At 42.5% G+C, this 121082-nt stretch overlaps 7 protein-coding genes and 1 long non-coding RNA gene across 13 annotated transcripts; 4 read left to right on the forward strand and 4 right to left on the reverse strand.

The window, feature by feature from the left end:
• Positions 1-2224: 2224 nt before the first annotated feature.
• ugcg (UDP-glucose ceramide glucosyltransferase) lies at positions 2225-22048 on the reverse strand. The gene is made up of 10 exons (XM_030341684.1): positions 21777-22048; positions 15895-16039; positions 15290-15392; positions 14416-14517; positions 12717-12829; positions 12115-12293; positions 11091-11177; positions 10535-10642; positions 5428-5506; positions 2225-3477 (listed from the first exon to the last, which is right to left on the reverse strand). Exons 1-10 carry the CDS (start codon positions 21872-21874, stop codon positions 3307-3309), a joined length of 1185 nt encoding a protein of 394 aa, XP_030197544.1. The 5' UTR covers positions 21875-22048; the 3' UTR covers positions 2225-3306.
• An 8817-nt stretch (positions 22049-30865) lies between these two features.
• On the reverse strand, positions 30866-63188 carry fer (fer (fps/fes related) tyrosine kinase). Of its 5 annotated transcripts, none has more exons than XM_030341587.1 (20): positions 62931-63184; positions 61587-61796; positions 57571-57699; positions 55262-55435; positions 55051-55150; positions 54687-54870; positions 53725-53862; positions 49412-49531; positions 48483-48605; positions 47271-47499; positions 46462-46560; positions 44875-45129; positions 44488-44610; positions 44328-44384; positions 42391-42509; positions 41895-41989; positions 37925-38048; positions 35862-36067; positions 33388-33510; positions 30866-33308 (listed from the first exon to the last, which is right to left on the reverse strand). In XM_030341587.1, the coding sequence occupies exons 2-20, from the start codon at positions 61653-61655 to the stop codon at positions 33172-33174; spliced, it is 2604 nt and encodes an 867-aa protein (XP_030197447.1). In that variant the 5' UTR covers positions 61656-61796; positions 62931-63184; the 3' UTR covers positions 30866-33171. The 5 variants fall into 5 exon arrangements, with proteins under 5 accessions (XP_030197447.1, XP_030197444.1, XP_030197445.1 ...); XM_030341584.1 differs by having other exon boundaries at positions 44875-45132; positions 62931-63183; XM_030341585.1 differs by lacking the exon at positions 62931-63184 and adding an exon at positions 62564-62904 and having other exon boundaries at positions 44875-45132.
• A 5252-nt stretch (positions 63189-68440) lies between these two features.
• Positions 68441-72755, forward strand: atp6v1g1 (ATPase H+ transporting V1 subunit G1). The gene is made up of 4 exons (XM_030342045.1): positions 68441-68559; positions 68670-68756; positions 71834-71934; positions 72008-72755. The coding sequence occupies exons 2-4, from the start codon at positions 68675-68677 to the stop codon at positions 72179-72181; spliced, it is 357 nt and encodes a 118-aa protein (XP_030197905.1). The 5' UTR covers positions 68441-68559; positions 68670-68674; the 3' UTR covers positions 72182-72755.
• Positions 72756-73855: 1100 nt separating this feature from the next.
• Positions 73856-77145, forward strand: LOC115532426 (uncharacterized). Its single transcript, XR_003974027.1, has 4 exons — positions 73856-74099; positions 74194-74314; positions 75400-75460; positions 75575-77145. It is a non-coding gene; the product is annotated as an uncharacterized LOC115532426 (long non-coding RNA).
• A 3939-nt stretch (positions 77146-81084) lies between these two features.
• On the forward strand, positions 81085-82575 carry rnf224 (ring finger protein 224). The gene is made up of 2 exons (XM_030342253.1): positions 81085-81392; positions 81550-82575. The coding sequence occupies exons 1-2, from the start codon at positions 81168-81170 to the stop codon at positions 81895-81897; spliced, it is 573 nt and encodes a 190-aa protein (XP_030198113.1). The 5' UTR covers positions 81085-81167; the 3' UTR covers positions 81898-82575.
• A 5423-nt stretch (positions 82576-87998) lies between these two features.
• prpf4 (pre-mRNA splicing tri-snRNP complex factor PRPF4) lies at positions 87999-103325 on the reverse strand. The gene is made up of 15 exons (XM_030341389.1): positions 103088-103325; positions 102000-102192; positions 101417-101618; positions 98838-98928; positions 97674-97753; positions 94812-94905; positions 94571-94665; positions 93390-93448; positions 92990-93113; positions 92818-92907; positions 91385-91507; positions 91168-91275; positions 89536-89654; positions 89322-89428; positions 87999-88203 (listed from the first exon to the last, which is right to left on the reverse strand). The coding sequence occupies exons 2-15, from the start codon at positions 102169-102171 to the stop codon at positions 88117-88119; spliced, it is 1551 nt and encodes a 516-aa protein (XP_030197249.1). The 5' UTR covers positions 102172-102192; positions 103088-103325; the 3' UTR covers positions 87999-88116.
• A 93-nt stretch (positions 103326-103418) lies between these two features.
• Positions 103419-105645, forward strand: cdc26 (cell division cycle 26 homolog). Its single transcript, XM_030341392.1, has 3 exons — positions 103419-103566; positions 103944-104071; positions 105394-105645. The coding sequence occupies exons 2-3, from the start codon at positions 103991-103993 to the stop codon at positions 105550-105552; spliced, it is 240 nt and encodes a 79-aa protein (XP_030197252.1). The 5' UTR covers positions 103419-103566; positions 103944-103990; the 3' UTR covers positions 105553-105645.
• An 8-nt stretch (positions 105646-105653) lies between these two features.
• Positions 105654-115326, reverse strand: slc31a1 (solute carrier family 31 member 1). Of its 2 annotated transcripts, none has more exons than XM_030341390.1 (5): positions 115113-115326; positions 111163-111321; positions 110846-110918; positions 110533-110701; positions 105654-107314 (listed from the first exon to the last, which is right to left on the reverse strand). In XM_030341390.1, exons 2-5 carry the CDS (start codon positions 111304-111306, stop codon positions 107113-107115), a joined length of 588 nt encoding a protein of 195 aa, XP_030197250.1. In that variant the 5' UTR covers positions 111307-111321; positions 115113-115326; the 3' UTR covers positions 105654-107112. The 2 variants fall into 2 exon arrangements, with proteins under 2 accessions (XP_030197250.1, XP_030197251.1); XM_030341391.1 differs by lacking the exon at positions 115113-115326 and adding an exon at positions 114317-114374.
• Positions 115327-121082: the final 5756 nt, after the last annotated feature.

Consider the following 121082-nt stretch of genomic DNA (forward strand, 5'->3'; position numbering starts at 1 on the left):
GTCTGGTAATGGACAACCAGGAGGAAAGCATCAGAGCTCTAGATCCAAGTGCTCTTCATATCCCGCCTCGAATACTGCAACTCGCCCCTGGCTGGACTCCCGGCCTCCGCGACCAAACATTTGCAGCTTATCCAGAATGTCGCAGCACATCATGTGTTAACGTACCGAAATTTCATCATGTGATCCCCCCCTTCCTTGATCTACACTGGATCCCTGTAGTAGCTAGCATCATCAGCTGGACTCTGCATAGCCTTCCTTTGCACTAATGCATATAAAACGTGGGATGCTTACCACAGAATATGATTTGCAGCACATTACCAAGTGCTGATGTATATGCGGTAGACACCTTGGCCTCATATAAATGAGTCTGCAGGCAATTCTGAGGACTTGTAAAAAGCAACATATGTCTAAGCATTGTGACGGAAAATCTACATGTTACATTTTTCTTTATGAATGGTTTGTATACTATTCCGTGTATGATCTTGCCACCCTGTTATTCTGTAGGGTTGTCTAAAGGGTAAATCTTAGTGTTTCGTGTGATGTAATCTGGTTTCACATTCCGTTCCGTGTATTGTCTTGCCATCTTGCTATTCTGCAGGGTCTTCTTAAATGTTAATCTTAGTGTTTCATGTGATGTAATCAGGTTTCACATCCGTTTCCGTGTTGTCTGTAGTTTGGTTTGGGCCTGTTTTCCTTGACCACCTGGGGAGCGCAGAGAAGCAAAAGGTGATAAGGAACAGCCTCAACCACCTTCTCAACCTCTTAAGGAACTACAATCAATAGATTAACATCTGGTTAACAAAGGCTTTTGGTTTATTGGGGGCCCACTGCCCTCAAGGATCCGATCTAAGTGTATAAAAACTCCTGAATTTAGTCACTCAGCGGTCTTCCCCGAGCGTACCTTTAGAGTATGAAGTAAGACGCAGGGCGAACTCCCATCTGAGGCCTCAGATTATTGTAGTGTATGCCTATTATGTTGTTTGTTGATGCATGTTGTGATGTATCTTTGTTCGTACTTTTATTACAAATATATATGACCACCAATTGTCTGCAAGTATTGTGTGCTTTTTGCTCTGGTAGAGAAATTGCCACGACAGCATATAACGGCAGCCCATCCATGATACTTTGGACTGAAGGTGTACAAGGGCAGGTGCGTTTGATTTAAATCTCCTGCCCGTCTTTCCTTCTGCACTCTAAGTGGCCTCCATTCGACGTGTGCTGCAATGTGATACCAAGAGCTAAGAGGAAGTGGAACTACTAATGAAACCCATCCAGGGCTAAGGTTGGAGCGTTAAGGTGAAGGAGTTAGGGTCAGGGTAAGGACAATACAAAATCAATGCAACATAAAGGCAGGAACCAGTGTATTATGTTTACAGTGATAATAACACCTTTTGTTGCTAAATGCTACCAGGTTAGCAGGTTAGTTAGGTTAGCTAAGCCAATGCTACAGGAGTGTCATAATAGCATGCTATATTGAAAGAATCTAGCATCTAAAATACTCACAATATAATAGATAAAAAATTATTCATTATTATTATTCATAACTATCCAATATCATATACAATTTACAAAATCCACCTTCAACAGATGTCAATGTAAATACATTGTGCTCATAAACGTCAGGTTAACAACAATAAGGTAACCCGTTGTTTCAGATTGAATTCAAACATTAACATCTGTTAATGCTAACTTTGACTATGTAGTGATAGCATATAAAGGTAGCTTATTCTTAATATGTAGGATTGTCAGATATAGCCATCAGATCAGTTCAAATACAGCAGGTGGGGAAATTAAAACTTTCTGGTAATATGCTGCCCACTATTTGTTTTCGTGGAGTTGAATTTGTGTGAATTTACCAAATCTTCAGACTAATGAACGTTAATAAAAGAAATAAGCGTTATTATATTGCATCATCAGCTTAGGAGCAGGGATAAGGTATAAATGACTTCCTCGGGTAAAAGGAATATAACCCTTGTTAGCACTACCACAATAAGTAAATGCTTACTTGACAGATAGATAATTAACTTTGTTAATACTTACTTAATTAACCAGTCTTCATTAATATTTAGTTATTGTCCCTTAATGTAACCCTATTTTAAAGTGCTACCAGTAACCAGTTCCTTTTTATTATGAAAAAGGCCAGGATGCGCCTGGAAACTGAAGTAAAATCTAAATTGTATAATCAAAATTATAATATGGGAAGGGAGACATATTTGAACAACAGTTTTATGATGGGTTTTATCTTTGCTTTTTTTATTCAGCCCCATCAGTTTCAACAACACATCTGTAGAAACACAGGCAGAGGAAATGTTTCTTGGAAAACAATAGAACAAAAATACTACAAAAACAATCCTGCATTTTTTCAGAAAAACAATTTTTTAAATATATTTTTCAACATATGTTTGAATTATAAGAATCCCACCATAAGAAAAGAAAAAAATAAGGAATACATCCAACTAGTTCAAATGTAAAAATTTTGGATTTCCTACGTTTTCTTTTAATCATAGTAACTACTAAGCCAAAATCAAAATGTTACAATAAAAAAAAACATTCTTAGAATCTAATTTGTACAAAGAATTCAACCTATTCAAAACTCATTAATTAAAATTATTTCCTATTTTACGCACATCTCTTAATCAATTATTTTTTTAAGCAATAAAAAAAATGGAAATGTTTAAATAAATAAATACATTTCATTTAGAAGTTCTAACCAGCTCCAATTTGGATGTCAGAAATCTAAGTAAAATATTTCAACAACAAAATCTAAAATTGGCTGATTTTATTTCATTTTTGAGCAGTGTTATTTGGAATGATACATTTATCCTAATTCCTAATGACTTCATCAAAACCAATTTTAAGAAAAAAAAGAAAATTGCAATTTTGTTATTACCTTCAATCTTGTCACATGTAAAAGTTGTACACCAAACTGTTTATAAATGTATGTAAAAATAAACAGTTCAAATTGTTTTCATTTGTGAAAGATTTGAACGGATTCTGAGTCTTTTCCAAGTTTCTAAGAGCACCAATAAAACATAAATATTAATAATACAAATTTGTACAACACACACACACACACACACACACACACACACACACACACACACACACACACACACACACACACACACACACACACACACACACACACACACACACACACACACACCAATATAAAACTTAAACTAAAATCACATTTTCTTACTTCCTGGTTTGTGTGTTTAAAAAAAAAAAAAAAAACCTTTGAGAACAAGTCCTCGATATATAATAAACATATTCGTCTTGGTGTTGTCCAAGGGCAACGGTTTGCTACACGTCGATGATCTCGTCGGCGGTGCCACCACAGCGCAGGCGGTAGCGGCTGGACCTCCAGCTGACCGTGGGGTCCAACAACGCCGACAGGAAGATGTGTAGCGACAAAGACTCTCTGATCAACCAGGCCAACGAGTAGTCCAGCTTAGAGTAGCTCAACGCCCCGCCCTGAAAACACACAGTACCAGAAATAGGTAACTGGGATCTTTCACCTCAATATCCTATGTATTTAAAGTGCACAATCATTATAGAGTTTCACTTTTTAATCCAAATGTAAAGCTGTATAGCGTCTGACGTGGTCGGGATGGAGGGGGTTATCTTAAGCGGGTGCCTTGTGGGTTTTTGGAGAATTCTCAAATCCCTCCATTTATTGGAGACAAATGCTTTTGAGGTTCCCTGTTTGATAACTAAAAGAAGTCCATCACAGGCTGTGTGATGGCATAGCATATCATAGCATACAGTGTTTTCAAAACCAACCTTTATTCGAAAAATACAGGGCATGAATGTAGTTGACCAATATGGATGTACAACGGGAGTGTGTGTGTGATTTAGTGCATGTCGAAGTCAACTAAACAACTAGTCAGTTTGCGGCTGCAGAGTTTTAAATTTGGTCGATCCCCAACGTACCTGTACTTTGGAAAGTACTACCCTCGGAGCAGATACTTTTGGGGGTTTTAAATAATGTCAGCAGAACATAATTGTGACCGTCCTCCCTGCGGTGGAAAGGCACAGACTTCCTCCAAAAGGGTGTCTGGCCAAAGTTTATCTCTGAACAGTCACAGGCTGAGGTACGGGTATTAAAAACTAGAATAAGAATCCCTACAAAAAAAAAAAATAGGTATAAGGAGCTTCATTGTGAATACCTGATCATAGCTCAACCTAGATAAGCCCTATAGATCGTGACTATGGATCTTACCTAGGTCTGGTGGATGAGATGGGTGACTTCTCATCCAGCAGAAGAGAGCATGTGACTGTGCTGTTTGGATGCTTCTTCTCCTATCCCATCACATTAATTAAATTAAATTAAAGCTAGTTTGTTTTGTGGGATGGAAAATACAACAGACTTTGGTTTTGTATTATGCGATTATTTGCTATTGAAATCATTCTGTTGGTTGGTTTGACTGATGCTCAATTGATCTTGAATTCCTTGGATTCCAAGCTTTCATATGAAATATTGTTTGTGTGACATGAAAAATATAGTTAACATTAGTATTTAGCTTCTACCTGAAGTACACAGGATATGCAAGAAGCAGCAAGCCCTTAGCCCCACACAAACAGCCGATATATAGCAATCATATTTTCATTGATTAATAATTGTAAAGCCAGTGATACAAGAAATAACCGTTTTAAGCTTAGCATTGTATTAAATATTGACATCGTTAGGCTCAGCAACGTCCGAAATGGTTAGCTTTTGTCAGAGCCACCTTGGGCTAGAGCGTCAATAGAACGTGCTCAAGCTCTAGCCTCAATGCAAGTCATTGAGACCAACGGAAAATAAACAAGATTTGATAAGATACATTTGAAGACACAAGTGTGCTGATTTGTTTAGAAATTGACCCAGTTGTAAAGTGTAAAGTAGTAGGGAGGACGGCAAGGCCGTCCTCCCATTGTAAAATGTTGAGTGGTAGCGTGCGATTCCAAACTAAAATGAACATTTTAAAAGTGGAATCAAGTCTCTAGGTGAACAAATGTTGAAGGAGTAGGGTCCCAAATTTGTAGAGAATAAGAAAGAAAGGAAGAGACAAAGGAAGAGACAAAGGAAGAGACAAAGAAAGAAAGAAAGAAAGAAAGAAAGAAAGAAAGAAAGAAAGAAAGAAAGAAAGAAAGAAAGAAAGAAAGAAAGAAAGAAAGAAAGAAAGAAAGAAAGAAAGAAAGAAAGAAAGAAAGAAAGAAACAAAGAAAGAAACAAACAAACAAAGAAACAAACAAACAAAGAAACAAACAAACAAACAAACAAACAAAGATAGAAAAAGGAACAAAGAAAGAAATAACAAAGAAAGAAAGAATAAAGCCAAAGAAGAACAATAGTTGAGCACTGCATGAAGCACTTACCTAATAACCAACGATTACAATTTGAGATAAAAACTAAATAAGATTATAACTTTAAGAGGCCGGTACCTGGACTCCTCGTAGTTGGATATAGTCTGCGATGAACCAGGCGAGGCAATGACAGAAGAAGAACACCATGATGTCACACCTAGAAGAACAAATCATCATCATATAGCTTGATTTACCATCAAGTTATTTGTAGAACAAGTGAGCCCATATATGAAAGGATTCAAACTATTAACATTAATTCAAACCAACAACGGATCTCGGCTTTTTTAAAAATCTTTAAAAGGGTTAGCATGTTAAAATTAACGTTAGCATGGTTAAGATAAGGGCTAGTTAAGATAGCAGCATGGTTTGGATAAGTCTAAGTGTGGTTAAGAAATTGGTTAGTTTGGTGAAGAAACGGCCAAGTTAAGTTAGGATAACGGTTACTTTAGTTAAGTAAAGGGCTAGGGTGGTTCAGATAAATGTTTAAAATAATGAGATATCTGTGAAGCAGGGTTAAAAATGAACTTTTTTCACCACCGTCCCGGAAACGTCCCGAAAAACATTTTGAACCGTTCCGAATTTTTCCCATAAATCTTTTTTACATTTTGAGATGTTACTTACTGATAATTTAATAAAACACAATAAACTATTTTGATGAAATAATATATTTATTTCCAGATGACAAGCAACGCCCTCAGTCGCAGAACTCTGGTCTACGTGACCACAGTTTTGCGACTGTGGTCGGAGAGCAGTAGGCTCTCGCACTGCTTGCCACTCGAGCAGCGCGTGAATGCCTAATATGCCATCTTATGCATGTCTTTTTCGCGGCACGGTCCGCGCGTTTACACTGCCCGAGGTAAATTGCCTGCTTGAGCTAGAACCCCAATTTGCCCTCCCGGACCCTACACACATTGGCGGTTTATTGGGTTTCATTCTGATGTAAATGCGACGGCTCCGCGGTTCAAGGGGGGGGGCTTGGGTAGAGGTGTTGCATTGTCTCAAAAGAGACAACGCAGCATATCATCGTGAGCAGTTCTAACTGAAAAGAAAGGAATCCGCGAGCTGCTGATCATGTAAGATAAGGTGATGCAGTCGCATTAAACAAAGAAAGATGGTGCGATCTACGAGAGAGACCAGTGGAATTGGCCTTTCGAGGCTTTTGTCGGGATAAAAAACAAGTGGTCAGCTAAATAAATAATATGTTGCGTCTTTGCACTTAGTTAATCGCGCTTGTAGCCGACACTCAGACGTGAACTCCGTGATCATTTTGTTTTGATATTTTTAAATAACTGATCCGTTGTCTTATATATTTTTTTTGTTCTTCTGTTTTGTTCTGTGTTGTGCCTGAACGCGTTCATTGAACGATATTTCATGAATTCGTTCATATTTTCGGCGAACGTGAACTGAACGTACTGTATTACTGCCTGATTACTGCCCGTTACTGTGAACTCGTTCATTCTGGTGTCTGAGAACGGCACGCGCACTCGGTTTAACTTCGTTCAATGGGGGGTTATTTGTTTATCAACATGGCGGATGCGCGAGCAGAATGAGAACATTTGTTTGACCGGTTGCCATGGTTTTCTCCGTGTGGTTAATTTGCAGTTGCGGTGTTGTCAGCTTACTGTTACATTAAACTGTAATCAGAAAATGCGGTTATATGCTATAGACCAGTGGTCCGCAACCACCGGGCCGCGGACCGGTACCGGGCCGCGGGACATTCCTAACCGGGCCGTAGGTAGGCTACGACATGAATAGAAAAACAATAAAATAATAATTAAATCATGCAAAATGCATGCACACTTAATAAACTCAATTTACTTCGCAATACTGTCACTCTTTTACATGCCATAAGTACCGGTATATATGCAGTTGTTATATTGCATATAACATGTTTGCATTTTTGGCAAGGTCTTAACTTATTTTCTCAGGCATAACTGTGTCTGTCCCGTCCTCAACACGTATTGGCTTCAGCGGCTGCGTGCGCAGCCTAAGCTCACTTCACTTGTTCAGTTCAGTAGTGTCACACTATGAGCTCAGCTCAACCTGACACTCCAGGGGAGAATGACGACTGTCTTTAAACTGGCAGATATAGCTGCTGCATTTAAAGCCAAGCTTGATTTGTGGGGACGACGAGTGGACAGGGGAGTATTCGATATGTTCCAAACATTAGTGGGGATTTTGGGAGAGACTGAGGCAGGAACAATTCTCTCGCAGCTGGTGCGCGATCAACTCTTTGCGCTTTCAAATGAATTTGAACGTGACTTCCCATCCTCCAAAGATCCACGCGAACGAATGAGTGGATCCGCAACCCATTTGTCAATGTCCTGAATCACTTGTCAGTGCAGGAGGAAGATCAAATGATCGAAATAGCTAATGATGTTGGTGGTCTTAAAAGTGTGTTTGATTAAACCTCTCTGGCGGGTTTTTGGATCAAAACCAAAGCAGAGTATCCCAAGATATCTGTAAAAGCGCTGAAAACGTTGCTTCCATTTCCCACCACGTACCTATGCGAGGCCGGGTTTTCGGCAATGAATGCAACTAAAACCAAATTGCGCAATCGATTGGACATTTCAAACCCGCTAAGGGTGTCACTGTCTTCCATCACCCCCAGATGGAACCTTCTTGTTGCAGGGAAACAAGCACAGGGCTCCCACTGATTAAAATGAATTGTAGCCTATTTTGTGGCCTCACAAACGCGTGTTAAGTTCCCTTACTGACATTTTGTGTTGTGCATGTTTACACTTGATAGATGTTACTTCAAGTTTAGTTCAATATATTTATGTTTCATAGTTTTTTCACTTGTTCAAGTTCACATTCTTTTTTAAGAGTTTGTTACCTTCACTGTTCATCAATAACTGGAACTAGTTATTTTAAATGAATGCATGCACAACACTATATGAAAATATCAACAAATTGGCAACCTTTGGCGGGCCCGCCCCGCCGGTCCGTGAAATTTTTTGGAGAATCAAACCGGTCCTTGGTGCTGAAAAGGTTGGGGACCCCTGCTATATGCACATGAAGATCGTATTTCTTTCCTTAATAATAACTATAGTTGTAGTAGTAGTAATAATAATATTGGGAAGACTATTGGTAAACCTGGAGTACATTTTTCTATAGTGTCTGTGGTGTAAAGGCTGGGACGAATTAAAAAATATAAATACACTTTATGTTGAAAGTATAGACCGTCCCGATTCCCATTGAAACGAATGGCGCGGTTACTATTCTTCAAAACGAGATCTGTTATATTGTGAAAAATGAATCAAACTGTAATCAGACAGCACGGTTATATGCTATAGACCCTAAAGTATCTGTGGTATAAAGGCTGAGACGAATATCGAATTATAAATATGTAATATCCATAACGTTAGCTCTCTGGTTCATAGCTCAGCGGACTAGAATACCTCCTAGAATCATTGCTTGTTGGCCGGAAACGGAAATGGGGGCTGTTTACGTTTGGTTGTAGTCTTTTCGCTCGGTTCTCCGACTCAACAGTAGGGCTAGAACCAAGCGAAAAGACTACAACCAAATGTGAAAAACCCCCCTTTCCGCTTCCGGCCAACGAGCAATGAGTCTTCCAACAGAAATCAATGGGATTTACAAAATGCGCTAAATGTGCAATAAAACACGATAGAAACTGTATTTCGCTACGATGCTTGATTCAACAACTCTATTTCAACTTAGACAAACCACGAAGTGGGCTCTATGTTCAAAATACCGGAAAAAAATAATAGCTCACAGCAACATATTGAAAAAATGAACTATGAACTAGTTTATTTTTTGGAACTGTGAACTTAGTTCAAAATTTTGAATTATGAACGTTTAACTGAACTAGTTCATTTTTAAATTTGTGAACTGAACTTTGAACTAGTTGACGTAGAAAGTGAACTATCGCAACACTGGTGAACTCCTTCTCACATGCGGCTGTCTTCATTCATAAAAGCATTGGGGAGCAGTGTTTCCATATATTGAACACTGTGTGGCGCAGCGCCACAGGATCAACAGAGCGCCACAAATTGATTCTGATTTTTTTATTATTTTTTAGCGATTTTGTAATATAAATATCATTCCGTTCATTCATCTCCGCGTAGCACTCTTTCTCCCCGTCATTCTCGTTCACACACGGACACAGAGAGAAGCGTGCATAAGTGCCAATGGTGCGCGGGTACACTACCACTTATTGGATAAACCTGCGTATCATACAAGCACACGCACTGACACCGGATTCACCCGCTCCTCCTCGCAATGCGCCTACAAAGGCAAACCCGAAGCAGCGGGATATGCAAGGGATAATGTATAGAACGCTGGTAATTATCGGGAAAAAAAGCCCAGACAAGTCGAACTTGCCTCGCCCTGAAGGGGCTTATTTTCGATGATCTCTACATTATACCGCTTATTACACGGATACTTGCCAAAACGAAAAAATGACTTCACATGGTGTGTCTTTTTACAATATTTTTGATGCCAGCATTCGTAGTGTTGATCAGCAGATCTGTTGTTTTCCTTGACAGCGGTCAATTATACTCATGATTATACTTAGCAACGGTGAATTATCAAATAATACACCGCCGGAAGTTGTGAAGGGCCCATGCATGAAGGGTCCATGGCCGGTCCACTTTGAAAATTAATCTAAAGCGGTCTAGACTCCAGGCACAGCCCTGCCTTCTCCAGTGAACCAAGAAAGCCCGCACCATGACGAACGGGGGATTTGACCCTCTGTCTCACTGAACAACATAAACACGAGCGCGCCAGCCAATTGAAAAAAGCCCTTTTTCAATTAAATAAGTATTTTCCACCGACCGCGAACACGGTCTGGTTCGCAGAAAGTGTTGAAAACTTGAACAGAAAAATTAAGTCAGTGCCCACAAAATTCTCTTCGTCCCGAGGTCGACCCGATGAAGACTACCCAGCCAGTAGCAGCTGATAGTATCATTGTGCCTGCAGCCTAACGTCAGATAGCCATCAAAGCGCTGAAAATAGTGGAATTATCTATGTGTTTGCAGACAGACGAACAACAATCTTGTTATATCGTTACTGTCACTCGTTTTGATTAAGCCCATATTTGAATACACGTTGGAATTCATACGTTTCCCCCGCAGATGAACAGGAGCCAGCCAAAGGTGTGAGTGTGTGGTTAAGATACATTTCAGACCTGGAAAAAGAGAACTGAAGGGTAAGGGTTAGAGACCTGAAGAGGTGGTGCGCCGCCCAGCCGATGAGGAGGCTAGCCACGAAGCACTCCGAGATGGGCTCCACAACCGTACCCGGTAGCATGTTGATACGAAGCTTAGCCCATCTAGAAACCCAACAACACAGACAGTTAGCTTAGCCCATCTAGAAACACAGCAACACATACAGTTAGCTTAGCCCATCTAGAAACACAGCAACACATACAGTTAGCTTAGCTCATCTAGAAACACAGCAACACATACAGTTAGCTTAGCTCATCTAGAAACACAGCAACACATACAGTTAGCTTAGCCCATCTAGAAACACAGCAACACATACAGTTAGCTTAGCTCATCTAGAAACACAAAACAGCTAGTTATCTTAGCCAATCTAGAAACAACAATACCGGTAGTTAGCTTGGTCTTTTTTGAAACAACAATAAAAATAGTAAGTCAAGGCATAAGTTAAGGCATATACCCGCAGATGAAAAGGTAATAGCTCAGCACACTGACAAACCTAGATTGCAGTTATTGTATACAATCTGCGTTTGTAAGCTGAAACTTGTTTCTTTTCACCTGATCATTCGTGACTGGAATTGACCAATGGAGTAGGAGCCCGAGTTCTGCATCGCCACCTGAGTTGCCATGGCAAACCTCCAGCCTCTTTAAAATAATTAAAACAATAATAGAAAACAATGAGCTAACCATTAAATATGTCTTATATGCCTTGTACAGTGTGTGTACAAGTCTGTGTACATGCTCTCTGTGGTTTGTCTGAATCTATTGCACACACGCAATAACATTTAAGTCTAATGACACCTGTGGGAGCCCCTTTTCTCAATCAGGAAACGGTGAAATCACATCCTGTTTTGTATTCTATGGTGGTCTCAAAGATATAGGCCGACTTCAGATGGCTTTCGCTTCTTTGATCTGATCCCTATTTATGCGATTGGCTCCTTCAAGATTTTCGCTAGGTTGCATTGGTGATATGACCAATGGCTGTGTTGCTTATGGGCAGCAGTTGCCCAGATGTCAAGCAGGTCCAGACTTCAAGTGGATCCGACAACTTAAAGAACAGGATAAGGCCTTGAAGTCGCAATTGAAATGTGATTTAAAATTGAATTGTTTCATTGTATGAATACAATTTAGTCCCATTAATTTTACGTTAAATGTTTTTTCCAACAAAAGGGAACGAAGTGTAGGATCTTTGGTTCGCAGGCCAAACTGTTTGCCAAAATATGTGTGCCGTCTCTTCCAGGAATCAAGAAAGGAATGGTTCAAGAGGCAGAGGAAGCCTAAACGTCCAGAACACGAGATGAAGACCTCATGTGCTACAAGATAGCTATAAAGGGAGCTCACGATTGAGTGAGTACTGGATCAGCATACAATAGCTGCAGTACTCTGTCCATTGTTCCCAGAAACTTTCTTGGCAAGTCATAGAAGTGCTGGAATCCATTAACAATGTTCTCCATCCTGTCATTGAATTCCCTGATGCAGTATCCAGTGTGCGTGTGACTCATTTGTCAAGCATGTTCCTCCACAGCCTGGTCCTGGCTGTGGAGGAGGGTAAGATTGAGACGTAAAATAGATGTGAGCGTACCTGTCGGCAATTGCTTTAGCCATAAAGTAATCCTCAGCGATGTACTGAGCAAAGGCCCCAAGGCCCCCAGCCTGGTCCAGCACATCCCTCCTCATTAGACAGGACATCCCAGTCACACACTTGATGCCCATCACATTAGCAGACAGGTAGGAGCGAGGATGGGACGTCCCAAAGTACACCTGTACACATGATAAACATATGAATACATCACCGAGGTCTCCTCTCTGAGAAAAGCATTTCTAGACAAATCGAAGAAGTGCGCCATGAACTATCGATAGAAATATTGATTATCCCATTAGTATTATATAATAACCCATTATTCCACCATGAACATGTTGGTTGTGCACATCCATAGACGGTGTGACAATATTTAGGTGTTCCGGCAGCTACTTAATACTATTAGTTTTACTAGCTAATTACTGGTTGTGTCAGTACTGTGCTAGCAGCTAGTTATGCTACTAGCTAGTTATGCTCATATCCAGCCTTGTTTAATAGTAAGCTGTGCTTGTAACCAGTTGTACTAGTAGCTAGTTATGCTAGTACTACCAATAACTAGTTATGTATATGGCTCCTTGTGCTAGCAGCTAGTTGTGAGCGCTCACCTGCTCCAGCGTAGCGGCAAATCCCTGTCTGTCAGCGACGTACGGCAGGCCGTGGACCAACCCCACCTTCTCTGTCATCTGATTGGCCAGGTCCGTCAGGGTGTCTGCTTTAACTGGAACACACATCACAGCTTAGCCTATCACAGCGCTACACATCTCAGCCGGTCACATCTTAGCCTATCACAGCGCTACACCCATCTCAGCCGGTCACATCTTAGCCTATCACAGCGCTACACCCATCTCAGCCGTGTATGAAGCCTGCTCGGTGGTGCAGGACCACCTATGGGGGCCATGAACGTTATATTTTTGTATCGTAGAGTCTGATCAAATCCAGCTAATCACTTTTTTCTTCTGTTTTAAGAAAGAAGACAAATAATTAATAAAATCACGTAAAACAATCACAAACTAAAATGTAGGTTTGTGGAATTTCGAGGAATATGCTGACATGAGCTGAGCTCCGCTTGATTTGATTCATTTGGGGAGATATGGTCCTGTCCGCCACTTGATCAGGAACAAGCATACAGGGAGGTGGGCGTGTCCAAACCGCTAACAAGCATACAGGGAGGTGGCCGTGTCCTAACCGCTAACAAGCATACAGGGAGGTGGGCTAGTCCTAACCGCTAACAAGCATACAGGGAGGTGGGCGTGTCCTAACCGCTAACAAGCATACAGGGAGGTGGGCTAGTCCTAACCGCTAACAAGCATACAGGGAGGTGGGCGTGTCCTAACCGCTAACAAGCATACAGGGAGGTGGGCATGTCCTAACCGCTAACAAGCATACAGGGAGGTGGGCGTGTCCTAACCGCTAACAAGCATACAGGGAGGTGGGCGTGTCCTAACAGATAAAGCATACAGGGAGGTGGGCGTGTCCTAACTGCTAACAAGCATACAGGGAGGTGGGCGTGTCCTAACCGCTAGCAAGCATACAGGGAGGTGGGCGTGTCTTAAACGCTAACAAGTATACAGGGAGGTGGGCGTGTCCTAACAGATAAAGCATACAGGGAGGTGGGCCTGTCCTAACTGCTAACAAGCATACAGGGAGGTGGGCGTGTCCTAACCGCTAACAAGCATACAGGGAGGTGGGCGTGTCCTAACCGCTAACAAGCACACAGGGAGGTGGGCGTGTCCTAACCGCTAACAAGCATACAGGGAGGTGGGCGTGTCCTAACCACTAACAAGCATACAGGGAGGTGGGCGTGTCCTAACCGCTAACAAGCATACAGGGAGGTGGGCGTGTCCTAACCGCTAACAAGCATACAGGGAGTGGCTGTGTCCTAACAGATAAAGCATACAGGGAGGTGGGCGTGTCCTAACTGCTAATAAGCATACAGGGAGGTGGGCGTGTCCTAACCGCTAACAAGCATACAGGGAGGTGGGCGTGTCCTAACCGCTAACAAGCATACAGGGAGGTGGGCGTGTCCTAACCGCTAACAAGCACACAGGGAGGTGGGCGTGTCCTAACCGCTAACAAGCATACAGGGAGGTGGGCGTGTCCTAACCGCTAACAAGCATACAGGGAGTGGGCGTGACCTAACCGCTAACAAGCATACAGGGAGTGGGCGTGTCCTAACCGCTAACAAGCATACAGGGAGTGGGCGTGTCCTAACCGCTAACAAGCATACAGGGAGGTGGGCGTGTCCTAAGAGCTAACGAGCTCAGATGAAATCTAGTGTAGAATAGGAAATGGGCGTGTACTTACCTTTGATGCCGCTGTCACATATCCAAACCAGGCCGTACTTGGCACCCTCATAGGCAGGCATCAGGTTGTTGATCTTGGGGTTGATGCCCACTTTCTTACCCCCTAGGAGACAAGGACACACACACTAGGAGACAAGGACACACAGACTAGGAAGCAGGGACACCCAGATTAGGAAACCAAAACACAGACTTGAAGACAAGGAGTATGGGGATAGGCAGTGTCTAGGTAGTTGGGATGAAAGTGGGGATTGTGTCATAATTAGTTGAGTCATAGGCCCAATCTCAATTCTCTTCACCCCTGGTTTTTAAGTGGCTTCGACTTGCCCCTTAAAACAAAGGGCCATGGGGAATTATTCTCCTACACCCCTTCTAGACCCAGTTACGTCATAAGTAGTCATAGGAGTAGTCATTGCATTTACGGAAATAGACGCAACAAGTTCGTTGCCAGATGTTTCAGAGTTTCCCATACCGGCTCCAGCTGCGGTGGTGTTACTTGTGTGGGTTTTAAATATATTGTTGTCAGCGGTTGTCAGCGAACCGCAGAGACGTGGAAAAAATAAGACTTATTCGATGACTGGGAATGCTGGTGGATCCTTTTGAGGTATGTAGAATATACTGCAAAAAGGTTTTTGTTGTGGTTAGGCTAGCTACACACCTAGTAAAATGCTGTTGACTACAAAAGAAAAGATATCGCCCGAACTTACTTTGGTGCAGAATCTAATTCTCCTCTTATGTGGCATGAGCATGGGGCGCGGTTTAATTACATAGTTATCTGGACAGACTGTGTAGGGGTTTTTGACCCTTGTGAGTGCATGTTGGAGTGATGGTATACCACAAGTGGTATTGACCAGTTGAACTGAAGGATAAGGTCCTACCTATGAAGAGACGGGCGTCCACCGCAGGGTACTTTCCCAGAAGCTTTTTGCAAACATCAACAGCAGGGTCATCGTTATCCTGGACACAGAGTAGGATCTCATACTACACACACACACACACACACACACACACACACACACACACACACACACACACACACACACACACACACACACACACACACACACACACACACACACACACACACACACACACACACACACAGTTAATTTAGCTGGTGTACGGCATAGCTAGTGGGATAGCTAGTACCTTGGTGTTAGGTAGTGGGGTAGCTAGTACCTTGGTGTTAGGTAGTGGGGTTAGGTAGTACCTTGGTGTTAGGTAGTGGGGTTAGGTAGTACCTTGGTGTTAGGTAGTGAGGTAGCTAGTACCTTGGTGTTAGGTAGTGGGGTTAGGTAGTACCTTGGTGTTAGGTAGTGAGGTAGCTAGTACCTTGGTGTTAGGTAGTACCATGGTGTTAAGATAGTACCTCGGTCCTAGGTAGTACCTCTGTGTTAGCTAGTACCTCTGTGTTAGCTAGTACCTCTTTGTTAGCTAGTGGGGTAGGTAGTATATTGGTGTTAGGTAGTGGGTTAGGTAGTACCTTGGGGTAGTCCAGGGTGAAGAAGGTTTCCAGGTTACTAATGAGGTTGGGGTCGACTCCCTTCAGGGGTTTGAGCAGTGAGACAGCGGGCAGCTTGCAGTACGGCTGCTTCTGCTCTGGGTGGCGCTGGTGGAGATGGAGCCGTCTAACATACGCACACATACACACACCAGTTAACATCACACACACAGCTGGGGAGCACTCCTAGACTAACCCTGGTAAAGCGTTGACTCTTACCTAGTCAAGGGTTTAGGTTAACCTGGTACAGGGTCAACTTTGTTCCAGGTTAACCTGGTTAGAGGGTTAACTAACCTATTAATAGGTTAAGCTAGTAAATGGTAAACCTGGTAAAGGGTCATCTCTTTCCTGGGAAAGGGTTAGAGTTAGCGCTCACCCTTTACCAGGGTAACTAGTGGTGCAACGGATCATCAGACTCACCAGACTTAGATAGATTACCAACTAGAGAACACAAAGCAGAGTGGAATGTTCAGTGTTTGGGGAAGCAAGGCAAAAAAAATAGGATTTTCTTCCCTAAATTGGCAGTGAAATGGCTGTGGTGAAGATCAAACCCAACTGTTTATGGTTCACTGGCTCTTTAAGTCTAATTTATTCAAGTTGGGCAATGGGGTTATTGCACAATACTCAAATGCAACACAGATGATAGTGTGAATAATAATAATGCAACAACAATGATGCATTGGCTATTCTCTTTTACAGTGACAGACACCTCAAAGAATGCTGAATACCTCACTGCCGCCCTTTCATACTACTTTGCAGGACAAGGACATAATGCTGCTTCAAATGGTGGAGAGGTTTCCTGAGGCTGATTGTTGTTGAAGGTTGCCGTGCCTCACCATGGTTTGGTTTCATGATTGTTATGCATTCATTTACTTCACCACACTACGGATGGATTCCATTTTATTATTTCCCCGCAACATTAAAAGGTCTTACTTTCTTCCCATTATTGTTTGTATCGTGGTTCCAGTTTTAGTAAAAATGAAAGACAGTAATTGGGCACATATCTTATGCAGGTATTATTAATCACTGCACTTAATTCAATCCCATGGTTTAGTGCTGGAAGTCTACAATTTCCTAATGTGGACGGCAGCCGGAGCTACTTGTACTGTGTGATGTGAATATCGGTTATATTATTGGTTGCTTTTGATAAGAGGAAATTGTGCAGTTACCTCAAAACTGGTTCATTTTGTATCCCAACTTTCTATGAGAGAGTGATAGTCTTTTTTATTTATTGAAACACTAAACAAGTGTTCCCAAAACACGCCCACTTGTCCTAATCTCCTCCACTGCAGAAAGCCATTGCTAAACTATTTTACACTATGTAAAACTCCAGTATAATTTAATATTCAAAATGTATAGGATATTTCCGTGAATGGAGGCTGCATAAACTCGTCTTCACTAGGCTATATAGGTCGAGAAATCCATTGGTCTTTCACTGGCGAGATTATATAGGAATATGCCACCCATTAGAATCGGGCTGATATTAATAGTTTTTAAACCACTTTGTCTGCGTTTTTCTGGCATTTCTCATTTGGTGTAAAAGCACATTTAGCCGCAACTTTTTTCGGATTTATTTTTCATGTTTGATATCCGTTTTTCTAAACAACCCCCGTTCATTCTTTGTGTAACCGAACAATTCCCACACTGATGAATGACAGCAGGCAGTCTAGGGGTAGATCCAAAGCTTCAATGCTCAATCCCCCCTCAAACATAGATGATGCACAGCATTTCAAGCTGGTGCATCTCTAGTGTAACTTCACTTCTGTTCTGTTCCTAGTCTGCATGTTGCACAGGCAATTTAAATTGTCCACCGTGACGTTTCAATAGCGCATATTACATATAAACATATTAGTGAAACCGGTTAATCGCTGCATGCCTTCTCACTACAAAGAGCCATCAAGAATATTGTTTTCCAAGACTGAAATCCCAAATGTGTACAACAGGTTCAAGGTAATATGGGAAAATGTTTGGCTCGAGGCACATGGTTCGCTGCATCTACTGAACTCTCGACCAGTCGAAGTGGGCCTGCTCAACCCTACATAAGCTTCAATATCCAAAACCTCACCCAATACTGACAATTGGAATCAAACTGTCTGGAAGGACACTTTTTCCCAGAAGATCACTCAGCTCAAAACATCAGCGTTTTTTGAGACCTGTAAATATTCTAGAACACTCCAGGTGTTCTAGAATATTGGCCTCCATAACCACAGACAACGCAACCGACATCAACCAGGCTTTGGAAGAGTTCCCAGGAATATGATTTGTTGTATATATATATATATATATATATATATATATATATATACCTGCACATTGTACTTTCATGCACATTGACATGCACATGTTGTGTTTGGTTGCTGTTTTAACATCTGTTATTTCTATCTCAACGGCACATGTTGCCATATTCAATAATGCACATATACACGATAATCATGTTAAATGTACATTCCGTTTCATCTCTACGATCAAGGCTAAATTGTATACTGCTCTTTCGTCAATACAACCAAACTAGTAGCCTGATGCACGCGAAGGACTCATGACTTAGAGTCACAAGACGAAAGAGGCACATTATCGAGAATCCTGGTAGTTTGCATTTACAGCCGTTTATGTCTCAAACCCTTTTTTTTTATTATTTGTACTGGAATTCATGCAGACATTGTTTCAAAACAAAGTGGTCTACCATGTATTTAAGGATTTTTTTTATTTTGCTTGGATACAAAATAAAATAGGCCACTTGTTTTGTCAAACGGACGGACTGCGTCCATTTAATCTGTAATAAGAACTGATCCTGTGGGGAAATTACATTCTCTATTGTCAGTATATACTTCTTCAGTTTTAGACAATCAAAGACGTTCTTATCCCATTGACAATCATCGGTGCTTGTTTGGCCACCATCTGCAAGACCCCATTGAACCCAAAAACCACCTTGGTCCTCCTCCCAGGGAGGCGGTCCATCTGGTTCACTGAGATTTTCCTTAGTGATGCCAAATTGATCACATGTACAAAGCAAGCTATCCGTGGCCCCAGCACAGCATGAGTCACGGCATTAACTTGGTTCTTGGTGTTCCGGGGTGGCCGGAATATTGCAATTGACTCGAGCATCTCTAGCCTCAACTCTGTCTGCACTAATGCGGTTTCACATTGGTGCCAGTGTGACCCTCATAGCGGTGGTGTTCCCGTAGCATCAGACTTCATGTCTCCCATTCTGCTGTGGGTTAGTGAGCAGTCATGTCTGTTTCCGTTGCCCTTGAGGTCAACCCATGTGTTTCGAGGGCGACGGAGGATGCCTTGCATATGTCGACGACAATCTGGAGATTTTCATGCTCAGAGAACTGGCAAGATCTTCATAGCGGACAAGAGAAGGGATTTCATAGTGGGGCTCAAGCACTTTCACTATATTTTTAAAGCCTCGGTTTACAATAGAGTATGGCCTCATTTCTCCAGCGATAAACATCCCAAAAGATTTGGTTTTAGCTTTGGCATGGTCTGATACTGCAGAAAAGGGCTGCTTAAATGCAGTGTGAAAGTTGTTGTGCCTTGGCTTCCGCCATTGACATACCAGGAGGATGTTGGTTTAATGTGTGACCATGGTTGATGTACTTTCGTTCTCAAATGGCACAATGCGTACATACTAAATTGGGGAGTTATTTCACTAACAGTGATAAAATGGTCTAGATTACTATGTTGACGATCATCAAAGAGAAATTACCACGTTTAAAACAAAAAACAAAAAACAGTTCAAAAAGTTACAGCGGCAGTTAATCAGTGTTTCATACCATGGAATTAATGGGCGGTTCACATGCTGTCTGATTCGTGGGAGGGGGGATCCGAACGGATCACTGATCCGTTACAAAACCTGTTAAGGTTAAACCTGTTTAACCCTGAACTGGTAAAGGGTTAACGTAGCCAAGGGTTATCTCTAACCAAGTAAATATCTCTAACCAATCTAAAATATGTAACAGACATATATTAAAACAGACTAGGATTAAAAGAAAAAACAGAGGTTAAACATGAAGAATAAGGTGGGAGTTAGGTGGGGAAGGCTAGTGTAAAAGGCTAGTGTAAAAAGGTATGTTTTGAGTACAACAAAACAGTAAACATAATTGAATCCACCAGTTTGAGTGAGCCATACAACATATGGTAAAGACAGAAATGAGCCATAAATCATGCAGGTACACAATAGCTATGGCCATTGAGACGCAGTTTCACCCACAAATCTATAGGCCTCATATTTCTTACCGATTTGATTGTAAACAGAATATCATCCATGTATAAACGTTAAAGGTCCCATTGCATGAAAATTTCACTTTATTTTCTAACATTATTATGAGTTCCACTAGCCTGCCTATGGTCCCCTAGTGGTAAGGAATTGCGTTGGGTGCAAAACGAGCACTATGTATCCAGCTCCGCCTTTGAAAAATGAAAGCTCAGACGCTCCGATTTCGAATTTGGCCCCATATATCGTCTTAAGGGGCCAGGATACCTGCCCTTTCTCTGCCTTGCCCGCCCAGAGAATTTGGCCCGCCAATGAGACAATGAGCTACGACCGTGCGAGCGCCACATGTGTGTGAATATACACACAGAACCTAAGGGTTGTACACTTCATTGTTATTTGGAAACCGTTCTGCAGTTGGTGATATGCCGCATAAAACGCAACAAAAGGTAATGTAAAACGTAAAGCTCCCATTGGGTGAAAAGACTAGACTGCATTGGGTTCTCTGACGTCTCTGTTACTTCCACAACTAGACTCATAGTGGGGGTTATCTTGGCCATGGTTGAGAAAGAATTTGGCTTTGAATCCTTGAAGTCCAGAATGAACCGTGACATTGAGGAGGAAGGGATTGTTGCCCGGAGAACCCGACGCAATTGTTTGAGATTCATAATATCATCTGTTGGCGCACACAGCTTTTGGCCATGATAATATACATTATATAGATATCTATATATTATGCTATATGATTTAGGCATAGAGCTCCAGGACTTCCGCCGGAGCACCTGGAGTGTTCTAGAATATTTACAGAACAAGGCCAAAAGCTGTGTGCTCCTCCGGATGATATTATGAATCCGAGCCATTGGATACATCCACTGTAAACACTAGCACATGGTACCGTGGCCGCAAACTGCTCAGGGCCACACCCCCACCCGCCTCTAAAAAACGGCCCGTTTGTGGAAAGCTCATTGTGGGACTGGCTCATAGTGGCTGTAATTCTGCACCAAAGCTGGATTTCTTGAACGTAGTCAAGTACTGTATTAAAGGCCCATTAATCCATTTATAAAAGCATCCATAAAGTAGCCTGCCATGAGACCTTTAAGTTTGTCATTATGGTGGTAACCCCACAGTAACATAACATATAGTAACATTCCAGTTACCACACATTTACCCCAGAGTAACATGACACACAGGAACATGCCTGTAACCACACAGTTACCCCACAGTAACAATTACATGACACAGTAAAATGCTTGTAACCACACAGTTACATGCCGGTAACCCCACTGTAACATGCCAGTAATCACACAGTATCATGACACTCAGCAACATGCCAGTAACCCAACAGTTACATGCTGTTACCCCACAGTAACAGACCGGTAAACCCATGATAACATGCCATCCAGTAACCTGCCAGTAACCCAACTGTAACATGCCGGTAGCCCCGCCGTTACATGCCGGTATCAACGCGGTTAGATTGGGCGTAGCTCTATGAACAGCAGGGGACCATCGATACCTCCGAGTTTGCAGCTGACGTGCACCGAGTTAGCATCGTTATTAACAGCACAGTGTTGTTAGCATCAGGCATAATAATATTAATGTTATTAGCATAGTGCTATTGGCAGTGAGGTTAGCACCAGTTAGCATCACTCACACGTAGATGATGGAGATGAGGTGCATGAGCCACAGTACGCAGAACAGGCCGAGGCCGAACACGGACAGCCCCTGCATGGCCAGGTCCATGAGGGCCATGGCCGGCTTATCCCCCGGGAGGAGGCGGCTCTAGGGGCGAGGTGTGTACGGGAAAACGAGACGTCGAGCAGGTAAAGAAGTCCACGGTCGGTGTGGAAGAAGCTGCGGTCCGGATGTCTACTCCGTCGATCAGCTGACTGCTGGGTGCGACCATCACGAGACTTCCGGTCTACTGGCGGTTTGTTCCGCCCCTGAAAAAGTAAAATTATATACATATTGATATAATTATAATATATATTGTTATTATTAGGGAACAAAAACCTTCTGTGTAATGCACCTAATGTTATTGCGGATTTTGAAATTATTGTTTTACTCTTGTCCGGCCTGTTCGGCTGACTTTTTACTAGGTCCTCCTTCATGCTAAACATTTGAGTCCGCATTCATCAACAGTGCGTCGAAATGGCTCTAAATTCTCTCTTACGAATATAATTTAGGATGTGCTTAAATCGGTAATTGCAAAAAACGTGCGCAAGGCAATCGGACACACATCAGTAAGTAATCTATCTTGATAAATCCCACCAGTTCTTAAGACTGCTCGTGCACGCTCAGGCTATTTGCATTCAGAAACGAATCCAATTAACCATATATTTGCATTAAAAAACGCGTCCAACTAACCATATATGGTCAAAGGAAAGTGAAAGAGGCCCCCCACGAGCCGACCCCGGATAAGCGGTTTAAAGATCATGAGGATGTGGGCACAACGCATCACTTATTAACCATGTGAATGTGTTTTTCTCACTCACCTCAGCGCCTCACCTATTGTAGATATCTGTAATTCCAGTTAGAGATATCTCAAAATTTAATTTAAGATATGTGAAAAGGGACATGTAGATATCTTGAATTGAGGTAAATTAAACTGGAATTATGACTAGTCAGAATCAAATTGTAGATATCTCCAACTGGAATTACAGATATCTACAATTCAGTTGCAGATATCAATAATTCACATAGCGGATATCTGCAAATGAATTGTAGATATCTGTAATGAAAAAAACCCATAGACATGAATGGCAAACTTGACATAAATCCTCCTAAGACGAATGTCTTTGTGGATATCTGAAATGACAATTGTTGATAGGAAGAATGTAGTTGCGGATATCCGAAATGTTCTTTTTTACTAGGCAAAACTGAATTACAGATATCTGCAACACATCCAGTCTAGCAGATTTATGTCGAATTGGCTTGCAATATTATGACGTAATGACGTTTGAGATATCTTTACCTTTAATTCTGCCTAGTCAAAACTGAATTACAGATATCTGCAATTGTCATTTAAGATGTTTGATGAGTTGAATGTCGTTTTCAGTGCCATCATTGCAGAGTCATGTTTCAGATATCAAGAATAAAAGTTCCAACTATTCAAAATTCTATTCCGACTAGTCAGAATGACGTTGTTGATATCTACAATGTTAATTCCGGATAGTCAAACTTAGTTGATGAATGACAATTCGGCCTGCCATAGTCCGAGGCATCTGGATCACACCATAAATTCAGTTTGGTCGAAAGAAAAAAAGTCAGCCCACAGACGTGGGACGTCGCATCTCGCCAAGAAGACCAGCACGATCTTTGAAAACGCGTTCCATAGTTTCTCGCTGCTGTCTTTTATCGGGTTTGACACCAATTTGTATGTTTAAAATTATACAAAGGAAGAGTATTTCATTTTCTCAAAATAAAGGAGAGACGGGACATATGGTGCGTTCATGTCACTGGCAGCGTTCACATCAACGAGACCTCATGAGGCTCTTATGATTCTACTGTGAGTGAGTGTAACATAATTCACCTACAGTATTTTGTTATGTGTTTCCACTGTGTTAGGCATGTCGTTTACTGTCTTGGTGGTTCAGGGATCGCTGTCCCTTTAAGGATTACGAGCGTCTCATGACGTCAGAGCCCAATGCGGGATTTGTTCACTTGCAGCACATTTTGATTTCCGGTTTTCTCTCTAACTAAATAAACGAGTCACACAAATGTGTGCTCAACGTGCGAATTTGTATCTCTCATTCAACGCAATTTCCACAGTGATGACCCCGACTTTAGTCTTCTGGACGTATCCAGGGACACGACACGACCATGACCGCGAACGCTGTTACTCTCAAGCTCCCCGAATTCTGGGAATCGTCGGCGTCGGCATGGTTCGCCCAGACCGAAGCACAGTTCGCGTTGCGGGAGATCACGCGGATACGACGAGGTACTACTACGTTGTGTCAGCTCTCGGAAATTCGACAGCATCCAGAGTGGTGAGCCTCCTTAAAAATCCTCCGGCAAGGGAGGATGCGGCACTCAAAGCCCACCTGTTAAAGACGTTTGAACTGTCGGACGCTGAGAGAGCCAGCAGGCTTTTCTCACTTCAGGGGCTCGGTGACAGCAAACCGTCTGAGCTCATGGACCGTATGCTGGATCTCATGGGTGAGCACAAACCGGATTTTCTTTTTGTTCAGCTTTTCCAGCGTCAGCTGCCTTCCCAAGTGAGGGCTGCTTTAGCCAACACAATGATCACTGACTGTCGGAGGCTGGCTGAAGAGGCTGATAATTTTTTCCTGGCGGGTCAAACGCGGCCACAGCGGCTCTGTGGCCGCGTTTTTTACTGCCCACATCGTTCCTGTGACACTGGACGACTCCACGCTCATCGCTGCCACAACTTCTCGTCGGCAGCAGTCTTCTGACCCCCAGCAGTCTTCAGGCCCGCAGCAGTCTTCAGTATGTGTTTCTACCATGCAAAGTTTGGACTGAAGGCTCTTAAATGCCGTCCGCCATGCAGTTACGGCGGGTTGGGAAACGCCAGGGCCGGCGCTCGGTAGTGGCCATGAGCGTCGGCCGTGCTGGCAGGCTACTTTTCATCCGCGACAGAATCTCCGGACGGCGGTTCCTGTGCGACATGGGAGCACAGAGGAGCGTCCTGCCTGCTTCCTGTTTGGACATGGTGACCGACGGCCACGGCCCCCCTATGGAAGCTGTTAATGGTAGCCCCATCCGTACCTATGGAACGAGGTACATTGAATTGTGTTTCGGATGCCACCGGTTTGGCTTGTTACAGCAAAGGTCTCTGTCCCCCTCCTCTGTGCTGATTTTTTGTGTGCGCATGGACTGTTGGTGGATGTCAAGAACCGCCTTTTGATCGACACGTCACGTTTTGTTCCTATGCGTGCACGCTCAGCTGGGCTGACTCCATACGACTGTCTAGCATGCTCTCCGCCTTAGATGACTTCCAGCGTCTGCTTGCCGGTTTCCCAGCCCTCACTCAGCCTACTTTCTCCGCGTCTGCCGTGAAGCATGGTGTTGAGCACCATCTCGCCACTACTGGTCCACCTGTCTACGCCCGTGCTATGCGCCTCGACCCAACCAAGCTTGCCGTTGCAAAGGCTGAGTTTGCAAACATGGAGCGCCTGGGTATAGTCCGCCGGTCCGACAGCCCGTGGGCCTCACCCCTCCACATCATCCCCAAAGCCGGCGGCGGCTGGCGCCCGTGTGGCGACTACCGGCGGCTAAATGAGGCAACGACGCCTGCCCAGTGCCGAATATTCAGGATTTTTCGGCACATCTGGCTGGTATGGTGATTTTTTCCAAGGTGGACCTTGTCCGGGGATATCATCAGGTGCCTGTACACCCACTGGATGTTCCCAAAACAGCAGTGATCAAGCCGTTTGGTCTGTTTGAGTTCCTGCGGATGCCGTTTGGCCTTGAAAACGCAGCTCAATCTTTTCAACGCCTCATGGAATCTATTTTGCGGGAACTGCCTTTTCTTTTTCTGTACTTGGATGACATCCTAGTGGGGAGCACGTCCAAATCTCAGCACCTGGCGCACCTCCGGACACTTTTTGAGCGACTCAGCCAACATGGGCTAATTTTCAACCCCGCCAAGTGCCATTTTGGTCTCTCCGTCATCGATTTCCTTGGACACAGAGTCACTAAGGACGGTGCAGCCCCTCCCATCAAAGGTGGAGGCGGTCGCACAGTTCCCACGCCCGCTCACTGTCAAGTCCCTGCAGGAGTTCCTTGGCATGGTGAATTTTTACCACCGTTTCATCCCTCGAGCCGCCCAGCTCATGCGACCCTTGCATGAGGCCTTGCAAGGTAAGCCCAAGCACACTGTGGACTGGACTGAGAGCAGGGACAAGGCTTTTGTTGCTACTAAGGCGGCCCTGGCGAACGCCCCCATGCTGGCACATCGGACGCTTCGGACTACGCTGTCGGTGCCGTCTACGAGCAGTGGGTGGGCTCAAGACACCTGTCTTGAGTGCCAGCGGGCCAAAGTGCACCGCCACACTAAAGCCCCGTTGGAGTTCTTTCCGATCCCACCCACTGACCCACTGATTTCAGTGGTAACTCAGCACCAACAACAACACCTACGACCACAATCAAACAATGACATGCGCTCTTTTATTCTCTTTAGTGCAGGTAATGAAAGGTTCTGAAAGATGGCATATCCATGTAGCTTACTAATGAATAAAATGCATACAAAAAACGTTGACATATGACCCACTATGTTCTTTAATCCAATGTGGATTAAACAATGCTTCGTGTTGGTGTAACGTTCGGTTATTTGTTTGATGAAAAAATCTAAACTTAATGAAACTAATAGATCGGTAAAGAAATGCAAGTCTCGTGCATTTATAATTGCATCGCTGTTTTGAATAGTCACCTACCATAACCTCCAAGTGCAGCTGAACCGAACGTGTCACATAGCTTCGTGCAATTCTGTCCTTTTCGCACGTTGGCAATAGAATTTGCAACTCGTGCTTGCGCAGTGCAAAACGACAGTTAAAAATAATGCAATTTCCGGTGTGCTGGTGGATATTTCTGTTGGTGGTTGTCTGCAGCGGAAGTTCTGTGGGTGGATGTCTGGAGAGTGGCCTAACTCATTTCATTGATAGCCTAAAGTGAACTTGCAGAAAGCACTAAGAAGCGAATTTAACACCCATTCTAACATTTGCATTACGATAGATACATTTCTAATAACTGATTCATCTGATTAAGTAAAGAAGCGCAAAGAGGTCCCTGCTTTTTTTTTTTCCGGTTTTATGTCATAAACTACGCAATTCTTATTTCGGAAGAAGGATGTTTCCGGACCTCCAAGCTGTTTTGAAGATGTGATCAACAACTCACATGTGTGTTCTCTTAGTTACAAGTGTAATTTAATGTATACGTTGGATGATCGAGCTGTATTTTAACTTTGAACGTAAGTTGACATCAGTTTCAAGCACCCCGCCTAGTCGGGACGTTTGAAACACACATGCGGGACGAATGAAACAGCATATTTAAAAAATAAACTATTGACCTTACTCTTGTTTTTATGCAACATACCGGACAACATAGTAGTGTACTCGTCATTGCTAAAATTTCACATAATTCTGCATAATATAAATAGGTTAAAATACATTTTTGGCCCGTGCGTAATTGTCAAGATGCACATTTCGATTAAAACTTACCTTTCTTCTTTTGGACGACTAAATTTGCATTAAATTTACTTATTTCCCTGTCCTAAGTCATGTTTAGGGATACAAAGTTGAACATCCTTTTATTTATTTTAAACAAAAACTACCACGTCAACCGGATGACTCCTGTTGCGTTTCAAACAAGTGTTTCAATCGTCCCGAAAGCGACTTCTGACACTTAAATCTTTCTTACCCCTAAACTTCAAAACTCTGACATTGCACACTTTAGCACAGGTTTAAGTACTAATTCATCTGTTGTATAGTCATATTATTATGGCATGAAATAAAAAACACAACTATTTATTACAAAAAAACTACCGCAGGAAGGATTTTACATAGCGCTCTCGAAAACAAGTTCGGGGGATAACATTTGAACGGTTTCACGTGCTTACACGAAATTTCGCTGGGTTGGTCAGTCTTGCGTCCTGAACGTAGTGACGAAATTTGACGTGAAAGCCATGCGTGGTTTTCGAGGGAATCGCTGTGTTTCAATCGTCCCGTTTTTCAATCATGGTTTCAATCGACCCGGCTCTTCCCTACTGGTAAACGAGCTCTAGTGTAGCCTTCCATATAGTGACAGTACAATGTGCTTCTCATAAATAAAAGCAAAAGGATAGTAGGTGATAGGCAACAAGGAAAGTGGAGGCGTTCGAACTTTAAACTGATCCTACTAAATTCTGACTGTTTATATCGGATAAAAGAAAAAAATAGCCCAAAATAAGAAGAACACACTAACTTTAGATACCTACGCACCTCGTGCATATCACTTCAGGTTTATTTATTATTATTTTTTTTTTTTAAATTTGTGAAATATTACGTTCAAACTACAATACTTTCAAATCACAATCCTTGGCCAGACCTACTGTATCACTTAAATTTCATTAATAAGCCCAAAATATTTTGGCCTTCATTCAATAAGCCTATAGTAATTAATTATATTATATTTTGTCAGGAAAGGCTAATTAGCATTGACCTTTTAAGGACTATTAAGGGACAATCTTGAGGAGCATGGCGCTCGTGCACGCTCATGCACGCACGCAAAATTTAACGCACGTTGGTATTTATAATGAGAAGAGTGAGTACAGGTGTGCGCCGCACGGTTTTATAGATCTCAATATTTTTGTGCGGACACAGATTCTGAGGTTTGGGCGTACGTTTTAGGTAGGGTTTTACGCAGAGTTTTATCAATGAAGCTCCAGGGGTCTCATTTATAAAACTGCGTGGGATAGTTACTAAAAGTGTAGGTACGCCCAAAAGCCAAGTTTTGCGTGCACCAAAAAATATTCACTCATAAAACCCTGCGTACGCACACCGTACGCAATCTTTGCTTTATAAATCACAGAGTGCCTACAAGTGTGCGCAGCTGAATCAGCTTCACGTTCCGCCCTGTACACGCCCCTTTTTAACCATAAATGGTCAATGCAAATTACCTCATGAATGCGATCTGCATATAAAACAGACACAGATGCAAGTATTATGTCTTGTCGGAAACAATGGCAGAAGGACTGAGAAAAGCAAAAAAGCGAAATTTCACAGAGGTTGAAGTGGAGACACTTGTTGGTGAGACGGAGGCCCGAAAAGTAGTTTTGTTCGGCGGTCACGGGATTGGGATCGCCAACAACAAAAAGCAGAGTGAGTGGCAACATGTTGCTGCAGCAGTGAACTCTGTCAGTAACACGGAGCGCACAGTCCCAGAATTAAAATAGAAGTGGTCCGACATAAAGGTACATATTTTTGTGTAGCCTTTATGTAGGATTTAAGACTTGCCCCAACTCTGAGCACCTTTAAAACAAGACTGAAGACTTTTATGTTTGCTATAGCTTCCTGCTAAATCTTAAATACATTGCACTTTCTAAAAAGCTTTTTTAACTTTGCCTTTATTTTCTATTTTAATACTAAAATGCCTTTTTAACTTTCTATTTTACCCATTTCTTTTACTTATCTATTATTTTATTTTATCGCATGACAATGTTTATATGTGAAGCACTTTGAGTCTGCCTTGTGTATGAATAGTGTATGAAAAACCTCCCTATTTATAGGGTTACGGTAATAAGACTGACCGAGAACACCTTGGATAATCAGTTTGTAATCACCCACGTAAAATGTTCTTGAACATAACCCCTTTTTAATGCCTGATTTGTCATGAAAAGCATCAAGAGTAAGGGACAACGATTGTGATGAGGAGTGTGGCTTGGTTTTCCACACTTGGGATTTAAATGACAGTTGATTATGTGTTTACAGTGTCACATAAAGATATTATGTTATTGACACATGTTGGACAGATGCTTTATTCCATGCAGTCGCGCCGTCAGTGTACAGTATGGAGTGACGGGATTAAATAGAGAGAATTTTTTTTTATTTCTATGGAAGATGTTTCTGGAGTTATAACTGAGAAATAACGCAGTTGACTTAAATTATTCTGATTACATAGATTTAACGCATGATACGAGTTGAAATTAAATTTATGAAGGGCGATGATAAAACATAATCGTTCTTCTCACTCTACAATTCTTCGGTCTGACTTCAGTTCACCACCACACCATCTGTGTCGCCAATTCTCCTTTTCCTCTAAACTATGCATACGCATCGGTCAGTTTGCTTAGGGCTGCGCACATTCTCCCGTCAAGTTGGTTTTTTATAGATCACAACCTTGGCGTGGAAAGTCACGTACGCCAATTTCAGCCCCGTTTTGTTCGTACGCAACGGTTATAAATGAGACCCCAGGTCTCCAGCTTCACCCACTGGTCAAAGCTAATTTCACAAGGCCAGTTCTCCTGCTCTGTTGGCCCCCAACCCTCCACATCAGTCTCTCCACAATGGCGATTATCTTCATTCTGTGCCACCACAATTTTCTGCAGAAACTGCTTTTCACATCAACTTCCAAGCCAAATTAATTCATCAAAATAGTGTTAAACGTAGGCTACCATATTGTCCTCCAAATTCAAACAATTTGTGAAATCTTCTACCGATTATAATTTTTAATTAATTCATATAATGTAATAATTACTGAATTAATATACCATGGACAAACTTAGGGGAGTTTGGAGATACCACAATAGTAATACTACTATTACTACTACTAATTGTTATTAGTAGTAGTAATAGTAACCCAATGTTTTTATGGGTCAGACGGAAACGTTTAATTTGCTGGAAGGATGTTTTCCTGCCAAAACTGGGTTTGGGTAGCAGGAAGGTGAATCACATGATCAAATTCATCAGGAGATGCCATGTGATCAGACCAACGCCAGTTAAAGTCAAAGATTCCAACCTTACATATTTTATTACATTTTTTAACATACACTTTTTTACATATTTTCTTTTCTTTAGTAAGAACAAACAATAATGTTAAAAATCGAATCAAATTTATATAAAATACATAAATGATATTCACAAAATATAAACTTTATAAAATTCATTTTTTTCCCAGAATTAGAAAAACTGTAAAAGTAGTTTTTTCAATCTGTTTTTTTCACGTTTTCCTGGAAATTTTTGAAAAATGATTCACGTTAGAAGCAAAACATTTACTTTGAAATCACTTAAATTAAATAAGTGTTATTGAATGGTAGAACCCCCCCCCCCCCCCCCCAATATATAGTTAAACATTAAAGAACTAAAACAAATCAAACAAAGTAAACCAACGTGAATAAAAAATAACTGAAATATGTTACATATTTAATGAGCCGATTGAGAGGGGGTGTGGTCAGGGGGGATAGTTAGTGTTCAGTGGGAGGGTGTGTGTTCGGTATAGAGGGGGTTGGGTTGTGATTATTGGGAAGGCGACGTGGCCTCAAAGCAAGGCAGTAAAAGAAGGTCACTTACAGGGTTAGCTGACAATTTAGAGTTGTTTACCCATTTTGTGTTCCTTCCAGGGGGATGGACCAGAGCAGGGAGACCACTTTTCTGTCCATCGGTTCAGCGACCCCCTTACTTACACAGTAAGCCTATGGGCACCGATGTCAATTCAAGGTTGGCTGAGTATTAGCTCCACAACTCAACTTAATACACCTTCCAGATATATCAAACATGACTCCATTTAGGTGTGTATATCTGGAATATCCTACATTAAAAAGTTGAATTCCAAAAACGAAAATGCAGTTTATTTTACTCAGTTACTACAACCCATTTTGTTCAGGATAACCATTTCTTCTCATCACAATTGATTTGTAGAAACTGGCATTTGAAAAAAATAAAAAATAAAAAAAAATCAGGCTGCAGCAAATGTTTCTAGAATAAGCCAAATTCTCATTTTGGAAATTTATCTTCACATGGTTTATTCTGGATACACACAAGTAATGATTAATTTTGTCATAATCTGGAAATTGAAATTTACATAATGCTAACCGGTCCCAGGTATGTACTGGGGGAGCAATGAACTGATCAATGATTTTGTATAACCCTGGGAAGGATAGCAAAAGGCAAAAAAAGCCAGAATATTGCCACATTTAATTAATATTTGGCAACATTTTAGGGTTAAAAATGTCTAATCATTTTTGGCAAGGTTTGTTAGATAGATTTATGCTTCCATACTTAAACAATCAGAAAATACAAAACTTATAAAAACTGTTGGGAGAATGCTGGAGAAACCAGTATTGGTAGCTCACCAGCTTGCGGAAGTCCCCAATCAAAGATCTGCGCTACCAAACTTGGTAGTGTATGTAGTGAGCCCAGGACAGGGAGCAAAAGTTTGTCCTTCCTGGAGAGGTTTTTCAGCAGAAGTAACAGCATGCCCACTTCATTACTTAAGCTGCCACAGCGGCTAGCTATGGTTGCCTACCTTATCAAGCCAAGCCTCTCATCAGACAGTAAATCCTTCTGTCCAAGGGCAATACTTTTAACATATTCCCACCTTCAGTTAAAGGAAGTAATTTTGTAGTTTCAATTAAATTCAGTACTTTAGTAGTGTCAGTTAACGGAAGTACTTTAGTAGTTTCAATGAAACGAAGTTCTTAAGTACATTTAGTTAAAGGAAGTACTAAATATAACTACTATTGCAGTAATTATTTTGATCAAAGTCAAATGGAGGTCTGCCTCCAAGGTTTTGTCTTTGCTCTTCATATAAGCTTGTGTTTCCCTGAAGTGGCTAGCGGCTAACAGTTGGCTCCAAACAACTAGTGGCTAACAGCTAGTGAGTGTTGTTTGAGGGTGTAGTAAGATAATCAAAAGCTGTATTTTGTTCCTAGCATTGTTCCTAGTTTTATCTCCCTCGATATATTCATCATTTTTTTTCCAAATTGTCTCTAGCAACTACCTGCTAGGGCCTGCTCTCCGGAGCTCTGGAAACATGAGGGTGCATCATTGATGCCCCTCATTCCTTCCTCACGCTACATTAGCCTTTTAAGTGTTTATCTTTCGATTGTGGTGGAACACAATGATTACATGTGTTTCATTCGTTAGTTAGGTTCATCTTTACTATAATTTTGTAGTATATACAAATCCAAGGACTGTATATTATTTTCCAATCTTCAGATAACCTCCAATATCCCTCATTACTTTTACTTAACAACAGCAAGTGACTTGAAGCTAGCAGCTAGAAACTAGTGGCTAACAGCTAGCATCTAAAGCTAGTGGCTAACAGTTTGCGGCTGACACCAGTGATCCTGTTAGCTTGTGTTTTGTGTTATTCACTCAAAGTGTCAGTAGAGGTGGGAGGGGGTCAGAGGCTGGGTTTAGTTCAGGGGTCCTCTACTTCTGAATAGCCCTGAGGTCCCGAAACAGCTCAGAGTTCAGGGGTCCATCTCTTCTTCTTGATGGCGGCGAGGTCCGGCTGCAGCTCAGAGAAGGTGAATCGGTGTGAGGGGTTTTGGGGTCCATCACTTCTTCTGGAGGGCAGCGAGGTCCTGCAGCAGCTCACAGTTCAGGGGTCCCTCACTTCTTCTTGATGGCGGCCAGGTCCCGCTGCAGCTCAGAGAAATTGGGTCGCTCCTCGGCACTGTAGCGCCAACATCTCTCGATCATGCGGAACACGTCGTCAGGGCAACGCTCAGGGCGGGACATCCTGTAGCCTAGAAACGGGGCAAACAGTATTGTCAGATGGCTGCACTACGCACGGAAACCCTAAGAACGAATCGAATTGAAACTCACCTTTCTCAACCTGCTCCCTCGCCTGCTGGTTGGTCATGCCGGGGTAAGGACACACCCCCAGGCTGAAGGTCTCCCATAGCAACACACCGAAGCTCCACACGTCACTCTCTGAGCTGTACCGCCCTGAGGATCGAAACAAACACCCTCACTCATAGCCGTAAAGACAAACAAAACAAACACCCCCCCTCTGAGCCGTAAAGACAAACAAAACAAACACCCCCCCTCTGAGCCGTAAAGACAAACAAAACAAACACCCTCCCTCGCCTTAACCACACAGTGCTTGGGGAAACACTGGGGGTGTAACGGTACACAAAAGTCCCGGTTCTATACGTTCCTCGGTTTTGAAGTCACGGTACAGGGCCCCGTTTCCCGATATCGATGGATCATCGCTCGTAAGATGGTTCGAAAGATGGATTTTTCGAACCATCGATAATTTCTTTGGAGCGTTTCCCGAAACTCCTCTTAACGTGAACGCGCATTCGCTGCACTTACGACGATAGTAGGATTGTACCTGTCCACTGACATGGTGCTGAAACGGGCTATGACGCAGGGGGAGACGCAGGAATGTCGGAGGAAAATGCGGTTAAAAAGGGTTAAAATATCTCCCCATCAAGGCCATCCGCAGAGTAGCCTACGAAAAGAATAGATTGCAATAATATGAATGCTAAAGATATTAAAACACAATTGATTAAGCCTAGGCCGACATATATATCAGTCCTAATCCTGAGCGCACGATCGGGAGGTGGAAGTTACGCTTTAGATGCCTTCACAAGTCCAGCGGAGGGCTCCAGTTTTCGCCGGCCAAGTCATGCGCTGTGATATGTGTGACAGCTATGTTGCACAATATTGCAGCTAAGGCTGGGGTAGCTTTGGTTGAACCGGAGGACATTGAGGACGATGACGACGAGGAAGATCGGTGTGAGGACGGCCTCCCTCATAACTACGCGGCTGGTTCTCATGCACGTCAAAGAGTGATTGAGACTTTTTTTTAACCCCCTCCACCCTCCCACGTCACTAAACATTCCAGTCAACGTGACCAATCCCCACCATATCCCAGCCTTTTGCCTGCTCCTTTGCATTTTTTTTAAATATTTTTATAATTAATATTTATATTTTTATTTATAATTTTTTTATTTTTTATTTTTTTTACATTATTTTATGCTACGTTTTATGAGTAGCCTATGTCAGTCTGCACAAATCCCCCCCACTTTCTCTCACACATTTTAAGTGCCCTGCCTGCTCAAACATTTCCTGGACTGTCTCTCTCAAACTAAGAACATAATGGCCCACATTAGGCTCAGACGCACGTGATACACCATTACCAATGTGTTATAATAAGACGCATCCAATACTAGGAATGTCCGCTGGTTACGCCACTGAGGCTATAGGCTAAGGAGGCTCTTAGCGTCCTACGAGTACCCTGGAGCACTCGTTAGCTACTCATGACTTGTGAGCGTTTTCAAGACGTTCGTTACCAAAGATGCTTTCGGGAAACGGTGTGAAAACTGTACGTTGCTCGTACGACCCACTCTGCGATCCACTTAGGCTAAAGATGCTTTCGGAAAACGGGGCCCAGGACGGTACAGTTCATAGTTAAGGGGAACATTTTTAAAAACTACTTGTTTGTCAACCACGGAGAATGGCCTGAGATCAGCAGCAATGAAAACACCAATAAACGTGGTTATGGCACCGGCATTTTTGAATGGTTGTTGAAATAGTGTTGTGAGCTGGGTTTGCACCGCACGTTTTGATAGGTGATAGTAACACCTGGATGCTGCCTTTTCAAATGCGTGTGCATGTTAAAGTGCTGTACGTAGGCACGGAGAGCCTGTCGGAGATCCTCTCCGTAGCTTACGTGCGCATCCAATATTTTTTAACTATCCGTCGACGCCATGGACCTATTGGTCGACGCAACGGAGACGGCAAAGTCTATGATTGGTCCTCTAACAAATTATTTTCCTGAATTACTTCTCCGGTTTGATTTTGCACCTTAATTACTTTGTACATCGTTTACTTTGCACCTTACGGTCCAATAAAACCCCAAATAAGATTAGAAAAGCTTTGGAAGTTTATTTACAACACTGCTTACATGGTTTGTAGTCAACATATAAGATCGATCGGGCGGCGAATTGCATTGCGTATCCGACATCCCGACGGAGAGCTGCTGAGGGGTCTCTGTACTTACAGAGTCGGAGAAGTATACTTTGGCTCAAAGGTCCGGGGGGAACTCTGACTTCAAGTTTTAAATTCCGCATCGCAAAACAAGCCTTTACATTCACCATATTAACGCTAGGTACGCCACAATTAAGCACCGTGGTCCACGTCTGTACAAATACGTGTTTCGTTACACCCCTACTAAACAAACAAAGAAGTTATGGAACCTAACTGTGGATAAGGTTCCTTCCTGTAATTGAGTCCTTACTGTATTTGAAGGCTCCTTGTTAAGGCTCCTCACTGTAGTTAAGGCTCCTTACCGTAGTTAAGGGCTTCGGGGGCGGTCCACTTGATAGGGATCTGCTTGAGGCCAGAGGAAGAGTAAACCCCGTCGTCTTCCTGACGGGACATCCCAAAGTCACTAATCTTCAGGATGTCTCGCCCACTTCCTCCACTGAAGCTTCGCCCACCCCCACCAACCCCGCCCCCCTCTGCCCCAACCAAGCAGTTCCTGGCTGCCAGATCCCTGAGGGAGAACAAACCTTATTAATATCATCTCAGAAAGACCAAGAAACCTTATTAGTATCGATGATATCTTAGCCAGAAGGGACGCATTCCCTTACAGCAGCCTCGTATGAAGGCAAAGAGTCTCGAAGACTGGGTATGTTAGCCGGATGAGGTTCCTAGTACACCTACACCTCTTAGCAGAGATGGGAGTAAGTCCCATACATGCAAGTCTCAAGTCAGTTGCAAGTCTTAGCCCTCAAGTCTCAAGTAAGTCCAAGTCGTCAGTAAGGAGGATCAAGCAAGTCAAGTCCAAGCACAGCTTTAGTCAAGCAAGTCAAGTCTCATCAAGTCAAGTCATTATCAAATTCGTTTTTTTCAAATGTCTGTATTTCATCAAACCTGTTTTTCAGAGTCATTTTTTTTAAATGTACGAAGATAAGTTACGTAATGAATCAGCTTTTACATGAATGAATCTCAAACAGCTTTTTATTTGTGTGTGTGTGTGTGTGTGAGAGTGAGAGTGAGAGTGAGAGAGAGAGAGAGAGAGAGAGAGAGAGAGGTGAACATCAGAACATGTTCATCAGAACAACTGACAGTTGTGAGCCATTACATATGTCCATTACACTTGCAAAAAAGAGTTGTGACCGATGGGGTCTTGGTGTGATGGCGCATAACACCAACAGCAGAACGGTTATCCAAATAACAAGGAAGTGTACAACACTTGCGTTACAGTCCTGGAGCTCTATATCTAAATAATATCATATAATACATAGATATCTATATCATATAACATATTGTGTGCGCCTCCAGACGATATTATGAATCACAAACGACTTTGTCGGGTTCTGCGACGTCTCTGGTTCTTCCACTTTCACATGAAGTCGACTGAACCGCGCGCTGTCTGCTGCCGGCTGCCCGCTGCCGGCCGATGGTGCCTCGCGGCAACCGGCGGCATGTCGCAGTTCATGTACTTCAGCGAGTCAAACCAAAGTTCCTTTCCCCCAATTCCTTCTCAACCATGGCTCAGATAACCCCTACGACAGTCTCGTTGTGGAAATACAAGACACGTCAAAGAACCGACAAGAAACACTTGCGTTACAGTGTGTGTATTCACACACACACATGTGGCGCTCGCACGGTCGAGTCTCATTGGCGGGCCAACGTCTCTGGGCGGGCCAGGCAGAGTAAGGGAATGTCACGTTGCGTGGAAGAGGGCGGGTTGCCAGGTTGCAGGTCAGGAGCACTCGCGCACAATAAAACAATGTTCATCTAATATTTTTTTTATTATTATTATTTAAAATATTTAACAAGACTGCAATGACTTGGCAAGTCACATGACTCAAGTCAAGTCAAGTCACAAGTAAGGAAGGGGCAAGTCAAAGTCAGGTCAAGTCTTTCGTTAGTGTTGGTCAAGCAAGTCACAAGTCGCAAAACTGGCGACTCGAGTCGGACTCGAGTCAAGTCTTTGACTCGAGTCCCCCCATCTCTGCCTCTTAGTATTGGGGTGCCCCGTATAAAACCCACAGGTGGAGGCACCACAAATCCCCAGAAGTCATATTATTATTTATTAAACTTCCTCAGAGATGAGTGGGAACCTTTGACTTTAATAAATCAGAAGGGCTCAAAATGGATTTATTGAATATCAAATTGCTTTCAACTAAAGCACTCTAAAGCACACACAATTTGAATGAATTGTTGCAAGTCGCTTTGGATAAAAGCGGTACACAGCTTGCTTAATGCCTTTAATGTAAATGTAATAAGACTTTATACATGTTCATCATTGATGAACGTGAATAACCTGTGTTTAAAGTTGTTGGCTTGCAGTGACACGATTCCTGTTGATGACCGATTCATTGTATTGATGAACTTGTATTACCTGTGTATACAGTTGTTGGCTTGCAGATAAGCCATCCCTGCGGCAGCATCCAGGGCAAACTTGACGAGCTGCTTTGTCTTCAGCTCATCCCTCTTCTTCCTCAGGAATGACAAGAAGTCCCCACCTACAAAGACACCCAACCTTTAGCACTAACAACCTGACTATGAAAGGCCACCTTTAATCCTCACATGAACACATAACCTTAACCCTTAGCATGAACACATAATCTTAACATGAACACCTAACATTAACCCTTAACATGAAAACGTAACCTTAACCTTCAACATGAAAACATAACCTTAACCCTTAACATGAACACCTAACCTTAACATGGAAACCTAACCTTAACCCTTAACATGAACACCTAAACTTAACCGTTAACATGAAAACATAACCTTAACCCTTAACATGAACATCTAACCCTTAACATGAACACCTAACATTAACATGAACACCTAATCTTAACCCTTAACATGAAAACATAACCTTAACCCTTAATATGAACTCCTAACCTTAACCCTCAACATGAAAACATAACCTTAACCCTTAACATGAACACCTAACCCTTAACATGAACACCTAACATTAACCCTTAACATGAACACCTAACCTTAACCCTTAACATGAAAACATAACCTTAACTTTCAACATGAACACCTAACCTTAACCCTTAACATGAACACCTAACCTTTAACAAAAACTGAATGCTTAACCCTTAACATGAACACTGAACTTTAACATGAGAACATAACCTTTAGCCTTAACATGAACGACTAACCTTTAACAAACACTGAAGGCTTTCCCCTTAACATGAACGACTAACCTTTAACAAACACTGAAGGCTTTCCCCTTAACATGAACGACTAACCTTTAACAAACACTGAAGGCTTTCCCCTTAACATGAACGACTAACCTTTAACTAACACTAAAGGCTTAATCCTTAACATGGATTAACCTTTAACAAACACTGAAGGCTTAACCCTTGACATCAACACATCTCATCAGTATGAGAGGCCCTTGCCTGTTCCTAGACTAGAAATGTGAACAGAAGACACTAAAATACACCAACATTCTACACATCAACTCTTCACCTTTAACCCTTAACCTTTAACATAAACACCTAACCCTTTAACCTTTAACCCTAAACATCAACACTTAACATATAACTCTTAACATGAATACTTAAGCTTTAACCCTTCAAATTTGGTGAGGGCCATCCATCTGACATGAAACCTAATCCCTTAACATGAACACCTGACCCTATCATTTAGCCCTTAAAATCCACACTTTACCGTTTACCCGTAACATGACAAACTGACCTTATATCCTAATCATGAACATCTAAGGGGCTGATTATGGTCCCACGTTCACACAACGCACGAATCATGCAGACGCGCAGATGCTTCGTTGTGAACCTGTTTGGGTTCTGCGTGGGGTTTTAGTGAGCAGACCAATCACAGCCCTTGCTGCGGCGTCGCTTCGATGGAAGGTGACAATTTTTTGGAGTCGCACGTCAGGCCCTTGCAGTGGACGTAATGGGTCCGTAACCCCCTTGTGTTGCGTGAACGAGGGACCATAATCAGCCTTTAACTCTTACATTAAACCCTCAACATGGACACCTATACTGCCCTACAAAGGCAAAGTGCAGTAACTACGTATTTTGCCAAAATTGAGTTCAGACTGAAAATGGGTTTTATAACACCTTCTTTGTCTTGAGACAACAACTATTTTTCTTCCTATAAAGGTATTAATTGAGAGTATCACCACTATTGTACCTGAAACAGGTTTGGCCGGCCAGTATGAATACTTTGAAGGCATTTTTCTCAGTTTCAATGTTGGCGTAGTTACTGCACTTTGCCTTTGTAGGGCAGTATAGTTGAACCATTAACTTCATATATTCCTTGAACTTCTGAAGTTCAGAAGTTACTTCCGCCGTAGTAATTTCTGATATCTTGAAACAACGACTCGTATACGCTACCAAAGTTGTCTCAGGCAAATTTGTACTGTGTATTGAGGTATAGACGACTGTCCATGTACTGTATGCAGTGATGGGAAGGATACTTTTAAAATGTATCCAGCTACAGAATACATGTAATATGTAACGCATTCCGTTACATCACTCAATCTGAGTATTGTTTTCTGAATACTTGGATTTCTTCCACATTGAATTGCATTTTATAAGTGTGGGAATGTGGCATCAAATCCTGCTACCTAAACAGGCCTATTCTGGTGTGTTCTTCTGTTCAAACTGGATGATTGCGTTAGGCCCAAGTCTCCCTGAAAGTGCACTACATTATAGGCTGTAGAGGAACAAAGACTATAAGTGTATGCAAAAGATATTTGCTATTACGTCAAAAAAAAAAACTGAGCTAAGTGCATAGGTGTTGCCTATAAAATCACACACACACACACAGACAGAGAGACAGAGAGAGAAACAAAAAAGCGTCTGTGAAAGTAAATAATCATGGATATCCAGCGGGCTGCACTCGTTCTGATATTGATTTGTTTCATACAGTTGTGGACCAGTTCAACTCCTTCTCCCTCTTACTGGTGCTGAATGTGTTAAATGCATCGGTATTTTTGTGTGCGTCTTCCAGCATACGTTTTATGTGGAGGTCTGTCCAAATATCCAAGAGACATTCCGTCTCCTCTTGACTCCATGTTGAGCCACGACTCATTTTCACCCGACGGTGTGCTGCTAGTCTTGGAGTTACCGCTAATCAAACAATAATTCCCATAATGCACGCTGTTGAGCGGGGGCCTGTTACGTCCAAACCCCTTACCAAGGTTAGTTTCGAAGCAAACTGAGACCAGCTCTACAGGGAGGACCCGACCGGCTGATTTGTTTTGCGCATCAAAGTGAGGTGGTTGCATTCACACCAACGCAAACGTACCGAACCAAACTCGTTTAGTGCGCACTAAATGAGGTTGGTGTGAAAGCACGAATAAACTGCTGAAACAGAAGTATCGTCATGTAATCCATTGATTTCAACAATGTAACTGTATTCTAAATACCAACAATTTAAATTGTAACTGTAACGGAATACAGTTAGTTATAATTTGTATTCTGAATACGAAACGCCGGTACATGTATTCCGTTACTCCCCAACACTGACTGTCTGTATTCTGTTTGAAATGTACTGCCAGTGTAAGGTATGTAGGTAGCTATGTATGCATGTATAGACTCTGTTCTTTCTAACCCTATCTATACATGCTGGCGTCAGAGAAGGTTAAGCTTCTCCATGGTCTTTGGTGCATATGTATACAGCGATATATGATATAGCGATATGAGCTCATACACAAGGTGTACAAGCTTAAAAATAAGTATCACAAAATTGCTGTTGGTTGTAACCATGGGGACAACTCCCTTCCCTTCCTAAAACCCTTATTTTTTTAATCACAGCGTAATTCATGCTGAGGCAGGGGGTTCAGTGGAACCAATCAGTGTGAGTGTGTACCTGGTACTAGCTGTATCACTATGATACAGGGGGTTCAGTGGAACCATTAACAGTGAGTATGTACCTGGTACTAGCTGTATCACTATGATACAGGGGGTTCAGTGGAACCATTAACAGTGAGTATGTACCTGGTACTAGCTGTATCACTATGATACAGGGGGTTCAGTGGAACCATTAACAGTGAGTATGTACCTGGTACTAGCTGTATCACTATGATACAGGGGGTTCAGTGGAACCATTAACAGTGAGTATGTACCTGGTACTAGCTGTATCACTATGATACAGGGGGTTCAGTGGAACCATTAACAGTGAGTGTGTACCTGGTACTAGCTGTATCACTATGATACAGGGGGTTCAGTGAACCATTACCAATGCGAGTGTGTACCTGGTACTAGCCGTATCACTATGATACAGGGGGTTCAGTTGAAACATTAACAGTGCGAGTGTGTATACTAGCGCTATCCCTCTGATACAGGGGGTTCAGTTGAACCATTAACAGTATGGGTGTGTACCTGGTACTAGCTCCATCACTATGTAGATAGGCTGCCGTTGCGTGCACACTCCGATCAGACGAACAATGTTGGGATGTTCGTACTGCTTAAGGATCCTGTTGGAATGACAATAAAAATGTAACCAAGTGGGGGTATTAGTACTATATAGACAGACACATGGATATAACGGACATAATGTATATAATAGTAAGCCAGACGAGCCCTGCTCCTTAACAACCAGACCCTACCAAGACCCCCACCCCAGTCCCCGGCCCCCGGCCCAGTCCCCGGCCCCCAGCCCAGTCCCCGGCCCCCAGCCCAGTCCCCGGCCCCCAGCCCAGTCCCCGGCCCCCAGCCCAGTCCCCGGCCCCCAGCCCAGTCCCCCAGCCCAGTCCCCGGCCCCCAGCCCAGTCCCCGGCCCCCAGCCCAGTCCCCGGCCCCCAGCCCAGTCCCCGGCCCCCAGCCCAGTCCCCGGCCCCCACCCCAGTCACCGGCCCCCAGCCCCCAGCCCAGTCACCTGGCCTCTGACAGGAACTTGATCTTCAGCTCTTGAGGTAAATCTTCTTTACAGGTCTTTACAGCCACGGCCATCTTGTCTCGCTGCAGAGTGCCTTTAAACACCTCCCCAAAGTTACCCTGGCAACAAAAAAATGTGATGGAATGTAAACCCAGCTCCAACATTACTGTGGTTACCAAACCAGGAAGAACATTTAAACACCTCTCCCACGTTACTGTGGTTACAAGAACATTTAAACACCTCTCCCACATTACTGTGGTTACCAAACCAGGAAGAACATTTTAGCACCTCTCCCACGTTACTGTGGTTAGCAAACCAGGAAGAACATTTAAACACCTCTCCCACGTTACTGTGGTTAGCAAACCAGGAAGAACATTTAAACACCTCTCCCACGTTACTGTGGTTAGCAAACCAGGAAGAACATTTAAACACCTCTCCCACGTTACTGTGGTTACAAGAACATTTAAACACCTCTCCCACATTACTGTGGTTACCAAACCAGGAAGAACATTTAAACACCTCTCCCACGTTACTGTGGTTAGCAAACCAGGAAGAACATTTAAACACCTCTCCCCCAAGTGTAATCCCGGTGAAAATTGAACCTAGGGTCTTTGTTCCGGCATGTATACCCATCAAATAAGCCCTCCAGATACTTTTTTTCATTGAAAATCGAGTATAGAGTTTGCCCGGCGCAATGTTTGTCTTCCATTTTATTGGTTAGGGGGCACTGCGAACGCTTCCAAATCTGCATTTTTTAACCACTAATATTGGTCAAAATAGCACCAAACCTCTGCAGTAGCATGATTAGCGTCCCGACACACAAAACGAAGCATCAAAAACTTGGTTTGCATTAACTCTATGCACGATTTTCAATGAAAATTTGATGGGTATACATGCCGAAACAAAGACCCTGGGTTAAATTTTCACAAAGATTACCCTTTCAACACCTCTCAAACGTTACTGATGCAATGTTTCCCCCAGCACTGTTAAGGCGGCCGCCTTAACAACAGTAGGGCCCCGCCTTGACTACCAATGTATAAAAATATATATTTAGAAAAAAATAAAAAATGTAATTGTTATGCATAACAAAGTACAAAACTCTCATAGGGAAAGAAAACATACTTCCATCATACTTCCATACTTTTCATAAATAATGCATTGGTAATACTGTTCAAAACAATAGTCGTGCCATAAAGCTTTTTCAATGGAATTGAAACGGCGGCATCAGGTGGTTTTATATATTATTGCGAACTGAATCCCTCACGCACCGAAGACCCCTGGTATTTTTTGGTTATAACTCTAGTTCGAGCTTTGGTTGCTAAGTGGTATCGTTTGGACAGTTCTAAATCAGTGTAGTCTCAGCTTTCCCATGATATAACAGTTTGTGTAAAAAACATGACGTGAAAAACAATAAACATTGTTGTTGCATGCTAATAATTTGGGTTGGGATTGGGATGGTCTTTTGTTTAGCCAACAATGGATATGACATCTTTCTAGGGGTCTTTACATACAAGGCTTTCTCAAAGTGTTAAAACACCTTCACATTTAGTGGGAGGTGGCATTGCCCGGGTCTGGGGACTCGGGGGATAAGCAGTTGATTTGAACTTATTGGTCCGTGTATCCAACAATGAGAGCGTTCACACCAGCGCTGCCATACGACTGCTAGGTAACTTCTAGCGCTGCTCTACACCTGTTGAACCCCATCGCCGTGCCACCCTTTAACACTTGATATTAAAACACACAACAAAACCTCAATCTAAGTCTTCCAACATCTGTTCCAACAAAAAATATATTTCTATAGATATACGTACACACATTTGAAATATTTGGATAGATCAATGATTTAAATGTGCATCCACTAATTCCTGACAGTAATTGTTTATAAATCGTGAAGGAACAGCAATTAAATGACGTATGAATTGATTAAATGATCGTACCTTGCCCAACAGTTCGCCCAAAACCACATCTTCGTGATTTAAAATCCATTTTTTATCCTGGAACACACAAACAGGTCAGTTAAGAAGACTAGTGGTTATGCAGTATGTAAACCTGAAAAGGGCTGGCTAACCTGAACTGGGAGGAGGCGACGGGGGTTACCTTGAGCACAGGGGTGTGTAGGATGACTCCGGACTTCTTGGTGATCACCTGCTTTGTGCTGAAGTGATGATCAATGAGCTGCGGGATGCTGGGAAACCCGGTCCCTTCAAACCGATACTGGTTCTACAGAGAGCGAGCGCAAGAGAGAGAGACTCGTGATTGAACAAAGGCTCCTTCATCAATACCTAGCCTAATACTAGCCTAATTCTATTGGTGGAGAGCAATGCAGGAATAGGGCAAATACGTCCTCAATGTATTTTCAAAATGACATCAACGAAGTTGCATAGAGTTGCAGATGGAACATGTAGTAGAGATTGGGTAGCATGGCGGCTGTTATTCATCTGGCTCATTGAACATGGCGTATAGGTTGAGTGACGAGGCCCTCACCTCGGCGTACTGGATGATGAAGTGGCGCCTCGTGGCCTCCCAGTACACCGACAGGACGTACTCTCCTGGTTTCCCATGAGACTCTCTGACCAGGAAGTCTCCGTGAAGCCGCAGCAGGTCCTGGGCCTCTGCCCGCGGCACCGCCCCGTGGTACCAGTCCAGCTCCACCAGGGGCCGCTCGGCCCCGCCCGACCCCGACCCCAGCCCCCCCGTGGGGCACGACGAGGAGGTGGCCGGCCCGATCACGTCAAAGAACTGCTGCATAGTGATATACATGTCAGCTCAACATCCTCCACCTCTAAACTAGACTAGTACAACAATATTAATCACTACATGTCAGCTCTACATCTCCCACCTCTAAACTACAATAGTATAACAATATTAACACAACATGTCAGCTCTACATCCTCCACCTCTAAACTACAATAGTATAACAATATTAATCACTACATGTCAGCTCTACATCTCCCACCTCTTAACTACAATAGAATAACAATATTGATCACAACATGTCAGCTCAACATCTCCCACCTCTAAACTACAATAGTATAACAATATTAACACAACATGTCAGCTCTACATCCTCCACCTCTAAACTACAATAGTATAACAATATTAATCACTACATGTCAGCTCTACATCTCCCACCTCTTAACTACAATAGAATAACAATATTGATCACAACATGTCAGCTCAACATCTCCTAAGTCTAAACTACAATAGTATAACAATATTAATCACAACATGTCAGCTCTATATCCTTTACCTTAAAACTAGAATAGTATACAATATTAATCACAACATGTCAGCTCTATCCTCCCACCTTTAACTATGGAAATAAAACATGTCAGCTCTTTATCTTTCCATACTATAATATACAATTGTAATAACATAATTCGTAATGTTATGCTAGGATAATGTTACAATAACATATTAATAATATCATATACAGTGTTTCCCCTAGAATTCTTTTTAGGCCCGGTGGTAAGAGCTGATGGTGTGATTTGTTATACATTTTTCACGGGATGCTAAAGTATTTGTTGGTTATTTCCAAATAAAACACTTGCTTAGCCATCACAAGTTGGTTAAGTTATGGACATATAAAGAACGAGGCTAGTGTTTCGCGGGGGCGGTAAAAATGTCCATGGTAACGGCGGGCTGAACCAATCAGACGTCGCATTTACGCGATCGGTTCATGGTATAGTTCTTCTGCCGGAGAATAAACAGTGTTTTTCTAAAAACAAAGTTGATTTAATATAAACTAATTTCATGTACAGGAGCATAAAGCACCAATACATATTGAGATAGCTGGTGGTGAGCCTGGATGGTTATGATATTATTATTTTTTTTTCATTTTTTTTTTTTTTCTCTTTTTCATTTCTTTTCATTTTTTTGGCCGGTTGTTGGCCTGGCGGGGGCGCTCGTTGGCCTGGCGGCCCGCCAGGCCTGAACAATGGTAGGGGAAACACTGATATAATAATAATAATAATAATAATAATATAGTATCATAAAATAACATAATATACTACAAAATTATCAACAATAATAAGCTTATAATATAGTATTATAATAAAATGTGTCTCTCACCGAAGATGAGGAGGAGAGGACAGATTTGGGAGAGCGGATCATCCCAGCCAGAGAGTGGCGTAGTGTGTCAAACTTAGAGATACGATCTTTACCTTTGTCCTGGGAAACAACAGTCATTCATTCATTGTTATTACTATACAAAGTTTAAAGGGCGTTACAAATTGTGGAACACAATCATTTCTGGTGCAATGTGGACTCGGTAGCCAGTGGATGTCGGTATGTTGCAGACCTACTAGCAGCCAACCAAGGGCCATCTCTTGCTGGCTAGCACTGAAGAACCATACAATATATAATATCTATATATAATAATACACATCTATCTCTCAATATCTCTAGATACCAGAAAAATACATGATCTGATACCAGAGAGAAAGGTTGCTGGGCTAGAGTCCTAGAAGCTGGGTTAGAGTCCTAGAATATTGTCCTTTAGGTCGGGTTGTAGTCCCGACTTGGGTTCCAGAGAGACTGTTGATCTGATCTTAAATAACTTTCAATTTAATTTTCTCACTTTCTTAAATACATTGCACTTTCAATTTGACTTACTAAAAAGCCTTTTTAACTTTCTATTTTACTCATTTCTTTGCATATGTTTTCTTTTACTTATCTATTATTTTATTTTATTGTATAACAATGTTTATATGTGAAGCACTTTGAGTCTGCCTTGTGTATGAAAAGTGCTATATAAATAAAGTTGCCTTGCCTTGCCTTGCCTAGATAGAGATCAAGATAGATTATATCTATCTATATATTTTGGGATGCTACAATTTATCGATGTTATATACTGTATACATGTGTGTCACCACGGTTACCGTGGAGCCAACGGACTGGGCATCGTCCTCGTAATTGAGAGTTGGGGGCGGGACAACTGGGGGCAGGGGAGGGGCATCACTGTTGCCAGGGCCACTGTTGCCAGGGGAAATCAGCTTCTCTTCAAGCAGCGATTTCTGGGAAAGCAGTTTCTCCTCAGAGCAGCGCAGGGCCTGGACGGCCTGACGGAGCTCCTCCACCGACAGCCGCTGGCCGAGCAACAGCACCCCGCTATAGAGAGAGAGAGAGAGAGAGTGAACACGGAGAGAGAGAGAGAGAGAGAGAGAGAGAGAGAGAGAGAGAGAGAGAGAGAGAGAGAGAGAGAGAGAGAGAGAGAGAGAGAGAGAGAGAGAGAGAGAGAGAGAGAGAGAGAGAGAGAGAGAGAGAGAGAGAGAGAGAGAGAGAGAGAGAGAGAGAGAGAGAGAGAGAGAGAGAGAGAGAGAGAGAGAGAGAGAGAGAGAGAGAGAGAACCCCGCTATGGAGAGACAGAGAGGATGAACACGGGGAGAGAGAGACGCAGAGGAGAGAGGATGAACATGGAGAGAGAGAGGAGAGAAGCAGCCCCCCCGCTATGGAGAGAGAGCGAGAGAGAGACAGAGAGGATGAACACGGAGAGAGAGAGAGAGGAGAGAGGAGAGAGGAGAGAGAGCAACAGCACCCCGCTATGGAGAGAGAGGAGAGAGAGAAAGAGAAAGAGAGAGAATGAACACGGAGAGAGAAAGGGAGAGAGCGCGAGCAACAGCACCCCGCTATGGAGAGAGAGGAGAGAGAAGAGAAAGAGAAAGAGAAAGAGAAAGAGAAAGAGAGAGAGAGAGAGAGAATGAACACGGAGAGAGAAAGGGAGAGAGCGCGAGCAACAGCACCCCGCTATAGAGAGACAGAGAGCGCAACAGCACCCCGCTATAGAGAGAGAGACAGAGAGAGAGAGCGAGAGAGACCGCTATACAGGGAGAGAGACAGGGAGGATGAACACGGAGAGAGAGACCGAGAGAGACAGACTGCATTCACAGTCTAATTGCCAGCAAGGACAAGAAGTAGTTCACAGAACGACCAGAAGAGGACCCAGAGAAAATAAGTGGATATCAAAGAGAAAATTAGTAAAATACACGAATTACAAACAGAAAGACAGGAAGTAGTTAACGGAAAGACAGGAAGTAGCCAACCGAGAGACAGGAAGCACAGCCAAATATATAGAAAGACAGGAGTGTACTGACTCGCTCTTCTTCTGGCAGCTTTGAGTCGACTCCTGCAGCTTGGCCTCCAGGTCGGAGAGCAGGGCCTCTTTACTGCTCAGGCTCTCCTGTGTCAGTGCTAGCTCCACAGTCCCCGACGACAACCTGAAACACATCTTAATGGTCAACACATAATTTGTACCTGATTTAAGTCATTTCCTCATGCATATTCACGAGAGCCTTGCTGCCCAAGCCTTGATGAGGACTGCTAACTGGTCAAGTACCAGCTACCACCACTTATGAGGTGATGCTATCCAATTCCCCTTCAAACTTTAATGTAAGAAATATGAAGCTTGGAGGCAAATATGTCCCTTTCTTATTAAAATGACGTTATTAAGATAAAGACAATTTGGAGTATCACCGCTACTGCTTGTCTCATCTTCTCCTCTCAGTGCCATTAGAACTGCTCGTGAAATGAGGCCATATCACGAGCCGCAATTCTGTGATGGTATGATAATAATTTGACTGTTGGGGAAACTATTCGTGTTTAATCAGATTACAGGTATTGGGGAAGGGGATCTCTATTGGTGTGCAAGTGAATGTGGCGAGTTATGAAATACATAACTATTTTTGTAACATTATTATTCTTCTGTTTGGGGTTGGAATTGTGTTTTCGTTTAACAAAGGTTGCGATGGACTGAAAGTTGAGAATCTTTTAAGTTGCAGAAATTCCCAATACGATATTCATTACTTGTATTCAATTGGCATTCTGTATCTGAATTAGTGAAAATTGAAAGACTAATTGAAATCGTGTTTTTGAAATAGTTCAACATGAAATGTTTGAATTTGAAAGGTAAATTCTAAATGAATAAATTCAGATGAAGTAGTATAGTATAATACTATCAGTATGATAATATATTTTTTGTGGTGCTAACATTTCCCTATACAAAACTCAATGGCTATTAGCTTACAGGGCCTGGAGGTTTTCGGCGGTCAGATTGTTCCACAGGATCTCATTGGCTGCCATGTTCTCTGTGTCTTCCAAAAGAGACGCATCAAACTCCACATCGGCTTCTTCTGGCTCAGGGGTCCTGATTGGTGGAGGGAAAGATAAACCACAAATTGTAAACATCAGGTGTAAGTGTCAAGCATTTGACTTATCTTTAAGCAAACGTTCGCTGCAGTTCTGATACTGTGGTTGTTACAGTAGTGGTTCGAGGTGTAACAATTCTCAAAATTCATTGTTTAGTTTACACCTTGATATACATAAATAAACAGGGAAAACATTTCTGGGTTTTATAACATCAACTACAGATGAATAGAGTGGCAAAGTCACGCCCCTTCCGGTAGAGCTATGCCGATGGGGAGATTGTCGTTCTTGTCCACGCCAGTCGCAGGGAGCTTGACGTCACATGCGAGACGTGTAGTCTTTCTCATTGTGTTTTTTCTACATCCTTGAACAATTGCACAATAAACGGTCGAACTCTTGAGATGAAAATGTATCATTTAAATCCACAAACATCATATGTGTAAACCGGGGCATATGAAGACTGGGACCAGAAAATAATTACTTTCTCTCAACTGAAACCCATTCATATTTTTCGATCTCCTAGGTCCCATGGGCTCTACCGGAAGGGGGCGTGACTTCGCCACTCTATCGAGAACACAAAAGAACACTATGAAGGGAACTTTATAAATTAACTTAAATTGACAAAGTTAACGAAGATGAATAAAAAAACTCCCATTAAGACCATTCATTTATTAATATTATCCAAGTTAACATTTCAATGAAGTTTTAAGTTCTACTTCAAAAACCCCATGGTGTCCCCGTTCTCTGTGAGAGGCCGGCTCCCCGTGCTGCTGAACCCTGCATCGGTCCCCCTCCCTGGGGGCCTACTGGGCTGAATGGGGAACCTGGCTCTCATTGTCCTTCCATCATGGAGCTGCACTGCCTTGTCACGCTGCACCTCCTCCACCACCAGAGACCAGAGGCTCATGCTTGATCAATAGATTTGACATTTACATTTAGCAGAAGCTTTTATACAAAGCGACTTATAACCATTCCCACACACACGGCGGAGTCAACCACGCAAGGCGACAGCCAGCTCGTTCGCAGTTCGGTTTAGGTGTCTTGCTCAGGGACACCTTGACCTCCTGAGCTAGGCCAACCCCTCTACACACACACAGATGCATCTCAATGAATCAGAATATAGTGGAAAAGTGAAATAATTTCCATAATTCAATTTAAGAAGCGATTATAGCATATTATATAGATTCATTCCACTAACAGTGAAATATCTCAAGCCTTTATTTGTATTAATCTTGATTATGGCTTACAGCTCATGGAAACCCAAAATTCAGTATCTCAGAAAATTTGAATATTACACAAGATAAAATAAATTATATGACATTGACGGCCTACTGAAAAGTATGTTCTTTTATATGCACCAAGCACTTGGTGGGGCTCCTTTTGCAGGAATAACTGCATCAATGCAGAATGGCACGGAGCCGATCAGCCTTCGGCCAGAAAAAGCACCTCTACTGAGATGTTGATTCTGAGTCACTGTGATTCACGGATACCATGATTGTGAGTTTCAGTAGAACTACCGTGGAAACTGTAGACAGCTGTTCACTGCTCATTATCCTTGTCCCCGTTTTAGCAAATATTACATCTTCATCAGAAAGAGTAACAATGTCCTTAATGTTTATCTGAATGCTCTTGCCTGTAGGGGCTTAGAAAGCTGCAGCTAAAGGTGTCTTGAGTTCCATCTAGTGGGGACATCTGAAACTTGTGAGGCGGAAGCTGGAGCACTCCATGTTCTTCCTTTAACACTGCTGCAGCATTGGGGTTACAATGCGAAGAAAATACCACATTTCTCACTAAAAGCGGGTTAACACCAATCCCCTTTCGGGAGGCAAGGTTACTTTATTTGAAGAATAATCAAATGCTTGGTGACAATCTGCCTGCTTCAACCGCATTCACAATATTCTTGGCGTCTTGCGTTGTCACGTGAATTGTTGTGTTGGTCTGTCTGTTGGTCTGGTAAAGCTCCCTGTGGTATTTCTGACAAATAGACACTTGTGTGATGGGGTGTAGTGGTAAAGAAAGTGGTGGGTAAAATAGGAATTCTGGGATCAAGGTAAGGCGGGCGACAAAATACTGGTAAAATAATTATGGTATTCAGAATATTTATTATTAGAATTATTATTATTTATTTGTATTTGGAATAAACAACCGGTAGCACATGTGTATGGGGAGCATAACTCTCAAAAAAATTGTAATCTCAAATATCACATTACTTAGATATTTACCCGTGAGTGACAGTAGAAGAAGCTAAACATTAGGATGTAACATATGGATAGAAAAAATTGTTGTTGGCATCTCTTTTTCCTATCCCTGTTACTCTCCTCTTTGTTCTTCCTCTGGGTCTCTCCTGTTTCTCCTCTCTGTTCCTCCCCTCGTCTCCTGTTTCTCCTCTCTCTGTTCCTCCTTGAAATCGTGTTTTAAAATAGTTCTAACAATAACCCTGCCTCACCACTATTTGCAATGATTAAAATGACGAAAAGAGGTCTTACAATCGCTATACAAGCATTTTAAAGTTAAAGACATTTGATTTTTTTGATGTTTTACAAATCACTGTATATCCATTGGATAGGATTCCAGACACGCTAGTCACCTTTGACAGAGAGCTGGCTAGCAAGAGTAAGCCTCAGTCTACAGCTCTGCAAGAGACTATATGATTGGTCACAGATACCGTTTCACAAATACCGTAAACACTGATAATTCAGCGCAATTTTGAAATCTTTACTGTCTATTTCTGAAATGTAGAAGGCAAGTAAACACTGTTTACGAGCATAGCCTCCAACACAGGCCCGCATGTTTTAGCTTCATACACATCGCATGTCTGGAGAACGAGGTTGGCATTACCAAGTTGTCTGTAATCTAGTGCGGTGTGATTGTAATGAAGCACTGTTGCATTGGAGGTCCACCCATCTGTAGTTGAAGCAATGCATTATTCATTGCTCAAGTCCTCCATTGATTTAGCCTTTACTTCGTAATAAAGTTTAGGCAACACAATTTGACTGAAATGCAGTCAGCTCGTCAATTACTATTGTTGTTCCAGAAGATATCCTTTTCTCGATTTCAACAACTGAAAAAGGGCAGATTACCAGTGCCATGAAAAACCTGATTGCCTTAGTAAGGGATCAGTTAGCTTTTAGCCTCTAAAGATATTGGCAAAAGTTTACTAATGTTTGGGATTATTTTTTATGGGCCGGGGATATCAATGTAGGGATGATGTTTTAAGATATTCACTTTTGTATTTGAAGTGTTGCCTGTCGCCTGTGGTAGATTTCTGAAACACAAATGTTTGGCTATATCGGTGACAGGAATTCCATTCCTATATAATCCACATGATTCCCACACTGCTGACTTGAATGTGCCCCGGGATCTACAATGTCAGTTTTATTAGCCATCTTGAGTATATTAAACTATGTGAGCATACTCTTCTTTACGAACATTTACCACAGGCATGATCCCCAAGTACTATGTACTAGGTACACCACTAGGCTCCTAAGCACTTATTGTATGTCATACTAAATTATAGTAGTTAGTGTAGCATCTTATCCTAGCTATTTCTGTTGTATACGGGGAATGGGTTAACCTAGCAATTGTTGGTGCATGGCACTTGTTTCTATGAACGTCCTTAGTGTACCGACAGACATATATTGTTTCACCTTCTCCTGACAAATGTATCTATTGTCTGCTAAAGTCTGCTTAATGCCCTAATTGTAAATGTATTAGGTGACTGTGGGACTATGTAGTCTTAAAGTCATCGCTGGGTCTCTGGTTCAAATCTAACCTCAACTAACCATTCTGTGAGACAAACATTGTTTACTACCATGTATTTACTAGGCCCCCACCACACTGTTCATACTGTAGGATGCCATTATGGTGGTATGCATCTATATTTATTCTTGAGTTTCTATACTGATCAAAAACAATGTCTGGACATGTTTCTTTGGGATGGAAAACCTGAATCCATCAGTAATACTGGTACAGTAAGGGTAGAACTGGTACTGTAAGTTTAGTACTGGTCTGGTACTGTGTGTAGAACTGGTAAAATACTTGTGGGATTGAGCATAGTACTGGTACTGTGTGTGTAGTACTGGTAAAATACCCATGGTATTGAGCGTAGTACTGGTACAATGTGTGTAGTATTGGTAAAATACCTGTGGGATTGAGCTTATTACTGGTACTGTGTGTGTAGTACTGGTAAAATACCTGTGGGATTGAGCGTAGTACTGGTACTCGGCGACTGGGTCGATGCTCTGGATGGCATCCTGGATTTCCTGGTGAACACGAACCATTTCCTCCCCAAGAAGGCTGCTAATCTGGCTGTAGTCCTCCAGAATCCACTTCCTGTTGACACCAACAAGTGTCACCAAGTGATCGTCACTCAAGCCAGTGGTCAGCATCGCTATTTTCACGTAAAGGCCGACCTCTAGTCAACGGCATGCTCGACGATATGTTGCTATGGGGTGTCCTATTGTTAACAAAGTATGGAACGCATTATATTTAAATCAAATAATCTTCCATTATTATATATTATTATTCTAGTAATGCATTTAGCTTTAAAATGATTGTCCAAATCTCCCATCTTTATGTGTCAATATCCAAACTTTCTTTATAAGTGTCATTATCCTAACTTTATTGATTAATTATATATATAAATGACACGATCAGTACCGACATTTAATCCTTCATTAATCCTCATGAGGCAGATTTACTCAACTCTGGAATCCACACTAGGACCATCCTATCAGCCATTTATATACGTAGTCATGGATACCAAGCTTGGCAAAACCTAAAAATGTTTTGAATTTAACTCAATTGGTTACACGCTCAAGATGACAGCCAGGAAGAAATGCCTAAATGAAGAAGGTGCATCTCACTGAGCTGTTGTGATTAACATTGCATGTCTACATGAAGTGCAGGACACGGCGCTTAGGACAAGCTTACCCCCCCGCTAGGCCGGGACGCACGGGTCTCGACCCCATGCGCCGTGCCGTAGGGAAATGCTCCTGCTCTAACCGACGATGGGAGCTGTACACTGAGCCTACTGATGTGCCACAGACACGCGGCAAAGATATTAATATATTTTATGCGCAAGCGTAAAATAGCATTTTTGGTTAGCCTCTTTACTCTAGCGCTAGCATGGTGCAGGTTGTGCTCGGTGGTCTTACAGTGCACCGGTCATGTCCTCCTGCATCCTCTGCAGGGAGTCCAGGAGGCGGGGCAGGGCGTGGCAGCGGTGGTGCTCCTGGTGGAGCCGCGCGGTGCGCACCGCCAGCACGTACTGGTTGTGGAGGTTGTGCAGCTTGGCGGTAGCCTTGTCGTAGCGCTCACGAGCACGCTCCGCCTCTTTGCCTGAGACAACGAGCAGGATTAGGATGATCTGCAGATAGCCACACGGGGACACACACGGGGACACACACACACACACACACACACACACACACACACACACACACACACACACACACACACACACACACACACACACACACACACACACACACACACACACACACACACACACACACACACCTTTGACCATGGCTTCCTTGTACTTTTCTTTCGCGGTGTGGGCCTCTCTCGTAAGCTGACGATACGTAGCCTTCAGCTTCTCCAGATCGGCCTTTGTGACCTGGAACGATATTTGAGCGTTGCATTTCTTTATAGAGAACATCACCACATCCAGACCGGAGGGCATGAGAGTTAGGGTCAGGTTCAGGAGTCATGGGTCAGGGTGAGGCACCTTGCTGCGCTCGCTGTCCAGGGTGGTGTGGAGGGTCTGGTAGCTCCTCTTCACCTGCTGCTTGTCCCGGATCAGTGTGGCTAGGCGATGGAGCGGCCCAGAGTTGACATCGTCCGCATGGCCCCGCATGACGCGCCCCAGCTCCTCCGTCTGCTTCACCAGCTGGGTCCATGACTAGAGACACAATCAGCCCTATGGTCATCATAGCTGGGTCCATGACTAGAGACACAATCAGCCCCTAGCTTCAGCCCTATGGTCATCATAGCTGGGTCAACCCCCTAGCTTCAGCCCTTTGGTCATCATAGCTGGGTTCAACCCCTAGCTTTAGCCCTATGGTCATAGCTTGGTCCAAGACAGTTAATATTATGACATTGGACAAGTGCCCCTGCTCAACAGGGTATCGACTGAGGTGCTTCAAATGAAACAAAAATAATACATAACATTGAATTGTTTACAGTAGAGGCAAGATGTTATTTATGGACCATGTCACCATGAATGATGATCTGAAGATGGTGCCCTGGACAGCTACCAAGGTGGGCTGGTGCGCACTGTTTAGAGAGCCCAACAGAGGAGTTTCTTCCTGCGACAGCTGAACAAATTTAAACTGCTACAGAAAATGGTGCTCCAGTGCTACACAGCCATCATTGTACCTTTTCGAAAAAAGGCACTTTGGCATAAATGGTTGTTTAGTTGTTTTTTATTTTTTTTATAGCTTTTAAATAAGGACATTTGTTTAGTTGTACTGTTCAGTAACTTGCAAATTGAACTTAAAAAACAACATGAAAAAGACTTGAGGATCGTGATCCTGCCTGAAAGGAATCGTGATATGGTATTTCTGCCACATCGCCTACCCCTACTTCACACTTTTATTCCCCATGGTAGTGGGGCTCACCTGTTTTGAAGCAGAACAGGTTTTACTAGACATGTCACTGCATGTGCATTTTAAAGAAAATCCGTTTGGTTGCACCAACTCGTTGTGTGTAATTCTGACATCCTAATGCCACCGCGGCTGATGAGCGAGCACGCCGAGTTACAAGTCCCTGGGCCGCTCTGAAGGGGCCTTGCTATTGATCGAACATTGGGGCTGATGGCTTAGGTTTGATTGTGAGTTATGCCATTCCCAGTAGCAGAAGTAGTACTTTGCTTTTTGGAGGCCCGCTAATGCATGGTTTCTAGACGTGTACGCTGTTTGCCTTCGGAGCGGTTGAAGTCAGCGTTTTTTCCCCATTGACTTCCATTGTAAAAACAAAAATCAGGCTTATGGTTTGTTATGTTTTTCAAGGTACAGCAAAAACTAACCTGACGGATATTATGGGTCCTTTTGACAACCTTAAAGCAGGAAAACGTTCCTTGTTCAGCCTGGCAATCTGACATTTCAGGTTGATGAGCCGATCATCACCGATCACGTATTTAGGGCGTATATCGATAACAATCTGTTGCCGATCAATCGCATCACTTTAGTAAGATATTGTCCGTCAGTCATTTGTGTCAATTAGCCAAATTAAAAATATTTTCCAAACAAATAGTACCATTGGTACTCCACTTCACTGCCGTGGCCTGCAGACTCCCTCTGGTCTCTGCTGGAGGTGCTGCCTCCTTCTCAGATGGGATTTGATGTATTTCCACATTTTACGGATACATTTTTTGGCCGTCAAACTGGATGGGCATTACCAAGTGTTTTTGTCTTAAGCACTTGGAAAAAATTTAATGTAACTACAGCTGTTTACTTTATACATACATTTGTAGTCTGTTGTAAGGCTCCACGACGTCAGAGTTTTTTAGCTTTCGTTCTAGACACCTTGGGCTAAGGAGGGGTGATGTCATCACCTATCGTCGTATATATTAGGGTTGTTAATCGATTAAAAACAATTAATTAATTGCACAATTTGCTTTGCTTCTACTTGTTTACAGAGCCAACAACAAACAAACAAAATAAAAAAGTTTTGCAAGGTGGTCATTTGTTTTATATGATCGTCAACATAGTAATCTAGGCCATTTTTAACGGAGGAAAAGGCATAAAAATCCAAAAAGGTGACAGTGTGTTCCCACCTGGCTGACAGTGTTCTCACCTGGCTGACAGAGTTCTCACCTGGCTGACAGAGTTCTCACCTGGCTGACAGTGTTCTCACATGGCTGACAGTGTTCTCACCTGGCTGACAGAGTTCTCACCTGGCTGACTGTGTTCTCACCTGGCTGACAGAGTTCTCACCTGGCTGACAGAGTTCTCACCTGGCTGACAGTGTTCTCACCTGGCTGACAGTGTTCTCACCTGGCTGACAGAGTTCTCACCTGGCTGACAGTGTTCTCACCTGGCTGACAGTGCTGCTGTAGTCCGGGTTCTGGTTCTCTGTCTGCCGGCTCAGATTGAGCAGCATGGCGGCATACTCCTTGTCACTCTTCACACGCAGCGTCATGAAGCGCTTCACCGTCTCAAGCAGCTGATAGGACCGAGACATGAGAGCCACGGGGTTAGTCGGTTGGGGACGGGAAATGGTTGACAGAGACAGGAAGTGACTGTAAGATGAAGGTCATTTTGAAAAGACCTCTAAAATGTTTATAACTTATGTATACCAAAGCATGGGTTTCCATCCTCTTTAAATAACGCAACACTGTGCCTTTTAACAGTTCCAAATCAATGCGCTACAAATCCAACTTCAACAAAGGCCAAATAGAACTATAGACGAGATGTTATCATGACATCGCAAAATGTTTTGAGTAGGTTGAGACAATTAAAAAAAAAACGAAAACAAAAAAAGGTTATAAATTAAAGTAACAAACATTGAATCACAGTTTGTAACTGATATTTGGCAGAACAAAGCACTCTTGGCTTTTCTCCGTGGTTTAGTCCTTACAATAAACACAGATTACTATGTATTCTAACCATGAATTTGAAACGTTAAGAAAGTTAAGTTAGCAAAAAACTATAAAAAGATACATAGCTAAATTGTTGTTATGTTATTTAGCAGGTAGGGTTAGCAATTAGCCCTAAAAATTGAGTGGTTAGACCTAGCAGTTTGTGGTAAAACGTAGCCGTTGGTGAATTATCGCACATCACGGAATGCCACACCACGCACCGAAACGCCAAGCCACGGAACCCCACGCAACACCACGCCACAGAACTCCACGCAAACGACACAACACACACCAAAAGGCCATGCCATTGCAACGCCATGCAACTGAATGCCACGAACCGGAATGCCACGCACAGAAACGCCACGCACAGAAACGCCACGCACAGAAACGCCACGTAACGGAATGTCACGCATCGGAACGCCACGCATCGGTAAACCACACATCGGAACGCCAGGCACAGAAACGCCACGCAACGGAATGTCACGCATCGGAACGCCACGCATCGGAATGCCACGCATCGGTAAACCACGCACAGAAACGCAATTCACAGAAAAGTCATGCACAGAAAAGCCAGGGACAGAAACGCCACGAAAAGGAATGTAACACACTTGAACGTCACGCATCGAAACGCCATTCACAGAAACGTCACGCACAGAAACGCCACACACAGAAACACACAAAACACCACACCACACCAAAAGGCAATGCCATGCAACAGAACGCCACCCTTCGGAACGCCACGCACCGGAACGCCACGCACCGGAACGCCACGCTTAGAGACGCCACTCACCGGAACGCCACGTACCAGAACGTCACACACCGGAACGCCACGCCTAGAGACGCCACGTACCAGAACGCCACGTACCAGAAGGCCACGCCTAGAGACGGCACGTACCAGAATGCCACGTACCAGAACGCCACACACCGGAACGCCACGCCTAGAGACGCCACGTACCAGAACGCCACGTACCAGAACGCCACGTACCAGAACGCCACGCCTAGAGACGCCACAGACAGAAACGCCACGCAACGCACAGAGACGCCACACACCGGAACGCCACGCCGCGGAACACCCAAAAATGACACGCCACGCCACGGAACACCACACACCTAAGCATGGCGTTATTCATGTGATGTGCTGTTTTGTGATGCTCCTTATGTCTTTAGGGTTCATACACACATGCATTCAGTGCCCTGCTCATGTAATGTACTAACTCATGACTGTGTAATCACACTATGTAGCTATTTTAGAAATTATATTTGGATTATCTTTTTGAGAAAGGTGTGACCAGGGACTGGGGTTACAAATTATCCAACTGGCTAGAAACCTTCTATGCAACACATCTACAACTCATTGTTATGGAATTGACTGTGATCGTGTACGTAATAATGTGCGCTGCATTGTCCCAGACAAATAAATAATAAGCTCGACGGAACGCCACGCACCGAGACACTACGCACCGAAACGGCAATCACCGAAAAGCCACGCACCGGAACGCCCAAACCGAAACGCCACACACCGGAACGCCACACACCAGAACGACACGTACCGGAACGCCCAAACCGGACCACCACGCACCGGAACGCCACGCACCGGAACGCCACGCACCGGAACGCCACGCACCGGAACGCCACGCACCAGAACGCCACGCACCAGAACACCACGCACCAGAACAGCACGCACCGGAACGCCACACACCAGAACGCCTCGCACCGGAACGACACGTACCTGAACGCCAAAACCGGAACACCACACACCAGAACGCCACGCACCGGAACGCCACGCACCGGAACGACACGTACCGGAACGCCCAAACCGGACCACCACGCACCGGAACGCCACGCACCGGAACGCCACGCACCGGAACGCCACGCACCGGAACGCCACGCACCAGAACGCCACGCACCAGAACACCACGCACCAGAACAGCACGCACCGGAACGCCACACACCAGAACGCCTCGCACCGGAACGACACGTACCTGAACGCCAAAACCGGAACACCACACACCAGAACGCCACGTACCAGAACGCCACGCCTAGAGACGCCACAGACAGAAACGCCACGCAACGCACAGAGACGCCACACACCGGAACGCCACGCCGCGGAACACCCAAAAATGACACGCCACGCCACGGAACACCACACACCTAAGCATGGCGTTATTCATGTGATGTGCTGTTTTGTGATGCTCCTTATGTCTTTAGGGTTCATACACACATGCATTCAGTGCCCTGCTCATGTAATGTACTAACTCATGACTGTGTAATCACACTATGTAGCTATTTTAGAAATTATATTTGGATTATCTTTTTGAGAAAGGTGTGACCAGGGACTGGGGTTACAAATTATCCAACTGGCTAGAAACCTTCTATGCAACACATCTACAACTCATTGTTATGGAATTGACTGTGATCGTGTACGTAATAATGTGCGCTGCATTGTCCCTGACAAATAAATAATAAGCTCGACGGAACGCCACGCACCGAGACACTACGCACCGAAACGGCAATCACCGAAAAGCCACGCACCGGAACGCCCAAACCGAAACGCCACACACCGGAACGCCACACACCAGAACGACACGTACCGGAACGCCCAAACCGGACCACCACGCACCGGAACGCCACGCACCGGAACGCCACGCACCGGAACGCCACGCACCGGAACGCCACGCACCAGAACGCCACGCACCAGAACACCACGCACCAGAACAGCACGCACCGGAACGCCACACACCAGAACGCCTCGCACCGGAACGACACGTACCTGAACGCCAAAACCGGAACACCACACACCAGAACGCCACGCACCGGAACGCCACGCACCGGAACGCCACACACCGGAACGCCAACGACCAGAACACCACTCACCAGAACACCACGCACCGGAACGCCACACACCAGAACGCCACGCACCGGAACGCCACGTACCGGAACGCCAGGTACCGGAACGCCCAAACCGGAACACCACGCACCGGAACGCCACACACCGGAACACCACGCACCGGAACGCCACGCACCGGAACGCCACGCACCGGAACACCCAAACCGGAACACCACACACCGGAACGCCACGCACCAGAACGCCACGCACCGGAACGCCACGCACCGGAACGCCACGTACCGGAACGCCGAAACACCACGCACCGTAACGCCGCGCACAGAGACGCCACGCCACGGAACGCCCAAAAGCGCCACTCCACGCCACGCCATGGAACGCTACACAGCTAAATACCACACCTCGTGTGGTTGTTTAGTGTTTGTTAGAATCCACCAGTGGTTAGGCGCTTACCCCACCACTGGTGGTTAGGGGGGCAATTCAATAAAGCACCATGTCCTTCAGATCCCAACTCCCCACCCCACCTTCAGCCAACCACCTTCAGCTCCCCACCCCACCCTCAGCTCCCAAGCCCACCTTCAGAATCACATCCCCTCAGCCAACCACCGCTCCCTCAGCTCCCTGGCCTACCTTCAGCTCCCAGTCCTGGAGTTTAAGGAGGCCTTCATGGGAATTCCGAAGATCTTTTCCGAATCCCATTTTCTCCTTGTTCCTTCCACACACAGACACACACACACACACACTCTCACACAAAACACAGCCTAATTAAGCCTGCTAGCCTTAGTGCAGGCTAGGTAGCTAGAGCATGGGTGAGTGAGGTCAGGTGCGACATGGCTTGGCCTGTGGGGGGAGAGAGAGACACCATTACTTTTTGACAATTTGTTGACACAATCTACAAAAAAATTACACTTTGGATTAAAGCATCTGCCAAATTAATAGAGTAAATTGAAAGCATGTGGTTAGGATATAAACCAGTATTAAGTGATATTAATTGTGGTGAATGTGTATGAATAGGTAAATAGATAACAATAACAATGCTAATGTATAATCTTCGTAAAAGCAGTCGATTAATAGTCTTTATCATTAAATGTGACAATATGTGCAGCCATAATGAAGTGCTTTGGTATATATATACTGATCAGATTTTACATTTACTAAACCCTTAACTAAAATAGTACAGGAGTAATAATACATGATAAAATAATCAATCATAGATACTTATACTATAACCTAGCAGATGGCATGAAACTTGATTGCGTATAGAAAGTCGACAGACTCACAGAAAGTTTGTGAGTCCAAAAGCTTGCTCTTGGCTTATGGTTGATTTACAGTTAATAGCAAACCCTTTATATATTTGTATTCGTTTTTTCAGTGATAGTTTAAATAATATCACGTAATACCGGTGTATCAAATCAGACGAGGTTATCAGTGAATAACATTGTTGACATCAGCATTCAGCTACTAGGGGAGTTAGCATAGTTAGCACAGCAGTTAACCCCAAGTATATTATACAATAAAATAATAAATATATAATATTATACAAATGAGGTATACAATATAACGTTAAAACTGTGATGTTATAATTAACTAAACGGTCTGGAGCTTACAAATTAAACCGACTCCAGTCAGTCCACCCTTGATGACAGCTAACTAGCGCCCCGCTAACGGATCTTGAAGAAAAAACCCGAGGTTCACATCTATTTTAGCTCGGCGCTGTCCTTTACATAGCAGACACCTTCGTCCAGCTTTCATTTGTTTAGTCTAGCATATATGTTCTACACCGTTGCCTATTCTCCACCCCTCCGGTGTCCCATATCGGTGCTACACCTTAGCTTAGCCTCCACCTCCTGTATCCCGGAGGAAGGGAGGTGCAGTCAGCGGCCGACAACACGGTCCTCCTGCTCTACAAAGATCCCTAACCCCAACCCGACAACCAGCACAACACAGCTAGCTGCTAGCACGGGGCCGGCTTACTTTTCCTTTTCTTTCTTCTGTTCAGTTCTTTTTGTTTATTCCGCTATCTTCTCTTCTTGCCAATTATTCCTCCTGTTTTCCTTCACTTTGACCCTTGACCCCTCGCAATCATTTCCCTAGGATTGAGGAGACGTGACCCCTCCCTGCTCTCCCTTTCATTGGCTCAGCCTGACAATGACGTTCCTCCCGTAGCTCGAGCTGAGGTTTTCGGCTAGCCAGGGAACATGAGGAATCTGGGAGCTCATGTTTAATTTGCTCTGGCATATCTATAGCCCCCCCTCCTGTTCAAACTGATAACTGCCGACCGGGCCCAGGTCGGGCCAATCACAACTGTCTATCTCAGGGGTCAGCAACCTTTTCAACATGCAGTGCCAGTTTGACATTTTCTCGTTAATGCAACAATATATTAAAAATTAAGCTGAATTATGACACAGTGACAAAAAACATTTCCAGAAGACCTGGAATTGTATTATTTCCATATAGTCCACAATGATGCATCAACATTTTAAATGTTTTTTTTGTTGTTATATTTGCAACATGGGCTTACAAATTATAATTACATATGTCCGATCTTAAAACCCTATTTTCAGAAACTCATTCAAAAACATATTTGCTGTGAGAAATGTAAAAAACGAGAATATATGACAATGTTGGACACATCCACATCAATATCTTTAAGACATGTACAGCTTTGCAAAACCATGTGAAGGCGATGCATACAGGCACTTGCATAAATATTTTAAATATTTTCTTCTCTATTACTCACATAGGTTCAGATCAGGGCGGCTGACTCTGTGGAGCTATTCAAAGGAAAGCTCAAAACGCACCTCTACAATCTTGCATTTGGAACATAGTGTGAAAACCACACAGATGCGATGTGAAGACCACTCTGTATTTCTTTGTGCTTTTGTTCATACAATATACATTTCCAGTATGTACCTTTCTGTTCTAATTCACTATTCGGTCTGTTCTAGCGTGTTGCATTGACTGGACTGGATGCCTGGACTCTCCTCATGGTTAACCGGGCAGCACCACATCAACAATTTATTATGATGTGCATGTATTTACCTGTATGTCAATTATGGCACCCATTGCACTCCTGACCATCCCTGGAAGAAGGGATCCCCTACTATGCGTTTCTTCTCAAGATTTCTTCCTTGCTAATTTCAAGGGAGTTTTTTCTTGCCCTTGTGGGGGCTTGGGTAAAGGGGGGGTGTCATTAATATTTGGCCTGTTAAGTCCTTTGAGACTGGAATGGTGATTAAGGGCTATACAAATACAATTGAATTGAATTGAATTGAATTTAATTTAATTTAATTTAATTTAATTTAATTTAATTTAATTGATAAAACCCTCCGCCCTTGATCTCTGAGGTCAGAACAATCAGTGTAGAACAAGAATCCTCTGCCTCTGATCAGCGCTGCTTTTGAGTACCAAAAGGGAGAAAGCTCTTCAAAAAGCCTTCCACCTGGTCCAGATAAGGGGGGAGACAAGTTGAAGATGGCTTTTAACACCCGTTACAGCCATTTAGTACTTGGTTATGCCATTTGGCCCACTAATACGCCCGCTGTTTTTCATACCTTGGTGAAGGACATTCTTCATCAGGAATTACAGAAGGATAGATGCTCCTTCACAAGAATTGCCTCAAATGCTATCCCGTTCGCTTGTACTCCTGAGGCTGAACAAGCATTCTCCAACCTCTTTTTTTTTTAAATATCTTTTTGGAAGTACATTCAAACAATGAATATTTGAATGTACAATTCCAGGTTAACATGTCACCACCTACATTTTACCAGTTTACCAGCCCACCCATCCATCCCACCCAACCCTTCAGGGAAGAAAAACAAACAACATTGAAACACATCACATTGTTAAAATAAAATAAATAAATAAAAAATAATGTACAGTACAGAATAAAAAAAGAATGCATACACGTATACCAACGCAATACAGAAACCAGAGCACCTCTACTAAAGCCTGCTAGTGTGTGGACATGGGTTCAGGGGGCACAGTGTTCAGAAATCAGCCACAGAACAACACCCCCATACAATGAGGTATGCACTCAGTCCGAGGGGAGAGCAGATAAAACGTTTCTGAAGTATGAATCAAGGGTGGCCACTTTATAAAAATCGCTTGGTAGACCCTATTACTATAAACTTGATTTTCTCTAAACGCAGAAAATACATCACATAGGCCTATGTAGGCTAGCTAGGCAGAGAATTAGGATCTTCCAGCTTCGGAGAATTCTCCACCTGACCAGTAGCGATGCAAAAGCCATCATGTCAGCCTCATTGGAGGTGCAAGGGAGGGGTTCGGTAGATAGGCCTACACCGAAAATAGCCAGTAACGGGCAGGGTTGTACATTATTCTTTAGCAATGTTGTATTACATCAAAGATGGGACCAATAGGGGAACACGTGTGAACATACGCGTGAGGTCCGCCTGTAGACTACCGCAACGATTGCATTTGGGATTGGAGTCTGGGTAGACTCAGTTCCTCTTCCCATCTGGACTTCAATTTGGAGACTGTATCAGCGTTCAGAGACATGGTATTTTGATAAACGCCGGCTTTGAACCGTCTCTGGTTAGGGAACATCTCAAAAAAGGTTCTCCCATAATGATTCCTGCTAGGGATTGAAAGGGGATTGCAATACGGAACAAATTTGAACATGGCAAATTTTATTGAAGACATTATTAATCAGAACTAGAAAAGGTGTCACTCTCCCAACTTACAAACACATCCAACGGTTACCAGTTACCGAAAACGATGGAAAGGAAACTATAAGGACCACATTATACAGTAGTCATATATAGTAGTAGTCATATAGTATATATATACAAACATATACACAGGTATACACATTTGATAGAGAAACACAAACGATTACTGTTATACCATTACATCGATTATTACACATTATTATTAAAAAATCTGTTCTTTAAAGGTGCACATGAGTGTGGTACGAAGCAGGGGCGTTTCTAGGTTTCTGAAACATCTGGGGCTTAGCCCAAGAGGGAATAGGACAGTGCGCGTGTGGCAAATTTTGTTGTATACTTTATTGCACATGCACATTTTTGGAGTGAGACAGACCTTACATTACCTATATCAGGGGTGTCAAACTCATTTTCACGAAGGGCCACTCTATGATGAAGTGATAATCACACTAAGGGCCGGCATGGAGTTTACTGACATGCCTTCTTTTTAATACAAAAAGTAAAGACAAAATATCTATGAATATATTGCATACAACCTGCGTATAGGGTCATATAGGCTAGGTTCATTTCAACATTTTCGGGGACAAATTATAGGTGGGGGTATGGGGGTGCTCCCAAACATTTTTTGAGCGTCAAACACTTAATTTCCTGCATTCTGGTGGATTCTTATTCATCTATCTGTGCCTTTTCTGCATCATTTTATAGTGGAAATGCTATTTAACCTCATAGATTGGCCTAGTAATGGCTAATAACAACGGCTAAAAACAAGTAGCTGATGTGACATTTTTCTGGTCACTGCTGGCGTTTTTTTCGGTGATCCTGGTGAGGAATATGCCCTGGTCAACCTGCTAAGCTGTCTCTACTGTCTCGTGGAGTTTCTGCACTGCCTCCCAGCTCTTCCCCAGATGCGTCGGGTCCGTACCTAGCTACAAACAGGCAAACATCACTCAACATCAGGTTCGATGTTGACGTACTTCGCCCCACAGCTGCTGAAGTACAACAATCGCTCCATCCAGGCCCGGTTCTACGGGGGTGCATAAGCATGCATTGCACCCCCCAAAAAAATGTTTGCACCCTCAATTGAAAAAAAATAAAAAAGATAATTTTTTTTATAAATATGATAAAAAATAATAAAATACTTGCTCACAAAACAAATTGTAATGAAACCTGTGACAATTTCCATTAAATACCGTTGAGATATCAGCATCCAACATCACTCTGACTGTTCACCAAACTGACAAAATCACTCCGCATTTATGTATGATTAAATAAACAAACAAATCAAAATCTATTGTCAATTATTATTATTAACAGTACATTTTACTAGTATAACTGTTGTATAAAGCAATATCACACTCGAGGTCGCAATGTTGTCGCTCTATATCAGCGCTGCTGTGATTGGCCGCCGGCCGGCATCATGTGCAAAATGCACGCACCCATATAGTATATCTATGGTGCGCGCGGTAGTGACGTTGAACTTCTTCGGCAGCAACAGTTATATATCCGTTGGATATCCAATACATGTATTAAATGTATTATGTTCATAAGAACCCATATTTCTTTTTATTGCATTTATTTACAATCGTGTTAACTTTAAGAGTATGATTACTTTTTGTTCAAAGTTCAAAGTCTGAAAGTGTTCTTTCCTTGTTCAGCTAAAATCTGTTTTATTTATAAGTGGCAATGTACAATTGCCACTTAATAATCGTTATTTTTGAATTGCAGTCACATGTTTTTTTTTGTGTAGAATTCTGTTCTTTTTTATCCTGCCACAATTTATAAAAAAAATAATCGTTATTTTTGAATTGCAGTCACATGTTTTTTTTTTTGTGTAGAATTCTGTTCTTTTTTACACCTCAAAAACCTATCTCATATTCAAAGCTATCTAAGATATCAATAAGCTAATGTTTCGGCTGAAATGTTCTCCACATCACAAGACATGATATGATACCATCTTTTAAGCACAGTAATTGTTTGTTGTCCCAACATGTCAGTAGAACTACGCAGAAGTGCTTGTCTATGGTAGGAAAAGCCTGTGTGTAAAAAAGCGAAGTCTGAACTGAAGCTGGGTAGCTGGTTTTAGTATAGTACTGGTGCACCCCCTGTAATCTCAGATGCACCCCAAGGCATTCTGTTCTGGAACCGGGCCTGGCACCATGGGTGATCGGGCCTTTTCTGCTGCTGCCCCTAGACTATGGAACGCCCTCCCTGACCACCTGAGGGCTCCACAGACTACAGCTCTTTTTAAACGGAACCTCAAAACCCATCTCTTTAAAAGAGCATTTAGCTAAACTTTCTTTGAGGTTCCCCTTTTAATAGTTTTTTGTTATTTTTTTTCTCTGAAGCACTTTGAGATTCTTGAATATAAAGTGCATTATAAATAAAATGTATTATTATTATTATTTACAGCCCACAGAAAACTGACATATTTTCTTCAATGCAAGTTCATAAATTCATGGCTTAAAATCTTGAGCAGTAGAACAGAAATTCCGAGCAGTAACCTGCGCAAGAGTCCTAACAAATGGGAGCATGTGCGACGGGCGGATATGGCACAGGCTCTGCATGCAGCAAAATATCTAAAAATATATATTTTTTATTTTTTTATTTTTTTAACAAAAAAGATTCGGGGCTAATCAAATTAGATCCGGGGCTAGCCCCGAATAAAACAGCCTAGTGACGCCACTGGTACGAAGAGAGAGACTGGAATACGAGGCTAAGATAATGTGAAATAACTATTTTCCCCGAAGATAAACCTCGGGACAACGGATCACATGACACTCGCTGAGATCACGTGATTCTATATGCGATCAGGTGACGTGGTGCTGATCAGCTGACTTGAGCTTCAGAGAGGCGAGTGCATAAAACCATCACTGACCTTCAACGTTTCTCCTGTTTTTACTCCCTTCAACGCAAAGGTAACGACAGCTTTACTTTATTACCGGCTTCACGGCGTCAAGGATGTTCTTATCTTAATGTATTTATCAATGCTATGGTTTTCAACCTTCTACGTCATTGTATTAAATAGAGAAGATGGCGAGCCAATCGCAGGGTATCCAGCAGCTGCTGCAGGCCGAGAAGAGAGCGGCTGAGAAGGTGGCGGAGGCCCGCAAGAGTGAGTAATGTATAGGAACATTTGTATCTAGATTTACTGATAATCAAAGGTATATCGGAATATATACCGTACAAATTTCATCGCGTAATAATCAGCCAAAAAAATCGTAGGAATTAGACACTTATTCGTGTCATAACGGGATTTAATAAGGTGATAACCTGTGTCGTATTTTGATTATTGATTGTTAAACGCTCAGATGAACTGCGGGGGGAGCACTATATACCTCGTGTCGTGGGGAGCACTGTATTCCTCGTGACGTGGGAGCACTGTATTCCTCGTGACGTGGGGAGCACTGTATTCCTCGTGACGTGGGGAGCACTGGACTCCTCGTGACGTGGGGAGCACTGTACTCGTCGTGACGGGGGGAGCACTGTATTTCTCGTGACGGGGGGAGCACTGTATTTCTCGTGACGTGGGGAGCACTGTACTCCTCGTGACGTGAGGAGCACTATATTCCTCCTGACGTGAGGAGCACTGTACTCCTCCTGACGCGGGTGTGGCCAGGAACGAATGAACCCAAACAAATGGCCCATTCCTCATGACGGATGATATCTAGATTACAATGTTGGCAATCGGACACAAACCCATGATATTTGTCCCTAACCATTTGGTTAGACTGCTGCTTAACTATTTACCGGAGCCACCAGTTAATTTGTCTGACAGACAACATTGCAGGTTTGAAACTGCTTGAAACATTTGCTTCAGTATAAATGCCGGCACTGTTCATGGAGGTTTTGATAAATCCAGCAGCCGTTACACAAACATATCTTGCGGATCTCCAGTCTACCTGGGTGGGCGTGTTCCTGCTACGTGTGGAGGGTTTTCAGAGAGAAGGGTATTCATGTGTGTACTAGGGCTGAAAGATTAATCAAATTGGAACTGACATCGCGATGTAATGGAAAGTGATTTGCAAAGGCTACGATGGAAATAAAAAGTATTTTTGGGGGACTTGTTACTGACAGGAGATAAGTAAGATTCATATTTATTCTTTTACAATTAAAAATGTCAATAGTTGGATAAAAATGTGAATCAATTAATCTCAACACCTAGGCCTAGCCTAAAGGAACCGTTTGTATGTGTTGACTGCTTCCAATGTTGTGTTGATCATACTAAAGAATGATATATATTGCTTCTTTAGTGAATAATACAAAACATAAGGAACTTTAAAAAGAAATCTCATACTAAACTGCAATAGCAGTATTGGTCGAAATAATCGCAATTAGATTATTTCCCCTAATCGTTCAGCCCTAGTGTTTACCCATGCATGTTCCAAGTCCCCCTTGTGTCGACCACCGACTTGATGGCAAGTCAGGACAGATCGTCAAGGCCAGTCTCGTAGTTTCTGCCAAAGTTGGCCCCGACATTAAAGTTGCATAGTGGTTAGCCTGAAGCTGGGACATTAGAAAGGTACAGTTTCCTCCCATCCTCGGAAGCCAAGCAACAAGGCTCTTTTCCTCTGCTCAGCTCGCAATCACCATCGCACTCTGTCACTCGCTCGCTCCAATTAGGGAACGTTTGCTTTAGTTTTGTCATAATTAGGGCTAAACAATTAATCAAATCAAACCGGCATCGCGTTGTAATAGAACGGGATTTGCAATCACAAAGGCTGCTCTACAAAAATCACATCTTTACAATTCAATAGTTAAATATAGATGTCATATCAATTCATCCCTACTCAATGACCTGGCCTAAAGTAACGAGCAGTTTATATGTTCACTGATTCCAATGTTGTGTTGGTCATACTATAGAATAATTTATTGCTTGTTTAGTAGGGCTGTAACGATACACAAACTCACGATTCGGTTTGTATCACAATTTTTGACCCACGGTTCGATACATCCCACGTTTTTTTTAAATTTAAAAAGCATTTTATTGAAACAACACTTGTATACCAATTAACTTAATGTAACATTTAATAACAAATAATTTGGAACACTGAACAGATTTGAACAGAAAGAATACTATTAAAGTATAGTTAAATTAATAAAGAAATAACCAAAGATTGCAGTTGGAGGATGCTTTTTGCTGGTAGGCAAAAACCCTCAACTTGGTTTAGTCAAATATCCTTATTAGCGCTTCTTATTAGGATATGTAGCTTAAATAATGACATAATCAGGCCGTATAGAATGCAACATGTTTAATAGCCTAACTTTCAATAGATGGGGAAAAACATGAACGTCTTAACATGAACGTCGCAATAACGAGGCATAGTTTTACGAGTAGCATATGTGTGTGCGCGAGATTGGCAGTGTGCGTTTGCGTGTGAGTAACGTCAGCGAGTGAGTGGACGAGCGAGGAGAGCGAGCGGTAGCGTGTGTGTCTAGTGAAGAAGCGAACGAGTCCGGTAGAATATAGTACCCATCCTGTCAATAATCGGTGGCCGCTTCATTCCGACCTATAAGCAGACAAACTGCCAGTCAAATCACACAAAACAATAGAGACAGGATCACAGAGGCAATTTTTTTCGCGCTTGGCCCACTCAGGATAAATGTCGTTCATATCGCATATCTGAGGACTTCGACGGCTGTGGAGAAATGCAATCCTCCGTAGCCACGGAGAGCTGTCATCACAGAGAGGGCATCTCGTCGCATACTTACGGCATCGATAGGAAGGGGCGCTGTCAGCAGACTATTATTTAGACAATTATTGGCACATTTCAATCGGACAATTTGACCGGAGAGTTAGAAAGGGCATATCGCGCTTCTGCCTTCTCACACCGCGAGACAGGTTTGTGGCTTTGAGTGTCGTGATTTCGGTTTCGATACGCGTATCGTTACAGCCCTATTGTTTAGTGAATAATACAAAACATAAGGAACTTTAAAAAGAGAAATCGCATACTAAATCACAATCTAAATAATCGCAATTCGATTATTTCCCTTTATCTTTCAGCCCTACTCACAATATCTCTCCACACAGTATTTTAGAAACAAATTGCTGAAGTGAAAGTTCTGAGCAGCTTTGCATTCTTAAGTGGGTATATATGGTGTGATATACCTGCATGTCACATAGACTACACCACTTGTGCGTAATAGTCGGTGTGTATTGGTGTCTAATTCTGCGTGTATGTGTTTGTACAGGGAAGAACCGTCGTCTGAAGCAGGCGAAAGAGGAGGCGCAGGCGGAGATTGAACAGTACCGCCTCCAGAGGGAGAAGGAGTTCAAAACAAAGGAAGCTGCTGTAAGTCTTGTCAAAATAAAGGTCCTTTAAAGATGGATTCAGATCAGAATTAAAACTTTTTTTTTTTGTCTAGGCTCTGGGTTCTCACGGCAACAGTGCGGTAGAAGTTGACCGCGACACCGTGAGCCGCATGCAGGGCATCCAGGCCAGCTACCGTGGCAACCGGGAGGTGGTACTGGGCGACCTCCTACGACTTGCTTGCGACGTTCGGCCCCAGGTCCATGCTAACTACCGCATTGCTGGCTAGACCTCCGGACCAACACACGAACGAGGGGACGGGTGGTCAAAATAGATTAACTCTCTAAATGTAGGATTTGGGAATTTGTCAAAAACAACGAAATGTCTCTTAGCTGAGGCCATGCTAGGCTATGACATTCGATCTCTCTTAGCTGGGACTATTCTGACTCTAAAATATAAAGCCTAAAAATTGGTGTACCGATACTTAACGTGACCATTGACACCTGGATGAGTGAACAGGTGAACCTCTCCACCAAAACAATCCCATTATGTATATGTTTGTGACCAAGCTCTTGGTTTTTGTCTGCGTTTTCTTTTGTAGGGGTGTTTACGTCTTTAATGATTCCATTGTGAAAAAAGATATATGTATGGATGTATGGTAATGGAAATCTGGTTGTTAAATTAAAAAACGTATTGGTTTAGCCGATATTTCAAGATGTATGTTTTGTTACAGTGCTTTTGTTGCTTGTGATTCGTAAAGTTTTGCTCTCTTCCTGTTTGTGATTTCCGCCATGTTCTTTGGTGAATGGTTAAAAAAATACTTAATGTTTGAAACTGAATGAAAATAAATTATTTAAATTTTGTTTTGGTTTATTCAGTTAAGAATCCATTGGAAAATATATTATAATCATGCAGTCAGTAGTGACATGAATTGTATAGTATATTTAAAGCCACAGTAGTTTTTTTTTTTTTTTTTTATATCCATCAGTACCTCATCACAGGACCGTTCTGTGATATCTACAAGATTAAAGTGTGTCTTGTAGAGTTATTGTGAGAAAGAACCCATATATATCCATGTTATGTAGTTCTCAGATATATAATTTTTTTCTATATTTAAACAATGTTATGTTTTTCTCCATATATTATATGTATATTTGGAGAAATACATTGCGACATGGATTAAATATAGGAAAATAATATAAATCAAGCAATCTGGTTCCATACCACCCGTGGTACAGTAAACATACCATGGCTATGACGTTTCATTCCTTCCAAGAAATCAGTATCACTCCGTGTCTGAGAAAAAAGCCATTGTCAATACAAAGTGGCTCCATTTAACCAAATGGAGCCTGACAAACGATCATAGGCTGGTTAGGACGAGACCTTCTGGCCCTAAGTGGCCGAAAGGGCAACACCCCCCAGAGCTATTGTTAAATTTGGAAACCAAAACTCTGGAGCGGGAAGCTCCATCCTCACCGTGCCATGCAACAATCCAACAAGCAGTGTTCAAAGTCATCCTTCTGAAGCTGGACAGGTTAACACTGATGTCAACATTTAATGCAGATTAATGTAAATAAATAGCCAATAATTAAATCAATATAACACTGGCCTGTGATGAAAAAATAAATATCAAAGCTGCTATTGTGTACGTTGCATATAGCAACCTCCTTGATCTATGTGCATGCAGCCAAGATGGCCTGCTTATATATATATATATATATATATATATATATATATATATATATATATATATATATATATATATATATATATATATAATAGCATATACTACACTATATGTATGAAGATATATATATACATACATACATATTGTTATTTATATAAGTAGTATATACTACATTATAGTATATATGACTGCATATATATATACACACATACAAATACATATATATATAAAGAGACACACCTAGAGCTACTCACCCACCCCCACACAGGTATATCTCAGTGGGAGGAGTTTAGTGACAGGTGTGTCCCTTTCTTTCGCAGCCACAGAAACCAAGAGCATACCTTTGAAGAGAGAGAGAGAGGCAGAGAGGGGGAAAGATAGATTGGAGAGATAGAAAAGGAAACCGAATAAAGAAGATGTTATGAACGTGTTATTGAAAAGAGCAACATTTCGAGAGAAATAAGTGAAAGCAGAAAGAATAAGGAAGAACCACGGATTGTTTTCTCTCGCTCGACAGGAAGTAAGCTTAACTTCGACCGAGTGGATTTAATTGTAGAAAGTAACTATTTAAACGATCTACATGGTTTAAATATTGCCCTTTTCTTTCACCTAAGAGTAGAGGACTTGCACCACCGGAGGAAACTAGAGGACAACAGAACGAGGGAATTCCGGTAGTTTAGTAGGAATATCTCTGGCGGTTTCGGGCCAGAGGTGACGTCACCACGTCAACGCCAGGTGAGAAAGGTTTCAAATCAAAATCAAATCAAATCAAATTTATTGTCATTTTGTTGATTGAACAACAAAACGAGAAGGCGTTTCTCACGGATCAAGATCAAACATACATTTCAAACAAACAAACAAACAAACAAACAAACGATATATATTTCACAATATTAACAGAAAGTGTAATTACATCTATATATAGATCTCTCTCTCTGTTGTTCTCTATCTATTTATATAGGCTGTATATGTGTGACAATGGTCTGACTGAGCAGAAACAAACAAGCGTCTAATTGAGTTTGGTTTCTTCCGTCTTGTTCACATAATTTTTTTTATTAGCATCAAATATCAATCTATCTTTACATAGATAGGCCTACATAGCTATCAGAGGTGGAAAGTAACTAATTACATTTACTCAAGTAAATTTATTGAATAGATTTTTGGGGTATTTTGTATTTTTTCAGTAGTTTTTAAAAACTGTACACCTACGTTTTGGTTGAAGTATTGTACTTAGTTACATATTAAACCACACAAGTTACTGAGCAGAAATTGCAGGCAAGTATGTCGAGAACGACAAAGTGCATGCTGCATTGGCCTGAGAAATTCTGAGTTCACCTAGCAAGTAGCAACAAGCCTACCTTTCAGCCGTCAGTGCAGTCAATCAGTAACTAGGGTGTAGTCGGTAGGCTGAATGCTTAATGGATGACTGTCTTGTTATGTCAAGTTTCAAAATTAAACTTCAGTTATGGACTTTAAATAGTTGTAGTCGTTTTGTGTAGTTCAATATCAAAGATGTCAAGCATATAGTGTCATGACAGTCATTCAAGTCAAAGTAGGCTATAGACTAAAATAGAAAAGTTTGAAAAGAGTACTTTGTACTTGTACTTGAGTATGTAACTGTACTAGAGTAGTTGAGTAGCTTTTTCGAGTACTTTTTCCACCTCTGATAGCTATATATATATATATATATATATATATATATATATATATATATATATATATATATATATATATATATATATATATATATACATACATGAAGGGTTTAGTGTGTTATGAATAGTTATAAGACAATTAAAACCTGCTTTCCTTCTTCACAGGAAACACACTTTCCTCAACTGTAAACTTTGGAGGGTTTGACTTTTCGGCCTTTAAACAAAGGTAAGATTACTGGATAGAATTGTGTATGCTATTCAAGCAAAAATGCTCATGTTGCTGTCAAAATTATATTTTTATTATCTACAAATATATTTTTTCCTCTCACGTTTGTACCAGTCAGCCATCAAAATGTCAGGCATCAGCGTTTCATTGGACAACCCCTATGGAGATGTGACCATTCCACGAGCCAAGCTCCGTGGTGACCAGAGCCTGGTGATTGGGAACCCTGTGGCACTGGGCAACCCCTATGCTAAGACAGAGGGTGGTGAGGCACAAGCCCCGCCCCCTTACAATGTCAAGTTGGCGGAGCCAGAAGAGGAGATGCGTTGCCGTGCCTGTTGCTACCGTTGTCGCCGTCGGAAACAGTGATGGAGAGAGTGGAGGAGCTATGGACAGAAGAGGAGTAGAGATGGAGATGGAGAGGGAAGGAGAGGAGAAGAGGGATGATGCATAGAGCTGGCTTGACCAATCAAGGCAGCTCCCGTTAGGGAGGCGGGGCTTCTGGTATATTTAAAATCTGGGAGAAATGTAAAGCTTTGATGTTTTCTGACTTTCCTCTATCTTTGTCACAGTTAAAACTGGTCTTACTGAGCTGAAACATAGAAGTGTTTATTTCAGTTTGGTTTCATACATCTTGATCACATAATTTTTCCATTTGTATTTAAATGTTGAACATATTAACTGACATGTACATGTAGCTCGATTTCTACATGTATATATGTGTTATATTTGTCTGCTTATTGATGTAAAAGGTATAATGTATGATGGTAAAATGTATGAATATTATAGATCAGTCATTGTGTCTTAGCCAATCAGCAATGCCCCCATCCTCCTTAACCAATGAGAATAATCAACCAAACATGCCATGATAAGGCCCATTCAAAATAGGTCTTTGCCAAATATGAATTATAATAATATGAATTATTATATGTAATATTAGTACTCTATGAATATACATGCTGTTACATGTGTGCCAATGCATCTATTCATGGAGCAGACCATAAATTGTATTACATTTGCATTTATACGGTTAAAGCACCTATGATCAAATATTGTCGTGTTTAAAGTGTGCAATATTCGCCTTTTGTTATGTGAAGGACTTATTTATGTATGGTTGTGCCAACATAGAACTTTATTTTATATATTTGAATAGCATTTTACTTTTATCAAATTGCTACCTGAATTCATATTTATGTAGGCCTGTAGTGAAACCTAAAAAAGCTTATTCTATGAGAATGTAGTAATGTAAGTATTTTATGGAATGCAAACGTTCTACATTTTTACAATTTGTCCTGCTATTGCTGTTTTCCTCTTTTTTTTCCCGATCTTTAATGTAAAAATAAAGCAGAATAGCAAAAAATGTATTGCTTTCCTTTTGCATTGTTAAAAGGTTTTATTTATAGCTGCTCTGTAAAGTAGCCTATGTCTTGAGGCTGCCCAAAATGAGATTACGTAGGCCTACTTAAAATATACGTTGTAATTTATGTAGTGTAGCCAGGTGCCAAGTGAACAAGTTTTTTTTATTGTAGTTTGTATGGTAAAAAAATGATTTGTCTTTTGTTATTTAGTTTGTTAAAGTAAAACTATAGGTCATGGCTTACATGAAAAAGTAATTTTATATTGAATACGATGGTGCGATGCGTTTTTCCCATGTCAATAAAATTATAAGATCACGGAAATAAATGGGACTGTACATGTATGCGTTCCCGTTATGTGAAAAAGTGAGTTTAATTTGCATTGCAGAAGGGTAAATGTTTTACAGATTTTGAGCCTGGAATAAATCCAACGTGATACACAACCTAGACAACAGAATACATCACCTCCTGGGCTAGATCTATAGAATAGCAAAGCTCAATGCTCTTCATAAGACACGATTCAAGAGACCAGACGTCTCACTTCAAAGTCGTTCTGTGCCCCAAATAGCCCTCCATGTTAATCATCTTGCCTTTAAGAATGTTTTCCGTCTGCCTTTTACTTTATTAATAGCATTCACGATTTAAAAACAATAAAGCTGCCTTAATGGGTCGTGATTATCTTGATAAACAAAATGTTTTTATAAAAGGAATCATTGGAATGTGTTTTTTTTTTCAGAAGAACCAAAGTGAACATAGACCTCTAACTTGTCGGCCGAGTCAGTCTCAAAGCAGAAGAAATGTCATCCCTTCGAAAATCTAAATTTTTATTGAAAGAACATCGTCTTTCAATACTTCACACCAAAAGCGCCGGGGTGGCGCGACTCCTTGTCAACGTAGAGACGCGAAGGTCCGTTCACACCAAACGCGAAAGGGCGACAAGATCCCAAACAAAGTGAACGTAGAGACGAGAATCGGGCGAATTATTTGCTACTGTGCGTTCACATCAAACGCGACGGGGCGACAAGATTCCATACCAAGTGAACGTAGATACGCGAATCGGGCGAATTTTTCATGAAAGAAAACCGGCGACAAGTTTGATTTGTCGCGCCACACTTTCGCCGTGCACAGGCGAGCGCGTTCTCGAGGATTTGTGGCGCGACAAATTTGCTCGAGTTGAAATATTTCAACTTTGACGCGTATTTCGCGTGATGACAGCCAATCAGCGTTCAACAGCGTGGCCACCTCGGCCACGCTGTTGAACCTCAAGGCCAATCCGGGGTGAACCACACTATGGAGGAGAAAGTGATTGTTGCCGTTGTGACTCCCAGAGCTCTATAAATAATAGTGTATAGTATATATAATAGTATACATAATATCACGGCCAAAAGCTCTGTGCGCCTCCGGATGGCCGTAGCGCGGGGAGCTCTCGTAGGGATTGGGCTTCGCGGGGTGTGTTTACCGGCGTTGCTATGGTTACTGGTCTTGTGTGTTCCAAAGGTTTATTAGGTAGGCCTTCACTGCCTCTTGCTAGTCATTACAATATTATGAATAGTCTGCGTCGGGTTCTCCGACGTCTCTCCCTCTTCCACAAAAGGTAAAGACATGCAATGGTGGTTGAGAACGAATTGGCGTGAACGACCGTTGGTGGGCAAAAAAAGTGCCGCGCGACAATACTTCGGCAACAACGCAAACGGGCAACAAATGTCGCTTTTGTCGCTAGAAAAACCTGCAGCGCGACTTGAAGAATGGATGCCCACGGGCGAGCACGTTCACGAGGATTAGTAGCGCGACACGACACACGTTGAAATATTTGAACTTTGCCGTGATTGTCGCGTGAAGACCAGCCAATCAGCATTCACTTCCGGAGTGTCGTCACGTAACAGCCAATCAACCCTGGCGTCCAGAGTGAACCTCAGCTTTAATGTGTCATGATTATCTTGATAAACATTTATTAAAGAAAACACGTATTCCTAATCCGTCACAAATAGGAATAAATGTCATTCCTGGGTCACTAAAAAAAGTTTTATTTGAAAGAACATCATCTATTACGTAAATTAGCGCTCAGATGGCTACACAATGCAAAGACTTGATTCAAACAACATGCAAGCTGAGTAGTTTCAGGGATAGCATCCTTATGAATCACAATGGCAAGGATAAAAAAACATTGCATTAACTAACAATCTAAACTCACTGATTGACTAGAAATGTTATCAAAAGGCATTTTAACGCTGAAACTATCTTAAATATCGCATTTTATTTTTAAAATAGAGATTAAAACAAATGTCATCCATTTTGATGTGGTAAAACGCATTTTCTTAAAAAAATGCATTCCGTTTCAGTTTCTGATGCCACTAAATACTACACAATGGACCTTTAAGATTATGGAGTAATTGGCAAAAAGAGAAGACGGTAGTCCCGATAGAGGGATACATGTTTCTGTTTGATGTTGTATTTCATGTCAAATTTACGACCGCCAAAGTTCTCCTTTAAGTTGCTGATGTTATTCTTGTCTCATGCATGTTCATATTTTCCTCGACAAGGGGACTTATAACTATCAAACACAGCTGTTTAGAAGTAAGAGCAAGGAAATCATTGCAGTAGACCGGTTTAACGCTACAATTCAGGTTCCTCTATCAGCATATCTTGGGGCGCTATGGTAATGGTCTAGGACTAATGGTCTAATGGTCTAGGAATAATGGTCATAGACAGCCAGGCCGTCCACCAGAACAGTCAGAGCCAATGTTCACTTATGACCAAGATGGACAACTGTCCCATTTCATGAGAACCAAATAAAAGCACTTAAATCAGCACCTCACCTTTTAATTATATTTTTATATTTTAACAATATAATTATAAAGTAATCATATCATAGGCTATGATATGATTATTTTATACATATATTGTATAAGGGGCAATCTTTAAGTTTACGGTTACGTTCTGTTTTGCATCATTTTTCCCAGAGATACAAACTGTGTATGCATTCATATATATAATGAATCACTGGTTATTCAAATTATTAGTTCAGACAGTAAATCATTTTACACAGATAGAGAGAAAGAGATGGATGTAGATGGAGGGAAAGAAATAGACAGTGATAGAGAGAGATGGACATAGGGTAGAGTGACAAAAGGTTGCTAGGCAACCACACTGCCGAAGTAACTTGAACGACAAGCTCAGATTACACATACTCACACAGAGCCCTCACAGGACTTGTTGGTTTTAAAGGTAAGAAGTTCATCGTATATTTTAAAACATCTTATATATTACATATTTTAATATTAACATATAGATATTCTATAACTGTATTGATATTGATTAAAATACTTACTGAATATAGGCTAGGCCTATATGCCTATGTGAAAGCATTAATCGTTAGTCAAACTATGTGATATTTCGATTTAATTGAATTGATAAATCATTATCACATTAACTCCATCGGTTGAGTTTTATTAAAACTAAATAAATTGTTATTATGTTATTATAAATGTTATTATTTAGTCTCATTAGGGTTATTTATTTAATCGGTTTTAATTATAACAACATCAATTGTTATTATATTTGTATTATTAACTTATCATTTAGTAATTTAGTAATTTTATAAGAACAAAAAACGTTATTTTTATAATTTTGTAATTTAAGCAAGTATACAATCCTTTCCATTCTTTACCTCCTTTAGTTCTTTGAACCTTTTAATTGAAAATGTATGAACATGTTATTTAGATTGATTTCAAAATGTTTGCCTTTTTCAATTGCTCTGCATTATATTATTTTCAGTGTAAAGAACTTTTAGCTGCTGTATGAAGGGTTCTATATCAAAAAAATTATTATTATAGATTTTTTTTGTATTATTCGAATTGACAGAATAAGTTAACTATGTGGTTTTGATCTGTAACTAAATGAATTGCAGCATTTAGCTTGAAATAATTTGTTTGCTCTCATACTTTCTGATTAATTTATTATTTCCAGGTACATTAATTAATTAGTTAGGTGATGAGCCTCAGATCACTAAGGTATACAGACTTCTTTCCTGAAAAGCTATCTCCTCCATGGAACCTAAAGGAAGTAGTCTAGACACTCTAGCCGAATCTGCTCTTTTCACAGGGGTCTATCAAAGGTCAAACTGTTGGAGAATTGTTTTCGATTAATATTTTTTACCCTGGATGCCTTAAGTCCTGAGATACCATAGGTGCTTAGATAACTTAGATTAGTTCATCAGTTCGTTAGTTACTCTTGGTTATTAGATACCTCACATCCCGTAGTTCTTTAGATACCTTAGGTCCTCACCGAAGATCCTAGGAGACAAACAAATCAAAGAACAGGTCTGTTATGTGTTGGCGTCCTGTCTTAAAGCTGAAATGGTTGAGGAAGGGGCGGGGCCTCACCTGCCCGGAGGGGAGGAGTCTGAGAGTGGCCGAGGGGCGGGGCCTGATCTGGAGGCGGGGAGAGGACGTGGTCGCCGGGACTGCATCGTTTGCTTTGGCGCCTATGACTTGTTACAGCGGTTACCACGACGACTCAACTGTGGTCATACCTTCTGCCAAGCATGCCTGAGCCGACTGGACACAGTCATCAACGAGCAGGTCACCAAAGCTTCTTCCTGCCGGGTCACAGTTGTATTCCCTTCTGAATTATAGTATCTCACTTCCTGTCGTAGTTCTCACTTCCTGAAAAAAGTTCATATTATTGGTAAATTGGGATTTCCGTATTGTAATAGTTTCCACTACCTGTGTCCTGTAGGTGTGGCTTCCCTGCCCCCAGTGCCGTCAGAACACGCCCTCTCCGCGCGGAGGCCCCGCCCACCTGGACCTGGACCTGCACTGCTTCCTGGCCCTGCGGGATGCTCGCTCCCAGGAGATGGGGTCAAGGGTAGGCAGTGAGATCACTAGCAGGATGACCTTTGATGAGGCAGGCTTCAAAGGGGCAGGTTTGGAGGCGTGGTCTGGGGGCCCAACAGAGACACGCCTCCATTACCGCCTTGGCGGCGGTCTTGGGGGCGAGGCGATTGGGCTGCCAGGAAACGTCCCACCGCGATGCTGCAGGTTCTTCCACTACTGCTGCTGCTGGCTGTGTTGGGGACGGAGCTAGCATAGTGGGAGGAGTCTTCCAATACCACGGTCTGTGTTGGGGCCAGATCTAACAGAATGGGAGGAGCCTGTGGAATCAAGAAAGGAAGGGCCCAAATAAGGACAAACACGTCAAGTCAGAATAACTGGGACAAGATGGAGCTGAAAAGGTCGAGAGATGTCTTTAAATGTTAAAGATAAATATTAAAATGATTTGTTGCATATAACAATAATATATTAGTTGTATATAATAGTGTTATAGATGCAATAATACATCTTTATCAGAAATGTCAAATTAATATTTCAATCTATTTATTCATATTGTATTCTGCTCTAGTTGTAAGAGCCGTCTATACCGATATCTATTGAATATACAATATTGTACAATTTTTTTTACATGCTCTATATACAAGTTTGTTTTAATTCATGTCGGATCCTATTGGAAGGAATAGGAATTTTAAAGGTGCACTATCCAACCTTTTAAATTGCATGTTTTGTCAGTAGATGTCCGAATAGGATGTAAACATCATCCCCAACCCCCCAACCATCACATCCACTTAACCAAAGGAAAGTACCGGAGTGCAACTATGGCCCTTTTGACGCTTCAAACCAGCATAGTACATCTTACAGTAGGCTACAGTGGAGTGATGGGGTAGCCCAGAAATTTCCCGAAGCGTCAAGCGAAGAAGTAGCAAATGTATTTTTGGAAATTGTCTACAATATATAGTAATTATATATACAGTAATTTGTAAGAAAGTGCTTGATTTTCCTTCTACAAAATATTACCAATAAACAATAGGTAACAAATAAAGAACCTCTTGAACATCAGTTTTGGATTTTCACTAACGATTCATTGGAAATAATGATTATTTTTGGATGAACTGAACTGAATCACTGCCTGAAACGATCCGTCGATTTCATTCAGTTGCATGTGATTTGTTCGCAGGTAAACGCTCACTCACTGAGGGAGAGATTCAAGCTGTGTTAGTTTGCAGGCAGAGTGTTTACAAAAGCAAATACAGAGCTGATTCAGGTGGATAATATGTTTTGTAAATATTCACTAACATTGCTCTTTGACTGCATCCAGATATATGACATTCTTTAGATTCATATAATATGCACAAGCTAACATTTAAAGGTCCAGTGTGTAAAATGTAATAGCATGAGTTCACCACCCAACCTTGGGCACATGTAGAAAGGATCGTAATTAATTACATTAGTATCATTAGAGCAACCACATTCTGAACAGAGGTTCACACTGCACACTGTGCTCCTGAAACAAATATATTGTTGCTATTATTATACATACATGAAACACACACATGAGCAATCTGGCATTGCACCATGGGTGATGAGGAGTGGCGCCTCTTAGTGAAGGCTCTGCCTTTATGTTTATGTTTGTATGACTACCTAGCCTCACGCAAAACAAATAGTCTGTGCAATGCAACTGAATGGGAGAGGAGTAGGAACCCTGTGTGCTCTAGAGATAGAACTTTGTTCAAAACATCAATAGCAAGCATAATAAGCAAAGTACCTGAACTCAAATTACTCGTCGTGTTTCGAATCTATATGCACCTAATTTGTGACATGCCGACAAATACACAAAAATGTTAATGTGAAACATACAATTGGCAACAAAATAACAGTCAAATCGAATTGTGTAAGCAGTATTTCTTCTCTCAAGATGAGGCAAACAGTGTTTCAGTCAGAGATTTGTTTATTTTGAAAAAATATTCAATCATCATCATTCAAAGAACACAACCATATATTCAAAACAATGATTAAAAATAACAAAATTTGGTATACAATGAACAAAAATATGTACATTTTACAACATTCTTGATATACAGCGATATTCTCTCGTTGGTGATAATGGACACGATTGTAAATCAGCAATTGGAGTTGCTTTATGTCCTGCTGCAACTTTACTTCTTGTGATTCATACTGTATAGATAATAAACCCTACATTCAGTCATTCATAATGTATAGTTGATAACCCTATATTCAGTTATTCATACTGTATAGAAGATAACCCCTATATTCAGTCCTTCATACTGTGTAGAATAGATGATAACCCCTACATTCAGTCATTCATACTGTATAGATGATAACCCCTACATTCAGTCATTCATACTGTATAGATGATAACCCCTACATTCAGTTATTCATACTGTATAGATGATAACCCCTACATTCAGTCATTCATACTGTATAGATGATAACCCATACATTCAGTCATTCATACTGTATAGATGATAACCCCTACATTCAGTCATTCATACTGTGTAGATGATAACCCCTACATTCAGTCATTCATACTGTATAGATGATAACCCCTACATTCAGTCATTCATACTGTGTAGATGATAACCCCTACATTCAGTCATTCACAGGCCTACTGAAGGCGTCAGAATGCTTCATGGGGGATCCCTGCTATTTAGAACAAACACGGCAGTAAATCCGTGCGCACAGCTTTACACATCAAGGTATGTTTTCTACCATGTGACCCGAGGGGGGCTCATTGCAGGCTTCCTCTATATGTTTGCTGTACCCTACTGTCCACACCATTTAAGGCAGCTAATTCTCTGTTGCGCCCAGCTCTTTAAAGAGCACAACAAAGAAGGGAGGTCCACACAGAGACGGATAAATGTCAGATAAATGTTTCTAATAACTCAGTTTAAACCACTGAAAACAACAAATCAGCTATCAGTAGTGTAGTATGTTGTTTGAGGGAAATTCAACTAAATGTTAAGTTTAACTAAGAGTAAGCAACGAATGCTAAAGGAACAGAACCAAAACCCCAAACAAAACTCCGGAGGGTGCCAGGCCGGCACCTGCCTTTCAGGTGGGAGGGAGTGGCCATGTTGGATCCCTCCATCTTATGAAGGCTTCCGGAAGATGAGCGCAACCCCTCAATGAGGTGGGAGGGGCCAGGCAATCAGCTTCCCTGGAAGGAGAACAGAAGCCAGCAGGAACAGGGAAGCAGGACAGCTCAGGAATGTCACACCATATGCTGGGGTAGCATACCTTAAAGCTATACTGTACGATGTGAGAGAGCTAGCATGATTTGAAATTAGCTTCTCTTCGGAGTTCCGTTTAACTCCTCCCCCATCCTTCAGGACTCCCTGCCCCCAACCCTCGACACAGAGCCGTGCACGAGCGCTGATGCTGCTGCTTACGGCTTACTTCAACGGTAACCATTGCGTCACTTTTCAGGCCATTCAACTCCCTCAGCTGTCGCCATCGCTGAAAAGCTAATCCAATATTTATTCTCGTTTTTCCTCGAGCAGTCTCCAACTTCTTTTTTGTTGCTCCCTTTACAGTTTCTGTCTTTCTTTTTCTTGCCTTTTTAAAAGGATGAACCGGGGCAAGTAACGGTGGCAGTGGTAACTTCAGTTGTTTCTCTTCCATTGTGTAAACGTTGTAGGCTCACTAGGTCTAGTCCACTGTCATGTAGTGATGTGTCGGTCGCGAACGATCCGGCTCAAAGAGCCGGCTCTTTGACGTGAACGATTGGAACCGGCTCTACGATGGGAGCCGTTTTAAGATCCTATTTGGGAGCCGGTTTTTTTTTTCAGTTTTTCGCTCTCTCCGCCTCCCCGTCGCTGCATGTGCTTTTGCTCTGCTTTTCGTTTTTTTTCTCCTGCAGTGCCTCGCTGTCTCTCCCCCTGCCCTCCCCCTCCCCCTCCCCCTCTCCCTCTCACTCTCTCCTTGCGCGTTCTGCCTGTGGTAAAGCAGAGGTTTTTTTTTTCCTCCGTCGGTGCCTTAATGTCTCCACTGCCCTCGTGTCAAGCGTGTGCTCCACACATTTGACCAATCACACGCAGCTTTCAATTAATAATGCGCCGGGAAAACATTGAAAAAAAAGTTTCTCTCCACTTTTTTTTTGGAAACCGCAGGCAATTGGCCAAGCTGTATAGCGTTCGTGGGCAGGTGTCAATGCACAGTCACGCACGCAGCAGTCAAGAAGCACACACGGCATAAAGAAGGGGAGTCAGTGTGACAATTGAATAGGCCTGTGTGATAATGAGTGGTGACAGAAAACGGAGCAAAATCTGGACTCATTTTAATGTCAGACTCCACCAGGGCAGAGTGTAGACTCTGCAAAACCAGAATATCCTATCGTGCAGGCTCCACTAACAACCTGCACAGACGGAAGTGGTGCTATTTAGTAATAAAGGTTTTATTCATAAAGCATTGTTATGCTGCATTTTTACTCATAAGTGCTTAACAATGTCAATAATGAAACAAAATGTTATAAAATTAGGTTTAAGCTATTGATTAATTAATAATGTAAAACATGTGTATGGGGAGCCGTTTGGGAGCCGAAAGAGCCGGCTCTCCACAGTAAGAAGAGCCATTAGAGCCGCATCTCGCAAAGGAGCCGAAAATCCCATCACTACTGTCATGAACTACTATGACAACAACGCTTTCTTTGTCCTCCGTGAACGCGCTCAGGCCGGCTCAGGCTCGTACACAGAGGGGAGAGAACGCGCAGGCTTGTGATTGGTTCTTTAGATCCGGGCACAGTGTCTCCGATTGGTAAGCATTTTAACAGGTTTATAGCAGATACAGAATTGTTTTTTTTTCGCTTCTTTTTCATTGCCCATAAGTTATTTATTGCTGTCAGGATGTAAAAACCAATTTCAACAACATATTAAAAAGTGCATATTACTGGATCCCGTACAATATGCCTTTAACTGCATCTGATTTGAGGAACATTACCCCCCTATATGTATTAAACAAAAAGAGGGAAAAACCTTAACGTGTGTTCAGCTTGACGGCAGGATTCATTGTGCAGTGATGTGATTCATAAACTAATCGTTCTTTTTGAACAAATCTGTGATCCGGTCCATACGATTCCTTTCTGCGAGTGGATCGTTCCACTTCCTTATTTCTTTCTTGGATTTACACATGTTCAGTTCTTCTATGATCCGGTACTTACGGTCAGTAGGCTATCTAGGAGGGGATTGTTAATTTTGTTTTTGCCCAAGAACATCACTTTCAGACCCTTTTTCTATGTGATGGTTGCATTTGGGTACTAAAGTAGATCCTTAGACAGATTGTTTCTTCATGTGGCAAAATAAAACAAATTATGGAGATTGATTATGAAAATGTTGGCTGTATCGTGTACCGTTTGACTACTTGTGTGTTGAAAAACACCATTTAATGAAGCCCCCTACGTATTCACTGTTAGCGTAAATATCACCCAGTGTATGTGCAAGCGCATTAGACTACTGACACATCCGTTATATGACCCAGTACATACAATCCCTATCTTTAAGTGGATTGTTGATCCCTGATGAACAATCCGACTCAAAGATTTGTTCATTCGAATGAACGAGTTCCGAAGATCCGAGTCCGAAAAAATATCTGACCTTCGCATCATTACTGCAGTGCTGCCTGCCTTTAAAGAACTTTGAGTTCTCCAAGGCAATGCTATCTAGTGACATGTTTGGCTATCCCACTAAAATGAAACAGGAAAAATAAAGAATACACGACTGTTTTCTTACATATTTTACTTCAACAATGAACGGTATTATAGTGCCAATGACTTTTGAACTTCTTTTTATGCCATTTACTAAATGTATTCTTTTTAACCCATAACACTATGCATACTTATGTGTGGTAGACACGAGGCAGGTGGTTCCATTCATATGACCACTCTGCCCACTGAGTCCACAAAGAAAACCACAGAGAAAGCAGACAAAGATCAGAGCGAGCGGGAAAACACAGTACGAGCACGAGAGCAAAAACAGTGTTTGTGTGCAGAGAAATACTGTGTGCATGTGCAGGTATAGAGCTCACAATAATTACAATCACAATCTTACCTTATGGGCGACCTCGACCATACCCAATCCTAACCTAATAAGACCCCTGCCACGCCCCTACCATAGACGTATCCTGCCTTTCCCCTACCCAACAATTCCCTTATCTTACCCTACCATACCCCTATCTAACCATTATATAACGTAACCCTACAATACCCCTATCTTACCCTACCCCTATCTTACCCTAGCCCCAGCTTTATCCTACCTTTCCCTTTTCCTATCACAACCCTATCTTATCCCTACCTAAACATATACAATAATGTTTAATTATTCAGTAAATAGACTTTTCCAATTTAAGTTTGTATTTCTTTATTTGTAAAAAAGGAAAAAGATGAAAATGATACATTGAAAGAAAAATGTAAAAACTATTTTTTTTAATCTGTGGTAATGATAAGTGAGTGTGCAGTGTGTTACTCTGAGAGCCAGAGTTTAAAGGTCCGGTCGTAGGAACAGGTTGCGATCAGCCCACCATCAGGGGAAATGTCCACGCCCATCACCTGTAGGGCAGAGCATTAGCATAACCTTTAGGGGTGGAGCCCAGTATTAACATCACCTGTAGTGTAGGGCAGAGTATTAGCATAACCTTTAGGTTGGAGCCTAGTATTAACATCACCTGTAGGGCAGAGCGTAACATTAGCATAACCTTTAGGTGGGAGCCTAGTATTAACACCACCTGTAGAGGCAGAGCATTAGCATAACCTTTAGGTGGGAGCCTTAGTAGTATTAACATCACCTCTATGGGCTGAGCTGCACATTTATGTAGGGGATAATGTATAGAACGCAGGTAATTATAGGGAAAATTAGCCCCGATAGGACACCTCCGCTGCGCGTTGGTGTCCTGTTCGCCTTGAAGGGGCTCATTTTCGATAATGACCGGCGACGTTCTATACATTATCCCGCTTATTACATGGCTACTTGCCAAAACTAAAAAATAACTTCACTTGGTGTGTCTTTTTACAATTTACTTGTTACCAGCATTCGTAGTGTTGATAAGCAGAGAAATAGTCTGCCAAAGACATTGACGTCGCTTAGCAACCAAAGACGCTGGGGTTGACAAGTTACCGGACTACTTGCGGAGTGATACCAAAGGCGTCATTAGATGCAAAAAGTCCTTTGTTTTCCTTGTCAGCGGTCAATTATACTTAGCAACGGTGAATTATCAAATATAATTCACCGCCGGAAGTAGTGCAGGGCCCATGCAAGTGAACGGAGCGTTTCACAGCATTGAGAAGACCCCTGTAATCAATAATATATATATATATATATATATATATATATATATCACATCATTTATTCAGATTTGAGGGTTCTTGTATACACAGTTTGTTGCTAGGCAGTGACATGCAGGCTCTGCATGCACAGTGAACCACCAATCACTGATCATGTTGATCAGTTAAGGATCAGACAACCAAAGCAGTCGTAGACAGCCCCCGCTAGTCGTAGAACAACTTCAGTTGTATGGAATTATATTGGTTACCGAAAAGACGACATTGATCAGAAACAGGTACTTTGTTTTAAATTAAATAACTACCATATGCAGGTTGTTTCCGATTACAGCATGGCTAGAGCCTCGTCTAGCCTACCGTTATAGGGTATATAAAAGGGCGTGGCCTACCTTTCCCTCGTGTCCTGCCAGGGTCTTCATAGGCGACCAACCAGGATGACTCCAGGCCTTTGCTGTGTTGTCATAGGCGCCCGTCAACAGGAAGTGACCGTCGGTGGCTAAAGGAAGTAGGGGGGGGGGGGGGGGGGGGTGAGTCCATTACTGTTGCCGAGAGCACCAAATACTACAGTTCCACTTGATGCTATAATACTACAGCAATACTGACGCTGGAATCGAACAGAGGACAGGAGGTTCTGGTGGGCGGCGATTGTGTAGATGCACTTCCGGGTGCGCAGGTCCCACACTTTGCAGGTGTGATCACCACTTCCTGTAGCCGCATGCCAACTGGTAAGAGACAGGAAAAAGGGTATGGAAACAGGAAGTAGGGTTAAGTTACACAGAAAACAGGGTTTGACACAGAAACTGGATCTTTGTACTCACGAGAGCACAATTTGAATTTGCTCAGCGTGTCATACCCCATTCCCCTGGATCCGAACATAAACCAATCACATGGTCGTATCTGATATGGGCGGGCCAGAATTAAGCTAAACAGATGGCAATAGTGCTGCGAAGGAATCAGTCCGGAATCAGTCAGTAAACATTGCAATATGGCTACGGTGAACACCAGTTGTTTGAAACGGCTTTGGCCGCTACAATAAGAAACGGCTTTGGCTTCGCTTAGACTTAGCTTTCCTTTGCAAGAGTGACGTTTTTGCTGTTTTACCGACAGGATACGGCAAGCGTATGGGGCTCTGGATACGTCACCCCGTATATTCTTCTGATTGGTCGTAGTGATATCCAATTGCATGCAGTGATATTTTCAAATGCATGCTTGGTACTGCCTAGGGGTGGCGAAAATGTAAAATATTCTTTACCGACCACCGAGCCTCATTAACCGGTTGAAACCAGTTAACCGATCAGATAAAAATGTGCTATGTGAAATAACATAACTCTGCTTATCTCTCTCCCGCACTGTCTCCGACTCACACACACACTCTCTGAGTGAGAGGCAGTGGCTCTAACCGCGGCACGACCTGTGTTTGAATTGAAACACACGGCATGCTTACTTCATGCTGTGTGTAGAGAGCGGGCTCGAACGCCCACAATGGTCTGAGATGGCGCGGACCTGGTTGAGACCCTGCGCGGGATTCACCAGGGGCCAATTGGAAGTTTAGTCTACGATCCATAATAATTTAGAGATCAGATTCTCCGCTGCTCGCATGCGGGAATAATTAAGACTTGAGGAGAAATTAAACAGTGGGCTAGAGACGCGGCGTCCGTCCAACTTCCAATAAGTTGGCGGTCATCTGATCATCTTTTTGTGTGAAGTGAAACCAACACACACTCCAGTCCACACTGACCCCAATTTATTTTTTAACCGACAAGCGACAAGATCATCGGTTAACATCCCTAGTGCCGTCCCTTGAATTGGGCCCTTTTCATTACTCATTGCCAGACCCTACATCTTTCTAGATGTGGGTCTGGATTACCACGCTAAGCTCTTGGAGGTTCATTTATTGGAACTGTGAAGCTATTTCAAAATTCTAAATTGTGAACTGGAGTGTGACCGTGCACAACATTGACCATAGCACATCTGATGAGTACCTGGGTCAATATTTGATGACTGATGAATAAAGGGAAGTAGAGCAAAGACATGTTTGAATCGAGTTAGTTACGAATAGCTGTATAGAAGATTATCAAGAGTAAGTGACAAAACAACAGTTGGCTTTCTGATGTAAATTTTTGAGCTGATGACCCCCAGAATGTCCACATTCCCCAAGGAGGAGGTCCTCATGAGTAGATAGCTCCAGAGAGTGGTTGGAATAAGAATAAAGAGGACCCAGAACAAGCAGATTACCCGTTAGGAGAGAAGCAGACGCTGTAGATCTCCTTCAGATGTCCTTCCAGGAACATGATGCAGCGCCCAGTGCGGAGGTCCCACAGCCGCCCGAAGGCGTCCAGTCCGCTGCCAGAACAAAACACCTCAATGTTAAATAGGTTAAGAATATGACTCCGTCTTTAGCTGAAGGGCATGTGTGGTGTGCGTGTCTGAGGGCGTGTGTTGGTTTGGTTACCCAGTGAGGGCCAGAGATCCGTCTGGGTGGAAGTGGAGGTCGTGGACTCCTTTACTGTGACCCTCCTGGTGCAGGATCTCCTCCCGGAGCTCCAGGTCCCACAGACGCCACGAGTTGTCATAGCTACCAGAGGGAGAGAGTTCTGAAAGAAGGCCTCGGGTACGGCTCATTGGTACAGGGTTTATGCATCAACAAGTTCACCCTCAAGACCTTTTTCAGTCCCAGAATTACTTTTGAATGTATTCACATTCAAAAGAACATGTCTACACAGAACTGTGGGTACGAAGAGTTGTATGAGTAGAAGTGCAGTGGGTTCATCTAACTGTTATAGTCGGCCGCTGTATGTCTGGTCAGAGAAAGGATACAACGTTGTTTAAAAAAAAAGGGATCCAGGGGTCTCAAACAAACACCAGCCAAAATGTTCCCACAATAGTAATGCGTCTTACTAACATCACACGGACCAGTTGTATAAAGGCTGCTCGGTGGTGTATACTTTTGTAGTGGAGAGCGTGATCAAATCCAGCTCTTGACAGTTGTTTCTTTTTAAGAGGACAAATAATGAATATAATCATGTGTTATAGGTGCCTTTAATGTAGTACACTGTAATACCTATTTACAACAATCACGAGATACAAACGACACAAACTAAAAGGTAGGTTTGTGGATCCCTGCAAATGTGCTGAGGTGAGCTTTGCTTCGCCTGGTTAGCGTGGGAACCGTTACAGAGTTACAGGAGTCCTAGTTAGTGCAGTGCGGGTCGCGCTGGGACCGGACTTTGATGCTCTGGATGTGTATACTGAACATACATTTGCCGGTGGCTAGTTACAGCGGATTTATGTTTTTTTCGACGATCCCATATGAACTTATCATCAAAGTCCCCAAATAAAAAAAAAAAGGGTTAAATGTTATGTTCTTGTTATTCTCCCCAAAACCCTTGGTGAACATTCAGTCTGCTGATCACAGGCTGCGGTATTTTCGTGACGTCTGACCTCCCGACCAAGGGGTGTGTGTGTGTGGATGAGTGGAGCTCTGTCTGGGCAGCGCAGGACTGCGGTGTCCAGGAGAAAGTTGATATTTTCAGAAGCTTTTTGTATAACACAACAGTGTCATTTTTTTCAAATCAGGGTTTGAATTCCAGATGAAAAAGTGAGTTCACTGGCTCTTTGTGTTGACAGGCTCACCTTAACGCACACAGAATGACTTCAATGAAACAGCTTTCTTACAGTGAGTCTGTCCTCCACGCTGGCCGGAAGTGGAGCGAGCAGTAAACAAGAGCAAACCAGACATTGGCTAGTCCTCGTTGATGTCTTTGATGAGACGTAGACCCCCCCCCCACCCAATATTGTTTTTGGAGCTAAACACAATTCACAACACATATCTTATGTTATATTTCATTAAATATGATGCAATGTATAATATGATATAATACATACCAGGCGGTTCCCAGGAACCTTCCAGAAGGGTGCCAGGCGAGGCGGGAGACTCGCGACATGTGACCCTCGATGTCGGCCACTGGCTCGTCACTATGGCAACAGGAAAAGGGTTAGTTAGTTTGTGAGTCGAATGGTTCAAAAGGTGTGACATCACATCCTGTTCCGGCCTGACCTCTGGAGGTTCCAGAGCTTCACGACCCCGTCGGTGGAGCACGACGCCAGGTTAACGTCGGACTTCTCCAGTGAGAGGGTGGAGCCGGGCCTGAACACCACCGCCCCCACACTGGTGTTGTGACCTGAGAGGGAGAGGAGCACACTGATCACTGACCGACCCTGACCCGTGACCCTCCGTCGAGACCAGCCCCAAGCAGCTCGTGCAAGAACTGCATCTAGATGATTCTGCAAAAAGAGGGCAGAATCATCGAGATGCAGATATGTGGGCAATGTTAGGCCCAATCCCATTTCTACCCCTTCCCCCTCCCCCTTGTTTTGAAGGGGTAAGGGGTAGAAATGGGATTGGGCCTTAGTGTCCGTGGCGTCCGAGGAGATATCCATATGAACAGTTAACTCACCTCTGAGGGTCCGGACCAGCTGGCTGTCGGGCACTGACCACAGCTTACAAAGACCGCTCCTGCAATCAGATCGACACCGACATACACATTATATCACCCAATCTATATGATACACACCATATTATAGACCATAGGAAGTTACAATATGAACATTACATTGCATACATTAATCATATACATATATATATTTAGGGATGACAATTTAACACTTTTGTTTAGTGAAATTACTTTGTGTACATTTTTATAAATTTGTGATTTGAAAAATAAATTGTGCCCGTGGATCACTGGTCTGAGGCCTTAGTGGATCACTGGTCTGAGGCCTTAGTGGATCACTGGTCTGAGGCCTTGGTGGATCACTGGTCTGAGGCCTTAGTGGATCACTGGTCTGAGGCCTTAGTGGATCACTGGTCTGAGGCCTTAGTGGATCACTGGTCTGAGGCCTTGGTGGATCACTGGTCTGAGGCCTTAGTGGATCACTGGTCTGAGGCCTTAGTGGATCACTGGTCTGAGGCCTTAGTGGATCACTGGTCTGAGGCCTTAGTGGATCACTGGTCTGAGGCCTTAGTGGATCACTGGTCTGGGGCCTTAGTGGATCACTGGTCTGGGGCCTTAGTGGATCACTGGTCTGGGGCCTTAGTGGATCACTGGTCTGGGGCCTTAGGGGATCACTGGTCTGGGGCCTTAGGGGATCACTGGTCTGGGGCCTTAGGGGATCACTGGTCTGGGGCCTTAGGGGATCACTGGTCTGAGGCCTTAGTGGATCACTGGTCTGGGGCCTTAGTGGATCACTGGTCTGGGGCCTTAGTGGATCACTGGTCTGGGGCCTTAGTGGATCACTGGTCTGGGGCCTTAGTGGATCACTGGTCTGGGGCCTTAGTGGATCACTGGGTTGGTGTTGCACGAAAAAACATGGATAAAACCAACGAGGCAACACAAGTAGATTTTAAATTTTCCTTTGGTAATTAACAAAATCTCAAATTATGTCAGAGTACTAAACTACAGTAATGATGTGATGTTCGAATATTTTGGGCTAGCTTATTTTTAAATGTGCAACGGCAGCAAAGGACGCTGTAGCAAGCATGTTGGCCTCAAGACTGACAGCAGCAGATCTTGATAGATACATATTATTACATTGAATGATGTATTATTGTCATTATTATAACTGGTGTTATAAGTGGTACCAGGAGCCCGTGGCCAGCATCTTGGAGTCAGGGCTGAACTGACAGTAGGAGATCGGACGGTCGTCTCCGATCTGAGAGCAGAAGTTGTTCAGATTCTAGAAAGAGAAAACCAGGATGAGACAAAGAAATGCTGTTGTCAAGATGTTATGGCTACCGTTGCCACGGCATAGTCATGATAACCATGTTGTATTCCCATGGTAACTTCGACGTCGTGGTGACAGTGTTGACAAAAGGGGTGTACCTGCAGGTTCTTGTGGAGCTCCTGCTGGCGGATGGTACGGGCGGATTCAGATACTTCCTTCTGGATCCGGGCCTCGTCCAACCTCTTTACAGCTCTACCAGGGAAAAAGATACAGTCACCAACAGAGAGAGACAGGCCTCAGCCAACGTCTTTACAGCTCTACCAGGGGAAGATACAGTCACCAACAGAGAGACAGGCCTCAGCCAACCTCTTTACAGCTCTACCAGGGGTAGAGATACAGTCACCAACTGAGAGACAGGCCTCAGTCAACATCTTTACAGCTCTACCAGGGGAAGATACAGTCACCAACAGAGAGACAGGCCTCAGCCAACCTCTTTACAGCTCTACCAGGGGTAGAGATACAGTCACCAACAGAGAGACAGGCCTCAGCCAACATCTTTACAGCTCTACCAGGGGAAGAGATACAGTCACCAACAGAGAGAGACATGCCTCAGCCAACCTCTTTACAGCTCTACCAGGGGTAGAGATACAGTCACCAACAGAGAGCAGTGTTTCCCATACGTAGACCAATGTGAGGCGCAGCGCCACAGAAACAAAATTTGTATACGCTATTTTGAAAAATAAATATCGTTCCGCTCATTCATCTCCGCATACCGATACCGATATTTTTTCATCAGCCTTAGCCGATAACGATTTTCTTGAGCCGATAGTTGGAGCCGATAATACCCTGGAAATCCAGAGTTCTCGTGAGAGCACAATTTGAATTTGCTTAGCGAGTCACTCTGGGAACGAGCAATATACTCGTGTCTATTCTGGGCCTCCCGTGGCCCAGAACATTAATCAATCACATCAATGTACCAATATAGGCGGGCCAAAAGCGTTGCTGTTTTACCGACCGGATACGGCAAGAGTCTTATCTATTGGTTAGCTCCACTGATCTGGATATGTACCCCCTTGTATTCTGCGTGCTTGGTGCGGCCCCTCGAGTTGGGCCATTTTCATTACTCGTTGCCAGATCCTACAGTTTTCTAGATGTGGGTCTGGATTACCAGGCTAAGCCTCCCTCAATTAACATCATAAAAATGACACAATGTTGATAACACATGTTACAATGTCTCAATTTAAAAAAAAATGAACATTTATTGAATTGTCTGTAAATCATGCCGAAGAAAATAAAAAAATAATAATTATAATTTGGCCGATAATATTGGCCGTCGATCACTAATTACATGCATACATATACTTTCATGAATTCACACATCATCCTATATGTACACCTTTACCTATACCACACCTGTATCTTATCCAACCTACAGTGATTTCCTTCAGTTTTAGATATTGTCGTGGTTAGGAGCCATTGTATCAAAATGAGTTGACCATTTTCTCAATTTATTTGTGAATTTGTCCATACATAGGTTTAAGGAGAAAGTCAGCCTTTCCATGGGATACATTTCTTCTACAATGCCAATCCATTCCCCTTTTGTCGGGGGTTCTTTGTTTAGCCACCTTCTGGTAATGGCTTTTTTACTAGCGGCCAACATTATTTTAATCATATACTTATCGCTAGAATTAATTGTGGACGAGATATTCCCAAGAGATATTGTGCGAAAGTCATGCTTGGTCTCGAAGCCCATTATAATGTTCATTTTTCGTACTATTTCCAACCAGTAAAGATAGTTGGGCAATCCCAGAATATGTGGAAATGGGTCACCTGGATGTTTCTACACTCCCGCCAGCAGCGCCCATACGCAAACCCCTCTGAAATTGCTTTTGAGTGACAAAAAATCGAATCATATTTTTCCACGCCAATTCCCTCCACTGGCCTGAGCTCGAAGCGCTCCGATGGGTTTCACAAATGTTCAGCCAATCCACATCTGAAATGGTTCATTTAGATTCTTTCTCCCATTTTGATTTAATATAAAGCGTGGAAGTTTCGTCATGTGACTTTAAACATGAATAAATTCTAGCGATAAGTTTTCTGTTGAGTTTAGATTTATATGCATCAATCAAGATGGTAATTGGTCCGTGTTGCAATCTTCTGTTGTTTTTATATTACTGTTAAAGTGAGATCTAACCTGAAGATATCTGAAGAAGTCTTGCTTTTCTAGATGGTACCGATCATTAAGTCTTTGAAAGTCAACCAGTAGACCAACATCCGAAATGAGACAGTATGTTGTAATGCCTTTAAAAGGACCAGTTTTAATATCTCCCGTTCATGTGGACAGGGCTACAATCTTTATTGTGTGCAACCAATCTTAGCATTTTGATATGATTTTCCAATTTTAATTTACGACACTCACCAAACCAGATGTTTAAGGGTGCTTTTGTCCAGCAATTTAGATTTTCTTTAACAGATGAGTATAAGTTTCTGTCTCCAAGTAATGTCTGGAGGGTAATATCCGATTGACTCAGATCTAGATTTTTCCATTTAGCGCTGTAAGATGGGTTGCACCAATAAATTAAATATCTCAATAGAGCTGACTTGTAATAGTGCTCCATGTTCGGCAGAGATAGTCCCCCCTTGTCTTTGGGTAATTGCAATGTATTATATCTAACTCTAGGTTTTAGGCCTTTCCAAATAAATACAGAAAACATTCTTCAGAACTCGATAAATTGTTTTGAAGGTACTTCTACTCACAGGGCCGGCGCTCGGCATAGGCGACTGCCTAGGGCGGCAAATGCGTTGGGGGCGCCCTCTGGTGGCGCCCTTAATTAGTCAATTAAAATATACGAAACAAACAGAGAAGGGAGGGGGCGTGGGGGAAATCGCCAGGGCGCCCGAAACCGTCACCGCAGTATGCAGGACAAGGCAACAAGCCTCATCCAACCACTTCACTCTACCAGAGTGAGAGAGTCACATGTTTAGGGCTTCCTTTATAAGCTGTGCTAGCTGGGACCAACCTGGGTAGGGAGAACTTGGCCATCCAGAGACGAGCTTCTTTGAGGGAGGCGGGGCCTTCGTGGTACCAAGTCTCCTGGCGCTGGAAAACAAATGTTATAGATACATTTAAAAAAACATATATACTATAATGGTAAAATATATATCAGTGGTACGCAGAGGAATTTCAGAAAAAACATAATATCACAGTACTAGTACGAATGGAAATACATTAACCATGCGATCATTGAAATAGGCTTTAAAATAAGTTCTGCCTTTCCAGTAATATTTTTGTTTAAATGTCAGCCTGCTTCTTATGCGGGTTGTGGCGCGCGCTAAGTGTGCTTAAAGAAAAAACGATTTATTTTTCCAATGACGTGTCGGATTGAAGCAGTCAAAGTCCACGATTCAATAGTCAGGAACACCATTGCACACCGTGTCTCGCTCGGACAACAGTTCCACTGAACCACTGTGTATAGAATACCTAAAGTATTTTAAGCCAAGTAAAGCGCTCTAACCTCAACAGTCTATGGTGAGGTGAAACGGTCAAATCCAAAATGGAGGCCCCACTGTCAGCGAGCGCGTTGGTGAGACCATAGATTACATCATTTAGATATTATTTTCAATTAAATATGGAAGTTCACTGACACGTTTTTGTCCCGACAGAGGGCATGATCCATGGTGTTGGAAGGGGGATCTAATTCTTGCATTTTGTTGTGCATAATTGTAGCCCTGTGACTGCATGAGGAAAGTAGAATTAAAGCAATTAGAGTCACCGTGTCTCGCTCGGACAACAGTTCCACTGAACCACTGTGTATAGAATACCTAAAGTATTTTAAGCCAAGTAAAGCGCTCTAACCTCAACAGTCTATGGTGAGGTGAAACGGTCAAATCCAAAATGGAGGCCCCACTGTCAGCGAGCGCGCTGGTGAGACCATAGATTACATCATTTAGATATTATTTTCAATTAAATATGTAAGTTCACTGATACGTTTTTGTCCCGGCAGAGGGCATGATCCATGGTGTTGGAAGGGGGATCTAATTCTTGCATTTTGTTGTGCATAATTGTAGCCCTGTGACTGCATGAGGAAAGTAGAATTAGAGCAATTAGAGCACTCAAATATTGCTCTAGGCTACCTGAAAAGCTAAATAAGATATACAAATGTAACACACACACACACACACACCTCATCTTGGGGGCGTGGTCGAGAGCTCTCCGCATCCTTTTTGGATTTGCTGAGGGCGTCACCCCCGACAACTGAAAGAACAGCCCTCAGCCTAGAAACATACAGAGAGACAGTTATAGAGATATACAGAAAGAGAGAGAGAGAGAGAGAGATAGGAAGAGACATGCGGATATAGAGATATAAAGAGAGAGACACACAGATATACAGTCTGTTAAGTCAGTTAAAACGGTATTATATACAGTCTGTGCGTTACACCGGAGTGCCACTGGCCCCACTGTTTTCTACTGAGAAAATGGATTAAAATCTCTGTTCAGAAGTGTATCCCACTAGCTCTACAGCAGGAGAAAACAGCACGGCCAGTGGCACTCCGGAGTAACGCACATCGACTGTATATAATACAGGTTAAACTGACTTAACAGACTGTATATAATACAGGTTAAACTGACTTAACAGACTGTATATAGACAGGTTAAACTGACTTAACAGACTGTATATAGACAGGTTAAACTGACTTAACAGACTGTATATAATACAGGTTAAACTGACTTAACATAGACTGTATATAATACAGGTTAAACTGACTTAACAGACTGTATATAATACAGGTTAGGGTGCACTCACACTAGGCCATCTGGCCGTGGCCGTGGCCGTTTTAGCACCTAACCGTGCTCAAATCTGCCAGTTTGAGTGGGGCCAGTCTGGCCAGGCCGGGCCAATTTGGCCACTTGGGAGAGGTGTGCTGCTACGGCACGGGCCGCTACGGTACAGATGCTAATGAGCCGACACGCGCACACGCACAGCTACGCAACCTGAGCTGGATGACTCAGTCAATGCGACGACAACGGACATAATAAAGGCGACGAGCCTTCTTTCCCATTAAACGGTAAACATCGCGTCAAGCGGTTCAACTGTTGGTGTGTTCTCTGTTTTGTTATCCATTGTTGTTAAAACTCTGACTGGCGGGAGACTTTATTATGGTCCATGCAGCGGACGCTTGGTGATGACGTGTTACGACGTGATGACGTATGTACAAGAGCCTTCCGTGGCGAGGCCACAGCTGCGACGGCCAACGGCCACGGCCAGATGGCCTAGTGCAGTGGTTTTCAAACTGTGGGGCGCGCCCCCCCTGGGGGGCGTCAGAATTCTTCAGGGGGGGCGCGACGTGAGAAAAAAATAAACCCGAAAAAACCCCTGAAAGACGATGATTCAAATCATCAGTCGTACTTCAACTGTAGAAGTAACATAACTAAATCAATTTTCAACCGTTTATCTTCGTGCAAACCATTTAACAAATCTACACACTTGTATCTTCAATAATATAGAAACAGAATTTCGATATCATTTAAAATGTCTTCAGAATCACAGTTTTAGGTTCATACTGCTTCGTTTTCAGCTGTTTTCATTGAAGACGTCAGCCCATTCTGATACACCTACTTCTAGACATCGTAACTCATTCCTTTTTCAACCGTTTACCAACGTTCAAACCATTAAACAAATCTACACACTTGTATCTTCAATACTATCTAAACGGAATTTTGATAGCATTTATACTTTTTTCAGAATCACAGTTTTAGTTTCAAACCGGCGTCGTTTTCAGTTGCTTATAATAATTTAGGTCACCATAGCAACGCCGGTAAACAAACCCCGCCCAATAGTCGAATCTCTGGACTGAAAAGGCAGATCTGATTCGACTCAGAAAATTCAGAGTCGGGGACCCTGAATGAATCTGTAAACTGGCAGTTTACACAGATTAAGATGTTCAAATGTATTTAAAAAAGGTTAAGCTAAAACATGCTTAGATAAAGTTGCTAAATTGTGTTGTTTAAAAACGCAAAAAGATGTTTCAGAAATATGTTTAAAAAATATGTTAAAAAATTTGTTTCAAATGTTTCACAAATATGTTCCAAATGTTTTAAAATGATGATCGGAGATGTTTGAAATGTGTAAAATAATTAAAATAGCTTTCAAAACACAGGTATTTAGAAAAAAAAATTGGGGGGGGGGGGGGCTCAGCTGAATTTTTTTCTCTGAGGGGGGGCTCACTCTCTCACACTTTGAAAACCCCGGCCTAGTGTGAGTGCACCCTTAAACTGACTTAACAGACTGTATATAATACAGGTTAAACTGACTTAACAGACTGTATATAATACAGGTTAAACTGACTTAACAGACTGTATATAGACAGGTAAAACTGACTTAACAGACTGTATATAATACAGGTTTAACTGACTTAAAATAGACTGTATATGATACAGGTTAACTCACTTAACATAGACTGTATATGATACAGGTTAACTCACTTAACATAGACTGTATATGATACAGGTTAACTCACTTAACATCGACTGTATATGATACAGGTTAAACTTGGCTACTACCTACATGTTTTTAAGTCGCACATTTAACATGTTCACATGTGACATGTTTGTTACAATGACTGAGTTATCTACATCCCTTAGGAGTTGTAGAGCCACATATTTGTTCATATGTGTTTAGTTAGAATCTGAGAACATTAAAAGATGCATGTGACGGTAGGATTCTACACCTTTGTACTGATTATGCAAACAAAATAAGCAAACCTCTCCCGGCGGTCGGCTGGCCCCTCCCCAAAGAGAGTGATTGGCTCGCCAAGCCTCCGCAGGCAACCTTTGACCTCGCTGTCATCAGTGGAGATGGCTAGGTGGCGCGCGCGACGGCGGCGCTCAAACTCCACCAACACATCGGACTGCCGCTCCCCACTCGGCCCGCTGGCACTGCGGTCCTCGATCTCCAGAAACTCCCCTAGGGAGAGGGAGCATCAAAGAGATACATTGTTATCATTAGCATACAGAGAGAAACAGCCAACATACACGGCTAGCAGCTAGCCCCTCGCTTTTAATGCAGTGGTCTACATGTTCCTGTAGCTCGCAGCTTTGGAGTAGCTTGTGAAAAACGTCAATCTTCAATTACAAATTGGTGATCCTACCATTGCGACTAACACCTAGAGTCTAACGCAGAGGTCTCAAACCTCTGCCACCAGAAATGTCTGGAGTAGCTCGTAAGTGGTTCAATCATCATATACAACATGATGATCACACATAGTGGTTGACTCATAGTGGCTGACACATAGTTGCTAACATAGTGACTAACATATTGGCTATCTAGCAGCTAACAGCTCGCCACCTGAAGAGATGTTGATGTTTCCAGCCTTGATGCCGGCCTTGATGGCAGCACTTCCTCCTTTAGTCCCGCCTCCAGCCTCTCGGCCCATCCGCTGTCTCTCCTGCCCCTCCAGGCTTCCGTAGTAGATCCGCGTGCGCTTGGCGGTGCGTGGAGCATCTTCATCGTCAGACATCTCGGCTGGCCAACAGGAACGCTAGAGGAGAACAACTCGTCACATTACTGACCAACGCTAGAGGAGAACAACTCATCACATTACTGACCAACGCTAGAGTCGAACAACTCATCACATTACTACAGAAAGTACTGTAGTGAGAGTCAAAAGGGTCAACCTAGAATGTAAGTCTTTTTAAGAAGTTCTGGATTGTTTCTTTAATTGAATAAGGATGGTATTTGACTTGAATGTAGTATATGTTAACCCCGAGTATACACCTCAGGACCTTTTATGAAATTCTTCTGTTACAGCTGTAAATCCTTTTAGATTGCAAATTACCCTTAGTGTCTGCTAAATTATTCACGGAAAAGTTTTGCATTAAGATACAAATTTAACAAATCAGAGATATGGGAATCAACAGCCCACACACACACACACACACACACACACACACACACACACACACACACACACACACACACACACACACACACACACACACACACACTTACATTACAGACTGAAATTCGTTTGGTTAGACCACATCTTGGCCCATTAAAATAATAAATAATTATTCAACTATCTCTTATTTCTATGATTCAGCACCTAAAGCTGTGCATTTCACGAAATCTTTGTATCCGCTAATTCTTGCACTTTTTTGGCAGAATATTCAATGTCGAATGCACTAATTTAAAGTCACTTTGCACGAAAGCGTGGGGTTAAGTAATGTAGGCAACAAATTGTACACAAGAACATATTATAAACAGTGGTGTAACAGTATATAAACAAGACATTCAGGGACATGAGGAACACATGGGTATGGTGGTATAAAATTGATAAACCAACAAATAGTTAAACTGACATGTGTGTCTGTATAAGGGTGTACTTATTCATTATATATAGTATTATAGTGAAAAACAGAGATAGTTTAACTTACCGAACAGATAGATTTATCGGACGGTACAGACGCGTTGTAACCCGGAAACTAAATTCTAAGTAGAATAGTAGTTTCCGTTTCCGGGTGTTCCACGTAAATAAATTAAACAAATCGACCTTATAATGAATATAAAATGTTTATATTTCACTCGTATTGTTTGTTAAATATGTATCTTTATTTAACATTTTTAAATAAGACCCAGCCTCAAGCGACTAAAAAAACATTGTGACCGCTTACTCCCTCAAATGAAAATATTAGTATGAAAGTCTTTAAGGTACATTCAATATGTTATCTATTTTCAACAATCTCTATCACGTTAATTTGTTACAGTGCATATTTGATACCCGTGTTGTCGTCTAATACTGACGAGCGGAAGAGCGCCAGGCGGGAGAGGAAGAGGAAGAGGAGGACGGCGACGCTAACAACATGCTAATGCACATCTGTGACCACCACTGAAAATACCTAAGTACTGTGCAAGTGTAAGTGATGTCATTTATTCCAAATAGATACTTAGAATTACAATATATATGACACAATCATGTGTAAACAATAACTATATAGCAGTATCCAGTGGTGAATTTCCTAGAGTAGCATCATACCGTAGTAGCATACTGTATTGACTCTGTGTACTCTATCGGCCAGCTAATGCTATCGTTCAGTGCTGTACATGCCAACATGCATTCAGCCATGTGTGTGTGTGTGTGTGTGTGTGTGTGTGTGTGTGTGTGTGTGTGTGTGTGTGTGTGTGTGTGTGTGTGTGTGTTCACAGAGACATTTTTTCGAATTGTATACATGTTTAGTATTGTTTGTGCCACTGCTGACTTGTATATTTAATTAAAACTTGTATTTTTTTAAGTTAAGCACACTTATCATCACAAAGAACCATAAAGAAGGGACAGGACCATGTTGCGTCGCAAGCCCACCCGCTTGGAGCTCAAGATGGATGACACAGAGGAGTTTGAGAGCATCAAGAAAGAGCTGGAGGTCTGTCTTCCCGTCTTGTCTGTCTGCCTTCTTGTCTGTCTGTCTGCCTGCCTAGATTGATGGATGGATATGGGTTAGATTCCTGTCATTTTATAGCCGCTCACCCATGTGTCCTCAATATCCAATGTCCAAGGATAAATCAGTGTGTCCAACAAAGGAAGTGCTTTGGAAGTTTTCAGATGTCATTCTACCAATCTGAAGGTTATGATTGGTCCTGTTGAACTGCCAGCAGCAACCTGCAAGAGTCAGTTAATCTCTGGCTACGCCTCCTTGAGTTCCTTGGAACTCCCTGTACTCTCTGCTCTCTCCCATCACACATGTCTTATTCTGCCTCCTATCTGCAGCTAAAAGTTCATTTCAATCTAAAATTTTATCCTCCCAATTTTATCCTCAAAGTTTTATTTCTATCTTCTCCTACCTCCTCAATCCCCCTTACTCCCTTCTACCAAGCTATTTGGATAACAACTTAAAAAAATGTGATGTATGTTGCTAATTTCCCCGCCCCCCAGTTGTCACCAACTGTCCTACAGTCTTCCTCCTACTATACCTTCCTTTTCACCTCTCTCCCAAAGAGGTATGGTCGCTGGTTACCACCGCCAAACAACCTGCCCTCTGCATCCTATCCCCTGACCTTCTTCAGGCTTTCGGCCCGACCCTCTTCCTTTCTTTCCCATCTCATTCACTCTTTTGACTACTGGTTGCAAACGCTAAGGAGCAAGAGTGAACCCTTCTTTTAAAGAAACCCACACAATTACCAGCCTGTCTCTCCTCAACCACTTATTTACAAAACACTTGAGCGTGCAGTCTTTTCCCAGCTATATATACATATCTTCACCAGAATCAACCACACAACCCTCACCAGGGTGGATTCAAGGCAGGCAATTCAACTCAGACTGCCCTCCTTGCCCTTCCAGCATTCTCTACACAGTGAACCACCAGATCCTCAACGCTCCAAAAACGTGGAATCGCAGGCTCTGCAATCTTTCAAATCCTACCTCACGGACCGCACTTTCTGGACAAACTGAAAGGAGTCTTAAAGTCTCACTACTGGGATCCATCAGGGTTGTGACCTTAGGGCAGCTAAAAAACATCTAATCTGTTCAGATTGCATCTTGGCCCATGAGGTTACATTTTTATTGTTGATTGCACTCATTTTAAGTTGCTGTGGAGAAAAACGTCTGCTAAATGAAGTGCAAGTGTAGCAGTCGTACACATATTTTAAGATGCATTATGGGTACTAAGATTTGTATGCAACATTTTTCACAGTACTAAAAAATATGGAACTATCCCGTTAACGACTTGTAATCGGCCTCATCTCTCAGAACAGGAAGCGTCAGCGTGAGGAGGTGTCCTGCCCCTCGGGGGGCGGGGCGTCAGACGGGGAGCCCCACCCCTTGCGGGCCGACGTCATCAATGAGCGAATAGGCTTCAAGCCGACGCCCAAGATGGCCGCACCGCCCACCTTCTTTGGGAACTTGTAGAAATAAGTGTACATTTTAGGCGTTGATTCTTTGCCAGCTATTTCTGTAAATATTTTTTCTAATAAAATGAACTTGAAAAAAATGAAAAATGAACGAAAAAATAAGTTTTTTATAAAAAGACATTTCAATCTTTATTTTTTGATAAACATTTACATACTCCACAATATTCAGTATTCTTCTAAATCTACATTTTACTTAAACTTTGCTCATACGAGATTTTTATCAACATCAACTAACATTTTATATTAAGAATTATTTTGTACAAAAAGAAAATACATTTTGACTTTTCTAAAGAACAGACATTGATTTCATTTGTATAACTCAATGGCATTAGTAACCAGAAGCCAGAGTCCGCTGTTGAGTTAGAAAACAAACCAAACGCACCATTTATGTGTTATACTTCATGTTTTACTGGTTGCCTGAATCAGTTCCTGTTTTGACAATTAGCCACCCCTCTCCTTCACTTCAACAATACAACTCTAAATATATATATATAGAGAGATATACTTAAACAACGGTGTGACACCCTGCTGCGTTTACTTTCTTCATGTTTTCTTTAAGACACAATTTGCACATTTGTTAAATGTTATTTTTAATATTAAGGCGATTTAGTGTTGCATCCTATAAGAAAATAAAGAAAAAAACAACTTGCTACGACTAAGGGATATAAAATGCTAGTAGTTTGGTATGGTGTTTGTTGGCAAAACACAGATTGCCATTTTCTGGCTAAATTTGACATCATGATTTGGCGCTAAAATTGGCAAATCATTTTAAGGTGTAGGTTTATTGTTATTCCTCAAACCTGTCGACAGCTTTAAATGTAAATGTACCTGCTCTGAAATCTCATCTATAGGCCTGAATAAGATGTCAGAGCTTGATTACCAACATCGCAGCCAGCTTGTTCAATTACTAGCATGGCAAAGCTTCAGCATTTATAACATCAATATATATATGTGGATTTAAATGTTAGTGTGTTTAAAATAAATGTAAAATGTTTATCAACTCATTCATCAATAGCACCCTGTGCTAACAGAGCAGGTGACTACTACTCCACTAGCCTCCACATGTTTAGTTCATGATTGTCCCTTCAAACTAAATGCTATAAATCATCAGCTGCCATGCTAATGCTAGCTGGCTACATTTGCTAGCTGATTGGTGTAAACAGACAGACAACCAATGTCCCCACTTCTCTTGATTGGCCAACTGTTAATGTAACCATATCAGGCTAACTAGCCTGCTATAACAGTTACCAGCTACATAGAAGTTGATTCTTGCTAAACCAGCTAACAAGTTCAACTACTTTCAGCTTGCTAGCCATAACAGGCCTACAGTAGTTTAAACTAGTTTGCTAGCTATAACACACTATAGCTGCTGTGATGGTATTGCACAGGTAACTACTTTTATAATTTTAAAATCAGACGATTAAAAAGAAAATCAACAAAAAATTTAACAAAATAAAACTGCCCTAGCAGCTAGTAAAACCTCTAGTGACAGCTAGCTAGCGGTTATTGACCGCAAGCTGCTAGTTACAGCTAGTTAGCCGCTAGTGACAGCCAGGGGTTAGTGACAGTGCTCCGTGATGTCAACGACCACCGCTTTGCGCCAGCTGAACAGGAAGTAGCCGGCTCCCGCGCCGAGGGCCACGGCGATGCACAGGAAGCCGTTGTAGGTCATGAAGATCAGCATGAGCAGGTAGGACACGCTGACCTGGAGCACGTGCAGCAGCGTCTGGACCAGGTGAGGCACACTCAGCATCCGCTGGCTGCCCCGGGGTGGGGGACAGGGAGAAGGACACAGGGAACAGAGGCTTTGTGATTGGCTGAACATTGGAATAGGAGCAAAGCAGCAAAGATGCTCTGATAAGAAGAGTCTTGGGTGTAGCTGCTAACTACAGCACTCATGTTCAAGCTACATTCACATGTTTGGCCCTGCCGTCCAATTCATCAGATAACCTTCATGATTGAGTCAAGGATAATTTAATAAACAAGTTAAAAAAATTATTGGAGTTTAACTTGCATTTCAATGGAATTATAAATTCCATGGGACTTTCCTCCTTGAACTGAACTACGGTGAAATTCGGTCATCGACTTGTATGGACTTCCTGTAAACATCGACCCACCGGCAAGGCACAGACTTGTAAAACAGTCTTTTTTAATAAACTCCTGGTACCCTACCTAAGTGGTTGACTTTTCGTTTTATGCCTAGGGATCCTAGTCATGCTACCGCAGATTTTTGGTGCTATTTTGAGCAATATTAGTGGTTAAAATGACGATTTGGAAGCGTTCCGCGCACTGCCCCTAGCCAATGCAATGTAAGCCATTTGGTTTTGCTCCGGGCAAATTCTATACTGTCTGGTTGATCAACCTAAAAAAGTGTCTGGAGGGCTTATTGGGGGTCAAGCAGCGAAGCTGCGAGACAACCATTGTTATTCTACGTTTTCCTATTATTATCCTGCCATGGGAGTCTATGGCAGCCCATAGAACGCCTTGGTGAAAAGTTGTGAAATTTGGCACACTGATTCAGGACTGTCCCATGATCCCTCACAGGGATTTGGGGTCGCTAGCTCAAGAGCTCTAGCGCAGATGCTCTTGGCACAGATGATCTACAGACCATGTTTCACCAAAGTTACCGAATAGATTTTTCTAATTCAAAACAGTTTGGCTGTGACAGCCAATCGAACTTGACGGCAAAGCCGCCAAACAGGAATTAAGCCCATTCCTCGGCAACTCTTAAACATATCATAGCCAAACTTGCCACACAGGAAGTACGACAATTTCTCAGCAGCCCTTTGACATATCATAACCAAACTTCATTCTAAGACCCATGCCAAAACCATTTCGCAGCCAATCAAACTTGACAGCAAAGCCGCCAAACAGGAAGTAAGCGAATTTCTCAGCAACCCTGACATATCATAGCCAAACTTACTACATATACTCATGATATCATCCTGGGGACACCCAAACAATTTGGTGACATTTAACCTCAGGGGGACGTCAATCAGGATTTGAGCTCATGTCTCTGCAAGGCTTTCATGTGCATTTCATGCTTTCAAACTTGGCTCATATGCCACCTTAAAGACTGCTCGGAGGTTCGGAAGCTCTTGCGTGTCTTTACGTAAACCTTCCCTTCTCCGGAAATAAGAGTGTTCAGGAAACGCCCTTCAGAACTTCATAGGCTATGACATTAAACCGGATAGACAGAGACTAGACTTCATAACAAAAACAAGTATGGATGCCCGCAGAGACCTTTTTGCCCCCTTTTAGTGAATGAATCAGTTATTAGAACTGCTTGTGATGATTGAACATGAGCGATAATTTATCAGGTGATGTTTATAATTGTACGCTATAATGTATCATAATGTAAATGTTAGAATGGCTGTTAATTCGCCTCTTAGTGCTTGCTGCAAGTTCTCTTCAGTCTTTCAATGAAATGGGCAGCCAATGTTGTGACGTGATCTCGGAGGATTCGGGTGGCTTTACTTTCACACGAAACTCAGAGCGAAAACTCCGACCCAACAGAGTGTTCAAAGCACTTTCCTCCGGGCTTAAGGTTCGAACCTCCCCGAAACTCAGATTGTCTTGAAGGCAGCAATAGTCTTTTGAATCTATCCTGATGATGCCCAAATAATTTGGATACATTTGACCTCTAGTGGGGCATTAAAACTTAAGCGAGTGGGAATATCTCAGTCTATTTTAATTTTTTGACGTGAAACTTGTTGAAAGTGCTGAAGGCCGTGTGTCTGACGTAGATCTACCTTGTTGCTTTGGCTACTCCGGTCAATTCTGCTTGCGTACGCGTTGTGTTACCTTGCAACGACATGCACGATCAACGCACCAAACGATCACAGAATACGTATGGCAGCCCTGATCCGTAGGCGGATGCATTGTTAGAAGCAGGTCCATTCGAACCCTTAGAAAGCAACTTCAATGTATTTTTTTATTGTGATAACCACATTTGCCAATAGCTTTCATTTTAAGTGAATTTACTATGTCTCTCCACCAAAATTTGTTCATGGAGTCATATTCTGACCCCTCATTGCTGTTCGCAGCTATATTTCTATCTGTTTTCATGCCGAAAAATACACTGGGTTAAAATTTCGCCGGAATTGCATTTACACGACCCAGGTTAATGTAATCTCTATGTCTAAATGTATACCAACCACAATGTTTGTTCAACTCCATCACTCTGGCGGGGTTACATGAGTTCCCACACTGGGCAGTTGGCGATTCATTGACATCCAAATATGGCCAACACGTGTTTAGCAGCTCCCACAGAAGTCTTGGTTTGTCCAAAACAAATAGGTGCATCCCAACTGCCCTGTCTATGCCTCTTTCTCCAACAGAGCCCACTAAGGAATAAATCCACAGTTCAGATTCAGTGTTTACACGCTACTGCGCACCCTCCCGGACTTAGAGAGCCAAGATGGTGGCTTTTTCCCCTTAGAACCTCTCCCCTTCATTAGACGTTTCACAACCGAAGCTAGCCTCTGATCTCTGACCGGAGCCGGGCCCCCATACCGTGAGCCGGCTCTGCAGACACCTCAGACCTCTGCTTAAATTGTCCTTTCTTTTCTTGAAGTTTGCCCAGGTGGAACTCTTGCGGGACTTGGACCTTAGTTCGCCTATGTACCAAAATAATAGGCCGATACTAACCAGGTAACTTACACAATGCGCTGTTGGATAAAGTCTGACATCAGACTCGCTCCCCGACAGAGACTTATTAGCGTACTGGTGTGGTTTGTTTGTTTGTGGTGTATGCAAATATACATTAATATTTGTGCTTGGTATATCGTTTTTTTCTGTGCATGATTAATAATGGAGCTACAGAACCGCCTCCATTTCCGTGACCGTCCTTTAATTTGTGTTTATTTGAATGGGACATTTTCCAACGGCCCAAATGTACAGAAGGGTCTTGGACCCTTGTGAACGAATAATGTAATACTGAATTGTGGTGACCTAGCCATAGTGTGTTCCATCTTACCCGACAGTCTTGTGGGTCTCCACCAGCACCGTCCCCTCCCCTCCAGGGACCGGCATGGAGTTGTAGCGGACGTTGACCTGACTGCGCCGGAGCAACGCCTCGCGACCGATCTTCAGCCCCTCGTACAGCAGAGCCAATAAGAACACAACCACGCAGGCCCCCGCCATCGCTGATAGGAGGAGAGGGTAACAGAAATGTGATTACAAACTACAAATAAGAACGAATAAGGGGCCACAATAACATCCTTCTTTATTCAAAGTTGACTGCTTATTGTGGTTCATAAAAGGATTATTAAAGATGCATTGAGAATGACCTCCTGCTGAGTTGATGACCAATCCGGAGAAGAGGAGCTCCACGTTGGTGTAGTCGAAGTTGAAGGTCATCGCCTAGGCAAACATAACCAGTCAGTCAACCAGTCAGTCAGTACAACATCTACAACAAAGTCGCGCTTTCCTTTTAGTTGGGCGCTCCATTGACTGAATGCGAGCCGTCCTCGGACATGGGGTCCGGGGGCGTGTGCCTAATGTGGTACAGCACAGTGTGGCAACCAGCAATACGGGTCAACATTTACATCACTGTGATTCGATAACATAATAATAATAATGAACCTAATCAACTATGTTATTTCACCATCATATGGTGACCCATCTTCCCGGTGCTGTGGTCCATCTTGCTGTGGTCCATGGCGCTGTGGTCCATGGCGCTGTGGTCCATCCCACTGTGATCCATCGCCATTCTGCTGTGGTTCATTCCGCTGTGGTGTGCGTGGTCCATTGCATGGGGGAGGGGCTAGAGAGAAAGACACACCACCAGTATTCATTCATTTTACACCTACATTTCTCTGCTGAGATGAATAAAGTATATCTTATCTTAACTCTGCGATGGACTTGTCAAAGGTTAGGTGCCAAAATGTCAATAGAGGGCACTATAACTGGTTTCAGTTAAATGATTGGCATGTGCACCCTAATAAATTACACTTTCGGAAACTTGGTGTACATGCCTTATTTTGAGTATTTTTCAAAATCCACTTTAAGTCAAGAAAGGAGGTCACAGCGTAAATTACATTTGCTGTCTAAAGATATAGTGTCATTTACTCCTGTAAAATGTACATGTCCATGTAGTGTCGTTTTAAACCACACCCTTTTCTTCGTTGTTGGCTACTGGGGGCTTGATTTTTTTGTGCACAAATTCCCCTTCTCATATCGGTATTGGTCCATAGATGGTACCTGCCATAGGATTTGATCCAACTCAACAATCCTCTGCCCCCTTACTTGCAGAACATCACAGGAAGCAAAGTAAGCTCCAAATACCAAGCAGCATCTCTACGTAGCCTACGCACCAACAAGGCCGATCACAACATCTTCATAAACAATCCAGACACGCAGTAAAATCAGTTAGACTATTTATTCTATATACACATACAATACAATAATGCATACCTAGTATTGATACTTGCAGAGCATATCACAGGAGAGTGTTACGCTTAATTTATTCAACGCTTCTTTACGTCTAAACGTATAGAAAGGGTCAGAAAAATATGTAGTTCCACTCTTAACTAGTCCAAACTAAGCTCTATATTTATGCCGTTGCGTCTTTCTTAAAAGGAACACAATGGATTTCAGTCAGCTTATTATTACCAATAGCTCTCATATAACGCTAACTAACCAAGAACCCTTATTAAATCAGCACACATTGATTTTCATGAGAAGAATCCTATATTCATATATATTTCACAATTTAAAAAAATCTTTAATCGTATCAAATTGGCCGATAAAACATTAAAAAGATCGGGGATTTGGATCGGCCTGAAGAACCTGAATAGTGCATCTGCAATGTATTTTTTTGGCCCACCAAGATCCCTATTTTATTATTAAAACAAAACAAAAGAATCTGTAGTTATGCGTTATGTACGCACAGTCCATTTCAACTCAATGATCTGATATTGTATTGTTCTGTGAAAGAATCTGAACCAACAATTAGATGTACAAGGACAAGGAGCGTTAAACTCAAATGTAATCTGAATATCAAAAATAAGGAATGACATTCAAATGAGATTATAGAGGAAGAAGACCGCTCTACTGTGTTCATGATTTACTCATCATGGACACAAATATATTTGAATTTTAATTTGTATGCAATAAATGCACTTTATTCAAGTCACCCTCTCCTTGTATGCTATAATGATCACTTTGTCTAAGTCTTTAGATACCGAGTGAACAATAATTTGAAATAAAATATAAATTGCAGAGCAGCTGCTGCATTATCTGACGCTACCAGACCGCAACAATATGCCATCAAGCATGCCTCGTCGGTTTATTGTTATTCTGGTGTGTATCACCAGGCCTGAAAACAAGTCTAGGGAAAACAATATTATTATTATTGTTATGATATTAAACTAACAGTGAATACAGCTGTACCATATTATATTAAACTACAAGTGAAATTGTGAACATACACCTGTAACATACTGTTATTATATAAAATAAAAGTGATTACACGCCTATAATGTATCATATGAAACGTTTTTTAACAGTTAGTGACACAGGAATGAGCTTTGAACTATAAGATAAGATAATATCCACCAGCTATATGAATGGTTGAATAATGTTCTAGTTTTGATACAAACGAGACATTGTCTTCTATTATTCTCTGGTTGCTATGGTAACACTACAAAAAGCCAGACACTACCTTTAAATTTTGGTTTCCATTTTAAGTGCACTAATAGTATTTTAGTACCCTGGCCTTAATCTATTTTAGCGGCCCTCGGGGCCATGAAATCACTTCCTGTCACTGTTGGTCAATGACAGGCAGCATTTAATCCGTTCTGGTCTCACCAAGGGAAAGTCCACTGGCATTAGATTGGCCAGAACTTGATTAGAAATAAGGTCAGCTCCTCTCTTCTGACCAACAAGAGGAGAGGAGGATGAGATGAAGAGGATGAGAGGTGAAGAGAGGAGAGGAGGATGAGATGAGGAGGATAAGAGGGGGAGAGAGTTGAGGAGCTTCATGCCTTTTACAAGAGTAATCTATGATCCTACATCCTACCAAATATATATACATACATATGCAACTATATATTACAAACACACACACACACACACACAATAAACATATTGTTGAAGTAACAATCTATCTATCTATCTATCTATCTATCTATCTATCTATATATATATATATATATATTATATACACACACACACACACACACACACACACACACACACACACACACACACACACACACACACACACACACACACACACACACACACACACACACACACACACACACACCCGTTCAAATGTTTGGGGTCACCCAGACAATTTCATGTAAACTTAATAAACTTTATTCAACAGTTTTCAGCTGTTATAACATAATTGCACAAGGGTCTTCTAATCATCAATTAGCCTATGAACACGATTAGCTAAAAAATGTACCATTAGAAGTAGCTGGTTGCTGAAATGGGCCTCTGCACACCTATGTAGATTTTCCATAAAAAATCTGCAGTTTCCAGCTAGAATAGTAATTTACCATATTAACCATTTCTAGACTGCATTTCTGATTAATTCAATGTTAAAAAAATAAATAAGGCAATTTCTAAGTGACCCAAAACTTTTGAACGGTGGTGTAAATTATACAGACAAACACACTTAACATAATACATAAATCCTGCATGATTTTAAAATGTGTTTTTCTTAATAGAGACAAGAGGTTTGGACCATATCTCTATTTAAAGTCAAAGTCCTGCCAGAGATTTTAAGAAGGAGGAGCATATGTTCTTACCCTGATCAGAGAACCAAGAGACTGTCCAGAGATGAGAGAGGTATAAAAAGAGAGTGAGAGATAAAGGGCGGGAGGGGGGGGGAGGAGCTTATGGGAATAAAGCTGTTCTTTGAAGTTTGGAATCAACGTGTGACTGTGTTTCTGTGTGGGTGGGATTATACAAGAACAGAATGTGTTTTACACTTAATGCATAGTTACATACACCTTGTTACCTAGGCTTGGTCCTGCTCCATTCTGACATTGTAGTGTGTTGCTGTGATCCACAAAGACTTTCAAAAGTCAGCATTTATAGTTTTATTCTTTAGTCGGTACCATGGTAACTATGGGTGGAGTTGGTGGTGTATAGCAGGTTACTATGGGTGGAGGTGGTGGTGTATAGCAGGTTACTATGGGTGGAGGTGGTGGTGTATAGCAGGTAACTATGGGTGGAGGTGGTGGTGTAGGTGTATAGCAGGTTACTATGGGTGGAGGTGGTGGTGTAAAGCAGGTTACACCAGGTTAGGACAGAGATCCTACATTCTGGATTTAGTTGTGAAAAAGAAATATGTTGATCTTAGTTAGTACTACTTGAATAAGGTTAGTGTGACACACACACACACACACACGCACTTTGAACTTAGATTTGGAGCTACCCCTGCTTACTAGCCACAGAAAGGCCATCCGATTTGCAGACTAAGATAAGATAAGGCTAGGTTATGGTACGCTAATGAGGCTATGGTAAACTACAGTGAGTAGATCGGAGGTCAGCGCTCCGCGGCTAGGCTAGGCTAACAGCTAAAAGGAGCAAGACGCTTACCTGGAAATAAAACCCGTGAATCAAGAGTTTGGCGATGAGAGAAGAATGAGGCAATTTGTCACGGCTGGTTTAGATTTCTCCTTGAATGATAACTTTGCAATGTTAAATGTAATAACTTTATTAGCAGATATCTTTCTGTTGTATAAGAGAGCGGACTAGAGGGGGTCTTGTGACGCCGGCACTCGAGCTGCAGGCAAGGCGGTCCTGGCCAATCAGCGCGTATGACCACGGAAGCCCCGCCCATGACGTCTCTGGCCCTGGAGGACGCCACGTCGCTGTTCACAAATCTATACATTATATATTATGCAATATAATTTACAAGAGCCCTATAGTGTGTCAGTCAGACATATCTTTATTATTATAAGGTATTCAGCCCGTATCTACTCAACAAAGCCAGTCGATTGGCATGGCTTGTCAGACTTCATGGCTACAGTGGCAATGCAAATTACTTTCTTAACTGCTCTCAGTCAGAGAGGTCCAAGAAGCTTGTAAGTTTGTGATTTATTTTAAATGGACTAGTAATTATATAGACAAGGATAATATAATTTTTATATAATTGTATATCAAAGTTATATTTCCACGACAGTTGTTGATGACATGCACACATCAGAACAATCTGTGTTCTTCATTGGGCTTCTTGGAGAGCTGCGCATAAGCTTTTGATTTCATGAAGGAAACTACCTTCAAATTATGTCCATACAGTCTTTTCATAGTGTGATTGGTGTAATGCAAAATTATGCAAGCAATTAAGTGATAACCGGTGATAAGATAAGACAGTGAAAACCGCGAGCTGCTGACCATCATGGTCAGAGAAATAGTGTTAAAGTCCAGTTTTTGTAGATTTTGGCAGTAACGGGTGTTTTCTAACGCCATTCGGCGATGACGTCACATTGGGGAGACGTGGTGGAAGGTAGCCTCAGCCTAGTACTAGAACTATGGCGTATTATGCCGCTTTTCCACTGCATGGTACCAGCTCGACACGACTCGACTCGACTCAGCTCGCATTTTTTGCGTTTCCACCGCGAAAACATGGTATCTGGTACCTGAAGTGGCTGCTTTTTCTAGTACCGCCTGGCTCTAGGTTCCAAGCGGCTGAGCCGATACTAAAAGGTGACGTCGGCAGACGGCCGGCCACTGATTGGCCAGAGAGTGTGACGAAGTCACGAGAGCGACATGGCAACCATGCTGGTAACAGCCATAGCAGCGCCGCAGCCAACATATTCCACTTCTTCAACTTCTTCAACATGCCAGCTAATAATAGTAATGTTATCGATGTCCTCCATTGTTGTTATGTGGGTTCTGTCCATGTGTGGGTTGCGTAGGTGTTGTTTGCGTCGCGTACAAAAATACGTCACGGCCCTTTCGCGCAGCCGACCCCGCCCACGTCCAGGAGGTACTATTTGCGGTGGAAAACGACCCGTGCTGCTACCGTGTCGAGTCGAGTCGAGTCGAGTCGAGCTACATGTGCGGTGGAAAAGCGGCATTATCATAACTAACATGTATGATGGCCCACAGCAGTATCATTTCGAACCTGTCAGACGTGAGAGGGCGAATGAGGAATTGCCGAGAACTGATGGCGGTCAAAGCCAATTAAATGCATGGTCAGAGGAGAATGAGTGGAGAGTTGCTATCATTTAGCAACGCAGCAACGAAACGAGCGCTGGAGCTAGTCAATGAAGAGCAGTGCATACAATAACGACACATTTATTTATTTTTACTGTCAGTGAATAGCACCGAGTGAAGGTCAACGTTTTCTTTATACCTAGTGACAGCGATTATGTCGTAAGTACCGGTAAACTTAGTCAGAAGATCTAGAAATAGAAGGCATAATGCTAAGCCTATCGGACAGCAATCAGTGCACTTGCAAATGAGTGCCTGCAAGTATAACCGATCGTGGTGTGACATTATTTAACCATCAATCTACCGCAAATACGACCAGACAGATGTACATTGAACACATAAAGCACACCGTCCAACCCGTTGGATGCTAACAGACAGCCCACAACAAGCCAAACATCACCCGGCGGGTGTGCTCTCTCCCTCACTCTCACACGCCCGTACACAATCACTCCAACTTATCCAACTCCAAGGCTAGGCTGCTTCCCTAAGACCACCACAACTAACCACAAGGCATTCATAACCATGCAGTATGCCGAAGCCGAAAAGGACACACGCACAGTCGCACACCCTCATCTTATGCAAAACAATCCGTTTTTCACTGCAAAGATTTAAAGTCTATCATCTTACCATAAGTTAGAATGGACCCAAAGTATGTGATTGATACAGTCTGGTTCGGCTTTCGCTTGCTATCCGTTTTTAGTATGACTTCTCAACATTAGTCTTTCTTAGGCGCACATGGCTAATTTGCATACGCGCACAGGATTGGCTGGCTCAGCAAGGCAAATAATAGAACATATTATCTGTCTGTCTGTCTGTCTGTCTGTCTGTCTGTCTGTCTGTCTCTCTCTCTCTCTCTCTGTCTCTCTCTCTCTCTCTCTCTCTCTCTCTCTCTCTCTCTCTCTCTCTCTCTCTCTCTCTCTCTCTCTCTCTCTCTCTCTCTCTCTCTCTCTCTCTCTCTCTCTCTCTCTCTCTCTCTCTCTCTCTCTCTCTCTCTCTCTCATGGGTAGTTTTGATGTGATGTATTTTGTGTATTTCCAGTCAGACTTGTTGTCTCCCTTGTTCTGTGTGGTCTTGTAGGCTATACTGTGTGGGCCGATTCACCTTTGTATTCCCGACGTGTAGTTTGGTATTAATAAAGACTTGACCAGGCTATTTATCTATCTAGGCTATTGGTCAACAATTACTCGCCGAAGGTGAAGTGAATAGTGGGGAATAGCCCCCGAGAACGAAGGTTTATTTGTTGTTATCAGCTGACATTTGGCATGAAAACTATATCGAGTTTGAGATGTCAATCATGGGATATTGCCCAATATCCAGAGATAGAGAACCAATCAAATTGCGCCATTTTAGGAGGTTCACGTTCAGCATATACTAACTAATAACCATGTAATATTTATCTATTTGTCCGTCTCCCCAACGTGACGTCATTCGATGCATTCTGGGGGAAATGAGAATCAACCGCTAAAATATAACCTACTTTTTCGTATTACATTCCGTTTTGTGATACCTAACAACATTAAATAACAGTTTAAATCTTCAATACCAACAAGCAAATTACACAAATTCGTTGGAAAATAAACCCTGCAACACGGCCTTTAAACGAATACGGGGAGAGATGGTGCATATAGGCCTACGAGAAAGACGCAGAGGAACTTTCCTTACGAGAAGCCGCGACCGAACCGGCTTGGCAGTATAAAAAGGAAGACTTATGTTGGGCGGCGGTACCGAAGTGGGAATTTAACCCTTTGTGTACCGGACGAGGCGCTTTTTTTCCCGTTTCAACCTGAATATTGGTGGGGATATTTCATTCGTCCTTTGACATTGGTGAGGACTGTACACGTCTTTAGGTCCCCACGCAAATCTACGCCCTTGGTTCCACCTCACCGGTCCTTTCCTGCGATAGCTCCATGTCTTTCAGGCGGGGGAAGCCCACTATCAAGGCAAATCAAATAGTCCAACAGTCCAGCCTCTTCAATTCAAAGGGGCTTTGATCAGCTACTCTTCAGTTGCCTCCATCAGCAATCATACTTTACTGATAGCTATTTTAAGGACTGTCAGGACCATTTACCTTTCTCCTGCAGGAGTGGCAGGTAATTTGGTATGGTGAGAATGGCACCGGACTGGTTGGTCTGTTGAGGATCTATTGTTCTGCTGATAAAAATGCCATTTAATACTAATCTAATCCCCCAAAGAGCTTCTGATCAACACCTCAATAACATTGAGAGTTAAGAGTGTGGTCTACAGTGGGAGACAGATCGAGCACTCTGGCAGGGAGGGGGATGAGAGCATAATGAAAACCAAATGAACTGTTTATTAATCAATACATCCTTTTTAAAGATCCTCTATACGAAAAATGTGTGGTGGCATGACAGGTTTCCCCTGGACCTGAAGCAGATGAGTTGGACTGAGGGCTTAAGTAATCAGGATCTCCTGAAAAATGTCTGTCTGTAGACACTCGTCATCCAACCATTGCTTTTTGAATCTTTGTTTCATTGGTCACTTTTGTGATTGCTTCATTCAACAGTACATATTGAGCTCATGTTCCAAGCCCTCTGTGTTCAAACAGTGTGAATTCCTTGATCTGTCTGGATGTTTTTCGCTGAGCACTATCTACAGATGAATTGTCTAAGCAGAATAGGCCCATTTTATAGTCTTTGTTGCTAGCAAATGGGATCCAATAATGCTGACCCCGTTCGGAAACCATGTAGTTTTGACCAAAGAATAATAAAATATATATATATATTTTGAAATTTCTACCACCCCCTAGTGGTAGAAATTTCCAAATTAAATATATATATATTTTTTAATTCCCATCGGCCCCCCTTTGCCTTGGCCCCGCCACAACTCTCCACCTTACACCCTCAGTCCGAAGGCCCTGCATGTAACGAAGCATCAGACGGACCGAAATGCGGACCTCTTTAAAGAATTTCGATAACTTTTGTTTCGGAACAGTGCACAGCAATAGAGATCTTCCTCACAAAATTGTACCTGTACAAACTATACATTATATGAAAGCTGAGTTTCCACTGACTCCAACAGTCCAAACCATATCAGTATCTGACTAAAACTGACATTAACAAAATAAGAACACACTTCCCCTTTTCTTTTTACAACCAAAAATGATGGCTCACCTTTTTCTTTTTGAAGTTGTGTTTGATCGCATAAAACCACCATCCAGTGTCTTGGTCCCAATTTTTAAGTAAACATTCTGTTAACAATCAAGAGTGGGCTTCTGAGGAAATAGGTAAATGGCCTTCAGTGTTATCTGGTGGGCATATGGTGTATTTGCGGGGCGGGGTTTAGGCTTGGTGTCATTCAATTATATGTGCCCTGACCTTTCAATAGAGGAGTTAAGTGTCAAAATTGTACAATGGGTTCTCAAGATATCCAGCCTACCTATTTGTGTGTCATAGTAGGCCTACTATGAATATCACCAACTGATAATGCATGAGGTGGTATTCAGTATAAAATATTACATTTATTTCCGGTGGAAATTAGATCTTAGGGTGCACTCACACTAGGCCATCTGGCCGTGGCCGTGGCCGTTTTAGCACCTAACCGTGCTCAAATCTGCCAGTGTGAGTGTGGCCAGTCTGGCCAGGCCATGCCAATTTGGCCACTTGGGAGAGGTGTGCTGCTACGGCACGGGCCACTACGGTACAGATGCTAATGAGCCGACACGCGCACACGCACGGCTACGCAACCTGAGCTGGATGACGTATAGTCAATGCGACGACCACGGACATAATAAAGGCGACGAGCCTTCTTTCCCATTAAACGTTAAACATCGCGTCAAGCGGTTCAACTGTTGGTGTGTTCTCTGTGTTGTTATCCATTGTTGTTATTAAAACTCTGACTGGCGGCAGACTTTATTATGGTCCATGCTGCGGATGCTTGGTGATGACGTTACGACGTAATGACGTATGTACAAGAGCCTTCCGTGGCCAGGCCGCAGCTGCGACGGCCACGGCCAGATGGCCTAGTGTGAGTGCAGGCCAGAGAACAATGGGGCCATTTGAGCACGGTTAGGTGTGAAAACGGCCACACGGCCACGGCCAGATGGCCTAGTGTGAGTGGCACCTGGGCGATTTTCGGCATAGGCCACCTAGCCTATCGCCTAGGGCGGCAAATGTGTTGGGTGCGCCCTCTGGTGGCGCCCTTAATTAATTTGAATTAAACAAGCGAAATAAAACATGTTTATTAAACATATTCCCAAATGGAACAGCCAAGAGGGGGGGGGGGGGGGGGGGTTAAGTGTTAGTGCGGATTGAAACCCTTACAGAAGGTTGCAGGGTAATGCCATAACCCCTTCCCCATGATTTTGAAGCCCACTGAACCAGACCGAGAGAC

Source organism: Gadus morhua, chromosome 19 (genome assembly GCF_902167405.1).
Source record: "Gadus morhua chromosome 19, gadMor3.0, whole genome shotgun sequence".
Lineage (NCBI taxonomy): Eukaryota > Metazoa > Chordata > Actinopteri > Gadiformes > Gadidae > Gadus > Gadus morhua.

What these genes read in the sequence shown, in the direction of transcription:
- ugcg (XM_030341684.1), bottom strand. Translation starts at nt 21,874, where the DNA reads ATGGCCCTCATGGACCTGGCCATGCAGGGGCTGTCCGTGTTCGGCCTC. An exon ending in CTCATCTCCATCATCTACGT is followed by an intron (nt 16,040 to 21,776) that starts GTGAGTGATGCT and finishes TGCGTATGTTAG; the next exon opens with ACGGCTCCATCTCCACCAGC. An exon ending in ATGTGACAGCGGCATCAAAG is followed by an intron (nt 12,830 to 14,415) that starts GTAAGTACACGC and finishes TGTGTGTTCCAG; the next exon opens with TTAAAGCAGACACCCTGACG.
- fer (XM_030341584.1), bottom strand. Translation starts at nt 61,655, where the DNA reads ATGGGATTCGGAAAAGATCTTCGGAATTCCCATGAAGGCCTCCTTAAA. An exon ending in TCCAGGACTGGGAGCTGAAG is followed by an intron (nt 57,700 to 61,586) that starts GTAGGCCAGGGA and finishes CGGTCCTATCAG; the next exon opens with CTGCTTGAGACGGTGAAGCG. An exon ending in TCATCATCCAGTACGCCGAG is followed by an intron (nt 44,611 to 44,874) that starts GTGAGGGCCTCG and finishes CGCTCTCTGTAG; the next exon opens with AACCAGTATCGGTTTGAAGG.
- atp6v1g1 (XM_030342045.1), top strand. Translation starts at nt 68,675, where the DNA reads ATGGCGAGCCAATCGCAGGGTATCCAGCAGCTGCTGCAGGCCGAGAAG. An exon ending in GGTGGCGGAGGCCCGCAAGA is followed by an intron (nt 68,757 to 71,833) that starts GTGAGTAATGTA and finishes GTGTTTGTACAG; the next exon opens with GGAAGAACCGTCGTCTGAAG. An exon ending in TCAAAACAAAGGAAGCTGCT is followed by an intron (nt 71,935 to 72,007) that starts GTAAGTCTTGTC and finishes TTTTTTGTCTAG; the next exon opens with GCTCTGGGTTCTCACGGCAA.
- rnf224 (XM_030342253.1), top strand. Translation starts at nt 81,168, where the DNA reads ATGGTTGAGGAAGGGGCGGGGCCTCACCTGCCCGGAGGGGAGGAGTCT. An exon ending in ACACAGTCATCAACGAGCAG is followed by an intron (nt 81,393 to 81,549) that starts GTCACCAAAGCT and finishes TGTGTCCTGTAG; the next exon opens with GTGTGGCTTCCCTGCCCCCA.
- prpf4 (XM_030341389.1), bottom strand. Translation starts at nt 102,171, where the DNA reads ATGTCTGACGATGAAGATGCTCCACGCACCGCCAAGCGCACGCGGATC. An exon ending in CCAGCCGACCGCCGGGAGAG is followed by an intron (nt 98,929 to 101,416) that starts GTTTGCTTATTT and finishes GTATGTTTCTAG; the next exon opens with GCTGAGGGCTGTTCTTTCAG. An exon ending in GTCTGCTTCTCTCCTAACGG is followed by an intron (nt 89,655 to 91,167) that starts GTAATCTGCTTG and finishes GTCTCTTACCAG; the next exon opens with TTGGCATGCGGCTACAGGAA.
- cdc26 (XM_030341392.1), top strand. Translation starts at nt 103,991, where the DNA reads ATGTTGCGTCGCAAGCCCACCCGCTTGGAGCTCAAGATGGATGACACA. An exon ending in GCATCAAGAAAGAGCTGGAG is followed by an intron (nt 104,072 to 105,393) that starts GTCTGTCTTCCC and finishes CTCATCTCTCAG; the next exon opens with AACAGGAAGCGTCAGCGTGA.
- slc31a1 (XM_030341390.1), bottom strand. Translation starts at nt 111,306, where the DNA reads ATGGACCACGCACACCACAGCGGAATGAACCACAGCAGAATGGCGATG. An exon ending in AGATGGGTCACCATATGATG is followed by an intron (nt 110,919 to 111,162) that starts GTGAAATAACAT and finishes ATGTTTGCCTAG; the next exon opens with GCGATGACCTTCAACTTCGA. An exon ending in GGTCATCAACTCAGCAGGAG is followed by an intron (nt 110,702 to 110,845) that starts GTCATTCTCAAT and finishes TCCTCCTATCAG; the next exon opens with CGATGGCGGGGGCCTGCGTG.